This window comes from Camelus dromedarius, chromosome 9 (genome assembly GCF_036321535.1).
Source record: "Camelus dromedarius isolate mCamDro1 chromosome 9, mCamDro1.pat, whole genome shotgun sequence".
NCBI lineage: Eukaryota > Metazoa > Chordata > Mammalia > Artiodactyla > Camelidae > Camelus > Camelus dromedarius.
Window position 1 is genome coordinate 44,498,251 of NC_087444.1, and position 132,503 is coordinate 44,630,753.

At 47.3% G+C, this 132,503-nt stretch overlaps 2 protein-coding genes across 16 annotated transcripts; both read right to left on the bottom strand.

Annotated features, from left to right (window-relative positions):
* Nucleotides 1–6,060: 6,060 nt before the first annotated feature.
* On the bottom strand, nt 6,061–86,793 carry NLRC5 (NLR family CARD domain containing 5). Of its 13 annotated transcripts, none has more exons than XM_064489150.1 (51): nt 86,655–86,793; nt 62,735–62,846; nt 62,271–62,341; nt 61,429–61,936; nt 59,752–60,058; nt 58,885–58,941; nt 53,480–53,548; nt 50,649–52,323; nt 49,437–49,520; nt 49,212–49,295; nt 47,777–47,860; nt 47,569–47,658; nt 46,880–46,939; nt 45,365–45,430; nt 44,821–44,904; nt 42,859–42,942; nt 41,830–41,919; nt 40,043–40,111; nt 39,152–39,220; nt 38,329–38,412; nt 37,829–37,912; nt 36,645–36,734; nt 35,828–35,872; nt 34,742–34,831; nt 33,799–33,882; nt 30,230–30,313; nt 27,748–27,837; nt 27,493–27,555; nt 27,201–27,287; nt 26,143–26,226; nt 25,251–25,340; nt 24,805–24,870; nt 22,829–22,912; nt 22,658–22,741; nt 20,019–20,105; nt 19,430–19,507; nt 18,553–18,636; nt 18,197–18,280; nt 16,427–16,510; nt 15,699–15,782; nt 13,356–13,439; nt 12,055–12,138; nt 11,582–11,665; nt 11,190–11,273; nt 10,987–11,064; nt 10,148–10,231; nt 9,991–10,062; nt 9,625–9,708; nt 8,288–8,371; nt 7,884–7,967; nt 6,061–7,082 (listed from the first exon to the last, which is right to left on the bottom strand). In XM_064489150.1, the coding sequence occupies exons 5-51, from the start codon at nt 60,044–60,046 to the stop codon at nt 6,971–6,973; spliced, it is 5,604 nt and encodes a 1,867-aa protein (XP_064345220.1). In that variant the 5' UTR covers nt 60,047–60,058; nt 61,429–61,936; nt 62,271–62,341; nt 62,735–62,846; nt 86,655–86,793; the 3' UTR covers nt 6,061–6,970. The 13 variants fall into 13 exon arrangements, 11 of the variants coding, with proteins under 11 accessions (XP_064345220.1, XP_064345218.1, XP_064345217.1 ...); XM_064489148.1 differs by lacking the exon at nt 86,655–86,793 and adding an exon at nt 86,493–86,648 and having other exon boundaries at nt 61,601–61,936; XM_064489147.1 differs by lacking the exon at nt 86,655–86,793 and adding an exon at nt 86,493–86,648.
* Nucleotides 86,794–110,907: 24,114 nt separating this feature from the next.
* On the bottom strand, nt 110,908–122,232 carry HERPUD1 (homocysteine inducible ER protein with ubiquitin like domain 1). Of its 3 annotated transcripts, none has more exons than XM_010996087.3 (8): nt 121,722–122,232; nt 118,474–118,551; nt 118,314–118,388; nt 117,180–117,310; nt 114,952–115,077; nt 113,942–114,292; nt 112,502–112,607; nt 110,908–111,668 (listed from the first exon to the last, which is right to left on the bottom strand). In XM_010996087.3, the coding sequence occupies exons 1-8, from the start codon at nt 121,866–121,868 to the stop codon at nt 111,504–111,506; spliced, it is 1,179 nt and encodes a 392-aa protein (XP_010994389.1). In that variant the 5' UTR covers nt 121,869–122,232; the 3' UTR covers nt 110,908–111,503. The 3 variants fall into 3 exon arrangements, with proteins under 3 accessions (XP_010994389.1, XP_031314260.1, XP_031314261.1); XM_031458400.2 differs by having other exon boundaries at nt 118,314–118,385; nt 121,722–121,972; XM_031458401.2 differs by lacking the exon at nt 110,908–111,668 and having other exon boundaries at nt 114,099–114,292; nt 121,722–121,973.
* Between the last annotated feature and the right edge of the window lie 10,271 nt (nt 122,233–132,503).

Below are 132,503 nucleotides of genomic sequence, written 5' to 3' on the forward strand. Positions count from 1 at the left end.
TCCGAGGGGTGGGCTTAGCCCGGCCTGCGAGGCCCTAGGGCGCCGCCTGCGGCCTTAGCCCCAAGGGCTGTAGGGCTCAACCCTGCGCCCTCGGGGGATACACCACCGGGTTTGGTTCTGTGCCGTATTGGGCAGCACTAGGACCGCAGTGTTTCCTTCCTTTTTATCCCCCCCCCCCCTTTTTTAACCCCAATAGTAAAAGAGCTCTGCGTTTTCTTGCCGCTGGAGACTGGGAAGATGACACATACGTATTTCTCTGACAGAGATGAAAAGACAGTTCTATCAGTGCCTGGGGTTAGTCAGGGGGAGGGCAGCTAGGCGGTCCTGAATACCTTGGCTCTGAGTCCCCCTTTCTGCGATGGCCTTCTTTTCCCTAGAAGAGGCAACCAATTCCTAACAAATTCGTCTGCCGCTGGGCGTCGTGCTGCCAACCACTCCGCAATATTTATGTGCGGTTCCCCCGCCTCTCTCCCCACCTCAATCCAGGGCCTTAGTGGAGCCAGAATACTGGGGACAGAGCTGCCTCAGGGATCTCAATTCCACGTCCACCGTCTATAGCTCTTGGCCCTGGTGCTCACGGACCGGGCAACGGGGAGTTAAGTGCTTGGGTTGTGGGTTTTCCATTCTAGGCAGGTGAGGGTTAACTAGGAGATTCACGCAGCAGTCTGCAAACCTCCCTCCACATCTGAGTCACAGGCACTTTGCAGCCTTAGAGGGCAGCTGTTAAACAGCCCCAGGGCCCTGAGCTTTGTTCTCTGCCTGCCTGCCTCCCCCCACCTCCATCCTTCTTTTCTCTAAGCTCTCCTCATCTTTTTTCCACCTAAAATCCTCAAAGCCCTCTGCCTAGCTGTGGGGCAATCCAACCTAGAGGCGCTCTAACACGCAGTTGCAGCCCCTCTTCCTCCAGGAAGCCTTTCCTGATTGATCTGGCCCCCAGAATCCCTCTCTTCTCCTTGCTCCAGAGCAGGCGAGCCAGGCACTGGGACAGACAGTGGTGTACCCAGGTGTAGAGTCCCTCTTCTCAAGTTGTTCACCTCTCAGGGTCAAGACCATGACCCAGGCAACTATATTACTGTATAAAACGTGGTTGGAGGCACAGTGGTCCAGAAGACCCTGTTCAGCCATGAGAATTAGCGAGGCTTCCACTAGGAGACCTGAAGGATGAGGTAGTTGGGCCTGTGGAGGGGGAAGAAGATAACAGATCCCCAGCCAAGGAGACAGAGTATAAAGGCCAGGTGTCACAGCAATTCCGCTCCTAGGTATCTGCCCAAGGGAAATGAAAACATACATCTGTACAAAGACTTGTACAGGAATGTTCATTGCAGCATGTTTCAGAATAGCCAAAGTGGAAACAACCCAAAGGTCCATCAACTGAGTAATGATAAACAAAATGTGGTCTCTCTGCACAAGAGAAAGCCATAGAAAGGTATGACATATACACAATGTGGATGAACTTTGAAAACATTAAGTGAAAGAAGCCAGTCACAAAAGACCACATGTTGTGTGATTCCATTCACATGAAATGTCCAGACCAGACAGAGCCATAGAGAAAGAAAGTAGATTAGTGGCTGCCTAGGCTTGGCTATGTGCATTATATCTCAAAAAAGCTTTAAAAGAGGAAAAGTCAGAGATAGAGTCATGGCCCCAGGTTTGAATTCCAGCCAGTACAGATATTGCCTGGGTGAGATCACTCAATCAATCACTCTGGGCCTCGGTTTCCTCCTTTGTACAATGGAAGGATGGATTTAGTATTTGTTTCATGGGATGACTGTGGGAGTTCAGTGAGACCCCAGTGTGCCTTGCACAGTACCAGGCATGCCTAGACACCCGGGGTAGCCTCTTGTTATTGCTAAGATCCAGGGTTGTGGTCGCTCTAACGCAGGGATATCCCTTTCTAGGATCAGGATGCCCAGGCCGCCCTCCCCAGGCCCTCCCGTTAGCCCCAGACATTTCCATCAGCCCCAGCTGGAGTATGCATGTGTGTGCAGGGGTGGTGACTACGGGCCCAGCTCAGGAGACTGATGCTTCTCGTCTAGGGGACTCAACCCAGGGACCTCAGTTGGCCTTTGTTCTATAGTGGAAGTTCCTCTTCTGTCACCTCCTCCTCAGGGCAAAGGTGGATTTCTGGGCAGCCAGGGTGGGGCTGGGGCTTGTGTGGGATGAGGAACAAGATGTGGCTTCCAAGGGCCCAGGTGGAGGAAGGACTCCAGCTCTGGGGTCTTTAAGACACTCTAGGTGGGGGTAAAGTCCTTCACTGGGATGGCTGGGTGGGGTGGGAGGAAAACCAGCTGTCCCCCAGCCCAGTCCTGGGAGGATCTTTAGTAAATTAGCCACTGCAAGATCTCTTCCAGGAAGCTTCTGATGTGTCCAGAGGTCAAATCCTGCTCTGGCTGGGGCCACCGCCCTTGGCCATGCAAGGGTGGGGCTAGGGGTCAGAAACAGGGCATGGAAGGTCTTATGGCCCTCCCTCCTTCCTGGGGACCTTTCTCTCTGAGGAACACAGAGACCCATAGACCAGTTAACCACGACCAGCCCAATGTCCTCCTTCCCTTCCTGTTCCAGGGTTGGAATCTGAGCTCCACTAAAGACTGGCCTGTGTGACCTTAGGCAAGTCTTGTTCCTCTCTGGGCCTCATTTATAAAATGGAGGAGATTGTTACTGAGATTGTGGCTCTGGGTCTGGAGGAGGTCATGGAAAGTGAAGCCTTACAGAACTATAACCAGGCAGGGCAGGGGACAGAGGATTCAGAACCCTCTCTGAGGGCCTACAGAGATTAACCATAAGGTTATCTGTGCAGCCTGAGAAAGTAGGTCCTGGCGTCTTGTCTCATTTTGCTCCTGCCCTCACTATACAGATGAGGAAACTGGGGCAGCACCTGTGGGATTAAGAGTCGCAAAACTTGAAAGTTGAAAGAGATCCTAAGAGTTCTCAATGAAAAATTTTTTTTTCTTTTATTTGTATCTACAGGAGATATAGATACTAAACTTACTGTGGTAATCATTTTACACTCTTAAGTCAAATGCTTATGCTGTACACCTGACACTTATACAGTGCTGTATGTCAATTATATCCCAAGAACACTTGTAAGAAAAAATGTGGGGAAAAAAGTAGCGAAGACCCAGTTTGATTCCTGGTGCTACCACTTACTAGCTTTGTGCCTTTGGGTAAGTTAGGAAAAATCTCGGGGTCTCGGTGTCCTCGTCTGGGAAGGGAGGGTCACCAGGATCTACCAGGACTAAGTCAGGGGTATTCAGGGGTGTACGTGTAAAGGCTTGCCTCGCCTCTCTGAGGGGCAGCATGTGCCAGACCAGCAGGTCTCCGACAGTGGCTGCACAGCAGAATCACCTGGAGAGCTTTCTAAGTAACACCACTCTATTTTTAAACAGGCATTTAAAAAGCTGCCCAGGTGATTCTAATGTGCAGTCAGTGTTGAGATCCATTCACCAGTCTGCAGTTTCACTAAGCTAAGTGTGGTCCAGCGGCATTGACATCGCTTGGAGTCTTCTTAGAAATGCAGAACCCCAGGCCCCACCCCAGATCTGCTGAATCCGAATTTGCGTGTTAACAAGATCCTCAGATAATTCAATGCACATTACAGTTTCTGTAACTATGGTTTTTATAGTTCGAGAGGTACTGGCCCAGACAGTGGATTTTAGACCTCTGTGTGTTTTCGGGGAAGGACGGAGGATGCAATTTGGGAGGATTTGAGACCTGAGGGGATGGGAAAGGTTATGTGACTCCCATCAGAAAGGCAGGTATCCTACAGACTTGCGGTTGCCGGAGGAGAGGAGGATGGGAATGGGTAAACTGAGAGTTCAAGATTTGTAGATACTGATTGGTATATATGAAATAGATAAACAAGTTCATACTGTATAGCACAGGGAAATATATTCAATATCTTGTAGTAGCATATGGTGAAAAAGAATGTGAAAATAAATATATGTATATTCATGTATGGCTGGGGCATTGTGCTGTACACCAGAAATTGACACAACATTGTAAACTGACTGTGCCTCAATTAATAAAAAAGAGAGGAAAAAGGAAAAAAAAAAAAGGCAGATATTCAATCTGTAAAACCATAGGATGGAGGCCAAGAGATAAAGTAGCAAAACGAGGTGACCCCAGCCTTGCAAACAGACATAGGAACTTACCAGCCAGATCACATTCTGAGTGAGAAGATTCATGTGCAGAAGTGGGAAGCTCCATTCTGATCATGCTGCTTACTGGCCCAGAGCCTCACTTTGCTTTGAATTTTGTTTTCATGGATCTGTTTAAACTGAGCTTACATTTGGGAGGAAAGTGGCAGGGAGACTGGACCTCAGCCGTGTGGGAGGGAAAAATGGTCCTGGACTCCAAACAAGCGGGTGGCTCATCTTAATAAAATGAGCAAAGTGACTACACCTGACGTGGGCCCCGTGCTGACCATGCTGTGGTTTATTTCAGGGCAGCTGCAGCACAATGTTTGGAGTTTAGAACTTGGGCAGAGCTGAAGGGGAAAGAAGGGAAAAGCAAAACAAATAGCAGCAAGTGAAGAGTACCTCCGAGCTCTGGACTCTGCCTGGCATGCAGTTCACCTGGCCTGGGGCTTCTAGTTGGTGCTCTGTTCCTTCCTCAGCTGTGACCTCCCCAGTCAGGGGCTCCTCAGGCCTTGAGGGATTCCTACTCCAGTCTTAGGCAAGGGGAGGAGGCAGTACAAACCAGCACCCCTCCCCTACCCCCGGCATGGAGGTGCATCGTGATGCCCTTGGCATCATTTCCCTGGAGGGAGGACAGAATTTGGGGCTCAAGCTTTCCAGGGAAACTTGGATCCTCTGCCTGCTCATCCCCTCCCCCATGACTAGGCTGATGGCCCTACTTGAAGCCAGGTGTGCCCTGATGCTGGCCTGATAAGAATGTCCCTGTGTGGGGTGTGAGTGCTTGGCACTGGGCCGGAGGACTTTCTCCTCATGCTTAGTGGGGGGCTGAGGACAACACAGAGGTCGGCAAAGGTCAGGGCCAAGACATCCAAGTGAGCCACAAGCAGGCCAGGACATCTTTGCTTCCCAAGCCAAGTGGGAACAGCCTCTAGCATCCCCTCCTAACTTCTTTCTGAGTACAGTGGTGAAGGAAGTTGTCTCAGGACTCGCCAGTGGGCCAGCCTGCCCCCCAGTGGTGCTCAGCAGTAACTGCACCTTCCCTGCTCCATTTTCCACAGTGGGGTGCAGCTCTGGAGGAAGGCTCCCTGGATAGCAATTTGTTCAACCCACAGGCAGGTGACGGAGAGGGGGTGCTGTTTTCCTGCCATTTCAAGCACCTGTCTACTTGATATGACATTCAACCCTAAATGGGGACGGCAACAAGCCTGTAGCCAGTACCTATTTCTTCATACTGGGGACTTAGCATATCTTGCTTCCCTGACTCCTCCAAAAGTCCTGGGGGCCATGGGGTGTTACTACAGGAACATACAGAAACAGTACCTGGCCTCAAAGACAGGCAGCAAGGGGTCAAGTCACATTCCATTCCATGCCCATCTGACTTTCAAAGCTGTGTCCCTAATGCATCACCTGCTTGTGGAAACCAAGGACCAGGCAAGCAGCACAAGGGAGGGGGGTCACACTGGGAAGTAGTGGGGACTGAGGGATGTGTGCCTCTTTGCACATCTAAAGGGCATAGTCATACATCCCCAGCACGTTATTCTTGAGTAGGAATGCTGGACCAGCACCTAAGAGAAGCTGAAAACCTGAACTTTGGAGTATAAAGTCCCAATTTTAAATATTGACAATTAAATCAGAAAGAACTGTAAATATAATTCGAGTCAAACAAAGACTGTTTCTAACACTACAGCTTCTATAATACCCTCACGGCGCAAGTGGGTTCTGGAGAGGAGGTGACTTGCCTATGATCACATGATATATACGGAGACAGAGTCTGGGCTTGACCTCATGGCTCCTGACTCCCAGGCCAGTGCTCCTCTCCGCATCTCTCTCTGTGGTCTGCCCTGCTCTCCAGTCCCCGGGGGCGGGGGTGAATCACTTCTGACCTTGGTGAGGTGGTGGGACACATCAGACTCAGGTGAGAGACTGGAAGATCATCTTCATTTATTGGTTGTATTTGTACAGGGCCATCCTTGGGCCCTCTTGGAAGTAAGAGAACACTGTGTAACACAAGCAGCTCCTGGGAGCTCACTCAGGTTCTGCTGAGGTAGTGGCTGGATCCAGTGGCCTTGCCTAGCTATCTTGGAAGTCCCCACCCCTGCACCCTTAGACCTGCTTCATCTGTTACACAGGACAGACTGGGGCTGTCCCTTCTCAAGGTCAGGCTGGCTCTACTTGAACCTGGGCCCAAAGTCCTTGGAAGCTAGCATTGAAGGGAGGGGGTGTGATCCAGTCCACAGATGGAAAAACTGAGACTTGAGGCTGGAAGCCTTGTGGCTAAATCCTCAACTTGGCCCAGGGCCCTGACCCTTGGGCCACTGGGCTGGTCAGTGCTTGTACAATCTCCCCATCCCAGTTCTGGGAGGAAGACATTTTCTTGCTTAGCTGCTCTGGAAATGAAATTTATAAATATATACATGACTTAAAAAAGTAATAAATTAGATCTTAGACCAGCCTGAAGGCATCTGGCTAGCCATGGGACATATGTCATGGACATGTGTCATGTATCATATATGGAACAATTACATGTAGTGCTAGGACCTGTGCCCTAACCCACAGGCCACACTGCAAGTTTTGTGCAATGTCACATGGAACTGCTGCGTGTGACCTGTGTCATGCATCACACCAAGACATCCTCATAGTGCTACATGTCCCCAGCTGGCCATGCATGTCACATGTGATGTAGGGTCGTCTACTGGAAATACAAAGCTCTTTGTCCCCAAAAGTCCTCCATGAAGACTATAGCAGGACAAATGTGCCTCTTCTCCTGAGCACTCTATCCTTGTGGGTGGAAGTTGTCATCACTTGGCTGTATTCAAAAGGTCATGAGAAGGCCATCAGGTATTCCAAGGGACCTGTGGCTGGTTGTCGAAGAAAGCAAAGTCCAGCCTGGGCTCCTGGCTCTGCAGACGCTCGGCCATGTTGGCGGGGATAGGGTTATTCCAGAGGCTGCAGGGACACAGAGATTGACCCTTAGCATTGGGAGCTGTTCACTTACCCTCTCGTCTCTGCCGTCAGTCCTACCTACAGATGAGGAAACTGAGGCCCCAAAGGGAAAGAGCTGTTCCCAGAGTTACCTGGCAAGCATGACTACCTTAGGGAGAGGGTATCCCCCACACCCACCCCAACTTCTTCCACTCAATCTTCTTCCCCAGGAGCTAGTGATCCCAGCCAGGGCCATGCTCATATGACACACTGTGCAAATAAGGAAAAAAACTCCCCTTAAGACACTTGACTTATATGTCTGAAATTGTCCTAACGTATTGAGATTTATAGAGCAAGACACTTCACTACTACTAGAAATCTAACATGTCTACTATGTGAATGACGTGCTTTAGATGCACTGCCCTGGTGCAGTGCGCAACCCACGCAATTGTATGTAGTGGCTCTGGTTATAGCTACCATTTTAAGTGCTTACTATGTGCTAAGCATTGTGATCAGTGCTTTATATAATCATTTATTCTGCAGAGCACCTCTCTGAGGTAGACACTGTCACTATCTCCATTTTACAGTTCAGGAAACTGAGGTTCAGAGAGGTTGAGTTACTGAAGCAAAGTTACACAACTGGCAACTGGCAGACATGGGATTTGATCCAGGTCTGCTTGCTGCCAAATTCCTGGTGGAGTGGTCCAAGACTCCTTTAATAATCCCCAACCCAGGTCCTGCCTCTTTCTACAGGAAATCCCCTTACATTAGAGATGTTGAAGTGGCCCCTGCCCCCACCAACCCAGTCCCTGCAGGCCCTGTTACCGAATGACTTGGATGCCAGACCCCTGCGCCAGCCCTTCAGCCAGGAGCCAGGCTCCGCGAGTTGTGATCCGATTCTTCTCCAGGCTTCCCGATGGGCAGCAGAGGAACAAGAAAGAAACTGGCATGAGATGGGGAGAGATGGTGGAGGGGGCTTCCCTATGTCCCTTCCCCCGGCCAGGGGACATAGGCTTCCCACACATCTGCTTAGAGAACTCAACAAACAGTGTAGCAGAAAGGTTAAAGGCCGGGACCCAGGGGCTTGGGGTGGACTGGAGTGTGCAAGTCCAGGAGGGCTTCCTGGGAGGCAGAGGCCTGACCTAGTAGCCTCTTGGCTTTTCCCAGGACACAGGTCCCCCTTCAGCCCTCTCCACCCCTTCTAGCTTCCCAGGATGTGCCCCTCTTACTCCACTCTCTTCAGCCGGTCCATCCGTGGCAGGACCCGGGCCAGCTCAGCAGCTGCCTCGTCCCCAAGCAGATTCCAGGACAGCCTGCAGGGTAGGGGCCCCAAGGTCAGTGGCAGAAAGCAATGAGGTCGATGGGGGTACAAGGCGGCAGGTGAGGAGAACTGGGGGCCATCGGGTTGTGGGGGTGGGGGTGCCATGCAGGTACAAGAGAGGTGCCTGATGGGGTGCTCAAGTGCTCTCCCTGAAGACTTTTCAAGGCACAGGTGGCTCCTTCCTACCCCTCAACCCCATTCCCTTCTGGCCATCCCTCAAGAACCCAGACAGCTTAGGAGCTGGCTGTCCTGAGAGTTTAGAACACATGGGCTGCGGAAACACGGCCATGATCCGAACTTCCACCAGGTGCGCGCCTCCACCGTGGCTTTGCCACATCCATGCACCGCCTGTATTATTATTTGTTTCATGTGTTTCTTTAAATCAGCCCTCCCTCCCTCCCTTCCTTTTTTTTTTTTTTTTCACTTTGAGAAACTAATCTTAGGAAAACATTTATCACTACTATCAATGGGAAACCTGTGTTGAGGACCCTAAATAGAAGGTAGTTACAAGGATAAATACAGTGCAAACAACGATATTATCTTCTAGCTGAAACCTGTGTCCTTCCCAAGGTGCTGGTCGTCCCGCTGTTGGCTACAAAGGGACACTCACCAGTGTTAGGTGTTCAGGTGAGTTAGCACTGATCTGAGACTCCCTCTTTGGTGTAAAGTAATGAGAAGAATTAAAATCTTTAGGATGCAAACCTAAAATCTTGTAATCACTAGTGTCCTGTACCTTATGAAGTAGCCTTCTCTTCCGCCTCAGTCAGGGCTCCAGGCTGGTCCTGGCAGTCTAGTTTATCCCTGAGGCAGCGCTGCCAAGCCCCAAGGTCTCAGTGTCTGCGCTGCCCAAGAGGGAGGTGGGCATGGCCAGTAGGCCAGCAGGACGTGGGAGGCTGCTGGTTTTAGCCACTCTTCACTACCAGCAGGTGGTTCGTAAATCATAGGCTCCATAAACCAGACCAGGTGGTCTATCCAGACGCCTCCCAAAGAGAAGGTTAGGGGCAAAGAGCCTTTAGAGACCATCTGGTCCACCCCGCCTCCCGCCACTCCAATGGCAGGGAGACAGGAGAGTCTGAACGGCTTGGACCAACAATACTGGCAGAACAAGTGTTAAAACTGCCTTGAGAGGAGGTTTGACCAAGAATGACCTTCCCCATATACAGATAGGAAGACCCTCAGGGAGGAAGGGACCAGGCCTCCCCTGAGGCCTGCTTTTCCCAGCTCAGGGCTCTCCCACGCACTCACAGGATTTCTTCCAGGGCCGGGCAGAGCATGAAGCTGGTGGCGAGAGGCTTGGCAGTCTGGTTGTCAATCTCACACGACACCAGGCTGGAAACAGAGAAGGGGAAGGGATGGAAGTGTCTGAGTCAGGGGCACCTCCTGCCCGTCCCCCTCTTCCCACCCTGCAATCAGAGCAGGAGGAGCAGAGTGGCCAGGGTCTGGGGCAGGATGGGAGTCTTAGGAATGTGCCCTTTTTTTGGTCCCAACCTTCCCCTATACCTGAGGCTTCTGTCACTTCAAAAGCCTTCTCAGGTGTCAGGCTCAGCTAGAGAAGGAAGGGCTGCCCCCACCGCCCCCCAGCTCCCCAGGTAGACAGAGGAGGCTACGTACTCTATCTTCCGGAGCAGTGGGAGCCCTTGACAGAAATGTGGGACCCCTCCGGCCAAGTTGTTCTCTGCCAAGCTGCAGGGCAGGGGAGACACCTGTGAGAGGAATCCCCAGGCCCCCCGGCCTGTTCCCCTGCCCAGGCTCCATGGCCCCTACTCACCTGATCTCTTCCACGTGTGAGCATCCATCCAGGGCCTGGCCCAAGCTGAGCACCCCCTCTGGGCCCAGATGGCTGGACCGCAGGCTGGGGAAAGGGAAGGGGGAGAGGAGAGCCTGGGGACCAGGTATAGGGATTGAGGGGCTGGATCCTCCCACCCTCAGCATGGTCTCAGGCTGCACGGCCAGACTTTAGATAGTCTCTGGGTAACTGCCAACCCAACCCCTCTTCCCACCTACCCAGGACCTGGGTGGGTCTCTAGGGCCTTGGCTTTGGGGTCTGAGATCCCAAATTCAAGGCCTGGCTCTTTCATGTATTGGTAGGGTAAGATTTCCACATCTCTTTTGGCTTTAGTTCCCTTGCCTAGAAAATGGAGCAAATAGAAATTCCGGCCCCATGGGGATCCTGTGAGGCTCCAGTGAGACCATGGACATAAACTGTGAAGTGCTGAGGTCATGCTGCATGGCACTTTCTCCTGCATAGCATAGCCCTTTGCCAATGCTTCCTCATTTACCCTTTGAGACTGGCTAACAGGGTATGCTGAGCTGGGATTGTTGTACTGCTTTTAAAGATGAGGAAACAGACTCAGAAGGGACATGGGCTTGGCCAAGGGCACACAGGGGCTGATGGCAGAGCCAGGACTAGGCTGGGTCTTGTGAGCTCCTTGCCCCAGACTCCAAAGGCTGGAGAGGACCAGGCGGGAGGGGGGCAGCCGGCCCCACTGCATGTCATTTCCCCTAGAACAGGGCAACCCAGCTGATGGGGGCTTTGACCCCCTAGTGCTGCTGGGGGAACCCCTTCCCGCTAACCCTGCACACACCACAGGCAGAGGGGCCACTCACTGCAGGACCCTCAGGTGCCGGGGCAGCCCCTGGGCCAGCCCCAGGGCTGTGGGATCTCCCAGGTCATTGCAGCCAAGCCTGGAAGAGGAGAGGGGATAAGGTTGAGCACTAGGCTGGCCCACTCCAGACCTCTGCCCTGCCCTATGACCACTGGGTCAGGTGAACACAGAGGGCAGAGGGCGGCCACCCAGGCAGACACTCACATCAGATCCTCCAGGTGCCTGCAAAGGGCGAGAGACTCCACCAACCGCGCTCCCCCTGCCAGGCCGATGCCATTTGCTGAGAGGCTGAGGAGGGGCAGACATCAGATCCTTCGACTCCCTGCTCCCCACACCCCACCACATCTGCTGGGCCCAAAGAGACAGCACCCCTGCCACATACCATCCCAGCCTGATGGGGCAGAGAGACCCCAAGAGGGGCAGGGGCTGAGCTGGCTCCAAGTCACCAAATCAGCAGTGCCAGGAGGTCACCAGTCCCACTGCCTGGACACTGAGGTGAGGGGAGGAAAGCCAGCCTGAGCCAGAAGCTGGCCTCTCCCCGGACCATGGCATGGCCGGTCCACTGAGGGCCCCTGTCAGGAGGGCTGGCCACTTACTCTATCTTCCTGAGCTCAGGCAGCCCCGGCAGGAGGGCAGCTAACTGCTGGGCACCGGCGTCTCCAATCTGGTTGTGGCTCAAGCTTGGGGAGAGAACAGCAGGAGAAGTGGAACCGTCAGCTACCGTCCAACTCTTGTCTGTGTCCTCATCCCAGAAGGGGAGGGTGAAGTCTAGAGAAAGGCCTCCCCACACCGATCAAGTCCCCTCACCCTCTGCTGGCTGAGGACGCCAAACTCTTGTCTTCTGTGCAGGGTGTTCTCCCTGGTGTCTGACCTAAATCCCTCTTGCTGCAATCAACACTCTCACATCCTATCTTTGGGTCCCCAGGTTCTGGTTCTGGGGTTGTGCAGTGTAGAAGAGGGGGAAAGTGATGAGATTAAGAAGTAAAGAGTGTCCTCAGGGAGCCCCTTGCTTTTGTCATCTTCCCCTGCCAAAGTTGTCTTGGGTCTTGGGGAGGGCCAGGCAACTCACCCCAGCTCCTCCAACCTGGTGGTAGCTCTGAGGGCCTTGAAAAGGTGGCAGCAGCCGATGTCGCTGATGCTGCTCTGGCTCAGCCTGGAGAAGTAGGGTCAAGGAGCCTTAGTTAGGAGTAAAGGCCTTTGCTGGTGCTGTGCTCAGAACTCTACAGTTTGCAAAGCCTTTACACATCCAAGAACTCCTATGCCAGTCACAAAACTTTCAGGGGAGGGGGGCGGGCGAGATGAGGAGACTACCTAATGTCCACATGAGAAAACTAAGCCCCAGGGAGGAGCTGTGACGGGCCAAAGACTCCCAGGGACTCACAGACAAGACGGAAGTGAAAGCCCATGGCTACTGGCCTGGAGCAGTGGCCACGTATTTTTGGTTTGGCCAGGCTTTGCCTCAGCCTCTGTGTCAGGCACCTCCAGGTCAGCCCGGCTGAATGCCAGTTTCTCATGGGTCTCACAACTCAGGCAATTCGTTTCTTCAGGGCATATCTTGTTCTAAAATATGCGAATGGTGGGCTTTTCCTTAAACCCAGTTTACTTACTGTCTTTTCTGCACTGGACCATGCCCTGCCTCTGTGAGTGGGGGAAAAACCAAAAGAAACAGAACAGTTGATGTACGCTGTCCTGGCTTCACATTGAGTGTTTGTCTGAGGGTTGTTTGTTCTGTTTTCGTTTCTCAAATTAATTTTTAGGAAACTGCCTTTAGGTATATTAATTTGGGGTGAAATGACCTGGTCCTCCAAACTCTCTGCACTCACTTCCTATGCACTCTACTCCACCAGAGTGGGGGCAGAGACTTGGATAAAAACAAAACAATGCTTTGTGTCATGGCTTGGGTTTGTTTTGAGTCACAATATTTCATATTTTGAAAAATCCCGTGAAAAGAACATGCACTGTTTGTTTATCAAAGTGGCCAAGGGCACAAAGGCAGAATACCAAGGTCATCAGCTCTGAGTCTAGACCCTCATGACTCAGAGTGTGTTCTGAGGTCCCCAGAATGGGCACCATCTGGGAGCTTGAAATGCAGAATCCAGGCAAGCCAGATCTGCAAGTCAGAAATGTGCATAAGAACAGACGATGAATTTGTGCACATTAAGGGCTGTTCTTGGACTTGGGCCCAGCCCCTTCAGTAGCCAGGAGGAGGCTGGGGGCAGTAAAAGGCAAGACCTGGGGCATAGACCTGGGAGGGTACAGGACTGTCCCAAGGACAGGAGCCACGAGGGTTCTCAGGGAGGTGCCCTCCAGTGCTTCCCTTGGGGAAGTACATCCTCCCACTCAAGCCCAGGGGGTCACTTGGCCACTCACCGGAGGCTCTGCAGGAAGGCCATGTGGCTTAGTCGTTGAGTGAGCACAGCCAGGGTGGAGTCGCCCAGTGGGAGGTGGCCGAGGCTAGAGGAAAGGATGCCACAGGAGGACTTGGCATCGCTGGGCTTGGGTCCCAGACACAGATCTAGAGTTCGGAGGCTTGAGGCCCCAGTGCCCAGCAATGCCCAACGATCTCCAAGACAGCCACTTACATCCACACATTGTAAAAAAAAAAAATTGTACAAAACAAAACTACCCTGGGAAATCCAAATGCTGTTTCTCTGCACAAATTACTAAGATCATCCAGGTAGCAGTTCTATGCTCTGAATCACATTGGACCCAGGCAACTGATCAGTAATTAGAGCAACCACATATGGAACACATACTAAGGGCCACTGAGAGATGATATCATCCCCATTTTAGAGATGAGGAACACTGAGGCTCAGAGGGCACACGCAGAAACAGGCAGCATCAGGAGCAGAACCCAAGGCTGTAGGATTCCCATTCCTGGGCCCCAACCATGTGTTACCCATGGACCATGCTCCTTAAGGCCCCCAGCCTGGGCAGGAAAAGGTAATGATAATAATAATAACAACAACAGTCAATACTTATAGAGTGTGAACTCTGTGCCAGGTCCTGTTCTAAGTGCTTCATATGCGTTATCTCATTTAATCTTCACGACCACCTAGGAGGTAGGTCCAGCTATTATCCCAAGTTAAGATGAATTAAAAAGCACAGAAAGGTTAGGTAACTTGCCTAAATTCACACATTAAGAGGTGGAGCCGAGAGGTGACAGCTGTCCTGGTTTGCCTAGAACCAAGGGGTTTTCCAGGATGCAGGACTTTCCGCTCCAGGGCAAACTAGGACAGTTGGTCACCCCACCAAGGGCTGAACCCAGAGGGTGTGGCTCCTAACCGGCTCCCATGCCCCAACCATTTCAACACAGAGGGACAGGCGGAATAAGTTGTCTGGATTCTAGGGGAGCTATTTGTCAGGGAGGAGACACTCAGAAATGACAGATCTGGAACCAGAAGAGGCCTCTGGGGAGTGAGGCTCCAACCCCTTCATTCAGACAGAAAGGTATCGTTATGCCCACGTTGGAAAAGGTCTCCCTAATCACCCCTTGCCTCCCCAGGACAAGCAAAGCGGGACAAAGTGGGAGAATTTTGTTGCTATGGGGCAAAAAGTGAAAGGGCTGCTTTGAAAATGTATTTAAAACATGCATCAAAAAAAAAAAATCTGGAGAAAAATTCACAAATGGCTCATTTACAGAAGCTTTCCCAGGAGATGTCATTGCCAGGGGATTTCGTGTTCTTTGTTACATATTTCTATGATAATGGAACTTTTTATAATTAGTGTGTATTTTTGGTCATCAGAAAAACTTTGAGATCAAAAGCAGAAGATGCTGGGGAGGGCACAGCTCAGTGGTAGAGTGCATGCTTAGCATGCATGAGGTCCTGGGTTCAATCCCCAGTACCTCCATCAAAATAAATGAGTAAATAAATAAACCTAATTATCCTCCCCGACAACAACAAAAAGCAGAATATGCCCTGCCAAGTGTTCTTTCCTGACACTGTCACGTCTGCGCAGGACAGGGACCTATCCTTCAGACTGAGGCTGTTCCTGGTGTTTCCAAGAATTTGATGACTCCAAATTACAGGGAAGAGTAGTGCCGGTTACTAAGGGAATGATTGTAGGCAAATGGCAGTGGTCATCTGTGGGTTTTTTTTCCCTTTCTTGTGTTAATAGCCCCCTGAAATACCACCTCTGACTCAGTCCAGATAATTGGGTGGGCACGTGACCCAGATCTGGCCAATCAGATTACTGTGTGCTCAGAGCCACAGTGAATGGTTTAGGGGTGGGCGTGTGACCCTAGCTGGTCCAGTGAGACTCAATCTTGGGCCTTGTGTGGTAGGCACAGGGAGAAAGGTGCTCCTTTTTCCAGTTAGATGGTAGATGGTGAGCCTGCAGCTGCAAGGACAGCCTCCCTGAGAATGATGTCAAATGGGAGAGTGAAATGGGGCGGGAGTGAGGAGTGGAGGGACAAGTACAGAACCTGGATCCAGCCTTGCCTGAAGTCGGTTGCCTTGTCACTTTCTGTGACATGATCCAATACATTTCTGGCTTGGGTCAGTTTGGGCAAGTATTCTGTTTCCCATGATCAAGCATTTTGATAGCACTCAGAACCAGGTAAGAAAGGAAAAGGGAGGGCATTCCGCTCACCTGGGTCCATCTAGGGGATTGATAGTTTGTGTTCACAAGAGATGCAAAAAGAACAAGATTCCTAGGATGCTCCCAACTCCCCATCTCTGCCCCCAACCTCCATTCACCACCACTACTTACTCAAGCCTCTTCAGCCAGCACTTGTCCTCAAGGGCCCCCATCAGCACCTTGGTGCCGTCCTCGTCAAATTGATTGTTAGACAAGCTGGAGGGGGCCAAGCATAAGATGAGGATGAGACGAGCCTGCCCCGCCCTTGGAGCGGAGCTGTCTCACCAGCTCCGCCCCCTTCTCAGTCCCCTAAGGAGGCCGGCTCTGGGTCTGCAGATCTTAGACCACCCCTCTGACCAGGCTCCACGGGGGCATTCCTGGCCCCAAGGGTCAGCTCTGGGGTCCCTGCAGAAGGGAGCATGGCAGTCACAGCTGATCCAACTGAGAAAAAGTGCCCTGGGTTTCAACAGAGGAAGCCAGGGACAAGGGAAACATACACACACTCACCCATGCGCACACATGAATGCAATGCTCTCCTCTACCCCATAGCTTTCTTGTACCCAACACCCATAGCTACTCTAGGTAAAGAAGGATGACGAGCCCCATTCTACAGATGAGGCTGGTCAAGTATAGAGAGGCACAGTTATTCACCCAAGGTCACTCTGAGAGAGGGGCAAATTCAGGACCAAGAACTCAGCGCTCAGCCTGCCCCAAGCCACGCCGAGTTGCCAGGCTTCATCAGGAAGAAAAGCAATAGGCTGAAGTCCCACCACCCACTTTACCAAAGGCCCAACTGTCCTCTTCATCCCTGGTCCTCAGCTGGGCCATCCCTTCCCAGATCCTTCTACCCTGGGACTCACTCTAGCTCCTCCAGGTGCTGACAATGGCTCAGACCAGATGTCAGGTGGGCCAGCCCCTTGGCGCTCACACAGCTAGAGGTCAGCCTGGTGGGGGTCAAAGGGGAGCAGGTCAGGTAGGAGCTCTGAATGCTGGTGACAGAGGGCAAGGAGGTGGCGTGGGGGTGGTTCCTGGGGAACAGCAGGAGGGGACCCTCCCTCCCTTCATAAATCTCTCCCATCATGGAATCAGTAAGTCAAGATATAGCCTGGAGTGGGGCTGGGTATAGCTCAGTGGTAGAGCACATTCTTAGCATGTACGGGTCTTCAGTTCAATCCCCAGTACCTCCATTAAAAAATAATAATAAAATAAAAATAAGTAAATAAAATAAACATCTTTTTAAAAAAAAAGATATAGCTTGGAGACAGGAACATGGACTAGCTGAATATTTCCCCAAACCACAATCATTCAGGTAGCAGCTCCACAGTGTCTGCCATAATCAGGTATCACTGTAAAGTCTAGCTAGTTATTGTCATTTACCATGAGCTCTGCATCTTCAACAGCAAAAAATCTAAGTATGGGGATGTGTTAAAGATATATCAGTACCCAATGGAGACCTCCTTGATGCAATCAGTTGGATTAAATGAGGACTGAACATTAGAAAATCTCCATTTTGTAACCATCATACTGATATATGATTCAGGCAAGAATTATCAATGGACGCTAAAATTCATGAGTGAAAGGTTGAGGAAGAACAAGATGTTTACATCTTCCTAAGTATCTCCCTACAAAATAACTGGTTAATTCCAAAGGGAAAAATAGTAGCTTTGCAAGTGAAGAAAACTGGCAGGCACCACCTTAACCAGCTGATCACAGTTCACATCAATAGTTAGGGGACAAATAGGCATCATGGGCCTCCCGATGTGATGCACTGAGAAGAACACAGTAGCACCTCTGTGATATTCCTGCCTAAAATGCAGAACCTAAATCTAAGCACGAGGAAAGAGCAGATAAACTCAAGCTGAAAGACATTCTGTAAACTAGCTGGCATGTAAATGTCATGACAATATCCTGAAAGGTAAAGAGGGCTGAGGACTGATTCCAAAACGAAGGAGGCTAAAGAGAGATGGCAATTAAATGCAGTCAGTGATCCTGGATGGAATCCAGGACTCAAAAAAAAAAAAAAAAAAACACACACACACACAATAAACATGATTGGGAAAATTGGCAAAATTGGAATATAAACTATAGTTTATGTAATAATAGGGTATCAATGTTAAATTTCCTTAATTTTACTCTTTTACTGGATTAGGGAAGAGAATGTTCTTGTTCTTAAGAAATTCACTGAAGTATTAAGGGGTGAAAGGGCATGATTATGCAACTTACTTTCAAATGGTTCAGAAAAGAAAGGGGCAGGGAGAAGAGAAGGGAGGGGTGAAAAGGAAGGGGATAGGGAGGGAGGGAAGAAAAGAGCAAATGTGAAAAAATATTGACAAAGGATGAATTTGGGAAATGGTATATGGAAGTTCTTCTCAGTCTTCCTGCAATTTTTACATTAGTTTGCAATTATTTCCAAATAATAAAGTAAAAGAAAGAGCATTGAAAAGGGAACCCCTTTCTCTTCACGTGGCCATGTTGATGACTATGCACCCCAACATCATCTCCAGGGCCACATGTGGTCCCAGCCCAGAAGATGGGGACAGAGTTCTCCTGAGGCCAGGGCTGGAGAGAATAGGAGGGGTGGGTGTGGGCAGAGCTGCGGGGAGACCCAAGTGGGAGTCCTGTCTGCCTACCGGAAGATCTTCAGCTCGGAGAGGGCCAGCAGGAGGCTTTGCAGCAGCAGAGAGCTGGCGTCACAGAGGTTCACCTGGGACAAGCTGAAAGGGCCCAAGCATATTACAGAGGGTTTCAGGCTGGACACACCTCAGGGATCATCTATCACATAGAGATAGGAGGCCAAGAGAGGGGAAAGGCCCACCCAAGAGCTCCCAGGAGGCAAGGCTCCCCTATGTCACCCTAGGGCTCTCCCCTACTGGCCAAGTGGGATTCTCCCCATCCTGGACTGGCCAGCCCCTCACCTACAGCCTGGAGCGGGCACTAGGATTACACAGAGAACTCAGGGCCCCAGACAGTGTTTCAGGGTGCCGACCTGAGCTGCTGCAGCTTGGCGCATGTCTTCATCAGCTGTCTGACCAGAAGGCTGTGGTGGGTCCCAAGGTCGCACTGAGCCAACCTGGAGGTAGAGAGGGAGGCTGCAGTTTCTGAACAACTGAGTCAGTATTGGGGACTCAGTCCCTGCCTGCAAAAAGCTTATCTTTTTGTAGGGGTAAATACACGCTGATCAAATAAAGTCCCAGAATTTACTATTCAATCATGAAGGAGAGGTCTAGATGGGGCACCTGGTATGGCTGTGCAGGTTGTTTGTTCACTGCACAAGAGGACCCAGCCAAAGCGGTGAGTTGGGGCTGAGATTCAGGTATGGTCTATTCCTCACAATGTATACATGTAGGGCTGCATTCACCCCAAAGGGGTGACATTTTAATTTCCAAAAATGTGCTGTATGGATTAAAGGTGCTGTGAATCCAGGGATCTATAAGAGTGGATAATGAGAGCGCCTGACAAATTCTGAGGTTTAGAAGGGCCTCCCTGAGGTGGTGGCATTTAAGCTAAGACCTGAAGGGCAAGGTCAAGTTAGCTAGCTGTAGAAGGATGAAGAAGGAAAGGGAGAAGAGAATATTCTGGGGAGGAAACAGCCTGTGCAAAGGCCCTCAGGTCAAAGGGAGCAAGATGTTCCAGTAGCTGAAAGTTGGTAGGGATAACTGGAGCTGAGACTGGGGTTTGGGGTGGGAACGGACACTGTGAAGAGGCAGATTAGGCCAGATTTCATAGGCCATGTAGACTTTGGACATAAAGGACTCTCAGCAGGGGCATGAGAAATACTGGTCAGAAGGCCCAATGCCTCCATTCCCACACTCCCCTACCCCATCACCACCCGCTTCCTTGAGTCCCCAGGTACAGGGTCCCACCTGAGGGCCATAGCTTCTGGGTTCTCCTGTTGGGGAAATTCCAGCTGGATACAGAGCTGCTGCTGGGTCTCGGAGATGCTGAGGAGGGAAGGGGTAGCCAGTATGAGGTCCACGGCAGCTTTCCTGTGCAGGCTGAGCTGGGACTGGGGCTGCCCAGCCCACTGAGCTCCCAGACCCAGTGGGGATCTAGACAACAGGGACACCAAAGCCTTTGTTCTTATCTAGTCCATGTGATTCTGTCACCTCTGGTCACAGAGCCCTGGTGTGTGTTACTGTCATCCAGGAGCCACTTCCAGACAACCAGCATGGACTCCCAGCAGTGTCTGTCTGGGGTCTAACAGCACTTTGTCTTGAATCTGGGGCTGTTGTCCTCTCTCTGGCACTGCAGCCTGCCTACTGCACAAGTCCTAACAAGTAGGTTTTGCCCCTCACACATGCCTCAGGGGCTCCTGCCATCCTGGGGACCCAGTGAACTCACTAGTAACGCAGCTATTACCCTACAGGACAAGAGACCAATGTCTAGATAAGGGATGGTCCCAATGGTCATGAAAAGATGAAGAATTCCGAGGGGCCTCCTCCCTGGACTCACCTTATTTCAGTGATGTTGCCTGCGGCCTGGGCACAGACTTCCAGCAGGGTGGGGACCCCAGCTCGGCCCACCCACGGCTCCTTCACCCTATCACAGAAGTGGACACAGAAGAAGGTCCTCCAGGGTTAGTAGGGGCTGGGAGAAGAGTGTCAAGGAGGGCCTAGAAGCTTTTTTGGTTTTTGCTTATTTTAAAACTATAAAATTTAAACCTAGGCATAAGAATGTAACAAAAAAATTAACATCATCCTTGTTCCAACAGTTATTGCAACAATCCAAACAGAAAACGTTATTTTTTAAACTATATTTTTAGGTTTAAGAAAAGCTCTATATAATGTCACGTTGCAAAGGTAAGGAAATAAAGTTGTATATAAAACATGATCCCAATTTTGTATTAAAAAAGAAAAATATATATATATAAAGAAAAATATACAGGGAGAAAGGAGACAGAGCTATGAGGTAAATACATTAAATATTATGGTGATTGTTTCAATGGTAGAATTCTCACGAATGGTTTTTATTTTATTTCTTCTTTACTTCTCAATACTTTCTAAACTTTCTAACGATGTGCATGCATTCATTTAGAAGCAGGGATAAAGAGAGTTGTTTAAAATTTCCTCCTTTTAAAGTTAGGTTGAATTTTTTCTCCCAAAGTATGATTTTCTTCTTAGGCTCTTCTGGGTTTTCTATAAATTTTAGAGTAAGACAAATTTTATCTTAAAGTGTTATTTGGGGTGATCCAGCAATTCTGGGTATAGACCCAAGGGAATTGAAAACAGAGATACAAAGAGATATTTGTACATCTATGTTCATACCAGCATTAATCACAAGAGTCAAAAGGTGGAAGCGACCCAAGTGTCAACTGATGGATGGATGACTAAAGAAAATGTGGTATATTCCTATCGTGGAGTATTCTTCGGCTTAAATAGGAAGGACATTTTGTAATGCAGTACAAGAGGGATGAACCCTGAGGACATTATGCTAAGTGAAATAAGCCAATTACAAAAAGACAAATACTGCTTGATTCTACTTACATGAGGAACCTAGAGGAGTCAGAGCCATAGAGACAGAAAATAGAAAGGTGGCTGCTAGGGGCTGGGGTGGGGGAAATGCGGAGGTGCTCAGTGGGTACTGGGTTTCAGTTTTGCACGAAGAGTTCTGGTTACACTTAAAAATGGTTAAGATGGTAAATTTTATCTTAGGTATATTATACCACAATTTTTAAAAATGTTATTTGGGGGAACAGCTGGACTTTATGTGCCTCATTATGGCCTGCATTGAGAAGTGCATGGTACTAGCCATGAAGTAAGGTTTTTTTGACACAAATATGTCACTGAATCTCATGGAGACTTTCCAGTTCCAGGAGAGTTAGGGGTTAGAGGAACAAACTCAATGACATCACAGGGACGCACCAGACAGAGCCAGAAAGTGGGACCATCTACAGCACAGAGGATTGGTTTTGTCCACAGGTCACTGATTTAAGTCCTAAGAGCTGTCATCACCACATGCAAATGTGGACCTGGACTGGATCCTGGATCCAAAGAGCCAGCTGTCCACACTGTCCCACTGGGGACAGTGGGAAATTTTAGATTGAACTGGGTAATATCTGACACTAAGAAATTGCTACTGATTTTTGTAGGTGTCCTAATTCAACTGTGATTTTGGAGACAATGTCCTTATTTATTTATTTATTTATTAAATTTTTTACAATTGAACTGTAGTTGATTTATAATGTTAGTTTCAGATATAAGCAAAGTGATTCCTTTATACATAAACATGCATGTATTTTTTGATTATTTCCCATTATATCTTATTACAAAAAGTTGAATATAGTTCCCTGTGCTATACAGTAGTTCCTTGTTGTTAATCTATTTTTTATATAGTAATAGGCATCTGTTAATCTCAAACTGCTATTTTATCTCCCCCCCAACCCCTTTCCCCTTTAGTAACCACAGTTTGTTTTCTTTGTCTGTGAGTCTATTTCTGGTTTGTAAGTAAAATTTGTATCTTTTAAAATTCCACATATAAGTGACATCATATGATATTTGTCTTTCTCTGCCTGACTTACTTCACTTAATATGATAATCTCTAGGTCTATCCATGTTGCTGCAAATGGCATTAAAAAATGTCCTTATTTTTTAAAAAGTTGTGGTGAAATATTTCAGAGTGATATTGTGTGAGATCTATAACTTATTTAAAGACACTTCAGCCAAAAACTAAAAATATGAAACAAACACGGAAAAACATGAATAACTGTCAAACCGAGGTGATGGGGACATGAATTTTCAAAACAGTTCTCTCTACTTTTTGTAAACGTCTCTGTTTTTCTGGATGTTTTAAAATAATAATAGAGAATTTTCAAACATGATATTTGTCACGTGTTATTTTCGACCTCATCTGGGTGTCCTTTGAAGTTTCCTCTTCTCTGTAGTCCCCAAGTATAGGCCTCACTTTGGGGAAGGTGGCTTCTCTGTGCCTGAGGGGGTTTCTGGAACTAATGGGTACATGGCTCTGCATCCAGGTGGCAGGGTTCAGGGTGCAGGAGATGGTTAAGGCCATGACCTTGGGGGGACCACTTCAGTGCCCACCTCTGCCCCCCATTCACACCACAGCCCCCTCCCAGGTTCACAGGCAGGCGATACCTGAGATTGAGCAGCCCTGCCGGCCACTTCAGCAGACTCAGGAGGACAGTCAGCTGCTCCAGGCCCAGGCAGCACTGGGTTAGCCTGGGGACAGAGGTCAGTTACCAGGAGGGCTCTGGCAGGGAGCCCCCACCCTTCAGCTTCCCCCATTGACTGGGCCCGATCACTCACGTGATCTCTGTCAGCTGCAGGGCCTGGCTCAGGCCGGCGGCCAGTCTGGGCACATGCTCTGGCCCAAAGCTGCACTCGCTGAGCCTGAGGGCAGAAGGCCGGAGGCAGAGCTTGGGCAAGGCTGGTTGGGGCTGCTGTCCTGCTTCCCCCTAGTTTCCCCCAGGACCCCTGAGGGGAGCCCCCACTGAATGCGAAGGCCTAGACTAGGGCCTGAGAAAAGGCCAAAGATGCAACTCCTGCTCTGGGAGCTTCTCATCTCTATGGAGACACGACCGCCCAAGAAAGTGCTAGGAGTGAGTCACTGACTGAGCCCTGAGTCTAAGGCTGGGCCTGGGCCAGCCCCTGGGTGCACAGGGTGAGCGAGCCGGCGCGCCTGCCTTACATGCAGTATCTCCTTTAACCTCCTTTAACAGTGTCATTTGCAGGTGGAGAAACTGACCAACCCAAAGACACACACAGAAGTAGGGACAGAGTTGGGTTTCCACCCAACTCAGCCTGACTCCAGACCCCAACCCCGTGACCACTTCCCTACTCTCCAGCACTGAATGGTCCAGGCTCCCTGTGGGGCAGGAGGGACTGGGATTCTTGCTGTGGCGCTGCCCACCCCCCCAACCAGTGCCCGGCCCTGTGTGGCCAGCAGATAGGCCCCCAAACACTGTCTCACAGTTGGGCTGAGACGAGGGCCCAGCACAGCACCACGGGGCGCCCACTCTCACAGGACAGGGGCTACCAGAGGTGTCCAGGAGTGGCTGACATTTGAGCTGGATCTTAAAGGTCTGGGAGAATTTGATCTCAGAAAAGGCGGGGAAGTGTCAGGCTGGGTCCCAGAAGCAGGGCCGCTGGGTCTGGTGGGTCTGGTGAACACGGAGCAAAGATCTCTTGTGGCTGAATTTGTGTGCATGTACGTGTGTGTGTGGTTTGTGGTGTGTGGTGTGTATGTGGAGGTATGTCTGGTGTGTGTACATGTGGATGTGGTATGTGTGGTGAGTGTGTGTGTGGTGTGTACATGTATATATATGTGTTGGTTGTATATGTTGTGTGTGTTTATGTGTGTGTGGTGTGTGATGTGTGTGCAGATATGATGTGTCTGCTGTGAGTGTGGTGGTGGGGAGTGAGGAAGAACATGGTGGGAGGTGATGGGCAGATCAGACTGTGAGGGAGAAGACCAGGCTAAAGAATCTGAACTTTATCCTGAGGGCAGCTGGGAGCCACTGAAGGGCTTAGAGCAATGGAGTGGCCCAGTTGGATAGTGTCTTGGGAAGATCCCTCTGGGTGCAGTGGGGTGATTGGAGGAGGCCTGGTCAATGGCAGTGGACCAATTTGGAGGCCCTGATTACAGCTGAAGTAAGACATGCAGAGAAACTGACCCAAGGCTGAGAGAGAGAGACAGAGCCCAAGGCTACCGGGAGAGGAATAATAATAATAATAATAATAATAATAATAATAATATTAATAACAACAACAACAACAACAACAACAACAACAGTAATAACAACAAGAACTGATACAGCACTCGAATAAGCCAGGCCCTTTCTAAGCACTTTATACATATTAACTCATTTAATCCTCACAATAACCCTAAGGGATAGGTCTTACTATTATTTGCATTTTACAAATGAAGAATTGAAACGCAGAGAGGTTAAGCCACTTGTCCAAGGTCACACAGCTGGTAAGTGATAGAACTGAGATTTACCCCAGGTGGCTCCAGAGTCTGATCTCTTAACTCAGAAGCCTCCAGACTTACAGTGAGGACACGGCTAAGGGGCACAAATACCATGCGAAGGCCCAGCCCAGGGACTGGAGGGGTGAAGAGATTGGGGGCAGATGTAGGGGAGGCAAACCCAGGGAGCAGCTTGAAGTAGGGTGTGTGAAGGAGGAGAGGTCCCAGAGGAGAAGCAGGCACGGAGGCCATCACAGGGTCAGCCTCCTCTTCTCTGTTCCCTCCCCTTCCCTCATCACCCTGGACGGGGAATTACCTCAGTGTCTTCCTAGCCTCCTCCTGTTGGGACAAGTGAATCCAGAAGCTCTGTTTGGAGCCCAGGCTGCAGAGAGAGGGGTGTGGGGAAGCCGAAAGCCCAGGCTACCAAGCATCCTTGGGACCCAGGAGTGGAGGATGCAGGAGGGAAGGGGGCTGGACACATGGGGGTCGGGGAGGGTGGAGGCCACGGGAGAGCCCCTTGCCAACCAGAGGAGACCTCCAACTCCTTCTGTGAGGATGCTAAACCTGGAGTTCCCCACCTCGTGATCTCCCTGGTCCCTGTGGCACATGGGACTCAGAAGATGGAAACTATGATCCCATATTCAGTGAACCCTGAGACTCAGAGAGGGGTGGGGGTTGCCCCAAGTCACACGGGTAGAGGACTACCAAGTGTGAGAGTCTTCCTTCCCCTGCCAGCAGCAAGTGGCACCAACATCTCCTTACTTCACTGAGGCCTCCCGGACACGTCGACAGGAGGGGAGAGCGTCCACCAGGCACAGGGCACCTTCCTGAGAGATGTTATTGTGACTCAGACTAGAAAAGAGGTTCAGGGTAGGGGTTGGGCAGCAGCACCTCAAAGGAGCCCTGCTCAGCACCCTTTGCTCCTCCCTTCCAGCTGTCATCTCCGGAGGAGAGTCCTCCATGTCCAAGTGTCCATTCTCCAGGTGGAGACACTGAGGTCCAGAGAAAGGCCAAGGGGATGCTATCCCTACACAGGCAGGTCAGGCACCAGCTTGAGTCCTCGAGAGCTGCCCTCACTGTGCCTGCTGCTGCTCCTGGGGTCTGAGACAGGGCGTTGATGGGGCCAGGCTGGCAGCTCCAGCCCCAAGGGGGTAAGGGATGCCCAGAGCTCAAAGCTCAGTTGCTTAGCAATGGGCTGTATCCTGTCTCTGGTCACCAGTCTCCCATGTCAGTGGGGAGACAGAGTGAGAGTGAGGATGATTTTCTACGGACCCTCCCTGCTGTGGGGACATCTTTAAATCTGTGTCCCGTAGATTTGGTCAGAGGAGTTTCAGGGACAGAATGGACCAAGAGCCAAGACAACTGAGATCCTTCTGCTGGCTGGGGATGAACTGTTGCTCCCTGCCCGGCGTCAACATGGGTCACCAAGCTTTAGTCACAGCTTCCCCTGCTGTGTCTGGTGGGAGCTCTGCTCATGGTGGGCAATGAGGAAAGGAGAAAAATTGACTTGGAGGTCAAGGTAGGAACCATCCCTTCCCCCTACCCAGCCCTTGTCCTCTGGAGTTCTCTAGGGATGCCTCAAAAGAGGCCTGTTAATGCTTTTGGCCCCAGGAAGCCTTCCTCCGTGTTGTCTTTGAGGCTGCTAGTCACTTACTCAAGCAAACCAGAGATGGGCACCTGAGGGAGACATTCCAGGAGGCACCTGAGCCCGTCATCACCCAGCAGGTTTCCTGAGAGGCTGTAAGAGGCAGGAGGAGGTTGTTGATGGTCACATGTGCCTTCTCTTCAGTTACCATCACTGCTACTCTACCCACATAGCACTGTCATCACCCCCTCCGCCACTCTGCACTACTTCTGTCCCAACATCACAGTCCTCCCCGCTGGCGCCATCCCACCCCTACCACTCAGCATCACCATGCCCATCACCACAGCACTGCCATCTCTATCACCACTAGGATTATCACCACCACCCCCCTCAGCAGCACCACAGTTAGCCAGTCCTTATCTTCCCCTTCAACATCTGGTGACCACTCCCAGGACTCGCGTTCCCCCAGCAGGCTTTCAGGAGTCAGAAAAAAACCAACTAGCTTTTACTATGCCCTTGGTCTGCATCCATCGGGAGCCACAATTTTTGAACAAGAGTGAGATAAGGAAGAAGAAAGAGTTTGGAGGATGCATTCACCCCAGAGATTTTGTCTTTAGTTTGGGAATACAATATCAGAAGCTGCACTTGAACTTTCTTATCTCCCTTCATTGCGGCATTCTGTGGTTGTAGCTACAGTTTCAGAAACAGTATCATTAGCATGCCTGGAAATGTCTGATTTTCTTCCTGCATCGCTGAACTCATTTTGCCCCTGCTTATGACACTTTTGAGGCTGTTATTTCCTCTTTTCCTAAGAAACTTTCAAAATTAAAAATCAGTTTGTCTCAGGAAGCCACTTAATCAAGTAACCTTTAAAATAAGAGAAAGTTCCTGCTATAATGGAAGAGCACACCCTGAACTAGCTTCTCCATGGTTGGGGAGTGGGAAGGATAAAAACGGGACAGAGGAGACTTATGGATGTGACTCAGTCAGAGGCATCTTGTCCCCTGTTAGCTGGTCCTGAGAGATGTTGAGCGCGTGCATGCGCGCACATACACACACACACCCTGCCTCCAATGCCACCGAGGCACACGCTGCCGGGCTCTGTTCCCTCCTCCTCCCCAACTTACTCCAGCTGGTGGAGGTCTTCACACTTGCTCAGCAAGCAACACAGCCGCTCCATGTGCTCCTGGCTGAGGCTGCAGCCTGTGAACCTGCTGCAGGAAGGGGCAAAAGCCAGGGCATGGGGTCCTTTTCCTCAGACCAGAGCCCTGATTTCTAATCTAGCCTGCTCTGTACTCCTTGTTTGCCTGTGACAAAGCCCAGCCCTCTCAGTCTGTCCCCTGTTCTAGCCACCCAGGAGGCAGGTCTCCTCATCCCCAGTCCTCACTGGCTGCCTGGGCATGGTTCCAGGGTACTTACCCACAGCACCCGCCTTCCTGCTCCTCTCTAGATCTGAAGTGCAGGGTCGTGTGATTCAGGGACCTAGAGGGGACAGCATCTGGGTCAGCCACCCTTGGCCACAGCCTCAGGAGGCCCCCAGGGGGCAGGCACCCCTCCTCCAGCACCTGAGCCTCTGACTTGGGTCTTACTGCCTCCATTGTAGTCCCTGACATTCAACAGATTCTGGGTACCGCCCTCCCAGGCTAGTTCCAGTTGTCCCAGGGCAACACCCACCTGAGATCCACCTTCTGAACCTGTGGGCACTGGCTGAAGAGGTTGGCCAGCAGGAGGGGGCTCTCTGGGGACAGTCTTGTCTGGCTCAGCCTGAAAAGGAAAGGGGCAGGGCCCTATGTGAGCAAGTGGGAGCCAAACAAGATCAGGGGGCAAGAAACCTGGACAGACTGGAGGGGTAGGAAAAGGATGCAGGGCTGGTGGGTCAGCAAGGTAATAAGGAAGGAGGCAGGGACTCAAGGGGCAAAAACAGGAGCTTGGGGTCAAATGGACTTAGGTTTGAGCCCTAGTTCTGCTTACTGGCTGTGTGTCCTCAGGCAAATCACTTAACCTCTCTGAGCCTCAGTTTCCTTATCTGGAAAACAGGACCACTTATGGTATACCTTCTTCTAAGGTATTGTGAGGATCGAATCATATCATGTTTGCGTGCTGCCTAGCATGATACCCATGCTTGTTATTTTTACAGTTTCTACCCTCAAGCAGGAACTTGATAGGCCAGTCCTTGCTGATGGGGAGTGGGTAGCTTCAGGCCCTTAGAGTTTCTCAAGCTCAGCATAATTCTTTGGTGTTGGGGGTTGTCCTGTAGGACGGTCAGCAGCATTCCAGACCTCTACTCACTGGATGCCAGGAGTAGCACTACTCCTACCTCTTCTGCCATCGTGACAACAAAAATGTCTCCATCGCCAAATGTCCCCTCATGGGCAAAGTCACCCCCAATTGCCAACCACTGCCTTAGGGAAAGTGAGATGCTGCCATTTTGCTCTTGGAGGCATCCTCAGCCCATAAATCCTCCATCAGCTTGTCTTGTTAGTTCCACCCCCAAGATCCACCCTGAGTCTACCTACCTCCCCATCACACACCAATTCCCAGCCCCCATCATCTCTCACCTGGTTGTACAGCCTCCTCCCTGCTCTTATTTTCATGCTTGTCCCGCAATCCCTTTTCTCTACCCAGCAGCCAGACTAAGCTTTTGAAAATACAAATCACTCCTGTGCCTTTCAAGTTTCCTTGGGCAAACCTCAAAATCCTTCCCATGGCTACTTGGAAGGTCCTTTTCTCTACCTCCTCTCCTACAACTCTGCCAGCCACTGTGCTCTGACCACATTGGCCTTCTGGCTGTTTTCTGAGCCTACCAAGCTAAGTCCTGCCTCAGGGCCTCATGCATGCTGTTCCCTCTCCTGGAATGCTCTTCCCTTTTCTTGGGATGCTGTTCCCTGCTTTTCATAAGGCTGGTTCCTGTTCCTTCTTCTGGTTGCACCCCAGTGTCCCTCCTCAGAGGTGTTCCCTGACCACTCCCACCATTATCTAAATCACTTCCCCAGTCACTCTTTACTGCTTTATCCAGAAAAATACCTTACCACTGTCTGAATTCATCTCATTTGCTTCCACTTTGCTTATTGTCCAGCTCCCTCTACTACAAAGTAAGCTCCAAGAAGATAAGAACCTGGTCTATGTTTCCCTCTCTGCTGTGTTTGCAGCACCCCAAGCAGTGCCTGGTCCACAGCAGTGCACAAACACTAGGGACTGAGTAATACAAAACTTAAGCACTGGTGAGGGTCAGGCTGGCCACCTCATTCCAAAGACAGATGACAAGTTGGGAGCTGGTGCTGTGTGATGCTGGGCATAGAGAAATCCCTCTCTGGTCTGAGGTTTCCCAACCACTGATTTTAACCTGCCAACTTCTGTGTCCAGAAGAGCCCTTCCTGATCCATTCTTTCCTGGCAGGGTAGGACCACAGTGGATGTTGTAGTCTGACATGGGCTCTGCCACACGACCACCTCTGGAATGTCACACATCCCCTCCTTCCCTCCCTGACAGGACTCAGGAGTAAGCAAGACCCTAGATGCGATATGAGCCTCCTCAGGTGTCCCAGAGATCCTTAGCATGAGTACTATGTTGCTGCTATTAATGGTGAGATTTAATTTCCTGTTGTATTTTTCCATCTCAGCTGCAGCTGCTTTTACCCCTTGCAAGAAAAATATTTAAAGTAAATCCTTTTTAAATTCTAACCAGTCTGAGCTGAAATTAGAAAAGAGTTTTAAATACTTTGGGGGATGCTGTTTAAATTCCCCATTTACAGTTAGATGGTGACCTTTAAAAACGGGTGTGTGATACAGACATGACCTACAACTGTAAAGTCTCTTTTGAGGAGTAGGTGACCTTTCTGTGGCTGGGGAGAAGTATGATGGCCCATTTGTCACAGGCATTCCATTCTTCAAGGTGCTTTTAAAGCAACTGTCTTGTTTGAACCCCAACCTTGCGAGAGGGGTTGGAGAATATTAGTCCCATTTGTCAGATGAAGAAACTGAGGCTTTGAAGGGTCAGATAATTCCCCCAAGGTTGATAAAATATTAGGGAAGAGCTGGAAGTAGACTCAAGTTCCCGGATGCGCCAGATAAAATGATGGAACAGCCCAAGAGAAGGAGACAGCTTTGCAATGCCAGAGCCTCAGCCCTGCACAGGGAAATGGGGAAACCAGTCTTACTGCAGCAGGCTTAGCTGGGGGAGTTGGGGTAGGTGGTGCAGCAGGGTCTCCAGGCTCTGGTCACTCAGGACATTGCAGGACAATCTGTGAAACAAAATGTCTGAATGAGGTGGGGAAGCCTTGGAAAAAGCTAGGAGTGTGGCTTCACAGCCAGAGCCTTCTGGAGATGGGTCCTAAACCAGGGTTTCCCCAAACACTCCCTCTGAACACTGGGTCCTTGAGTTATCATTGAGACAGAAGGAACAGGAAGCTCATATATGTTTGAAAAATGGTGGGTTAGGCCACATTCGTTTTCTTCGCTGCAGGACTTCTCAGAGCCTTTAACCTGCCCTGGTACATTGTGAATTTCTAAGAGGCTACAGTAGACATTTTTCTTCCCCAGAAGACATGAACTAGCAGGACTATTATTTTGAGGGCCATGAAGACTAGTGATGGGTAGAACATGCTTGTGAAGAGAATGCCACCTTAACCCAAAGGAATGAACATAATAGTGGAAATTCAGGCACATAACAGGTCAGCAAAGGAGAAATGCAGGATAGCTGGGGTCTCTGATTGTCCATCAAAACCAGACGAACCAGCTGATCACTTGTCCAGATAATTCGTCAGAAGCCAGTCCACTTAGAAGAAACTCCTGCTACCCATGCTTTGGTCTCTATTCCGGCCAGAGGACCGGAGCAACCGGAGTCTCTGTGCACTCTGGGATTTCCACACAGCTCCCCCTGGAAGTCTGAGCCACTTTCTGACCCCCAGAGGCCAGGTTTGGACTGTATTTTCCTTCCACCTTCTCCCTCTTTTCTCTTGGCTGCCCCTTCTTTTCTCTGTCCCTGTCCCTTTGCCCCCTGCAGGCTGCCCTTTCACCTCTGGGGCTTCCATGAGCCTGGCCCACCTCCACTGCATTATTGTCCGGCTGGAGGGGGACTCACTTCACTTTGTGAGGGGAACAGTAGGAGGGGCATCCCATGGTTCTGGAGCTGGAAGCCAGGAGCCTCTGTCAAGGCCCAGGCTGTCAGCTCAGTTCTATCCCCTCTGTCCTGGGACTGGGCCTGGGACTTCAAGCACAAGCAGAACAGGGGCCTTTTTCAGGGGTGGTCTGACCACAAACACCAGTGGCTTTCTACCGGTCCCCAAAAAAACACAGTGCTATGGTCTCTAGTTGGGTCAATATGGGGTTTACACACTATTTTTGTTGTTGTTGTTATTTGTTTTGTTTTGTCTTTAAGCAATAGAACCTTTACCCATTACAACATCCCACATGGAAAGCCAAAATGTACACAGGCAAAGTGGCAGGGCAAGGGTGGAATTTGGGGAGGGGGACAGGGACCCTCCACCTTCCCTGGCCTCCCCAGTAGAATCCCAGGACACAGCTGGACAATTGCCAGACTCCTGCATTAAGCATCTAGATAACAGTACTCCGGCATGGGGTCCCAGCACTACAGCTGGCAAAGTGCATTCATACTCATCCCACTTGCTCCAACCTCAGTGGAGAGAGGGGGGCCCTTAGACCCCTACCTGTCCTCCAAACACCCAGCACCACCTGCGAGCAGTTTCCACACAACCCCCCAGAGTGGATGGTGGGCCTCAGCAAGCAGTGCCCGTATCCAGGTTATCTTTGTGTCCAACGGAGCCCAGTGCCTCGTATACAATAGGTGCTTAACAGTTGAGGAGTGGAAGAGTACTTTTTGCAGCACTGGCTGCTGTGCTACCAAAAAACTTGGAAGCAGCCTGGATGTCCATCTAGACCCTAGAGCGGGGCGATTAAGTAACTTGTGGCACATCAGAACTATGGACGGACTAATGTTAAATGCACGGACATACAAATGTTGTGTAAATAACACATAAGAGACATTTAGGGACAATGGCTATTTGATTATTTTAGTGTGTCATAGAATAATGTTAATATTTTATGTTTGATAATCATTTTGCGGTTATATTAAAAAATAAAGAGGTGGGGAGGGTATAGCTCAAGTGGTAGAGCACATGCCCAGAATGCTCAAGGTCCTGGGTTCAATACCCCATACTGCCATTAAATAAAATAATTAAATAAATAGACCTAATTACCTCCCCCTTACCAAAAAAAAAAACTTAAAAAAAAAGAGTATTTCTCTTTCAGCTGTGCGTACTGAAATATCTAAAGATGAAATTACAAGGTATCTGGGAATTGATTCAAAACAATGTGTGTGTGTGCGCACACTAGGGCTGTGAGGTGGTAACTGTTGAGGTAGGTAGAGGGGAACCAAAGATCTATCATTCCATTTTCTCTGCTTTTATATATGCTTGAATGTCTCCATATTAAAAGTGTTTTTTAAGTCAAAAAGCAACTTTATGATGGGGAATCTGACAAATACGATCTTGACCAAGTGATCAAGGTCACCGTCACTAGTGATAAGTCACGTCCACACACACACTCCTGAGATGGGATGAGAAGGGCACTTCACCTCTGGGGTGTTCTTTCCCCAAAACCCATCACTCCAGTTTAACCATGAGAAAAATATCAGACAAATCCAAATTGAGGGACATTTTAGAAAATATCTGACCAGTAGTCTTCAAAACTGTCAAGGTCATGAACACCAAAGAAAATTACAACATACATATATGTATAACTGAATCAGAAACTAACACAACATTGGACTTCAATTTTTTAAATTACTTAAAAAAACCCTCCCTCTGTGTCCATATGTGTTTGAACGTGGAGAGAGGCAGGGAAGGACACACACCAGACAGTCAACATGGATAATGAGCTTGTTGCAAGGGCCAGAAGGGCATTTGACATGGGAACCAGAAAGCAAGCAAAAAGACTGTAGCAAAACGGAAAAACACATAATGGTGTGAAGTAAAGTGAAACTGCAGAATGCAGCTGGCCTGTGACTTCGAAGAGGAAAAAACTGAATATGCAAAAGAAGAAGGCCATTGGGACAAATGACAACACTAAGCTGATGAGGGAAGAGGTTATTTAGGTGAGGCAGGTTTGTCTTGGATTTCTCTGCTTTAAGATAATTATTACAATAAAATTACAACAATGATGATGGAAGGAAAGGCTGACCGTCCACTTTGCAGATGATAAAGCCAAGGCCCAAAGAGTGAAAGCCATTTGCCCAAAGTCACCCAGCTTGTAAGTGGCTGAGCCAGGATGCCAGATTCTAAGCCCAGTCTCTGGTCAGAGGCCCAGCTGTTCTGGAGTGAGCTGGTAACCCGGGGTTTGGGGGATGCCCTGAGAGGGGCCTTCAGAGCGATAGGCTCCAGCCACAGAGGCAGGCCCAGGTAGTGCCAGGGCGGCTCCAGGGCTGAAAGAGGCAGACTGGGGCTCCCAGGTGCCCTGAGTTGAGAGGACGGGGAAGACAAGTCCGGGCCTGGCACAGGCCTGGGTCCTCAGGGGGAGGGGTGAGATGCCTGAAGCTGAGGCCATTGGAAGACAACCAGTCTTCCACAATGGGTCAGGCAACTCCCATGGGGAGGGCTTCGGGACCAGGTAGGAAGCGACCAGGGAGGACTCATGTGGCCTCTAACCCCCAGCCCAGGTCACTGAGCAGGTGCCCACATTGTGCCTTTGGGACTGTGTCCTCCTTACTTACTCGACTTTCAGAGGCCCTGGGCACTTCTCTAGAGTCTCACAGAGGCAGGAGAGGCTCAGGGGCTCCAGCTGACATTCCTTAAGGCTGAAAAGGGGCAATAGGCAGGGCAAGTGGGTCAGAGAGGGCTCAGGGCCCAATGACCCTCCTCCCCAAACTGCAGGCCCCTTCCCCAGGGGGCATGCTCTCCACCCCGTACAGCCTTGGGTCCCCCGACTTTGACAGTGTCAGGAAAGGCCCCCTGGGTGCCCAACTGCCCTGATCCAGCCCCAAGTCTTTCCCACTACCCCTGCCCGCATCCAGGCCACCACTGTCACTCACCTGGGCCACTTTAACACCCCCAGTTTCCCTCTCTTGCCTCCCTGAAGTCCTCCAGTGTTTTATCTTTAACTGTATCTTTAATCTGACCAGCCTCTCCTGTGCGCAAAACCCTCTGTGGCTCCCCACTATCCTTAGGCTAAAAGTGAAACGCCTCTTCTTCAGCTTCACTCACCTCCATTCTCCCTGTATAAGCTCTGGTCACAGGGAAATACTTCCCAAGGGCCAAATTTTCACTCCTTCGGTCCTTTGCATGAGTTGTCCTACCTGTCTGGGACACTGCCTGCCCCGCCACCAATAACCCTGTTCAGGCTCCAGCTAAGGTGTCTCTCTTCTCAGGTGAGGAAATTAAGCCCTGGAGAGGGGAGGAGCCCAGCCAGGGTCTCATAGCCCCTCATGGCAGAGCTGGGGAGTCTTCAGAGGGAATAATGCAGGATCTTTTCTCTACGGAGAATGCTAGAGCCAACAGCCCCACCTCCTGCCCTCATACTCGCCCCTCTTTCTTTCCTCCGTCTCTCAAACTCTTTCCGCTCTCCCTGTCCCCAGCCCTAACCCTCAGGCTCTCCTCACTCCGTCACCCTTCACCCCACTGTGGTTACTCCCAAACAAGAAGCGGGTAAGACCATACCAGAAGCTCCTGGAGATGTGGCGCTGACCAAACCCCAAGAACTGGGCTCCAGCCTGGAACTCTGGCAAAGATCCACCAGCCAAAAGATCCCTAGGAGTAGGGGAATCATTTTGAGAAGAAAGTTCAAAGCATCCACAATGGAATACTAGACTCATTGTCAGGACCGAAGTGGTGCTCCAGCCAACCAAGCCCCTCCCTGTACAGACAGAGCAACTGAGGCCCAGGGAAGGGAAGCCAGAGTGAGGATGCCAGCAGCTTACACCTGTCCAGGTGGGCGGCACCTAACCAGGTCAGGGGGAGCTAGGCCAGAGCCCTCCTCTCTCTAACCATGGCTGGGTATTCACATGACCCCATCTCCCTGTGCCTCAATTCTTTCGATTTCAAGATCCCAGAGAGTCCCCAGAAATGGAGACCCTAGCTCGGGAAGCAAGACCACTCTGCCTTGGGCCACCCCTGGCTTCAGGAATCCCACCTGCTATGGCAATGCTTTTCCTTGAGACGTTAGCTGGAAATGCACTCTGCCCAGCTGGCCCCACATTAGAGCCCTTGGGTTTGCCAACCTCCCCGGTGAGACCGGGATGCCAGGCTCCACTAGGGGGCAGCCGGGAGCATCTGTGGAGAACTAACTACTGTTCACTTTACCACAAAAGATATGGAAACTTTTTCAGAGCACCAACGGTTCTTGGCTTCTCAAATGTGATACTTGGAGTATGAAAGGGCAGTGACTCATACGGAATCATGGGTCTGCCAAGGTCTGCAAAAGTCCCCAGAGACGAAAACACAGCTGCTCCCCTCCACCCTCCATCTGCTAGCACCTGTTCTGCTATAGCACCACCCATGGGCCCCGCCCATGCTCCCTCCCGTGTGCATTGCCTTTTTCTAAAATTTAAGGCAGCTGATTATTGCAAATTTGTATGGAGGAGGGGGTTATAGAAGAGAGGAATTCCAGCATGCCAGACCTAGGTGGGTTACTCTAGGGCTAACAGTGGTCAGCGTGGGTCTGAGGGTTGAGGTACGTATAGGAAATGGGGAACCAGAGAGGGAAAGGGGGAGCCCCCCTCCATCTGAGGGGCTTTCCCTCCTTACCTGCCTCTTCTGTCACCTCTCAGGATGACACGTTGGCTCTCAAAGCTGCAGGCAGAGAGGAGGCAGCAGTCTGAGAAAGGGCCAAAGTCCCAGGCAGCAGCAAGAGACCAGACAGGCTGGGTCAGGGAAGGCTTGGATGGTGGCCCATCTTCTCAGCAGACAGGACAATAAATATATTAAGCAACCAAACATTTCTTAAGGCACATACAAAACATACCACTGATACGGTCTCCTTTGATTCTCACAATAAAATTGTGAGGTAAGGAAGTGTTCTTATCCCCATTTTATGGATGAGGAAACTGAGGTATGGAGAGGCTCAGTGACCTGCTCAGAACCACACAGCAGGTAAGTGGTGAGCCTGAATTTGAACCGGGGCTGTCTGTTGCCATATTATCCACTCTTGGAAGTGGGAGGGGAGGAATGGGCTAACTTCACCTGAAACAATGGATGATTTGCATTACATGGCCCCAGGGTGGCTTGGGAGCCTTCCGGTCTACATTTTCGTCAGCTCCAAAGACCCCACAATTCAGGTGGGTCCCTGAACACTCAATGGCCATCAGGGAGCTCCTAGTTTTCTTAAAAGTCTACCAGGACAATCCAGAGAGTAAGTACCGGAGAGTCGATGAATCTTGTCCTGTGATGAATTTGGAGAAATATGAGTATCCCTGGAGCTATATTTCACTCATTCATCTATTCATTCATTCCACAGACACACATCACATGTTTGTTGGACTCGGTGTCACAACAGGGCCCTGAGGATGCTACATCGTGAAGGGGACAGATGCAGGGCAGGGCAGGGACCCAGGGGCATTCTCACCTGAAGTCCATGTGCAGAACCCACTGCAGAGTAGAGAAGCACTGGGTCAAACTGAATACAGCATCCAGGGACAAACCATTCTCACTGAGGCTGGAGAACCAGAGGGATGATGCTGACGGAGGTCACTCAGGACTCACAAACACCCTCTTTGTGGTCAGAGCACAGGGTGGGAGAGGGCTGTCCCTCTCTGTTCCAGCCAATGGAACATGCTGAACCCCGGATGGTCAGAGAGTGCCTCTACCAACTCCCCATTGTACAGATGGGCAAACTGATGCCCAGAGAGCAGCAAGTTCTTGCCCAAGATTATGAGACACCTTGGTGACAGAGCTGAGATTAGAACTCACTGGTTCCCCTTAGCCAAAACCACAGCCACACCCTCTAGAGTTTGTGTGTTAACTGGTTGGGAACCAGGAGCTCAGAGAGGTGTTGCAATTTGCCTAAGGTCACACTGGGAACCTAGGACTTGTGACCAGGTTCCTGTGACCAGGGAGCCTCTCACTTGGGCCCAGAAGAGTTAGGGAAGAGAAGGGGGAATGTGAGCCAGGAAACACAGGGTACTTCAAGGGCCCAGGAACTCTGGATGGCTGCAGGTAAAGTTGGGGGGTTCCTGGCCTCCTTCCAGGCCTTCCCTCCCAATACTGAATATCTCCCCACTCCCCACCGGTGCTCAGGGCTCTTTAGCTGTCCTGGGCACCCTGCTTAAGTGTCTTCTCTGGTCCAAACCCTCCCTGCCTACCTGGCCAGGGCACCATCAAACAGCCCCTCCCTGCACCCCAGGGCCAGAACGGCTGCCAGCCATTATGTTAAACAGGTCATCCCTTCCACCCGTGCCTGCGCTGCCCCAAGTGGCCTGGGCCTCCGAGAGATCCTGCGCAGAGACAGGGAGACAGGTTTGAGAAGCGAAAGCTTAAATCAGAAGCTGGATCAGTGAGTCACAGCCCAGTCTGTATTTTAATGAAAATCACAGTAGTACTGACCCTGTCCTGAGCACTTGCCATGTGTCAGGGACTGGACTGGGTGGCAGGCATGCATTTTTCTGACTTAATCTTTATGATAACCCCAGGAGGGAGTGAGATAGGACACAGAACACTCCCCTCACCCCTTCTCCATCACCCCCTTTCCACATGCATCCCCTCATTCTGATGAGGACAAAGCTCAGAGGCTTTTCCCAGATGGCTACTCACTTCAAGGACTGCAGAGCGCCCAGCCCTGGGAGCAGCTGAGCCAGCAGGGCCACACCTTCGTCCCCCAGAGCATTGCCTGATAAACTGGGAAGGACGGGGGGGGGGGAACAGATTAGCAGAGGGTCGGGGTGGAGATGGGCAGGAGTTTGCCTCTGTCACTCAGCCACCCATTTCCTCCTGAAACGGACACTTTGGCCTTGGGCTGCTAGGCTGATCTCAGCACATGGCACTGGGTCAGCTGAGGTCTCCTCTAGGGTTCTTACCCTAAGGTTTGTGACCCGTGAGGGGTCAGGGTTGGGTTTCAGAGGATGTCAAATGTGGGGTATGTGTGTTTTAGGGGGAAGAGTCACAACTTTCCCCGGGTTCTCTAAGGGGCTCCTGATTGCAGCAGGGAAAGAACTGATGATTTAAATCTTAAAAAAACAAAACAAAATGTAACACACTAACACCTACCAACAGATCGGCCCCACCCACCCATCTTCCAACCACAGCCCACTCACTCGATGTCACGGGGGAGGCAGCTTCCTCTCAGGGCCTTGCAGAGCTGCTCTAGGTGCTGGGTTTGCAAGCCACAGTGTGTCAGCCTGCAGAAGGCAGAACCACAGCCCTGCAGTGCCTGCCCCGCTGATGGGGGTGGGGGAGTGGCCACCACCCTTAGACACACAGGCAAAGAGACTTGGGGACGGGGGACTGGGATGCATCTGGCATCCAGACAGACAAAGAGGGACCAATACACACTGCAGGCATAAAATGTCACACAGGAAGAGAAGAGCCAGAGAGGGTCAGAGATGCAGAGAGAGAGAGACCAAGATGGAGAAACACAAAGATGAGAGAGAGAGAGAAGGTGACAGAGACAGAGACAGAGACTGAGAGAGACTGAGAGACAGTGCCCAAAGAGGACAGACAGACAGGGAGGGGGATTCAGATGGACACAGAATCAGAGAGAAGGCTGGAAGAGTTGTGATGGGAATCCTGCAGGGGCTGAGCTGAGCCCCCAGGCCTAAGCTCCAGGATCAGGAAGGAAGGGGCCGAGTTCTTCCCCATTCTCTCCATCCAGAGTTCCCACAATCCCTCAGGTACAATTCCAGCTAAGGGGAGTGGGGACTCTGGGCAGGGAAGGTGACTAGGGGGCTGCCTCGTGAGCCCCCTAAGGGGAGGGCTGGGCAGGGAAGATGGGAGGTGGGAAAACCAGGCCATGACTCCTGGATATAGCAGCTTATATCCTCTGGGGAGTATCTGGGGCTGGGGGCCCGGGGACAGGCTGTGTGCCCAGGAAGGGAGGAGGCTGGAACCACAGCTGGGGCCTGCAGGCCATCATTGTACCTGATCCTTGGGAAGCGCAGGGGTGGCTCGGGGGGCATCTGGAGCATAATACTGTCAGGAAATGCAGCCCTGGAGGGACACACACCAAGGCCAGGCTGAGCAAACACCTCTCTACTGGCTCAAACTCCATCTTCAGCCATCCTTCCCACCATTTAATCTCTATATGAGACCTGGGGACAGTCAGACCTTGGCTCCAACTGGGCCCTGGGAAGAGAACTACTTCCTGGCTGTATGACCTGGGACAAATCACTTAGCCTCTTACTGGGAGAACATATGTGAATTGCCTTAGTTGGCTGCTCATTGCACAGTAAATGCTCAATTAACCTTGGCTGTTAGTATCATTAATATCATCATCACCAGTGCCCTCACAGATGTCAGCCTCAGTTCCAAGCAAACCTTTAAAAGCTCAGACCCTACAGAAGAGATTATAGGTGAACACTGAGGAGCAAAGAGCGGAGTCTCTGCCCATGTGCTGCGCTGAGGCAATCCAGGATGGAATCCTGGAGGAGGTACTCTCTAAAGGGGTCCTGTGCCAAAGGGAGCCAGAAGTTCTGGCCAAAATCAGAGCTACAAGCCAGGCGATCCTCTGGGTTTAGGCTGAAGGGCCCCAGTCTCCCTCATATAGCTCTCTGCTACCCCACCCTTGACCCTGTGTGCCGTCTGCACCAGGCATCCCAGGGTTCTCTTCAGGGAATGCTTGGGAAACAGGGAGGTGATCTGTCCTTTGACCCTCCCTTTTAGGGCTGCATCCCCAGCCAAGGCTGCTGGCTTCCCGTGCCTTCGTGAACTTGTCAAGGTCCCCCAGCAGTTGTGTTGGACTGTCCAGCTGTGGAGGTCAAAGAGGGGATGGTTCTGGCCAAGGGATGGGCTGGGATGGCAATGGGGTCCTACCTCTCCCGGATCGCCTCCTGCTCCTCTGGCTCTGGGGCAAATGTGAGGACCACAGTTTTGTGCAGCAGGCTGCAGAGAGAAGGAGGAGGGAGGAGGCTTATGGGGGTCCTTGCTGCTGTGTGTCATTTTTTAGCTTGGCCTCCAGGGACCTCCAAGGTGCCATCCCCCTGCCTCTAGCTATAGCACTTCCTCTGACTTTGCCCCAACTTCCTCTGAGCTTCTTGGGGGCCTGAAGTCTTTCTACAGCAGAAATTTCACACACATATCAGCCCTCATTTCCTGGAAAGTCTTTGAAAGAAAATATCAGTTCTGCCTTCTCCCTGGTTTGCCTCAGGCTGAAACCCTCTTCTCTCCTTCCTGTTTGTCATGTACCAGGGGTACCCTCAGCTGAGGGTGCTCATCCCAGGCTGGTGAGGTCATTGCCAGGGCAGGAAGGCAATGAGAGTCCACATGAGGCTGTAACTGGCAGCTGGAGCATCCTAACATTGCCTTTCAAATCAAAAGTTATATAGTCCCCATTACAAAAGTCATACTTCTTCCTTGTGGAGAACTTAGAAAATATAGTAAAGTAAGAAGAAAATAAAGAAAAATCACCCACAATCTCTTCCACATATCCATTACCACTGATAACATTTGGAGTGGGTCTTTCAAGTCTTTTGTTTTCTTAATGCAGTTAATTTTCTTTCTTAAAAAATGGGATTACAATAATAGTTTCCCTTTTAAAAATTGATATTGCAAAGGACAGATGAAACAAGGGTTACAGAATGGTTGTTAATTATTGGTGGGAACTGGGGAGTTCATTGTACCATTCTCCCTACCTTTGAGTATGATTGAAAAGTTTTATTATAAAAATGATGAATTAAAATTTTTATGTTTACTTAATATGCCACAGTCATCCCTTCACACTAAAGCTGCAGCCTTATCATAGTTCTGTCAAGTTCTTCTCTCTGGTAGTTAAATTAGTTTAATATGTCTAATATCCTATTGTTAAACATTTACGTTATTTTCATTTTTCCTATCATAACCAATACCGCAGCTGAATGTGTCTGCACAATCACTAAAGATGACTCCTTTACATAAATTCCTAGAAGTGAATGGAGTGTCATTTGGAATGCCCTAGGGACATTTAGTGAATCATTATAAAGGTCCCCCTTTCCTCCTTTGAGGGGTGTTTAAAACCCTATTCAGTTGAGAGCCCCTATGGGTGGGGACTGGGTCAACATTAATTAACACCTTTCCTCAGCTCCCCAGACTTACAGAAATAAGGTTGGACCCTTTCTTAGGTCGGGTTCCCTTTGAAAGAGTCACTTGGTCACTTGTGTACATGATGTACCGAAGGCCTGCTCTCTGGAGTAACCAGTAAGGGACTGAGGGAAGTAGAACAGACCAGGTCCTCAGCCTGACCCCACAGGGCACCCTGGAGCATGACTAGCACCACAAGTTTGTCCCACCTGAGGCAAGAGGGTCAGAGAGTTATACCTCTGCCTATGTTAGTGGCCCCACCTGGATGGGGGGCAATCAGGAGAGGTGTAACCTCCCAGGCATCACTTATCAGCCCAGGGCATTTCTTCAGAGGAGGGATAAGCTGTGAGCAGCCAACACCTGCAGCATCTGGAGCAGGTGCACCTGGTGCCAAAGGGGCCTGGGAGGGCACTAAAGGCATCCGCTACAGGTCCCAAAGACCTGGGGCCAGAAAGAATTCCAAGGGTTCGGAGAGAATGATAGGAGAGCCAGGAGCTCCGGCTGGAAGTGGGAGTGGGTGATGGTGGTCCACTGGGAGTTCCTACCTGATGTGTAGTTCTGCCAGGGTCTGGCACGTGCTCACTGCACTGAGCACACAGTGCACCCTGGCTGCAGAAAGCCCATTGTCGCTGAGGCTGTGGAGAGGAGGTGAGAGGCCACCATCAGCAGGTGGCTGAAGTCCTCAGCCCCAGACAGCTCCAGCCCTCTCCTCCTGGCCTCAGCAGCTGGCTGGCTGTCACTCCTGGAATGTCCTGGATCCTTAATCAGGGGATTTCAAAGGATTCTGACCCACGTGGATGAGCCAATAGGCATATGACTCCCTGTCCCACACGGTGACTAAAGCTATCCAGCTGGAGCAGTGAGAACTGACTCACCATTTTTGCCTCTCTGATCCTCAGCTTTCTGGACTGATGATAAAATAACCACCATTTTTAATCCCATTTTACCAATGGGTAAGCTGAGGCCAAAAGACATTGAGTTACTTTCCCAGGGTCACAAAACTACTCAGTTGACAGAGCCAGAATTTAAATCCAAAGCCAAGGCTCTAAACCACTATTAACACAATCTCCACACTCCCTCACCCCAACTCACATTTGATGCTAAGACCCCAACACATCCCACTCAAACTCCAGCACACCATGTAAGACCACAGCACACCTAATAGCCACACTTTCTTTCCATCCCACCACCCCAACAAGCCACTCCTTCACCCCAAAACCATGTCCCCACCCTAACATGCCACTTCCCACTCCAACATCCCAACCAAACACCCCAGCACCCATCCACCCAATACCCTAATGCAACACTGCACCCCACCCCACCCTGGGGTTGTTATCAGGACAAGCTGGAACACAAGTTACTGATGTCTGGTGAACATGTTCTACGTGTGCAAGGGGTTTTAATAACTGGAACTAAGTGGCTCATGCCAAAGGTAATGGTTATAACCACTCCAGCTGGAGTTGGGAGAAATTAGTGGTGGTCAGTGGAACAGCACTATTTCTGGATGACTTTGAGCCAGAACTATGGTTCTCCTGGGCCCTCCCTGGTACCCAGCAGTTGGGTGGGCAACTCACTCCAGCTTCCTGGTGATGTGCAGCTGGGATGCAGCCTCCACCATCAGTTGACAGCCTTCATCTTCCAGCTGGTTCCCTGAGAGACTGAGATAGAGAGGTGTGATGTCCTGTGTTGCTAGGGTGGGGTTCCCTCTCAACTCCCAGCATTCACACAGTCCCTCATTGACTTTAGTCAAAGCATCATGCCAATAAATGAACCTTAATTATAACAAACGTTGAAAGATTAGGTATTACATGCCTGGCACTGTCCTGGGTGCTTTTACAATTATTGGATATTGAATCCTCATAACAATCCTATGAAGTAGGCACTATTATTATCCTCATTTTACTGATAAGTAAACCGAGGTACAGAGTGGTTAAAACACTTGCTCAAAGTTGGACCTGGGATTTAAACTCAGCCAGCCTGACTTCAAGGCCCCATCCTCAACTGTTTCTTTTTCTTTTTTTTTTAAAACATATTTTTACTGAAGTACAGTCAGTTTACTTATGCTACAACCTACATAACTGCTCCTTGTGATGAGCTCCATGCTTACAGGGGCATCTGATCTAGTCTGGAGACCAGGGAAGGCTTCTATGATATTTGAGTTACTTGCTAAAAATACTAGGAGTTCAATAGGTAAGAGATGGGAGAGAGATGGGGGAAGGGTGCTCCTTGTAGTAGGAACAGCACAAAGGCCCTGGGGCATAGCACATTTGAGGACCTGAAAGGAAGCCAGCATGTCTGGATTGAAAAGTGATTGTGAGGGTGGGGTCAGAAGGGGCTTGTGGGTTTGAGGGCAGGGTTCTGGATCACACAGGACTTTAGGATCTGGGCTTTATCCTGAGCAGTGGGAAGGAGCGAAGGGGGCAGGCAGCAGTAACATGCAGTTTGCACTCTGCCAGGTGGAAGTGGCCGGGGTGGAAGCAGGGAACCCAGTGAGGAGGCTGACAGGGTCATCCAAGTGAAAGATGCGAGAGGTTTGGACTAAGGAGGTGGATGAAAAGAGGATGGAGCAAAGAGAATGGCTTTGAGAATGGGGTAGGTCGACTCAGGATGGACTGGCTATTGGGGAGGGCAAGGGGACTGAGAGGTGTCTGGTCTGTGTAATGAGGTGGGTGATGGGGCCTTACTGCAGGTGAGAACACCGTGGGGAGGGACGGGCCTTGTAGTGGCAAGGTGGGTGAAAGTATGTGAGTTTGGTAAAAAACCACCTTCTAACCCAGCCTTGGTTCTCCCAATGGGACAAGGTCAAGGCTCAAGCCTTGGGCACCAAGACAGCCCTCACTCTGTCCATCTTGCCCTAGGGTGGGGTGACTCACCTCAAAATACATGATCATATTCCATCACCCCACTTTCACGCCCATCTGATTTCCTGGAATAGTCCTGGCAGGGGTCCGTTCCTAATGATGTAACAGGACTTCCACCAATCCCCAAGCCCCGCTCTCAAAGGCTCTGCCCAGGACCTGGACATCATGGGAATTTCTCCAGCTTAAAAAGAGGTCACCTCGTGCTAGTCTGGGAGGAAGGCTGGGTGAGGGGACCCTGAGGGCTGTGGTTTGGAAGACAGTCCTAGGTGTGGTGAGTTTTCTGCTTTGCAGATCACAATGAGGATCAGGCTAGGATCCAGACTTTCTGAGCCTGAACCCTGGCCTGGACTCTTCCTAGCTGTGTGACCTTGAGCAGGTTTACCTTTCTATGGCTTAATTTCCTCTCCTATAAATCGTGCATTAAAAAATGTGCATAGTAACAGTACTTATATTGCACAGATGTGAAAATTAAATGAGGATATATGTAAAAGCACTTGGTACAGGACAGGTGCTAATGGTGGCAGCTATTATGATGATCTGCTTCCCTCAAATTCTTAATGAAGCAGCGTGCCCTTCCCCACACCATCCTCTCAAAGCTGGGCCTGTTCCTATGCTGCCCTCCCTTCTGTCTCCTGTCCCAGTGACACTGGGATACTCCTGTCCCATGATACTCACTCCACTTCATCCAGGTATGGACCTTCCCGGAGCTGGGCTATGAGCATCTCCACATCATGGACCCTGAGCTGATACTTCTGGAGCCTGCAGTAGGGGTGGGAGCAGACAGACCCAAGGTAAGAAGCTACACTATGCTTCCTCTAGCTCTGAGTGCGGCTGTCAGGAGCTAGGGGACACAGGAAGCCAACAGACCTGGGTCTAACCTTGACCCTGTTTCTTAGTAGCTGGGTGACCCTGGACAAGGCATCTAACCTATCTGAAACTCAGTTTCCTCCTTTAATAAATAGGACTAATAATGTGTTCTTTGCAGGGTTTTCAAAAGATTACAATGAAGTAACGGATATAAAATACCATAGTGGCCAGTACATAGCAAGGGTCTGTTAAATTACAGCTGCTATTTTTGTTGTTATGACAAATGCTCCTTGTTCAGGCCAGGATGGGTTATTCATGTCCTTTCCCTGCCCCTGCTATGCCTCCTTTGGAAAGCGGACCCTCCCCCGATATCCTATCCCTCCCCTCAAGGCAATAGATCCCACTGAAGTACCTGAGTGCCAGGCTTCTCCTCTGAGCCTCTTTCCTCTGTTTGGCATTTTCCTGCAGGTCTGGGTCTCTGGCAAGAACAAATCACACACTGGCCCAGGCTCAGGAGTCCAGGGCCTGATGGACCAAACCTCTTCCCTTGGTTTCTAGGGGCTGAAGACCCTGTAGCACGACCCACAGTAAGTGAGTAACAAAGACTGTTGTTTGAAGGTACTGAAGGTGCTGTTCAGCAAAGCAGCAGGAACAAAAGGTTTGAGGTCACTTGGGACCTTTATTCAAGTTCTGGTTCTGCCGTATATAGCTGTGTGGCCTTGGGCAAGTCACTTCACCCACTGGAGCTTCCATTTGCTCTTTTCTAAAGTGGGATGATATCTAACACATAGAGTGATTGAAGGACTGAATGAGATGATACATGGTCAAGTGCCCGCCGTAGGCACAAAATTGAATCTTAGGAAAAAGAACCTGCTATTATCTAAGATGCACTAGTCTCCATTTGTAGAGTTCAGAAGGCCAGGCGCATGGGCTGTATGTGGGTGCAGGCTGTGGGGAAGCCATAGCATCTCCAGGCTCTCCCCAGCTGAGCCAGGGGAGGACTGGGGGCTGCAGGGAAGCTGGGATTTTGTGGGTTTTCACAGACTTCTGGATTGGTGCTGTCCAAAAGAACTCCCTACGATTATGGAAATGTTTTCTATCTGTTTCATCCACGATGGGAGCCACTAGCCACCCAGGGCCACTGAGCACTTGAAATATGGCTAAAATGACTGAAATGTTCATTTGACTTAGTTTTAATTAATATAAAATTAAATAGCTGCATGTGGCTAGTAGAAATGTATTGGGCATCACAGCTCTAGACAAACAGAGAGTAAAGACTCTGGTCCTCCAAATCCTTGTATAGGTGAGGAAATTGAGGCTCAGAGCAGGGAAAGGACTTGCACAAGGACATACAACTTCATTTGACTCTGAGTCTCAGCCACGGAGGGCTGTGAGGGGAACACAGTTAGGAAGTTCTTTAATGGGAAGGCAACTTCCCTTTTTTTCTGCCCAGACAGGACTGGCCAAGCTGGAATCCATGCACAGCTGGAATATCCAGCATTTGAGTGCTAACTGGATGCCAGCAGTGTTCTAAGCACTCTCAATATATTAATTCATTTAATTCTCAGAACAGCTTTAAGATGTTGGTACCATAACTGCCTCCTCCCTTTTTTAATTTGGAAGAGTTTTCTCTACATAATAATGCCAATCTCACCATATCTTCATGCCCTCCCTAAGGGTCTGATTCACTCTGAGATCTCTGGGGATGCTCCCTAACCACAGGAATTGGATGTGGTCCAGAGACACTAGGGGAAGCTAAGTCCTTGGCCAACTCCAAGAAGTAAGTCATTTCTCAGGGCAGCAGTGGCAAGAAGAGTTCCCACATTCCAGCTCTTCTTAGTTCTTTTGGCCACTTTTCCCCACAACTGTCTGAGCTCAGATTGCTTCTCAGGATGAGCCCAGACCTACCTGCTCCCTCAGTTCTTACCTTTGTAGCTCCGCAGCCGCCTCTGCAGGTGGGACAAGAAAGAAGATGAGGTCCGCCTCCCTGTAGGGTCAGACACCGAGCCATGAAACCCGTACATCACCCCCTCCCCGCGTACCCCCTTGCTGCCCCAAATATCCAGAAAAGTTGATTCTGTAATTGACAGAGAAACAAGAGGACTGACAAAAATGCTTGAAATGAGACATGAAAAATTGTGACTATGTTGTTGCTTGATGAATCCTGAGTGTTTAAAAAAATCAGGAAGACAGATTTTACAAGAAAGATAATAAAATTAGGAATGCTAAGAGTTTTTATAGGAGACACAGTGTTTTAGGATTAAGAGGCATGGAACTTAACCTACCCTATGATCTTAACAGGCAACGCTAGTTCAGCACCACGGAGAGCGACACGCGACTCAGGATTCCTTCGCTCTGCCTATTCTTGCTAGACAGGTTCATTCATTCCCTTATCCACTCATCCGACTATCCACCTACTTTTCCATTCATTCACTATTTATTGAGTACGAGGTGCCAGGCCAGAGGGAGGCTCTGGAGATACCGATGTGAATAAAACAGACTCAGGCAAGCACACATAGGTCTTACAGACGAGTGGCTTCCTCCTTTTCCCATCCTCCATATTCTCATTCCCTTTCCCAAGACTCTGAAGGCCAGGATCCCACCCCTTTTGCTCACCTGACCTGTAGCATCCTGATGGTAGGGCATGTGACTGCCACCTTTGTCAAGGAGAGTAGGGCTGATACGGAGATATTGTTGCGGCTCAGGCTGCATGATTTGTGGCAAAGGTGTCAGGAGTGAATCCCCCATCCCATCCACCCCAGACTTTCATTGCTTTTCAAGGGAGGAGGGTGACTCAGGCAGAGGCAATGGGAAGACTGCTTACTCAAGCTTCCGGAGCCGAGGCAGGTAAGGAAGTATCTCTATGATGCTCAGCACCTCCCTGTCCTTGAGCTGGTTGTCTTGAAAGCTACAGGAAGATCAAGGCCCAGTCCCTCAGCAGTGGGGTTGGGAGACTTGGGAGCCCCAGTTGGCAGGTGACAGGCATGGCCACCCTCATGCAGGAGACACAAGACAGGGACTCACAACAACATCATGGTATCCAGCAGGCCAAGCTAGGAGGAAAGGCCCTCTGCTGGTCTCACTTCTGTCCCTATTTGGTCCCTTTGGGGGAGTTTCTGCCTGGTGACTCAAGGGATCCACATGATAAACTGTGAAGGCCTCATGAGGTGGGATGAAGGGACCCAGTGCCCTGCTCTCTGGGCTCTGTCTGGGATGTACCAGTGCCCTGAGTTCATTAGGGCCTTTTGGCTCCCAGGTGATGAGCAGACTGGGATGCAGGAGAAGCTGCTTCCAGCCTCCTCTCTGACTCTGATTCACCCAGAGCCCTAGGCCAAGCACTTTCTTTTCTGACTTCACATTCCCCACCTGTCAAATGGGGTCCACACCAGCCCTGCCTGGGTTCCTAGCTGGAAGGAGAGAAGAGCTGAAGAGTGTGAGGGTGCTTGCATGTGATCACTTGCTCAGGACAAAGGTTTAGAAATGTCAAAACTGACTGACATTTATTTTTCTTTGATTATTGAGAATGACCTTTATCTTCTCTCCCATCACCCAGAGTGATCATGAACAGCAGAGGGGACAGAGCAGAGCTCTGGTCCGGCTAATGCACCACTCAACAAGCAGTGCACACTGTGCTAGGCTGAATCTGCTTGGATGCATCTGCCTGGATGGAAGGGTGTCTTTTCTAAATCTCATAAAGGTGCCATACAAGGTAGCAGTGGTCCTGCCAGGGAGCTGCTAAGAAGGATCCCTGGCCCCATCCTTCTCAGGCCATTGATCACAGACACAGGGCAGGAGTATATTTGTGCATATGTGTTTAGACGTGGATATAGATCTAAGTGTGCATGCAAGGGCATGTACGTGGGGCATATACTTAAGTGAGCAGGCACATGCAAGTGTGTGTGCATGAATGTGAAGGTATGTGTGTGTTTCATGCATTTATGTGTACCTACCTGGTACCTGTCTACACACTGCCATCCCTTCTCTCAGGGTCACAGAAAAAGGAGGGGGACCCTCAAAACTCAAGCTCCTTCAAGATGGCCCAAAATGTTAGCACTTCTCTGAGGTCTCTAGGAGTCTTGTGTTTGGATCCAGGCCCACTCAGTTCTCAGACTGATACTTCCCCTCTCTGGGTCTCACTGAAAAAGTACTGGCCAGAATTTGATGGAATATACAGGACCCAGTCCAGACCCCAGGGGGGCCCTGGGACCTGGGCAGTGAATCCTCCCCTCAGCCAGTGAGCCCTCCTGGTGATCACTCACCTGACCTCTTCCAGCTGTGGACAGAGGGGCAAAGTCTGCACCAGGTGGCTGATGCCTCGGGCAGTGATCTTACTTCCTGCTAACCTACAGTGTAAGTAAAGATGGTGAGGATGGGGAATGGGGATGGGTAGACCAGAAATCTGCCCTGTGTAGGGTTGAGGGGAGGGAGGAGAGTTCCAGGCATCTCCAGCTGAGGATTTGTGTTGGTTTCAACCCTTGGCTCACCCCAGCTTCTTCAGGTTCTCCATTGTTGGCAAGCTCCTGGAGAGGGCTTCAGCAAAGGCGTCCCCACACTTCCTGCTCTTAAAGCTGCCACAGGAAGACGTAAAGTGGCAGAAGATCAATTGTAGGCAGGGTTTAGTGGTCATCCCCTCCTCCGACAGATGGAACTTAATACAGTAACAGCAATAGCAGTCGTAATTGTTATAGTAGTAACAAATACATATTATGGCAGACACTAATTGACCACCATAACCCTTTCTCCACTGTAGCTATAACTGGGAGCACGGTTTCCCAGCCAGAGGTGGTGTTTTCCAGCCTCCCCTACAGCTCAGTGTGACCATATGACTATATTCTCACCACTGGAATTCTATTTCCAGGGCTGGGCTTTAACACATTGGGCACATCTGATCCATGCTCTCTTTCCCTTCCCCCAAGCCAGAGCACAGATATTTCCATGTCCTAGCTTTGACCATGCAGATCAAGATGCCCAAGGAGATGATGTAGCAATGGTGGAAGGGACTTGGGTCCCTGAATGATCATGTGGAGCTGAGCTATTCCACTGACCTGGACCACTTACCTCTGAGTCTTCCATAAGAGTGAAATAGAATTCTATATTATTCAATCTACTGTATTTAGAGGGGGGTGGGATTCTTTGTTACTGCAGCTTAACCTTTTTCTCTAGCTACTACACATGCTGAGCTTTTACTGTGTGCCAAGAACTGTGCTAAGAAGTGTTTTTCATGCATTATTTCATCTCATTCTCACAACAACCCTTTGAAGTAGGTATTACTGATTCATTTTAGGGATGAAGAAACTCAGTCTGAGAGGAGGTTAAATAACTTGTCCAAACCAAACAGGCTCTAGCAGAATTGCTGGTTCACTGGTAGAATTCTCACCTCCCAAACAGGCTCTAGCAGCACAGCCTGGACCAGATGCTCCAGCCCAAGACTGAGAGAAAGAGAGAGAGAAAGAATCTAGGAACAATGACAAGATGGGATCTAACTGGACTCCAGAGTTACTGGCCAGGTACAGAGCTTCCTCACTGTGTCACAGGTTAAGGTGCAGTGGGGGCCTATTTGTTCTGATATTTGAGGTTCTTACTCAGTCTCCCTCAGCAGGAGTCTCCAGACTGGCTGGTTTCCACTCTCCCAAAAGTCCAGATCTCTCCCAGGGATCTCCTCAGGTCCTCCCCCATGCCCCTGACTTTACTCTCACCTGAGATTCTCTATCTGCCCACAGCCTGCCAGGGCTTCAGGGCAGCGGGGCTCCAGGGGGCAGCCCTCAAACTCCAGGTGGATAGGAGCATGCCTGTGCCCTAGAATGTTGGTCAGGGCAGCCAGGTCGGCGTAGGTCAGCAGGAAGTTGTGGAAGGGCAGCTGATGGGGGAGGCTTTGGGCTGTGAGGCTGGCCAACTCAGGCTCCTGTGTCTCACCCACACAGTGACACAGCTCTACAACTTTTGGCCCTGTGAGCCTGCGGGTGGCCAACTTCCTCAGTGCCTGCACAACTGCTGCCTGCTTGGTACCCACCCACGCCTCGTCCCGCTGTGCCAGGAGGCCAAGGAAGGGACGGCAGGCACAGGACGCCAGACCAGCCAGAAAGGTGAGAAGGTGATCTAAGAGGTCCTGTCTAGCGCTGGTCCGCAGCACCCAGCGAGAACTGAGAGTGACATGCTGGGTGACTGAATCTTTGTCCACCTTGGGGCTAGCCATCAAGTACAGGGCAGCAAAAAATTCCTGCAGGCTGAGGTGGTTGAAGGCATAGCCCGTCTCCTGGTGCCCGGGGCCTGTGCACACACAGAATGAGTTCAGCAGGCCTAGGGCAGCCCCGAAAGCCATCATGGGTGGAGGGATGTCTCCTGCAGAGAAGATAATCTTCCTGGTCTCTAGACCCCTCAGGGCCACCTCCCCGAGGCCCAGCAGGTACTCCACATGCAGGACCCCTTGAGGGCTAAGGGTGAGCACCATCTGCATGTAGTTCTGAGTCACGGTGGGCAGGAGGGCTGCGGACTGGCCTAGAGAGCTGCTTGGGAGCAGACGATAGAGGCAGAGGCAGGTGACTCGGCACAGTGCAGGCGCCGCACACATGCTCCAGAGACGTCTGTTTGCCTGCAACTCTGCTAAGGCCGCCTCCTGGGACAGCTGGTCACTGAAGAAGTGCCTCACATACTCCTCCACTCGTGGTGTGTCAAAGCCCCACATGTGGACCGTGACCACCTCCGTGGGCAGGCAGGCAGGCAGCTTCCCTGGACGTGAGGTGGCCATTACCCAGCAGCCAGGCAGGAGGGCCCCACGGCAGAGGCGGGAGAAGAGGGTGAGGGCTGAAACTGGGGCCTCAGGATCGGCAGTCTCCTTGCTGGAGCAGGAGTCGAGGACCTCGTCCAGCCCATCAAAGATCAGCAGGACTCCGTTAGCATTCTCCTGCAGGTACTGGAAGACAGCCTCGGGGCCCGCCTCGGGTCTCAGGTACAGATCAAAAAGGAGCTGGGGCAGTGTCAAAAAGTCTGTGATGAGGTTGAGCTGGCGGAATTCGAAAAGGAACAAGGCCTGGTAGCGGTCCAGCTGACCATCAGCCCACATCTGGCAGAGCTGGTGCACCAGTGTGGTCTTGCCCATACCCGCCTTCCCCAGAAGCACCGTCACTCTCGGGCCCTTGTCGGCCTTGGTATTGAAGAGGTCCCGAATGCTCACGTTGGTGCCATCTTCTGCCTTGGGGTGCCCCATAACAGCCCCCTCCTGAGTGTCAAAAGGCGCTGAGGTCCGGCTCCACTGCAAGATTGGAGGGATGTAGGCTTGGTGGAAGGCCAGTGGCTGCCCCGGCCCCGGAGTCTTGCTGCCATAGCGCTGCTGGGTGGAAGTCCTCAGCAGCTGCAAGTACTTCTTGGCCAACTCTGCAGGGGGCAGGAAAATGGCATCAGGGCCGGAGGCCTCCCTGCCCCCCAGTTCCTCTCACCCCAGTATCAGGTTATTGGGAGCCTGTAGCTGCAGCTATGTATGTATGGGGGAGGGTAGCAAAAGCACATAGGGGCTCTTGTGCCACTCAAATTCCTAGAATTGGTTTTACAGAATCACAGGCTCTGAAAGCCATTTACACATGGAAGTATGAATGGGTAAGTGTGGATCATGCTATATTGGTTTTGCAACAAGGTGAGTGGTGCAAAGTTTTCAATAAGATGGGGGAGGGGAGGGGGAGCACTTCCTTTGTAATATCTTATCAGAACAATCTTTTATTGTGAAATCTGAGTAACCCACACTCCTCCCCAATATTTCAGTTCTGTGATGCCCAGAGGTAAGCACTAACATCCTGTGGGTTCAGGCACTGACTAATTAGAACTCTGGGAACTGGGCCCCTACAGCACCAGGTGTTGGTATTCATTTCTGGGTCATTTGGGAGACCTTGGGTGGCCCCAGGGAAGGCCCAGGGCCAATGCAGCAGAATACTGGAGATCCCCACTGGGGAGCCTGAGGCAGTGTCCTGTTTTATATAGATGTGAATCCTCTGACCAGCTGTGAATCCTTTGGCTATGCCCAGTGTGGTTGGGTTTCCAGCTAGTGGGACAACTGGTGGAGAATGAGAGAAGTTTCTGTCTCCTCTACACTTCCTGACTTAGCCAGTCCTCAGCAGCTCCTGTCTCCCTAGGGGTCCCCAGGGCTTCTGCTTTGGTATCCAGCTCAGCCCTAAACTAGTCAAGGAGCCCAGTTCTGAGGTCATGCTTGTCACATGCCTGGAGCTCCCTCAACTCTGAGGATGTGGGACTATCCCTGAAAGAGCCTGGCTGATGAAGCTGCCACCTGCTGGGATGCTTTGAGCCCCTTCAGCTGAGCCACCTCTGGAGAAGTCCCTCGTGGCCTGTGGGGAGAGGCACTTCCTTGCCAGATCCAGCTCTTTCCTCTGCCCACCCAGGACCTCCACTCCTTCCCTCCTGGAAGACAAGAGTCATTGGGCTCCTGGAAGCCTGTTAGCAGGGGACAGAGTCCAGGATCTGTGTCCTTGGCCCAAGGAAATCCAATCCCTATGTTCGGGTCCCTCTCCACTTTGGTACCCACCTTGCTGCTGCTTCTTGCACTGCTTTGGGCGAGGTGAGGACCCACAGCTCTGATGAGGCCGCTTGAGACCTGGAAAGAATGAAGGAAGGAGTAAGAGGTGAGGTTTGGGTGCCTAGGCTGAGGGGGTACCCAGCACCTTCAGGGAGCTCCATTCCACAAACAGGTAGCAGGCAGACAAATATACCCACACTTGGGGACTGAGCAAAGGTAGGCGGCAGACAAAGGCTGCATCAACATCAGCTTGTTTGCAGAGGGGTCCCAGGCCCGAGTGAGAGGGCTGGCAGCTCTGGGCCTGGGGATCTTCCAGTTCAGGAGCAAGGAGCAGGGCCCAAAGCCAGCAGCCTCGAGTGTTAAATGGCTCTGAAAGAACCCAGCTCTGTCAAGGCCACTGCTGGTTGGAAAAGTGGAGCTTCCAACAGGCTTGGCCAGACCTGTGCCCCACCTCCTGTACCAGTGTGTTTTATCACCCTTATTTCACACCTTCCACATTTGCTCACTTCTCTTACTGGTTTCATGGGTGCTTGCCTGCTTGCATGGATTTTCAAGAGTTGCTTTAGTGCCTTTCTGAAGAGGTTGGAGAAGGGAAAAAGGAAGAAGGAGAACAAGAAGGAAGGGGAAACAGAAAAGAGAAGAGGAAGAAAGGAAGAAGGCTATGGAAGAATTTTAAGAAGGACACTCCTACAGCCAGGCACTAGGGATCAATCAAAACAGTGCTTGGCGCAGACTCCTTGCCCTGCCAGGTGTTAAATTTTTAGTTGCTGGTTTGCAGGGAGAGTCAGGGGTCCCAAAGAGGGGCTGGAATCAGTGTGAGAGTATTTCAATATTTTAACAAGGGACTTACTGGCTAAATATCAATCAGACCTGGTCACAGCCATGTGACAATTATGCCAGTTTGGTGATAAGGAACAGAGGGACCAGGTACCAGGCTGAACAGTTTTGATTTGTTGGGGAGCTAGGATTATGGGATGGATGTTTTCTGTTAAAGCTTATTAATGTTATTGCCATGCACAGCTATAAGTAAAAAGTCAATACTTCCATAGAAATATAGGTTCTGAACCTACAGCAAACATCATGCTCAATGGTAAAAGACTAAAAGCTTTTCCTCTAAGATCAGGAATAAGGCAAGGATGTCTGCATTCACCACTTCTATTCAAGATAGTACTGGCAGTTCTAGCCAGAGCAATTAGACAAGAAAAAGAAATAAAAGGTATCCAAATAGGAAGGGAAAACGTAAAATTTTCTCTGTTTGCAGGTGATAGGACCGTAAATGCAGAAAACCCTAAAGACTCTGCCAAAAAGCTGTTAGAATTAATAAATGATCTCAGCAAGGTGGCAGGATACCAAGTCAACACACAAAAGTCAGTTGCATTTCTATACATGAACAATGAACAATCTGAGAAGGAAATTACCAAAACAATTCCATTTACAATAGTATCAAAAAGAATAAAATACTTAGAAACTTAGCCAAAGAGGTGAAAGACTTGTACAATGAAAACAACAAAATGCTGCTGAAAGACATTAAAGACATAAATAAATGAAACACAACCCATGTTTATGGACTGTAAGACTTACTCCTGTTAAAAATGTCAATACTACCCAAAGTGATCTATAGATTCAGTGCAGTTCCTACAAAAATCTCAATGACTTTTTTTTTTTTTTTTTTGAGAAATAGAAAAACCTATCCTAAAATTTATATGGAATCTCAAGGGACCCTGAATGGTCAAAACAATCTTGAAAAAGAAGAACAAAACTAGAGGACTTGTACTTCCTGATTTCAAAACTCACCACAAAGTTATAATAATTAAGACAGTGTGGCACTGGCACAAAGACATTAGACCAATGGAATAGACAGAGAGCCCAGAAATAAACCCTCATGTATACAGTCAAATGATTTATGACAAGGGTGCCAAGACCATTCAATGGGAAAGGATAGTCTTTTCAACAAGTGGTGCTGGGATAACTGGATATCCCTATGCAAAAAAAAAAAAAAAAAAAAAAAAAAAAAAAAAAAAAGAAACTGGACCCTTACCTAACACCATATACAAAACTAACTCAAAGTGGACCACAGACCTAAATGTAAGACCCAAAACAGTAAAACTTAGAAGCAAAAATAGGATGAAAGCTTGGGACATTGGATTTGGCATTGATTTCTTGGAGATGACCCCAAAGGTACAGAGATCAAAAGAATAAATAGACAAACTGGGATTCATAAAAATTAAAAAATCTGTACATCAAAAGACCTCATCCCACTCTCCTCATATCTAGAAAAGCACTAAGATCATTAACGGTAAAATCTATTTCAGCCATTATGGAAAGCTGTCTTACAAAACCACATGGCTCTTCACGTCCCACCCAAGGGGGCCCATTCACAGTTATATGTACTGAGTGCTGTATTTAGACCTCCAATATGTCAGGTATGCCAATGCTTACAGCAAATTCATCACTAAACAGGTCTCTGACTGGTTCTCCAATGCCTTTTCCTGGATCCCTAAAGGGATAAGTTCTTTCTTTTCAGACATTCTCAAATTTCTGTTTTCTGTTTTTATTGGGTTTAGCTATTTATCTTGGTATCTGTCTACTTTTATGTTGTATTCCTATCTTACAAAAATAATTGTCTCTCTTTGAGGTCCAAGATCCATGAACTTAGCACCTGCACCCCAATGTTCATAGCAGCACTATTTACAATAGCCAAGACATGGAAACAGACTAAATGTCCAACAACAGACGACTGGATAAAGAAGATGTGGTATATTTATACAATGGAATACTATTCAGCCATAAAAAAGACAACATAACGCCATTTGCAGCAACATGGATGTCCCTGGAGAATGTCAGTCTAAGTGAAGTAAGCCAGAAAGAGAAAGAAAAATACCATATGAGATCGCTCATATGTGGAATCTAAAAAACAAACAAACAAACAAAAAATAGAAACAGACTCATAGACATAAAATACAAACCTGTGGTTGCCAAGGGGGAGGGAGGTGGGAAGGGATAGACTGGGAGTTCAAAATTTGTAGATACTGACAGGCATATGTAGAACAGTTAAACAAGGCTATACTGTATAGCACAGGGAAGTATATACAAGATCTTGTGGTGGTTCACAGTGAAAGAGAATATGACAATGAATATATGTATGTTCATGTATAACTGAAAAATTGTGCTCTACACTGGAATTTGACACAACATTGTAAAATGACTACAACTCAATAAAAAAAAGTTAAAAAAAATCTGTGAATTTAGGAACAAATATACCCCTATTACCAAGATTGCTGCCATGAACCAAACCTACATCCTGGTGATGCAGCCCTTGGACACCACTGGGGTCTCCTTCTGCTCCCACCTTTAAGGCTGCCGGGATGTTGGGGCCCCATAACCCCAGACTGGCTGGCATGATAGGTAGGGACAGTGTGACAACCCTCATTCAGCAGGAAGTAGATACGGAAGATGAGACCTTTGCCATTGTTCCAAAGATTTGTCACTGCAAATCTCTCAGTGGGGGAATGTTGAGCTAACTTCAAAGTTCCCCGAATTTCTGGGGTCTCAGATGTCTGCCTGTGATCCTTCAACAGATAAAGTACATTCTTCACTGGGAGTGTTTGCCCTAACAAACTAATAGCTCTAAGTAATGCCTAACGTCACAATAGCTCAGTCTGGCTTGTTTCAGTCCACCTTATCAGAGTCATAGACCCCATCGCCCTTCACAGACCCTAGACCTCCTCCCTCACTTGCAACTGATCAGAGACTTATGCACAAGCCAATCATGCACATTGTCACCCTACCTTATAAAACACCCCAACAACTGGCCTCGGGGCTCATAAAGGCACCTCTCATCTGTGTGGCCCACTGCTGTCTATGGCAGTGTACCCTAATAATCTCTTTTTCTATTCTCATAAAATAAGACCCTATCCACAGAGTAAAAAGGCAACCCACAGACTAAAAGAAAATATTTGCAAAAATATCCAGAATATAGACAGGACTCCTAAAATTAAACAACAACAAAAAATAAATAAGCTAATTCAAAAATGAGCAAAGGACCTGAACAGATATTTCTCTAAAGAAGATATATTAATGGCCAATAAACGCATGAAAAGTTATTCAACATCACTAATCATGAGGGAAATGCTAATCAAAACTACAATGAGAAATCACCTCACACTCATTTGGACAGCAACTATCAACAAACAAACAAACAAACAAACCAGAAAACAACAAATGCTGGTGAGGATGTGGAAAAATTAGAACCCTTATGCACAGCTGCTGTGGAAAACAGTATGGAGATGCCTTAAAAAATAACAAATAGAATTACTATATGACCTTGGATTCTGGAATTACTAAAAAGAACAGAAAGCCCAGTCTTGAAGATATATTTGTTCACCTATATTCACAGCAGCATTATTCACAATAGCTAAACAAGCTGTTTATTGGGTAGAAGCAACCCAAGTGTCCACTGATGAATGAACAGATAAGCAAAATGTGGTCTATCCATACAATGGAATATTATTCAGCCTTAAAAGGGAAGGAAAGTATGCAATATGCTACAACATGGATGAACCTTGAAGACATTATGTTAAATGAAATAAGCCAGTCACACGAAGACAAATACAAGGCACTTGCATACAAGGTACTAAGAGTAGTTAAAATGATAAAAACAGAAAGTAAATGGTGGTTACCAGGGACCAGAGGGAGGGATGAATGGGAAGTTATTGTTTAATAGATACAAAGTTTCAGTTTTACAAGATGAAAAGAGTCATGGAGGTGGATGGTGGTGATGGTTCCACAACAATGTGAGTGAACAGTACACTTAAAAATGGTTAAGATGGTAGATTTGATCTAATGTAATTTACCACAATTTAAAAAAGAGAGAGAGATGCTCTGAACAGAGTGTGGCTCATGAACCAGTGAGGTGGGCTATTTGATCCAGAGCACCGACCTCTGCGTTCTATCAGAAAAGCAGTCAGAGGTTCCTTTAGTGTAGACAGCAGTCCGTAGGTCAATGCCAGGCCCAAGATGTCCAAATGGTGAGGGGCCTGAGTCTGTGGGGCTGGAGCATGAGGCCCTGAGGCTTGGGAACAGGGAGGTAAGAGCAGACTTCCCTAGTGAAACCAGACAGAGGATTCGGGCAGTGGCCAAGGGCTGCCAACCTTAGACTCTCCCAGGAGGTTCCTGGTTCAGCCTCCAGGAACAGGTATCAGGACAGGACAATGCCTTGAGGGGCACAGAGAGGGTGCAGGTGATGCTGGGAGCCGTGGGGAGGGGCTTGGGAGGGATGCAGATGGGTCAGGGGATGAGGAGGCTGCTTTATGGGAAACAGCTGTGACCAGCCACCATCAGCCTGCCTGCTCTAGGTTTGAGGTGGGGACTTAGCATGCTCACCACCCATCCTGCTCCCTAACCCCAGGCCTTACCAGGTTGGAGCTGAGAATCAGGTTGGCTTTCCTCACCAGCTTCCAGCTGGAGGAACCCTGGAAGACAGGAGGAGATAAAATGCTACGGGGATGAGCGAGGATGCCCTGGGACCAGCTCTGGCCCAATGTCTGGCTCAGGGCTCATCCCTCAGGGTGGGGTCCCAGCAAGGGAGAAATAAACTACACTCAGCGACCTGTGGATGGCACAAATGATGGTGAGCCTTGAAGGCACCTGGGGACAGAAATGTGTGCATATCTAAAGGTCTGTGCACATACAGATACATGAGTGCACGCACACGTGTTTCTGCATGCATACACACATGCGCAGATGTGTGTATCACACTGTGCACCCCACCTGTCCTGCACTCTGCCTTGTAGACTTCCTGAGTGAGTTCTCACTTTCTCTCCAAGAACACCATCGCCTCTCAGTGTTCTGTGCTGTGTAAACAGAGTCCAAGAAGTGCTCACAGAGCAGAGTTTAATCAGCCTGCCTGTCAGTGGAGGTCAGAGAGCTCTCCCTGTGACTGCTGCTGACCATGTTGCAAAAAGAAACCTCTTGGGCATTATTGGCTCTTTGGAATTTCCGGGCAGGAAGGAGTCACTTGGTCCTTTCTCTGCCTACATCTTGCCTTTCTGGGCAACTAGGGTGGTACAAGGTGGAAGTAGGAGTCCTCCAGGTCCCCAGCAGATTTGGTGGCATTAGGCCATTTTCTCTGGGAAGTGCATAGAAACATCGAATTTTGTTCCTGGTTTGGCCACACCATCTCTGTGTGACTCAGGTGGGTCCCAGCCTTGCCTGGGCCTCTGGCTCCCCACGACCCGGGGGCTAGCTGGCTGCGTTGTGCCTCTCATGGCCACCACTCTTACCGTCTCCGTGGCCCCAAGTGCTCAACAATGGCACCTCCAGATCCAGCGGCACGTCCAGCTCCATGCACACGCAGTGGATGAATGACTGCCAGGTGGCCTGGCCCTGGATGCGCAGTTTGCTGAGTTGTAGGATGACCCTCTCTGTGGGATCTGGGTCCTCGTTCCTGGAGCCCAGGTCCATGTTGGGGAGGAAGAACTTCACCTTGGCACTCAGCCATTCTGGGTCTTTGCTGAGCTGCCTCACGAGCCATCCCCACAGGTTCTTGGTGCCCAGCTGGAGGCTAATGGGGTCCATGAGGAGCCAGCCCTGCAGGAACCAGGGAAGCAGGTGAGCTGGGAGGCAGGTGAGCTGGGGGGAACCCAGGAGGAGAAGCAAACCCCCACCCCCAATATCTGAGGGAAGAGAATAGACAAAGAAGACAGAGAAGAGGCCTCTCCGTGGAGTCTCAATGCCATTGCCCAGAGCTTGGTCTCAGAAATTAATCTCCTTTTTCTGCATCCCCTCACTCCCCCTCAATCTGTGCCTGTGTCCTGGCTCTAGAATGGTCTAATTCATCCCCCGTGGATGGAGTTCTGACGAGCTTTACTCATTCTTGTTTCCATGGGCGCATCTGTGCTGCTCTCTGTCTGAGCTAACTAGTTGTCCCTGCAGATCTGTCCTTCCCTTCTTCCTTAGTGTTAGAACCCCTAAATATCCCCTGGTCATTTGGAATAAACTGTATTTCCAGCCTCCCTTGTGCTTAGATGTAGCCATGTCATAAAGTTTTGGCCAATGGGATATAGGTGGAAGCGTTGTATATTCTTCTTTACTTTTTACTATTGGCTGGAATGTTGATGTGATGGCTGAACCTTGGGCAGCCATGCTGGATTATGAAGTGGAAGCCAGTGCTGAGGAAGGTGGAGGGAAAAACTTTCCACCTGTCCTGGACACTCTGACTTTGAAATTCTATTCCATGACAAGGAAATACGTTTCTATTCTGTTTAAAGCACTGTTGCTTAGGGCTTTCTGCTACCCACAGTGAAATCTAATCCTAGCTAATATAAACCCTCTTCTATCTCCCTCTGGCTCAGTAAATTCTCCCCTTCTAAACCAGAACTCTCCAGTTTATAACTTATATTAGGAGTACTAATATAAGATAAGGGACACTTACATAGCAAAAGCCTGAAAAGTATGTAGGCCCTTTGATTCAGCAATTCCATTTCTAGCCCTCTAGCCTTAGGAAATAATCATGGATGCACATAAAAATTTTTATTACAAAACTATGCACTGCAAGATTGTTTATAACAGGTAAAAACCGGAAGCAAATGTCCAACAGTTGGGATTAATTACTAACTGGTTGTCCATCACATAGTGGAATACGCTATCACATCTCCAAATCTACTTTCTGGCATTAGTTCCTTAGTAACAAAGGCAAAAATTCAGAAAGCACTTACTATGTGTTAGGCATTTGTTTTATGTGCTTTGTGTGTCTCATCTAATCCTCACAACTCCAGAGGCCCCACTTATAACTCTGAAAAGGGTAGGAGGGCCATCCAGGAGCCAGTCTCACCAACTCCCAGAAGTTGGGACAAGGACTCTGTGTCCTGGGGTTCAGACCCAGCTGTTCCTTTGGGCACATGTCCCCAGTCCCCTCTAGTCATCCCTCCCCAACCAGACTAATAGCAATAACTCCTCACTCAGTCACAGAGCTTTAGCATTCATGAAGCATGCTCAAGTCCAAGGGGTGGGCAGGGATCACCATCCCCGTGGAACAGACAGAAAGATGAAGGCCACGGAAGGGTAAAGGACATGCCCAAGGTCATACTGCAAGTCCACGGCAGAGCCAGACTCAGAACTGAGATTTCTTGCCTCTCAGGCCAGTTAATTTCCAAGGCTTTGGAGCCCTAGATGGCACCAGACAAGAGCTAAGTCATTGCACTTTGTGTGATCTTGGCACAAGGATGTGGCCATGGCCTAAGGCATGGCTTCTCTTCTGGGCTGTAGTTTCCAAAGTCCACGCGGCTCATAAAGAAATCATTGGCAGCAGGGTGCCAGGTGGAAGTGAGGGGTGCCGAGATGGTATAATTCCTGGGCAAGTTCTTCAAACTCAATTATCCTCCAGCCAGTCTAATGTGATGCCTTTGTTTCCACCATTAGTGCTCTATCCCCTTGGGATAAGACATTAAGCTTCTTAAAGATAACCATCTGGGAGAAAAAGCACATTATATCATTATTGGTTGTTGTGAATGTCTGTGGGGAACAGCCTTAGAAACAGAGGATTATAGTAGAAGGATCCTCAGCCCCAGAGTTAGGGGACTGGCATTCCCGTCCCAGCTCTGTAACTAATTCTCCATGGTGGGCATTAGGGCTGTTCACAGTTACTCTCTTTCTCTTCTTTCTGGGCGCTCGGTAAGACTGCATCTCCCTACCCCCTTGAAATTGGGCATGGCCAGGAAACATGCTTTGGCCAATGAAACATGCAAAAGAATGACCTATATCGGGTCTGTGCAGAAGATTTAAGAGCCAGTGTGTGATTCACCTTGTTCTCTCTTTTCCTCTACCTCAGAGTCCAGCAGTATTCCAGATCTCGGCTGCTCCTTTAGTCTGGGTCTGGGAAAGAGGATAATGTGGACTAGAGGTCCCAGGTAATTCACATTAGACAAGAAGCAGGAGTGGGAAATAAGTTTTGTTGTCATAAGCCACTGGGACTTTGGGGGTTGTTTGTTACTGCAGCATACACTAGCATATCCTAGCACTCTTAGTTTGAGCAAGCCTCTTCCCGTTCTGGGACTTGGTTCCATCACAAAATGGGTAGATGCTGTCTCAAACCCTTGCTAATATTCTGTGTCCGATGATTTTCACTATCATGTGAAGGGTGACTAAGAGTGACTTTGTTTTACTGGGGGCAGTCCAGGGAGATAAATCTGGGTGGGGAGCAGTCTTGGCAGAATGAAGGAGTGGATGAGGGGGAATAAGAGGAAGCAAAGGGGAACGATCACTTACCTGGCTCCCTGGTTCATCATAGATGTTCTAGGATATCCGCGGAGAGGGTCTCATGGGCGCCTGGGCCGAGTCCCCGAGCCAGATTTGCAGGTTGTTTCCATAGGACAGGCCTCTAAGGAGAGAAGAGACAGGGCGCACTCCCCATCACTATTCCAAGTTCCAAGGGGAATTCTGTCAAGAAGGCGCTACCCCTCACCCGTGACACCTCTGAGGACATCGACCCAGAAACAGTCCCCTCGTCCTCACACACAGATCCTGTTCTTCCTCAGCCACAGCTCTTTTTGTCCCTGGACTGTGCACAGCCCAACCCTCCCTGGGGTCGCCTCCTGCCACACCTGGCCCAGAGGATGCCTCTCTTCCTCCTCCAACTTGAATACTCCCTCACAGTGACTTATGACGTCACAGCATGCCCCTCAAATCCAGCAGATTTATCACAGCTAATTTATTGGATGGAAATGGAAAAATCCTCACTGCTGATGCCAGCTTTCTTTCTCAATAAAACACCAAAGAGGTTAGGATTTGCAGTCTTCTTTCTTATTACATCATGAAGCAGTTTTTAAATAATCGATAGTAAACATCCTTCTTAATAAGAAAACCCAGAGATATGGATCACTGCCTCACCAAGGGCACAAAATGATGCTCTGATACTTTATAATAATTACAAATTTGGAGTATAACCTTTAACACTTGTGAATCACTAGGTTGCACACCTGTAACTTATATAATAGTGTACATCAACTATATCTCAATTAAAATAAAATAAAGTAAAATAAAATGATGCTGTGGCACAAATGTCTACATAACACAGCTGTAGAGAGCTTGTCTAACAACAAGGAATAGACAAGAGAAAAGATAGCTAAAAAGAATGTGGAATAAATCAACTATACTTCAATTTTCTAAAAGTATGTGAAAAAATGGAAGAAAGGCAAAAGATCAGGTGAGCCCTGACTGAATATCTACGAAGTATGAATGTAACTACAGAGTTCCGGACTTTAGATAAAGCCACATAAAGAGGGATATTTTAATACAACAGAAATAAGTACTGTAGTTAGAAATAAGAAAAGGGAAAAAAAAAAACCACATCCTGTTGAAGAGCTACTCGGGTACTAATGGTATTTTAAAAAAGAAAATTGTTAAATTCTAAAGGAAAAAATGGAGAGAGGTATGAGAAAATTGAGAGAAAGCCCTGCGATGGACTGAATGTCTGTGCTCCCCCTAAATTCATCTGATGAAATTTAAATCCCCAGTGTAATGGCATTTGGAGCCCTTGGGAGGTAATTAGGTTGTAAGGATAGAGCCCTCATGATGGGTTTCCTGCGCTTATAAGAAAAGGCAGGAGAGTATGATTCCTCTCCCTCTGCTCACTGCCGTGTGAGGAGGAAACAAGTGGGAGGCAGCCGCCCACAGATCAAAGAGAGGGTCCTCACTGGGCAGTGGCTCTGCTGGCACCTTGATCTTGGATTTCCCAGCCTCCAGAACTGTGAGAAATAAAGGTGTGTTGTATAAGTCATCCAGTCTACAGCATTCTGTTACAGCCAGAACCGCTGTAACAAACCAGGACAAACTTGCCCATGACTACAGAAAGTAAAAAAAAAAAAAAACCAACCCTAAGTTAATAGGCATATTTAAGGCAATGCCACTTAAATTATAGTAGGGACTTGAGCACCTAAAGATGCAGATACTGAGGGATGACTGTACTCTCTTGGACCACTTTGTACCATTAAAACTTTTTTATGCATTTTGATTTTTTTTCCGACACTATAAAAACATTCACATTAAAAACCAGAGGAGACATTTCTCTAATGTGTAAGGAAGAGGAACACATGGTGATGAACAAGGACAAGACACAATCAGTGACAGCTCCCAGAAATGAAAGTTCCCTACATAATGGGAAATAATACAACAAAAACAGAATTAGGAAGGCAATAAATGAGGAGAAATACCTGCATTAAGTATGACAGACTGAAAATTCAAATAAAAAAGTAATTCATATATATCGAGGAAGTATTGTATGCTATTTTTTAACATTTTTGTTTGTGTCCTAGGGGCAAAACTACATTTTCACTGGAAAAATGCTTGAAAAAGTTGAACACATAATGTAATGAATATTTGCTAAATACCAGGTAAGTCCCTTTAGGTTTTATCTATTTTTATTCTCATTATTCCTCTTGGATGCCTCCTATGCATTTAAAAATTCCCAAGTCCAACACTGAGCTCCTGACCTCCCTCCCGAAACGTCCACTCCCACCAGCACCTCCTTCCCCATTTGAGCGAAGGGCGGCTTCATGCTTCCTCACGCTCAGGGCAAAGAGGGCTTAATTTTTCAAAGAGAATCATAGACTCTCACTTCCTCCACTGGTACCTCCTAGACCTGGCACCACCTGGGTCCCTGCCCTAGGAGGCTCACCCCCAACACCCTCCACAGAGGGTCAGATCGTCAAGTTAAAATGTGGTCCCCATCACATAACTTTGCTCCTTGTGGCCTTCCTGTCTCACCCCGAGGAAAAGCAAATTTCTTCTCCACACTATCAAGTGGTTTGAATAGTGAAAAATTAAAAAAAAATCAAACGTGATAACTAACATTTTCCCTCACTGTGTTGATTGTTTTTCACTTATTTTTAAATTAACTTTTGGCAATTGTTTTTTTTTTTTTTTGAAACATTGCTTAGTTCGTCTGGAATGTTCAAATTTAAATACAGCACACAGTTGTATACAATATTTTCTTCTTCTTTCTAATCTCCTTACATCTTTGCATCTAATTTAGTTCCTTTTACTTTGATTTTTGCCTCTTATTAGACTTGACAGCAGTTGGTATCTCTTATAACTGAAATTTTTGTTTTCATTGATCAATTCTGTAAAATTTTCCCTTTTCTAGTTTCACAATTTTTGTTTTTTATCTTCTTATTACTTTCCTCTGATTTACTGGGACTGTTTGTTATTCTTTAAATTTATGAACTTTATGGCCAAAGTCATTTCTAGTCTTTTTCTTTTAAAAGATAATAAACGAGAACACTTTTGGCCAACTTCTGTAAATTTTTACCCAGTTCATATAAAATTTATATTGGATTACTAGTAGCTTATAATTATAATTTTGAACTCAGGCATTTAATAGAGGGGTAAGTTCTTTTTTAAACCTTTGTCATTAATTTTTTGCTTTAGTGTACAAAGAATAGACCCTATATAATTTCTGCTCAAGGGAATACGTTGAGATTTTTCTTTTTCGCTTCGTATATGATAAATTTTAAAATATTCCATGAATATTTACAAGATATTATTTTTCAACGAAGATGGAGCTCTATCTCACAAATTATACCAAAATAAAGTCTAGATGGACTAGACTTTAAAATTTAAATGTGAAAAGGTAAACTATTAAAGTACCAGATTACAGGCATTGAATTTACAACAATTCATTAATATTTTTGTATTTTTTCTTTGTGTTATACTTCACAACAAAAAAGTTTAAAAATTTTTAAGTGCTGGAAGAGAACATGGGAAAATTTTTTTAAAAATTTCAGACTAGAGAGGGCCTGGGTAAACATGACACAAAACTCAGAAATCACAAAAGAAAAACTGGATAAAACCATCCAGATGTAAATCAGAATTTCTGTGTTGCTAAAGAACACCACAAATAAAGCGAAAAGACGTACGGCAAGCTGGAAAAATATCTGCCAGTTACATCACAGACAAAGACAGAAATGTTTTTAACATATCAAGTGCTACTAAAAATCAATTAAGAAAAAGACCAACGACCTGATAGAACGGGGGCAAAGAACATGAACAGTGTACAGAAAAGGAGACACAAATGGAACTTAAGTATATGAAAAGATGTTCAACCTCACACGAAGTGAAAGAAGTGTAGGTTAAAACTAAAAACAATACACCATTTTCTAGCTTAGATTGGCAAGGATATTACAGGCTGGCAAGATTGCAAATTAACAGGCATTTTGATGCATTGCTCCTGGGAGTGTAAACTGACACATTTATATACCAAAACTGTAAGTGCTATGTAACCACACCTAGCAACTCCATGCCCAGGCATTTAGCTCACAGATACATTCACGATGTGCAACACAGCATGTGTTCAAGGATATTTAGTGTGGCCTTACTTATAACAGAAAAAGACTGGAAATAACCTAAATGTGCATTAAAGAGGAACGAGGAACTCGTTAAATTAAGGCACATCCGTGCAGTGAAATCCTATGCAGCCATTAAAAAGGAGGTGGAACTCTGTGGAGTAATATGGAACAGTGTCCAAGATATAGCACATTTTCAAAAATAGAGCAAGGGCAGAATAAGGTACAGAGTATGCCGCATTTGTGTGAAAAATAATAAATGTGTATGTTTCTAAATAGCCAAAGATTTTGAAAGAAACTCATAATTAATTGTTATCGTCCCCAGGGAGGAGAACCTTTAGAATTTTATGTTGTGTGCGCATATTATCTAATGAAAATTAACAGGAGGAGGGAAGGTATAACGTAGGTGGTAGAGCAAGTGCTTGGCATGCACGAGGTCCTGGGTACAATCTCCAGCCCCACCTCAATCAATCAATCAATCAATCAATCAATCAATCCCCCCAAATGAATAAAACTTTAAAATAAATAAAATTAAAATTAATCTGAAAAACTTAATGTATCTATTACCTCAACCATACTGCTTGTCATTCAAATCTCCTACATTCATGTTTATTTGGTTTGGGGTACCCATCAAAGGATAAGAAAGACTTTCTCTTAATCATTGTGCTTCTACCAATTTCTCCATGAGTGCCCAGCAGTTTTTTTTTTAATTTAAATATGAAGTTCAATAACAAATTTTAAATGACATTAAGTTTATAGATTCATGTTACCCAAGTACATAAAGTTTTATTACTGTTTTACAGAAAGCAGAACAGAGAAAACAGACCCCAAACTCTCAAGCCTTCCTATGTGCATTTTAGCACAGGGATCTCTGGCTAAAAAAGCGTCGCCTCTAGGAGCCACCACTGCATCCCTGGGACAGGGCGATCAAACACGGAGCACAGAGGGGCAGTGAAACGCCCGGCATCACACAGCTCTGAAAGAGTCGGTGCCCAAAGGGAGTCCAGGCATCTGGACTTGCGGTCTCCTGCTCCTGCCACTCCAGGTCCAGACAGAGAGAGGAAAAAAAGCAGGGAGCTTTGTCAGGGAGCTGGAATCACTGAGAGATCTGCATGGGAGGTTCATTCCACCCTGGCTTCAATTTTACAGTAGACGGCCTCTTCCGTTGGCCTCATGGCTGTGCTCTTGCGGAACCTTTCCTGCTATCCTGGGAGTGCCACTGGGGAAGGAGTTAGAGGAAGGAGTGGAAAAATCATACCCAGTTCCCTTACTCCAGTCCCAAGGACTTTGCCCTTCCTTGCTTTTCCCAGCCCCTGAAAAGCCGCCCATCTCCAGTCCACACACATGCACACATGCCCCTGTGCACACATGCATGCACCCCAGCACACACACATTCATGCACTGGCTCCTCTGGCCAGCATTGTCTCTGAAACTCAGCTCTGGTCTGGCCTCACTTCTGTCTCAGCCTCCTTCAGCTTCCCACCACCCCCAAGACAAAGGGGCACCACGTTCATATGACTTCCACAAAGCAGGTACACATCCGGTGCCCAAGAGAGGCTCCAAGGATAAATAAACAAATGGTCCTGGCAACTTCCGGGCCTCTCACACCCCACTGGCTGCTCCGCCATGTGACCACGCTCCCAGCCCCACCCCGCCCACCCTTTTTCACAACTCCCAGCTTGCACACATGCCCTTCCCTTTTTTTCCAGCTTGCAAACTCCTCCTTCTCCTTCTGGACCCAGCTTGAATGGACTCTTGCTCCCTTCCCAGGGAGGTCTCCAGGCCGTCTTCCCAGGCCGAGTCCCGCCCCACCACTGGGCTTCCCTCCTTAGTGATCTCTCCTTTCTCCTCCACTGTCCGGCAGCCACTCTGCATCGTCACTTCCTCTTGGCCCGCCCTTCCTTCAGCAGGCTGGGAACTCCCCAGGGGCAGAGGCAGTGTCTGGTTCTGGATATTAGCAAATGTCTTGGCACCAGGGCTCTGGATTTGAGTCGCTACTAGTTGCCAGCTGTGTGACTTTGGTCAGGTTACTTCATACCTTGGTGCCTCAGTGTCCTCATTTGTAAAAGGGGGATGTTCTTGGCCCAAGACAGGGGTGTCTGTCAAAGTTATTAACTGAGAGGGCAAGAGAAGTAGGCTGGTGTTGGGGGAGAAGTTAAGCAAAGCGGTTTCAGAAGCAGTCTAGCTCCAGCCTGACCACGGGGAGCTCTAGAGTGTGAACGACACCACAGAGCTTGTCCTGCCAAGATGCAAGAGGACTGGACTGTCATTGGCTGTGGGCCATGCCCATGGGGTGGGGGAGGAAGGCATTCTTATCAGCCAAGGGCAATCTTTCAGGAAGGGTGCAGATGTTAGCGGCCCACACCCACAATGGATAGGGGTGGGCGATGGCTGACTGCCCTATGAGGGGACCCGGCGGGTGTGAGAGGGAGCACCAGGAGTGACAGCCTTGGCGGCAATAATATCTACCTGGCAAGCTTGTTGGGAAATGATGAAACAAGCAAAAGCCCTGACATGACATCTGGCATCTGGCTCAATATGTTAGCTATTATTACCACTGCTGTTGTTTCCTCTGTAGCCCCAGCCCCAAGCACGGGGTACAAGGAAGGAAGGGACAAAGGGAGGGAGGGAGGATGTGGCTTGAGTCACAGACTTTTGACTGCTTGCTTTTGCTTCTTCCTTCTTGTTTGGATTAAGAGAGAGACCCCTTGAGGTGATGCTTAGGAGAAACAGGTGCTGGCAGGTCCCCCCGGCTTGTGGGGGGGACACGACCTGCCCCCCCTATTCCCAAGGCAGTCTGGCAAGGTCAGGCTGAGGACCAGTGCCTGTGGGAGGCCAGAAGCCCCATCATCCCCCCAGCAATGGCAGAGCCCAGGGTTCTGCCCCACTCCTGGACCTGAGTGGGAGAAGAGAGGACAGAAGAGGGTGACTGAGGACAGGCAGCGGGAAGAGGGAGACAGAAATAGGAAGGCTGCGAATGTTAACCTCAAGGTTAGAAAGGACGTGGTTGGTGGCAATGATAAGAAAGTCACCCCCGGTCATGACAGCCACTCAGACATTTGGACTGAAATATCTCTGAAAAAGAGTAAGGGAAGTGCTGCTGAAGATGGTTTCTCAGGACCAAGTGGACAGGCCAGGCCTGCGGACCCCAGGGTGGACCAGAGTCCACAGAGGCCCTCAAGCCCTCTCAGAACCCTCCATGCCAAGCCCCACAGGGCTGACAACAGAGAACCCAGGGCCTCTGCATCCTCCAGCGGTGGCTGATCACAGTCTGAGGCCACGGAGCTTGCCTGAGCCAAGATGCAGAGGGGTTCTGAGCCAGAAGAGCCACAGCAGGCCCTTTTTATAGATGGGGAAGCCAAGGCCCAGAGAGGGGAGCGCCTTGCTGGCACTCACAGCAAATAAGAAGTGAAAGTGTGGCCAGACTGGCCCAGCGGGCTCTTCCTGGGGGGCTGAAGCAGCTGCACTCCAGGAATCACCCTCCTTTCACTGGGCCCCAAGAGGGGCCCCCTCAGGGAGATCTCAGCAGTCGTTTCCTCCTTTACCTTCAAAAGCTGGCGAAGCAGGCAAGGCGGGTCCTGGACACAGCACATTTTCGTGGGGGGAAGAAGGGGTGGAGGTGACTGTTCTTTGAAAACCATCATCTTTAGTGTCCCTTACCATGACAGGGTCTTGCAGAACTTAAATGCACAGTCACACATTTTTTTGATTCCAAAACTGAGGCTCCCAGCAGAGAGGGGATCTCCCCAGGTCACCAGCTAGAGAGCTACAGAGCTGAGAGTTGAGCAAACATCTCCTTGCCTCAACAGCCTTGTCGGGGGTGGCACAGAGAAAGCTAAGTGGACCAAGACTGCACTCTGGGCCTAAGGCCTAAGGCCTGGGCCTGGGCAGTCCATGCTCCAAATCTAACAAGGCCTTTCTCTTCTTGTCACTGGAAACCAGGACTCTGGGTCCCAGTCTCCATCACTAGAATTTATACCGCCTCCTTCACCCCAGCCACTTCCTCCTCAGGAGGCTCAGACTTTCCACCAAGGGCCCCCAAAGGTTTCTGGATGCACCCTCCTCTGAAACCAGAATGCCCCACAGTCCCCCTGGCCTAGCTTGGACAGGAGGCAGCCAGGTAGGGGCCTTGCCTCTCCCACTCAGCCCTGGCAGTTTGGGCCCAGCACCCATCGGAAGTGGCTGGTGAGGCTTCAATGAGACAACGGGTCCTGCCCAGCATGGTCCTGGGCCTCCAGAGGCCTCTCCCTGGGTCTGTCAGGCCACTGCGTCCCAAACTCATCTGCATGTTAGAATCATGCAGCGTTTAAAGAATTTCAACAGGCTACACCCCAAGATCTATCACAGCACAATCTCTGGCATCAGTACTTCTGGAAGATTCTGGGTGATTCTGATGTGTTGACAGGACTGGGAACTACAGTGCCAGCCACGATGACAACCAATTCTCCACTCTCAGAGAGGAGAGACTGGCTCCACGTTCCCTTGAAACTGGCACCCTGCTTCCCCAACAAATCAGAGCCAAGGGACTCTTGCCTTCTGAGAGGCTGGGGATGGGAAGTCCGTCGAGGTGGCCATCAAGGTGGCTGTATTTTGATGAGACCCTGAGGGTGTCTGCTGATAACTAACTCTCCTCCTGCCTCCCTCGCCCGAGTGGGGAGGGCACTTCTGCGTCTGGCTGGTTCCCTGGCACCTCATGCCCCAGCCTGCAGCTCCACCAACTCCCTTCCCACCCACACCAAACTGAAAACGAAGCTGAGGTTTGGAAATCCCCTCTTTTTTGCCAACCACATGGTCCAGGAGGATCCCGGAAGAATCTGCTGCTGGTTTTGGACTTTAGGGGGATGAAGACAGCTCGAGATGTAAAGGAGAGAAGTTAGATCCTGAGGTTCAAATTCACAACCTGGAAACTGGTCTGCCCACTCTGAAGGGCAAATGGGCAGTGACTTCTAAAACTTCAAGTGCATCCACCCTTTGACCCCCGCAACCACACTGCTTGGCAGACAGCCACATGGAGAGCCACATGGCCCAGGACACACGGAGCACTCTGGATAAGGAAGTCCTGCAGTGGTGTTTGAACAACTCACCTCCCAATAAAGTTTGGTGTGAGCACACCACTGGATTATAGGCATGAAGGCCACTGATTATGTGTTGACAGGGCTGGATCCTCAATATTATTACTGAATAAACAAGACATACGTATAATGATATGCATAATATGCTATCATTGGTCTGAAGAATACATACAAAACAAAACCCCAATACTCTATTTCTTCCTCCAGGTCTATAATAACATGTTTTTATAACTTAGGGATTAAGAGCATGAATTTTTGCTAGGATTTAAAATTTTTTTAAAAGAGCATGAATTTTATAGCCAGGCTGTCTAGATTTGGGACCAAACTTTTCACCATATGCAAGCTGTGTGGCATCAGGCAAGTTGTACAGCCTCTCTGGGCCTCAATGGACTCATTTACAAAACAAAAACAATAACAGCACCTACCTCACAGGGTTGTTGTGCGGCTTAAATGAATTCATACGTGTAACACACTTAAAACAGGGCCTGGCAGTTAGTGAGCCCTATGTGTGTTTTCAGGGTTTTTGGTAGTCGTTTTTGTTGTTTGTTTGTTTTGTGTGAAGGCTTAGATAAAGTTCTAGAAAGCAATACACCAGACTGGTTACCTCAAACTGAGAGAAGACAGACCTGGGGCAGGAAGCAGTGAGTAACAGAGATTTCAGCTGTATGTATAAGGTGTTTAGCTTTTTGCAAAGAGGATTTTTTAGTCATGCATTACATGTGTGGTTTAAACTGAATTTTTTTTAAGTGAAAAAAACCAGAAGGTCAGTGACCAGAAAGCTGGACTCTTGAAAGTTAGAAAAAGAATTCTACTCCCAGGATGGTTCATCTGAACCACTTCCTCCCACGCCAGCCAACAGTGTCCAGACACATAAAACACCGGCAGAAGAAAGGCTTAGAGGTGGCGGTGGGGGTCAGGGTATTGGTGGGTTGGAGGCTTGGTTATGAGCCCCATTGCCCCAGGCTGACTTGCTGGGTGACACCAGGCAAGTCGCTGCCCTCTCTGAGCCATGGCTCATTTGTATATCAAGCCATCTCACAGGGATCAATGGAACTGATAAAAGAGCCTTTGGTGTCAGGAGGCTTGATTGCAAATCCTGATTTCAACATTTCATTTGAGGAGCCTAGGGCAAGTTTCTTAACTTTCCTGTATCACAGCTTCCTCATCTGCAAATGGGGGTGATGATCTTGCATCTACCTCACTGGGTTGCTCTGAGGATGGGAGATAATAATTCATATAACAGTGACAGCACAGTGAGGGGCCATGCCCAGGCTGCAGTTGATGCTAGCTAGCTCTCACATATTGGTTGGGTTCTTAGCTCAGGTCAGGCATCATGCCACAGCAAGCCGCCTGCATTTCCTCAGTGGGTCCTCAGTCAGCCTTTCAAAACAGACATTTCCTTCATTGTACAGATGAAGAAGTGGACTCTGGGAAGTCAAGGAGCAAAGTGGGGATTTAAAACCTATGCTGAGCCCAGAGGCTTTTCCTAACTGAAGTACCACACTGCCTTCAACAGATGGTCTTCTTTCCAAGTGAAATGATCATTTCCATAGATCTCTGTTATTTTTCTGCTACAGAATCTAATCTGCCCTCATTTGAAAGGTTCTAAACACTGCAGAAATATATAACATGAACTTTCCCAAAATCACACGCTTTAAGGATAGGAATATAATTTTCAAGATGTTTTACCCATGTTTGAGGACATTTTTGCCTCACCTTAAAATCAGAGTTATCATTCCTTTAAACATTTTCTAGAAATCATTTCACTTTTAACTTTATTTTCTAAAGTATCATGTGCCCTGAATGGAAGAAACCCAAGGAAAACAAAACCAAGATGATGGCCGTTGAACTGGAACTGGGTGTTGCTACCCGGGGCTCTCGCTGGAGGCCTGGCCTCCTGCTATTGAAAAGGTGATCAGGAGGGAGAGGCCTTACAGACATTAGCAACCAGCTGAGACTGTCTCCTTGACTAATCAGGAGGGATTAAAGAGAAGTGAAAAGAGGACAGCTGTTCTCACTTTATGATTCAATGAATGCCTTGTTCATGTACTTCCTAACATCACCTTGTTGACTCCTGCTTAAGTCTTTACTGAGGCAAACACTGACCGGTCCACTTCAAGAAGAGAAATCTGAGGCCCAGAAACATGCAGGAAACCTTCACGAACTTAGGGAAAAGACTATTGTGAGACACATAAAACGGCAAGCTATTTCTCACTTCAAACAAGATGCCCAGATGAGATCTAAACGACTCAGAGTACCAGCTCCCCAAGGTTTGAGTTCTCCCTCCATTTCGCCATCAGGGGCAGAAGGAACCACCAAGGCAAGGGGTTGATGGGGGCTGGGGTTTGGTGATAGTACGGGCTCTATCCTTCCTCCCAGGAGATAGATGTTGGATCAGGCAGTTTCCCAGCTGTGTGCAGCCTCTACATCCACACAGTCTTCTAGGAGAGAAATTTGGCAATATGGTCTCAAACACTTTAAAAATAAGGTTTTAAGAGAGGACTCTGGGAAGATGGCAGGGTAGGAAGCACCAGGAATTGGTTTCCTCACCTAGGCAACAACTGTACTAGCAGAATCTTTCTGGTGTAAATGTTTGGGAACTTAGGAGTCCTGTTGAAGCTTACAACTTTCAGGAGAAGTCTGGATCCTTAAATTTTGATTACTTTTGGTCAATTTCAGCTCTTAGTACAGGAGCAGGTACCCACCCCCAACCCTCGGCTTTGTGGCCAGGCAGCTATGCTGTGCATGTGTTCCTGGAGCAGCCTACACAGAGCTTGCAGGAGCTAGGGTGGGTTAAAAGGACCCTGTGCTCCAAATATTGTAAATTTGTGCCCTGACTGCTGCTTCTGATCTCATAGGTGCAGATGGAAGCAGGCAGCCACTGTTGTTACACCTCTCCCCATTGTTGCAAGCCCTTCCCTTTCCAGCTGAAGTGACCTCCAAGAGATTTAAAAAGGCTGTGCCCTTTGTTTCTCCCTTCAATTATGCTTTTTCCCCTTATGGGAGCTAGACATTAAAGACTAGGACATTCATAAACAACTGCATATATGGGGAAAATTAGAAAGTGACCACACATGCCCAAGGAAAGGCTCAGAAAAGACATGATAAGATGAAAAGACATAAGAGGACATTAAGTTTACGCCTCAGGTTGATCTCTGGCACAGAGACAGTTTACAATGATTTAAAAAAAAAACCGAAACAATGGACAAAAAACAATAACAAAAAACAGTAACCTTGGGGAAGGGGGAGGATCTGTTTCCAGAGTTACCACATTGTTAGATTCAAATGTCCAACAACAACAACAACAAAAAATCACAAAGCACACAAAGAAACAGGAAAGTACGGCCCATTAAAAGAAAAAAAAAACAATTCAATAGACTCTGTCTCTGAAAAAAAAACAACTTAATGACAGATATATTAAACAGAGTCTTTAAAACAACTGCCTTAAAGATGCTCAAAGAACTAAAGGAAGATGTGGAGAAAGTAAAGAAAATGATGTGTAAAAAACCAGAAATACCAATCAAGAGTTAGAAAACCTAAAAAGAAACCTAAAAGAGAAACTGCAGCTGGAAACTACAATACCAGAAATGAAAGATTCATAGAGGGGTTCAAAGGCAGATTTGAGCAGGCAGAAGAAGGAATCAGGGAACTTCAAGATAGGACAATGGAAATTATTGACGCTGAGAAACAGAAAAACATTGAGGAGGGGAACAGGGTGGGAAGGGATAAATTAGGAGTTCAAGATTTGCAGATACTAACACTATATATAAAATAGATAAACAACAAGTTTATACTGTATAGCACAGGGAACTATATTCAATATCTTGTAGTAAACTGTGGTGAAAAAGAATATGAAAATGAATATATGTATATATATATAATGTATGACTGAACAATTATGCTATACACCAGAAATTGACATGACATTGTAAACTGACTATACATCAATAAAAAAGAAAGAAAGAAAGAAAGAAAAAAACTGAAGAAAAGTGAACAGAGCTTAAAGGATGTGTGGGACATGATTAAATGGACCAACATATGCATTAAGGGAGTAATGAGAAGGGAGAAGGAGAAAGGGACAGAGAGAAAAACTGAAAAAATAAATGGCTAAAAAATCCCCAAATTTAATGAAAGAGATGAATATAAACATTTAAGAAGCTCAATAAGTTCCAAGTAAGATTAACTCAGAGAGACCTACACCAAAACACATCATAAGCAAACTTTCAAAAACCAAAGACAAAGGGTGAGTTTTGAAAGCAGTAAGAGAGAAGTGAATCATCACATACAAGGGCTCCTCAATAAGATTATATGCAAATTTCTCCTCAGAAACTTTGGAGGCCTGAAGACAGCAGACCCATAAATTCAAAGTGTTAAAAGAAGGGAAAAAAAGCCTGTTAACCAAGAATGCTATATCTGGCAAAACTGTCCTTCAAAAGTAAAGGAGAAATCAAGACATTCCCAGATAAACAAAATCTGAGGGAGTCTGTGACCACTAGATGTGCCCTGCAAGAAATGCTTGAGGGAGTCCTGCAAGGTGAAATAAAGGATACTAGATGGTACCTCAAAGCCATATAGAGGAACAAAGATCTCAATAAAGTTAAGTATATGGACAATCATAAAAGCTAGTATTATTGTAGAAATAGTTTGTAACTGTACTTTTTGCTGTAGGATTTAAGAGACTAATACATCTAAAGAAAAACACTTATTAAGGTAAAGGCTAGTATTACTGCAACTTTGGTTTGTAATTCCAAATCTTGTTTTCTATATAAATTAGGAGACATTAAAATTTTTCAAAATTATTAGTTTATATGTTGGGCACATTATATATAAAGATGTAATTTTGTGACATCAACAACAGAAAGAGGTGAGGATGGAGCTGTAAAGGAACAGAGTTTTTTATATTATGGAAGTTGAGGTGACATAAATTCAAATTAGAGTGTTATAACTTTAGGATGTTAAATGTAATTCCCATGCTAACCACAAAGAAAATAGCTATCGAATACATTCAAAGGAAAATTAAGAAGGAATTTAAACATTTCACTACAAAAAGTTAATTAAACAGAAAAGAAGGAAGAATGCAAAAAATGAGGAGCAAAAAAGCTACAGGGCATATAAAAAAACAAATAACAAAATGATAGAAGTGAGTCCCTCTTTATCAGTAGTAACTTTAAATGTAAATGAGTTAAACTCTCTAATCAAAAGACAGAGATTGGATGATAGGATAAAAATACATGACCCAATTATATGCTGCCTACAAGAGATTCATGTGAGATTTAAAGACAAAAACAGGTGGAAAGTAAAGGAATGGGAAAAGATATTCCATGAAAATAGTAACCAAAGGAAAGCAGGAGTGGTTATACATATATAAGATAAAGTAGACTTTAAATCAAAAATGATTACAAGAGACAAAGAAGGACATTATATGTTAATAATAGGTTAAATACAGCAGGAAGATATGCCAATTATAAATATTTACATATCTAATGATACACCACCAAAATATACAAAGCAAAAACTGATAGAATTGAAGGGAGAAATAGGCAGTTTTACAATAATTGGAGACTTGAATACCCACTCACAATAATGGATAGAATAATCAAATAGAAGATAAGTGAGGGAATAGAGTACTTAAGCAACATAATAAACCAGTTAGATCTAACAGACAAATACAGAATACTCTACCCAACAACAACAGCATACACATTCTCAGTTGCACATGGTATATTTCCCAGGATAGGTCACATGTAAGGCCACAAAATAAGTATCAATAGATTTTAAAAGACAGATATCATACAAAGTATCTTCTTTGACCAGAATGACATTAGAAATCAAAACATAAAGAAAACTGGAAAATTCACAGAATTGTGGAACTGAAACAGCTCAATTTTAAACAACCAATGGATCAAAAAAGAAATCACAAAGGAAATTAGAAAATACTTAGTTATGAATGAAAACAAAAATACAACATGCCAAAACTCATGGAACACAGTGAAAGCAAGGCTAAGGAGAAATATTATAGCTATAAATGTTTATAGTAAAAAACAAGAAAGATCTCAAACCAACAATCTAACTTTACAACTTAAGGAGCTAGAAAAGAAAAGCAAACTAAACCCAAAGCTAGCAGAAAAAAGTAAATACTAACAATCAGAATGGAAATAAATGAAAAGGAGAATAGAAAAAAAATAGAGAAAATCAATAAAACCAAAAGTTGGCTCTTCAAAAACGTCACCAAAATTGACAAGCCTTTGGACTCAGAAAAAAGAGAGAAGACTCAAATTACTAAAATCAGAAAGTGGAGACATCACTACCAATTCTACATAAATAAAAAGAATTATAAGAGAGTACTATGAACTATTGTATGCCAACAAATTGGATAACCTAGATGAAATGGACAAATTCCTAGGAACCTGTCAAGACTAAGTCACAAAGAAGTAGAAAATCTGAATAGACCTGTAACTAGTAGGAGATACTTCAGCAATAAAAAAAATCTCCCCGCAAAGAAAAGCCCCTGGACCTTGGCTTCACTGGTGAATTCTACCAAACACTTGAAAAATAACTAATACAATCCTTCCTAAACTTTTCCAAAAAATTAAAGAGGAGGAACACTTCCTAACTCATTCTAGGAGGCCAGCATTACCCTGATACCAAAACTGGGCAAAAACACACAAGAAATAAAAACTAGAGACAAATATCCCTTATGAACAATGATGCAAAAATTCCCAAGAAAATACTAGCAAACTAAATTCAGCAGCCTATTAAAAAGATTATACACCTGACCAAGTGGGATTTATTCCCAGAATGCAAGGGTGGTTCAACATATGAAAATTGATCAGTGTAATACAACACATCAATAAAATAAAGGGGAAAAAATCCACATAATCATTTCAGTTAATGCAGAAAAAGCATTTGACAAAAATTAAGCACCATTTTATGATTTAAAAAATTCAACAAACTAAGAATAGAAGGAAACCACATCCACATAATAAAAACCATATGTGAAAAACCCACAGCAAACATCATATTCAATGGTCAAAGATGAAAGCTTTTCCTCTAAGATCAGGAACAAGGCACCACTTCTATTCAACACAGTACTAGCAGTTCTAGCCAGAAAAATCAGGCAAGAAAAAGAAATAAAAGACATCCAAATTGGAAAGGAAGAAGTAAAATTATCTGCTTGCAGATGATAGGATCTTATATGTAGAAAACCCTGAAGACTCCACAAAATAGGTGTTAGAACTAATAAACAATTTCAGCAAAGTAGCATGATACAAACTCAACACACAAAAATCATATGTGTATACATGAACAATGAACAATCTGAAAAGGAAATTACCAGAACAATTCCATTTACAATAGCATCAAAAAGGATAAAGTGCTTAGAAGTTAACTTAACTAAGGCGGTTAAATTTTTGTATAATGAAAACTACAGAATGCTGCTGAAAGAAATTAAAGAAGACATAAATACACGGAAACACACCCCATGTTCATGATCAGAAGACTAGTGTTATTATTTTACTACTGTTAAAATGTCAACATTATCCAAAGTGACCTCTATAGATCAGATTCAGTGCAATCCTTATCATAATGCCAATGATGTTCTTTGCTGAAACAGAAAAACACATCCTGAGATTTATATGGAATCTCGGGGGACTCCAAATAGTCAAAACAATTCTGAAAAAGAAGAACAAAACTGGAGGATTCATACCTTTCTGGTTTCAAAACTTACTACAAAGCTATAGTAATCAAAACAGTGTGGTTTGGGCATAAAGACAGACATATAGACCTGTGGAATAGACTAGAGAGCCTAGAAATAAACCTTCAGGAATATGGTCAAATGATTTTAGACAAGGGTGCCAAGACCATTCAACGGGAAATGACAGTTTTTCAACAAATGATATAACTGGATATCTACATGAAAAGAAAATGAAGTTGGACCCTTACCTAACATCATATACAAAAACTAACTCAAAATGGATCAAGAACCTAAATGTAAGACCCAAAACAATAAAACTCTTAAAAGCAAGCACAGGATGAAAGCTCACGACATTGGACTGGTTGATGATTTCTTGCAGATGACACCAAAGGCACAGACATCAGAAGAATAAATGGACAAATTGGACTTCATGAAAATTAAAAAACAAAATAAAACTGTATATCCACAGAGAAAAAAGGCAACCATAGGATGGGAAAAAATATTTGCAAAATATATATTTTTAAGGGATTAATGTCCAGAATATAGACAGAACTCCTAAAACTCAACAACAACAACAACAACAAAACAGAAATTCAAAAATGGGCAAAGGACTTGAGCAGACATTTCTCCAAAGAAGTTATTCAAATGGCCAACAAGCACATGAAAAGATGCTTAACATCACTAATCACTAGGTAAATGCTTATCAAAACTACAGTGAGAAACCACCTCATAGCCATTAGGATGGGAACTATCAAAAAAACACAAATCACAAGTGTTGCTGAGGATGTGGAGAAACTGGAACCCTTGTGCACTGTGGTGGGAATATAAAATGGTACAGCTACTGTGGAAAACAGTATGCAAGTTTCTTAAAAAAAACAGAATTACCATACGATCCTGGATTCTGGATACATACTCAAGAGAACGAAAAGCAGAATCTTGAAGAGATATATGTTCACCCACATTCATAGCAGCATTAGTCATAATCGGTAAAATATGGAAGCAATTGAAGTGTCCATCAATGGATGAATGGATTACCCAAATGTGATATATACATACAATGGAATATTATTCAGACTTAAAAAAAAAAGAAGGAAATTCTGCGATATGCTGTAATATAGATGAATGTTGAGAATATCTAAGCTAATGAAATAAGCCAGTCCCTAAAAGACAAATACTGCATGATTCCACCCTAGGAGGCATTTGAGTAGTCAAATCCATAGACAGTAGAATAATGGGTGTCGGGGTAGGGGAGGGAAGAATGGGGAGTTATCGGGTCGTGGGCATAGGATTTCAGTTGCACAAGATGAATAGTTCTGGGGATGGATGGTGATGACGGCTTCACAATAATGTGAATGTACTTAATAGCATCGAACTGTACACTTAAAAATGGTTAAGATGATAAATTTTATGTTATTTTATTTAACACAACTTTAAAAATTAAAAATATAAATGAAGTCCATCTTTCCCTCTAGAAGTCCACCCTGGGAACCCAGCGGAAGGAAACCATCCAGACTGTGAGCCGAGCTCTAGTTACCAGGACGTTCACCACCACGCTAGATGTCAGCTGGGGCCGCCTCGCCTTTCTTGATACAGATAAACTGGTTCGGACACGGAGCCACATGAAGTGCTGTGGCCTGGGGACGGTTCCGGCATCCACACAGGGAGACCTCCTCTGACAGAGGACTCCCGCCCCAGGTGCAGCCCTTCGTTAAATTACGGGCAAAAATTTCACTCAAGGAAGCATTGTGAGCCCAGCTGGCTTTAAACAAGTCCTCCTCCCTCCTCTGTCTCCCTCCCTCCTCCACTCCTTCCCCTCCCTCTTCTTCCACCTTCCCCTCCTCCTCCTTCTTTTCCCCATTGCCTCTGCCTGGTTCCCTCTTCCTCTAGACACCATCATGGTGCATGGCTCCCCACCTCACTCCTCTTAGCTGTCCCAAGGGCCCCTATGGGAAGGCCATGCCTGGCCTCTCTGTTCCAAACACAACACTCCCTCTGCCCCCAGCATGCCTACCCCTTCACTTGCCTTGTCTGCCTTCTCTGTAGTCACCACTACCTACCATCCACTGCTCATCTTTGTGTGCTTGTATATTGTCTGTTTCTATTGGCACGTCAGCTCCCCAAAGCGGGGACTCTGTCGTGCCCCAAGCTGTAGCCCAGTACCTAGTGCAGGGACTGGCATGCTGCAGAAACTCGGCATGTGTGGGCAGAGCAGGTTAATGATTGCAGAGCAGAGCCCGAGCCAGAGTCTGTGTTGTCAGTACCCCCTTCACATGAAGTAGGGGCATCACCCCACAGAAAATGCCCTTCAGCCATCTTACCCCTGAGAACTTTCTGGGGGTCTTTTCTGGGTGTGGCCTAGCCTCTCTCCACCTTCTCCCCATCCTCCCTTCTCTACTCTTTCCTGTCTCCTCCATCCTTCCTTCCAGGAGCAAATATTGCACCCCCAGCCCACACACATGCTCCATGCAAAGATCTGCCCCCGCCCCCCATGAGCTGGTCCCTTCTGACCTTTTTGCACATGGGCCCCAACCACCCCAATCCTACCCAGGTATTTTCCCAGAGATACTTCCTCCCCTGAGAGGAATTCTGGTAAGAGCTATGGAAAGAATTAAAATGTCACATCTTGCTTTTTATATAAAATAGAGGAAACAGTCCGTGTGTAATAGGAGAAAACATGACTAAATCTAAATGGTTAACAAAGATTATGGTTCAGCCATTCTTTGGACAACTAAGTAGCCACTTACGATGACAGTATACTCATATTACAGACAAAGAGCTAATTTCCTTAATATGTAAAGTGCTTTTATGGCTCAACAGGAAAGAGACCAACAACCCAATGGAAAAGTAGGCAAAGGACATGAATGGTTTATGGAAAAGAAGCTACAAGGAACCTTTAAATATTTGAAAAGATGCCCCAAATCATTCATAGGACGGGAAGTGAAAGAAAAAAAGACACGATTATTTGTCTCCCAGATCCGCAAATATGGAAGTCTGATAACACGTGTTGGGGAGGGGTGGCAAGCTGGCTTCTTCACACATGGTACAACACTTTAGGGGGGTAATTTGCCAGATTTATCAAAGTTCAAACTGCATATTTTCCCCTTGACCTTGTAAATACACTCCTAAATGTTTTCCCTAAAGATTCATTCTCATGTAGGCAAAAACGATGCTTGAACAAGGATATTCCTTACAGCACTGACTGGGATAACAAGAGAAGGAAATAGCCTAAATGCCCAACAATAGTTAAATCAGTTATGGAACAACCATGCAGTAAGATGCTATGTAGCTGTTTAAAGAAAATGAAAAAAGGAAGATTTTCTTTTCTGTTTTGATGTGGACATATTTCCAAATTACAGTAAATTTTTTAAAAAAGAAAAAACCCCCACTATATACAGTATACTATCATTTGTGAGAAAGGAGGAAACATATATATATAGATATACGTTTTTATATATCTCTTCATGTTTGTTAAGGTCCACCTGGACAATCTTTGGAAGGAGACATAAAAATCTGCTGACGTTTGTTGTGTTCAGGAAGGGTTATCAGGTGGCTGGGAGACAGGAGGGGGAGAGACTAATTTTTTGTTACGTACCTTTTTTTATGTTTCATACTATTTTACTGTACCAATGTATTAGCTACTAAAAAATAAAAATTTTAAAGTGACATAACATTTAATCTTCCTTTAACATACAGTTTTGTAATTATTTAGTTTAAAAAATATAATTCCATTTTGGCTTTTATGTATGAGTCTGCTTAAAAAATAGAAATATATACACAGAGGAAAAAGACTAAAAGGAAGAAAACCAAACTGAGAACAGAGGTCATCTGAGTGTGAACTTAACGTTCCCTCTGGTTCACTGAAAGAATTCTTCTTTGCCAAATGTCAGAGGCATCCTAGCCAGAAGGGCTCTAAATGCTTTCTGGGAAATAGTCTTGTCTCTGGGGAGTTTATCAGAAGACTTCGGCCTGACTCACAGGATGGCACACATGTTCTATCCCAGAGAAACAGGATCGAAACAAGCAGGATAAATGAGTAAACTCATGTTTCCATAGGCCTCCCACCTTTTCATTCCAGGAAAACTACTGGTTTCCTTCCCTGTTCTACTAGGGAGAAAGGATGACTGCAGAGCAAGAAGGGTCTGGGTCAGAGGTGGCCAGAGTAACTAAGCTCACACCCGTCCCCACTCTCCAGATCCACAGAGAACTTGAGAATACTTAGAGCTTCCCAAAGGAGCAGAATGGGGGTTCCCACCAACTTCACCCAGCTCTCAAGGACCTCGGAAACCCCAGACGGAGTGTAGGTTACACAAGTATGCTTATTTTATAGGTAACAAGTCCCACATACAACCAAGTGCTTGCCTGCCTCACTGCTTCTGCCTGGTTTCAAGGTCCATGGATGGCAGAGATATGCTCTTCAGAGTGGTCTGAGGGACTAAAAGCCTTCAGTTCTCCAGAAAGCCTGCACCAATCACCAGACTGATCAATTTTTCAGACTTTTTTCTTCTCAACTCATCTGAGTGTTTGCTTAGTGCCAGCTAAGTTTCAGCCAAGGTAGACTTCGGGCTCCCAGCTAACACTCAAAAATAGATCCGGTAAAGAAAACCAGTAGTTCACAGCCTCAGATGCCTACAAAAAGTTTTTTTTTTTTTTTTTTTACAAAGTGTATGCACCTGTATTTGTCTGCTTAATGCTTAGTGCCATTCTGGGTGGGAAGCAGAGGAGAGATTTTGGGGTGGGAAATGAGTTTCCTAGCTTTGCTACAGCTGCAACAAAGAACTACAAACCGGGTAGATTAAAATGAGAGAAATATATTCTCTCATAGTTCTAAAGGCCGCAAGTCTGAAATCAATATGTCAGCTGGCCATGCTCCTTCTGAAGCCCTAGGGATGGATCCTGCCTTGCCTATTCCGGCTTCTGGTGGTTGCAGGCAGTTCTTGGACTTTCTCTGCTTGTAAATGTCTCCTTCCAGTCTCTGCCTGTGTGTCACGTGGCTGCCTTCTCCCTGTGTCTCTATCTTCCTACACTGATCTCCTTTCTTATAAGGACACCAGTCATACTGAATTAAGGGCCTTACTCTAGTATGACCCCCATCTTAATTAATTACATCTGCTATGACCCTATTTCAAAATAGTCACATTCTGAGGCAGTGGGGTTAGGACTTCAACACACCTTTTTCAGGGACACAATTCAATCTGTAACAGATGGGGAAAGACATACTAAGTTGTTTTGCTGAATTTTGCTCAGAGGGGAGAGGGGTATAGGTGGTGGAGGGTGTAGGGAGACTGACTTGGCCCTACAAATATCCAGTCACCTCTGCATCTGGTCAAGGAATAAGGCTAAGCATGTTGTGAAACCCTTCCAAAGAACTTTCCCTTCTGCTTGTCTGCCTTCTTCAAGGACCCATCACTTCTCATGCTTGTGCGATATCTTGAGGTTAACTGTGCACAGGCATCCTCATTTCATCCAACCTGTGAAACACACTTTAAAGGATATATTATCATCCCCGTTTTACAGATGAGAAACAGGTTCTAAGAGATAAAATAGTCCAGGGTCACCAAGCAAATTCAAGGAGCAGAGAGCCCTGGTCTGTCTGCCTCCCACACCAGGTCCAGTCAAGCGGGTGCTGTGCTCTGGAGGCAAGGCAGGTGGGCACAATCACTGGCAGTTGGCACTATCGTTCAGTTAGTTTTAAGGAGAGTATGCTGGATGGGGAGGCTGGATGGACCATGAAATCATCAGAAGGTCTCTCCTTCTGTTCTGCAGAAAGAGACCAAGCCTAGTGCTTTTCTGGGTTTATTGCTTCTTACAGAGAAAGAAGGGCAAACCCCACCTACTGCTACCTCCAGGTTTGGGAGGCTGGGAAGTCCTGGTTTTCCAACTGCTTTTTAAGTCTGCAGAACCCCCAACCTTTTATTTATTTATTTTTATTCCCTGCCCCCAATCTTTTGAAAAGGAAATCTAAGAACCTCAACTTATAAAACAGATGCAAACAGTGCTGAAGGTGGGGGCCTCCCTGCACCTCCCCAAATGGTTATCCCTGAAAACTCCTGGTCCTGATCTCCTGGGTGAGAAAATGGCAGAAAATGACTTGGAAACGCAAAAGGCAAGTAACAAAATGATACCCATGTATTCACCTATTTACAAGGGTAAAACGTTCATCAGGAATAGTCTATGGAAATTTGACATTAAGTAACTATTGTTTAAATGTTTAAAGCTATGCTGATGGTATTGCGGTTATGTTTTTTTTAAAAGACTCCCTATCTTTTTTTTTTTTTTAATGGAGATACTGGGGACTGAACCCAGGGACGTGTGCATTGTTATGCTAAGCACACACTCTGCCACTGAGCTTTACCCACCCACAAAAGACTCCTTATCTTTTAGTTCATTCTGAAATATTTCAGTTGAGATGCTGTGATGTCTGTCTGCTATTTGTTTCAAAATGAGTTGTGGTAGGAACCAAACTGGGCTGGTCCAGGGTGATGACTGTTGAAGGTGAGTAGGGGTTACACGGGGCTTGGTTGCATCAAACCCGGCAAATTCATACAGTTCAGTCTAATTCTATTTCTTCTATTCTGGCATCTGTTTGGAATTGTCCATCATAAAAAGCTTTTTTTAAGCTAAAAAGTCTGAATTGTGTGCAATGAACAGCGAAACTTCCGTAATTCTATAAAAGGCAATTAAAAGTTGAAGTTTCAGGACGGGGCGTTGCGAGGGTGGGAAGGAGTAGGAGTGAAGGGGGACGTGACCGCGTCCCGAAACCCAACCCGGCTAACCCTGACTTGCTTTTCTCTGCGGCTAGGCTCGCAACTCATCCTCCAAACTCCGCAGGGTGGCAGGGCTGCCCGGCCACCGGCGCCCCATCTGCCCAACCGTTCATCAGTCCAGCCTCTGTCCTCCCGACCATCCAGCCAGCCAGCTACCTTAACCATCCTTCCAGCCAGCCACCAGGCCACCGGTAGGTCCTGCTCCAGAGCCCTCTGGCATCGCACTCCTCCACGCTCCGCGCGGCATCCGCACCCCGAACTTCCCCGCGCCGCTCGCCCCAGCCCGGTCCGCAGCCCTGCGAAGTGCTGGGCACTCACCGGCTGCGCTCCCAGCTTCGCCGCGCTGCTCACGAAACTGAAAGTAGGCGCCGAGAGCACCCAGGCGGCTGGTGCTGAGAGCCTGAGAGCTGCTGCCGGGAAATCACGTGGATTCTAGGTGCCCGGGCCGGGCGCCCGAGCGGACTGGGCGGGGGAGGCACACCCGTTCCTGCAGGGCTCCCGCTCCCCGCGCCTCCTGGCGCTCAGCCACCTTTGCGAACGGCACCCAGAGACAGCCCCAAGGGTCGGGGGTGGGGGTGGGGCCGCTGGCCCCTTTCGTGGATGTGAAACCGAGGCAGAGGAGTGAGGGCTGAGTTCAACTCTCCCTGCCTCCCTGGAGACTAAGGAGAGATGGGACAGGATGGGAAGGAGGTGCTCGCAGTGCAGCAGGAGACTCACAACCCAGGGGTCCTGCCTCCTTTTCTGCGGTGCTCCCCAGGATGAAGGGAGGGGAGAAAAGACTAACAATAATTGGTCTTATTAGCTGAGCGCTTGGCCTTCTGGACGGTGCTAAGCACTATCTAAGAATTTATCTCATCTAATCCTCAAAATAACCCAACATACAGATGCAAATAAGCTCCCCATTATACAGATGAGCAAACAGACTCAGAGAGGGGAGAGGTAAAGGAACTTGCCACGAATCCACTACCCTTTCAAAGCTCTACTACAACCTCCCCGACTTTTTGCATTCCTCTGGGGACAGAAGCTCTCTTCCTCCTGCAGAGGATACATCCATCCTAGTAAGGTCATCCACCAACCTCCCTGTGGCATGCCTGCAGTAAAGCAGCTTTCACTCCCAGATCTTCTGCCCTCTTGCCTCCCAAGCCAGATGTGTGTGGGTGTGAGGGTACTGCAAGTAGTGGTCACAAGCACAACCATCCGTGTCAGACACCCTTGGGTTCGAGTCCTACGGCAGAAGAAAAGTTATCCCATTAGGCAGATGAAGAAGCTGAGATTCAGGTATGTCAAATGAGTTGCTGAAAGTCACACAGCAGTCATGAACAGAGCTGGCTCTTGAACCCAGTGTCCTTTCCACCCTGGAGATACCTGGCCTGCTGAGAAGATTATCACTGAAGATAATCTGTGGGATATTATCTTCAATTAATCTGAGAAGCGCTACCTTCCCAAAGGCTCCCTACCCTCAGCCTGACCTGTGGCCTGAAAGTCCACCATTAGCACATCGTTCCTTGGCTGAAGGTGTGCAAGCTCCTCTGGTATCAATTGAATGGCCATCAGTCATTTACACTTGAGTGTGAACAAGCTAATAAGATTTTATTGGTGGGAGATCAGAGGGAATGCTGAGTGTCTGGATTTGGGGGTAGGAAACATAAGGTGTGAGTCAGAGGGACCAGAGGATGGAGCCCATGTTTACTGGTCACCTCTCTGTGCCAAGTACTTCATCTCCATGAAGTATAACCCATAGCTGGCATTTGTGAGCACTTAGGACATACCAGACAGTGTTATGGGTATTTGTGCTTACTCTTTTAATCTTCATGGCAGCCCTATTATGTCCATTTTTACAGGTGAAGAAACAGAGACAGAGAGGGTAACATGCTGGTGATTACACAGCTAACAGCAGAGGAGCTGGGATATGGCCCAGGTGGGGCAGCTCCAGAGCCCCTGTTCTTGGCCACCATGTGATACCCCCTCTAGGCTAACCCAGTCCTTACCAGAACCCTATGTGGAAAATAGTATCATCCCATTTAATAGACAAGGAAATTGAGGCACAGAAGGCCTCAGAACCAGTATTTCAGGGTCCTGGGATTTGAATCCAGGTTTGAAGGCCCAGCCTTCCCCCTGCATTTTCCATTGCCTGAGGCTGGTTCCAAACACCAGGGCCCCATCTTGTTGTGGGTCAGCAACCCAGGTGGCAGGATGTGCTTCCACAGGACCTGGCCTTGGGCAGCCCTTGTCTCCTCCCCAGAGGAAGCAGCCAAGTGTGGCCTTCTGGGAATAGGTTTGACTGTGTCAGGGTCAGGACCCCACCCAGGCTAGGGGAATTCCTAGTATTTGGATGAAGGCCTGGGTTTGAGCTTCTGGGCTCGGGTGGAGGCGCCAGGACTTGGGAGAGGGGTGAGAGGGGTCCAGCAGGTGAGTCCTGTTCTGGCGACCTCTGAGACTCCACATCTCCTTCTGCTAAGGGCACTGACGTGTAGGTGCCCTTCTGGTGCAGACCCGGCTGAGACGGTGAAGGAAGCTGAGGGGCTGCACTTTTCTGGAGCAGAAATAAGCTCCAGTAAGCCAGAAAGAGAAAGAAAAATACCGTATGAGATCACTCATATGTGGAATCTAAAACAACAACAACAACAACAACAACAACAAAGCATAAATACAAAACAGAAATAGACTCATAGACATAGAATACAAACTTGTGGTTGCCAAGGGGGCGGAGGGTGGGAAGGGATAGACGGGATTTCAAAATTGTAGAATAGATAAACAAGATTATACTGTATAGCACAGGGAAATATACACAAGATCTTATGGTAGCTCACAGAGAAAAAAATGTCTCAATGAATATATACATGTTCATGTATGACTGAAAAATTGTGCTCTACACTGGAATTTGACACAACATTGTAAAATGATTATAAATCAATAAAAAATTCAAAAAAGAGAAATAAGAAATAAGCTCCAGGGCCTTCTGGGGTCCCGGCTGAGCTGGGGTCCACAAGGGGCAAGAGTCCAAGCTCTGTCTGCCTCTTGTGGTGGTGAAAGTTTCCATGTGAGGAAGGAGCTGCCCAGGGCTGCCAGCTTATCCTGATACTGTCCTTGGGGCATCAAGGTCTGGGAGGGGGCTCTTCGAGGGTGCTCTCTTGGGTAGTGTAAGGCTCCTATCTGCCCAAAGGCTTACATCCCAAGGCTTGGAATTTCCACATTGGACTCAGGACTAGTGAAATGACTTTGACTCTTTCTGCCAGAGTCCCTGCCTGCCAGCCCCTATAAGTACTCCTGGTCAGTTTAGTAGGTCAGACCCTTGCTTTGGACCCTGAGGGAGGAAGAGAAACAGGCCCAAGAAAGCATTTGGAGGGGACAGAGGAGGGGTTGGAAGGAATCTGACTCAGAGGATGGTGCCCTCCTCTCACATCTTCCCAAATCTCAAGGGGCGTCCCTCTGCCAAGCTCCACCTGAGACCTTGCTTCCTGGCCATCTCCCCTGGCTGTCAAAATAAAGGTTGGGCCCCTTCGGCACCCCGTGATGTGGACCCAGACCTCATCTCTCTCCCTCTCCACTTTGCTCTCTGTGCTACTTCGGCACCCCCTTAAGTTTCTTGATTCTCTCATGGTCCCTCCTACCCCAGGGACTTTGCATATGCCATTGTCCTCTATGCTTTTTCCCCATCCCATTTGGCCAATGTGGCAGTGAGGAATTTTCTTCACATACCCTCCTTGGGGCCTGGTACCTCCCAAGACTGAGATGGCAGAAAGAAATCTTTTGTATTTTAGCCTGAGGGGGGAAGAAGATACGCTTTGAGCATCATAAGGTGGTCTGGCTGGTGCTCACGAGGTTTCTCTTCCATGGAAAAGTCTGATTGGCTTATCAGAGGCTCCCTCCTCCTCTTCTACCAGAAACCAGACCACTGTGAGGGCCCTTTACCCTCCCTGTCATCCTCTGGATCTAATGCCCCCATGGTCCCATATTTCTTGTCTAGCACTGGAACCACATGGAGCAGAGAATGAGTGACAGCTCATGCAGGAAGCTGGTCAGAAGCAGAGAAGGGACCTCTGATAGTAGGTGGGGAAGGGAGTGAAAGGGCCTGATGCTGTGGGGGAGGGAAGAGAGATGGTCTGACAGTTGCTTTCTGCTGACCAAGGGGGAGGCTGAGAAACCCACCAGGGTAGTTCCAGCTCCCATTCCCTTCCTCCTACCAAAGTCACACCCACACACAGAGATGTTCAAAAAGATGGCAGGGCCAGCTCAACATATCCTGCAGGGAAGGCAGCAGAAAGGTCCTGGCAGGGCCTTCTCCAAAATATCCCCTGCATGCCCCAGTAATGGTGTCTGAGATTCCACCATTAGAGTCACCTCATGTGGACAAGTGTCCCACAAAGTCAGCATCAAGAAGGAATTTGGAGAGCATCAGGTCTAACACTTTCACTTGATAGGAGGGGAAACTGAGGCTCGGGGTTGGCTGTGAACCAGGCCTCAGCCTCCCAGTCCAGGGCTCTTTCTGCCACATCAGGCTGCCATAAGGAGACCCGTGCCCTTGAGGTGGGTTGAGCCATCTGTGGGGTGGCAGAGACAATATTCTCCAGGTAAACCAGGAACAGGGATCCACACTCTGGCTGGGTCATTGGTGTGCACTGCCATTGGCAGGGAGTATGCCTTGAGGGAAGGGGACCAAGTTTTGATCACTGGACAGTCAGAGGCATTGCAGCTCTGCCTGGGAAGGGCCTAGGAGGGGAATGAAAGCCTCCCCATCAGTCTCGGGTCCCCAAACCCTCCTCCAGCCCATACTTCAGAGACATGACCTCAGGGGTGGCCACTGTGGGGATCGTGGACAGCAGAAAGTTCTGGATGGATTCAGAGTGCCCAGCAGATCACAGGCCCGCTGTGAGCTCCCTAGGGCACAGACGTCACCCCCAGGCAAATAACCCCACAGCCTGCCCGGGCGGGCATTCATCCATATGCCTGCCAGTGAGAAAGGACATCCCAACCCACTCTCTCTTCCTGTCCCCCACCCCCCAAATGGTAGTGGGCCCTCCCAGGCCCTGTGGAGGGCTGTGACTGTCATCCCATTCCACAGAGGGGAAACCAAGGCCAGGGAGCGGCCGGCTGGCCAGTGCTCTCCTGTCCTCCCCACTTGCTTAATCCCTAGCACCGGGATCCCGTTTCTTCAAACTAAGTGTCTTCCCAATAGATACATGGGCAGAAGGGTCCCGAGATAAAGGCTGGATCATCCGGTTGTGTGATTTCCTTTAGGGCCCTCTGTCTGCTTTCTTCAAGACATGAGATAATACAGGGCTTATTTCTCCAGGTGTCCCAAGACCACCTACCTTGGTCAACGTGGAAAAAGTCTGTTTAATGCTGAAACAAAAAAGACATGAGAATTTGGCCTTCTACTGTGCTCCCATCCCCCAGAAAAGAAACTCTAGGAATTAGTCCAAGTGCTTTCGTCTAGTATTTAAGGCCCTCCTTAGCTCTCCTGAGATTTGCCATCCCAGCCTCCTGGCCTCTGCTCGGGCAGGCTCCTCCTCCTGCTGTGCGGTCCCTCCATTCTTCACGGTGCCTCTTCCTCTGAATTAAGACTCTAGGTAGGAGTCTTCTCTCCCCGGCAGCCAGGTGGTAAGTCCTGGAGGGAAGGAGCCGTATTTCCCTGACAACATGCTGTGCCTGACACCAGACGGACCAGGGAGGGATTTCCTGAATCAACCACCCCCTCCTCTCTCTGCAGATGTACTGGGAATCCGAGAGGCTTGAGAAGAGCTCCTTCCTAGAGTAGGAGGCCTGGATGGTAGTGATGGTGTATGGTCAGGCCATTCAAGATGGCTGTTCTCTGGCTCTGCGTACACCCCTTGCTCGACCAGGCCCTGCTTCATCTACACCCGACTCACATGAATTTACTTGCACCTGGCCCCAGCTAGTGATAGTTCTAATCCTTAGGCCAGAACGGCTCCAACTGCTAGTTTATTAAAGGGAAACACCCGCCCTCGTGATGGTCGTTAACCTGAGGGGCTGTGAAGGACAGGCTCCAGTTACTGGTTTCCCTGGTAACTGATTAGCCCACCTGACTCCTATGAATGGTAGCCCCTTACTCCCCGGAGTAGTGAAGATTGCTTCCATGTCCTGCCTGCTGTCAACCATAAACAGTGGGGTATCGCTCCGGGCCCTTTTGCTTAAGATCTCCTGTCCAGTAAGCCATTGATATTTCTATCTCTGTCTCTGTCTCTGTCTCTGTCTTGGGGCTCACTCTTTGGTCTCGAGGCTGGACAACTACAAGGTTTGCAGGCCAGCTGGGGTGCAGCCCAACAGATGGTATCCCAGGGAGAGAAACCAGCTTCACTGTGAGCCCTCCTCGGAGCAGAGAGCAGCCCAGGACCATCTACACTGAGAGCTGGGAGGGGCATGGGGAGCAGTGGACTGCGGGAACTCTCAAGGTCAGCCTAGCTTAAGTCTTCTGAAAATGGAGGGGAGTTCCCCAGGACCTGCAGCACTTCCTCTCCTGGATATTCACGCACATTTCTAACTGCTTTTTCCTGGTTTGAGCATGCACCAGGACTTTCCAAAATAGCTCACTTCCTCCCCCTTCAAAATGAAACCATTAGCAAAGCAGGGTGAGACTTTATCTGCTGGCAGTTGGATTTATGTGTGTTTTTATACTCCAGGACCAAGTGCGGAACCTCAACCAGCAGCATTAGCACCACACAAGAGGGAATTTGTTAGAAATGCAGATTCTCAGGCCCCACCCCAGGCCCACCAAGTCAGAAACTCTGAAGATGGGCCCAGGAATCTGTGTTTTAACAATCCCTGCCAGTGATTCTGGCATAAGCCAAAATTTGAGACCCACCATACTGGATAACTTTTGAATAGCCTCTTGATTTGGGTTTATGAGTTGTATAAACACCACTCATTTTTGTTTCATAGCTCCAGGCACAATTAGTGGTTTTATAGTCTTGTTTGGCTAGTTAGTTATTGTCTATCTCTGTCCATGCCCATTAGACTATCCACTTCATGAAGTCAGGAACCATATGGGCCTAGCCCAGAGTAAGAACTCAAAGATATTGTTGAAAATAGATACATAAAAGTGCTGGGGCACAGAAACTATTGACTCTGGGATGAATATGACGTGAGAGCTTGAACGTGTGTCCTTCTGGTTCTCAGCCTCTAGAGCTCCTTTTGGACAGTGAAGGGGTGGACACTTGAGAGCCACTCCTGCTTTCTACCATTTTAGCAGGGGCTCAGTTTAACGCCCCCCAAGTCCAGCCATCCTGCACCAGCGCCAACCACATCATCTCCCAGACCTACCTCAACACCTTCTATGGCTTCTTCTGCTTCCTTTGGCCTTTGAGGCTCCATGGCATGATCTCAACCTACCTCCTAGCCTGATCTACAACTCCTTTACCCCCAGACAAGCCCTCCCTCAGCCACACTGGGATTTCCCACACCCCAAGCTCCGGGCCAATCACTGCTTTTCCGCTGGGAGAACACCTTTCCTTTGCTCTCTCCCTGCCGGTTCAAACTGCCTTCTGGAAGCACTCCTGCACACAGAAGTCTTGGTTAACAGATTTCTAAAAAGCACTGATGTCCACAGACAGACTAAAAGCAAGAAGGGAACTCATCAGGAGCCAGAAACAAGAGGGGACTCTTAGACAAGTCAGGAGACGGGAATGAAACAGGACATTCTGGGAAGGGGAGTTTATAGGTGGTCATTAGAGTACTCTGAACTTTTCAGATTCCTAAATTTAGAAAAAAAGAAGTAAATAAAATAATACAAAATTTTAAAGATTTTTAAAAGACTACATGCAATGTGCCACCTTGGATTAAATCCTGGGACAGAAAAAGGACATCAGTGGAAAAACTGGTGGATGTCAAAGTCTACAGTTTGGCTAATGGCCATCTACCAACATTAATCTCTTAGTCATGACAAACATACCGTGGTTATGAATGACCATGGGGGTCTTTTTCTTTATACTTTTCTCTATTTCCACTATGTGCCTATGTTACTGCTGTCTATAGCTTTTATGTATTAGGAAACACTGAAGCTAGGCAAAGGGGGACTAGCTATAGTACTGAGCCTCAATTTTTTTATCTACAATGACAATCAAACTCTGAAGACTGCAAGTTTTTTTTTTTTTTTTAAGTCTGTCAGCAAACCTGGCCATTTGATGGGAGGCTGTTTATAGTGTTTATCTCCTTCACGTGAATATTCGTATGTGGAGAAACAGCAATGGGGTAGGGTGTCACCTCAGGTCCCATGGTGGGTGTCCTATAATATATCCAGTGTGCATGCACCCTGTACTGCCTTCTAAATCCACTGAATTCTGGATTTGGAAAGTCATATGTCCCTGATGGAGATGGACAGTGGTTTGGGGACCTGTGTTGCAAACACCCATGTCCTAGCACCCAGCTTAAAAAATAAAATACTACTAAGACTGTCAAAATCCCCATGTGTACCCCGTCCATAACTTGTATCATCTGATTTCGATTATCAGGAGGACAGCCACGTTTTAGAAACAACCAATCACAGCAGAGGTGGCGAGAAGAATTTGGAGGTTTCAGAGGCCCATCTGTGGGTGGGGTTGCCGACTACTGGCCTCCCTGCCTCCATCTGCACCCCCTCACCTATTCAAAAGTGTAAACCACAAAACGTTGCCTGCCTGGGTGTGGGAAGAAGAATTAATGCCATTGTGGAAGAAATGACCATGATCCTCTTGTTCTGACAGGAGATCTTGGGCATCTTGAGGCTGTGGACAGTTACCTGGGCCTGGCTGGTGGGGAAGCTGTGGGAAGCACAGGGGCCCATCAGCACAGCTGTGGCCACTGCCCCTGGAGATGGGAGGGATGAGGCCGAGGTGAGGTTCCCTGGGCTGGGGAAAAAGCAAGCAGCTGAGGCAGCTGAGGCAGCTGAGGCTGGGCTCTGAGGCTTGCTCTTTGGGTCCCACCCCATCTCTAATTTGCCAGTGACCTGGGCACCACTCTTGCCCTCTCCAGCCCTTGGTGTTCTCATCTGTGAGATAGTGAAACAATCCCTTGCCCTGCCCACCTCTCAGGGTGGGGAAAGTGTGCCTTTATACCCTCTTCATCTGTAAAATGAGGATAATAATGTTACCCAGCAGGACCCTATGTGGCCTTCCCGGGACAGACACCTGCTCCCACCGTGTCCTCTGCCTGCCTCTTGCTTATAGAAAAATTTAAGCCTCCTAGACCTTCCCTGAGTTCCAGAGGGTAAATTTAATCAAAGAAGTGAGAAAATGCAGAAACAAAGGAAAACAGTCAAGCAACACAAAATAGTAAGAGTTTAGACATTGAACAAAGTCAGGGACCTTTAGTTCCTCCTCAAGGGCTAGGTGTTGTATTCTGAGTCACACCGTTGAACTGTTTTGTGGATACTGAAACCCCCACCAGATAGAAGAAGTGAACTGTATGCTGCCCACAAGCATGTAGACCCCAGACCGGCTGGAACCAGAAGGCTGATGATGTTGACTCCCGTGACTTACCCCACCACCAACCAGTCAGAAGAGTGTCCATGAGCTGATCACACACCCCGCAAACCCTCTCCGTCACCTTATCTTTAAAAACCTTCCCCTGAAAGCCATCCAGGAGTTCGGGTCATTTGACCATTAGCCTGCATCCCGTGTTTGGCGCCCTGTGATAAATACTGCACTTTGCATCACCACCACGTGGTGTGAGTAGATTGGCTTGACCACACAGGGGCAAGTGGACCCGTTTGGTTAGGTAACAATAATAGTACCTACTTCCGAGGGGTGTTGTGAGGATTAAATGAGACAATCCATGTAAAGAACTTGGAGAAGGACCCTGGTGCGCAGTAACCCTCCAAAAGATGCTGCCATTGCATTCATGTAACAATATTCGTAAAATGCCGACTGTGCTTCCACCCTGGTCGAGGAGGTGGGGGACTGTGGAGAGCCGGACAGACCGGGACTCTACCCTCTGGAGGCTCAACACAATTATTATTGTAATTATTGTATTATTACACAATCCCAGAACTAAATGTAAAGTGGCACCCGAGGAGTATCTTAAAGGAGGGATGCAGGGGTCATCAAGAGCCCTGGAGTGACTCTGACCTGGCCAGGGAGAGGGGAGGCCTTCCCTGAGGATGAGGAGTAATCAGACGGGGCAAGTGAGAGGGGAAGCATTCTGAGCACAGGGAACAGTATGTGCAAAAGCCCTGCGAGGGAAACACAGTCAATGCACAAAACGGGCAGGTGGCCAGGAAGCTGGGGAGTGTGGCCCGAGGTGGCCTGGGCAGGTGGGCAGGACCTCTGATTTGCAGATTGTTGGGCTGGGCTCAGGGAGACCTCTTCCCATCAAAAAACGGAACCAATAGTACCTTGCAACAAAAGGTTTTACTTAATACACAGCTGAGCGCAAACAAAAGAAAAGGGCAATCCCAGATACTAAAGATGAAGAGGGAAATGAGAGCTAAAATCGTAAGTAAGGTGGCCCAGAAAGATGAGGATCAGGATGTGGGTTCGGACCACACTGACGTGGGGTTTTCACACTGTCTGAGGGAGAGAAGTGAGACAAGGAGGGAGAATGGAAATATCTCCTCTCAGTGAAAAAGAGACAAAATGACTTTAACAGCAAAGGAAGCCACAAGTGCTGAGGTGGGTCTGGGAGGCTCTAAACTGAGAGCCTGAGCACGTGCAGCTCAGAAGTGTGTATATATTTATACTGCCAGCATGGTGCAAGACTTCCTGAGCTGAGATGTTGACCTAAACAGACGGGAACGGATGATGGAACCTCTGGGGTCCCTGGCAGGGATAAGTGGAAAATCATTCTCTAAGGAAATGTAGGTGATCCAGGGAGCAGAGTCTGTCCACAGAAAAACCAAATTCCATTAAGGTAAGCTTCCAAGACAGTAAACATTATAAACCACACAAGGAAAACATCTACCATGACAGAACTAGCAAACACAAGCAGTAAGAAGATAAGCACCCCAACGCTCTGACACAGAACAGCCTACAAGAAACTACAAAGGAACTAATTGTTCAACGATTAAAGAAATCGAGCCATAATGAAATCATAGGACTCCAAAGGGGGATAAAAAAAGAATAGATAGATTGATAGATTTGAAAATGAACATTTGAAAACAAACTCAAGAGGATGTGGAGAAAAGGGAAACTTTGTGCACCGTTGGTGGGAATGTAAATTGGTGCAGCCACTATAGAAAGCAGTATGGAGGTTCCTCAAAAATTAAAAATAGACCTACCATATGATCCAGCAATTTCACATCTGGGTATTTTTTCCAAAGAAAACAGAAACACTAATTCGAAAAGGCATCTGCACGCTTATGTTCACTGCAGCATTATTTACAATAGCCACGACATTAGGAAGCAGCCTAAGTGTTCATGAACAGATGGATGGATAAAGAAGATGTGGTACGTATATACAGTGGAATTCTACTCAGCCATAAAATAAAGAATGAAATCTTGCCATTTGCGACAACATGGATGGATCTAGAGGGTTTTATGCTAAGTGAAATAAGTTAGACAGAAAGACAAATACCGTATGATTTCACTTATATGTGGAATCTAAAAAACAAAACAAATGAATGAACATAACAAAACAGAAACAGACTCATAGATAGAGAACAAACAGGTGGTTGCCAGAGGGCAGGAGGGTTGAGGGGATGGGAAGGAAGAAGAGAGACTCCGGGAAGGATGGGGGGGTTCTAGATCTCCAATACTGCTTTCCTCCTTCTTATCTCTCCCCCGATGTTCCCTGCTGCTGGAAAAGTACCTTGCAGCATGCTCGTGCCGGGAGTATCAGGCTGGCAACAGCAGTAGTAACAATAAGGACTAACCAAGGAGATGAAAGACTTAATACACAGAGAACTATGAAGTACTGATTAAGGAAATTAAAGATAATTTAAAGAAATGGAAAGATATCCCATGCTCTTGGATTGGAAGAATTAATATTGTTAAAATGGCCATACTACCTGAAGCAATCTGTAGATTTAATGCAATTCCTATCAAATTACCCAGGACATATTTTTCATAGAACTAGAACAAATAATCCTAAAATTTACATGGAATCACAAAGACCCAGAATTGCCAAAGCAATACTGAAGAAAAAGAATGAAGCTGGAGGAATAACCCTCTCAGACTTCAGACAATACCACAGAGCTACAGTAATCAAAATAGTGTGGTACTGGAACAAAAATAGACATACGGATCAATGGAACAGAATAGAGAGCCCAGAAATAAACCCACACACCTATGGTTATGCATTTTACATTTTTTCCCACTCAATTCTCACAACCACCCTATGGGATAGGAGCTATTGTCACCCTCATCTTGCAGATGAGGAAACTGAGGTTCAGAGAGTTTAAGTGACTTGCCCAAGATCACATAGCCTAGGAGGCTACAGCCCTGAGGGGAAGCAACTTGCCATAGCCTGACCAGAACCAATCACCAAATGTCAGAGCCAGACAGAGGCCATGATAGGGGCCCAGATAGGAGCAGCGACTGTCCCAAGCTTGCACAGTAACTGAAGGTGGCCTTCTGGCTCCCATCCCTGCCTCACAAGGCCTGCAGCCCAAAGTGCACTCACCCTCCCTCATCTGGACAAAGCTGGCCATGATGTTTTGAGATGACGTGGATCTCTTAGCAGTTCTGGGGCAGATGGGGCAGGCAGCTTATCAGGCTGGAGAGGAGACCAGAGGAGGGCATGTGGGGGTGGCAGCGCTGGGAACAGGCACCTGGAACTGGCCACAATGGGAAGTGGGAGGCACTTTCTCACAGAAGAACAGGGAGGGGAGGTGGGCCCAGCCTCCGGGGCATGACCTTGGATTGCTCCCTGCAGCAGGCAGCTGGGCAGGGTCAGCGAGCTTCACTCACCAGTCCCTTCGGGACCATCTTCTGGGTCAAGGAGATGAAGTCTGCTCCTCTGGGCCTGAGGGGAGCAAGCACTGCAGTGAGCCAGTCCTGTGCATCCATTGAGCGCCTACTGTGTGCCATGCACTGCTCAGGGCTCTGCCAGACTTGGAATCCTCCTATAACCAGAAGGCAGGAATAATCATCCCTATTTCACAGCTGAGAACACTAAGCCTCCGAGGGAACCTCAGATACAAGCATTAGCCATCCCGGAGCCCCTCAGGAGACCCTGGGGCCCGTGACACTCACACCTGTCACACATACTCACACACATGGATATGCCTGAATCCAGATTCACACATGTGTCCATCTGCTCCACAGGCAGAGAGGCCTGAATCAAAGGCTCCTCCCTCGGCCCCACGCACCAGGGCCCTCCAGTGCCCAGTCTGACTTGGGCACGCCCCTTGCCTCTCTGAGCCTCAGTGTTTTCCTCTATGCAAGGGGGCTGCTCACAGCAATTTGACAGAGGGTTGGTCAAGACAAAGATCTGAGCAGAGTACTCAAGCTCTCAGGTTCCAAAGTCGGGGGGCTGCTGGGTTCAAATCCTGCCCCCAGCCCCTAGTAGTGAGCGGTGTCCTCCGCAAGTTACTTAGCCCTGCTAGGAAGGTTAGCTGTGGACTGGTGTGATGCCTAGCAGACAGGAGTTTTTCTTTACTTCCTAAGATCTCTGTGCCTCGGTTTGCCCATACATAAGGATGGAGCTGATAACAGAATCTACCTCCCAGGGTTGGGCTGATTAAATCAATCAATTAATAAGGTAGATGCGTTGTGTTCCAGGGGCCAAGCCTAGTGCTTAGACCTGGGTTGGAAGCCTGAGCCTGCCACTGCCAGCCTCCCTGTGTTCTCCAAGCTGCTTAGCCTCTCTGAGCTCCTGTTTCCTTGTCCAGTAAGCAGGGCCAGTAGGGGGATGTGCTGAAGATAAAGAAACACGCTTGTAAAGGTGCCTGCCCCACAGTGCTCCCTCTGCCAAAATGCAGTCAGGATACCCATTTTGCCAAGAGATCTCACTATCTTGCATTCCTCTACCCACCAAAGGACCCCTCTCTGCCTAGGGCAGTGGAAAGGGCCTTTCCAAGGGCTGAATCTTACTGGGGCTGTTGGAAAGATTGATATACTCCAATCAATCTTCCCAGGGGCACTTGGGGGAGGGGTGAATAGACTGAAGAGAGCTCTGACCCCTGACCTGGGCCAAAGATCCCAGTCATAGGGATCTGGATCCTGACACACAGGAACCCCATGATCCTAGTCAAATGGCAGTCCCTGAACCCAGCCACACATGAAGCCCAGCCTCACCCAGACTGCGCCCGGACACCCTCTCCCCCAAATACAAGCAGAGTCTACAGTCCTCAGACTCAAACTTTGAGATCTTCTATTTTACAGATCATTGCATTTAGATTCCCTATTCCCTTATTTTATTGAGCAAGAGGTTGAGGCCCAGAGAGGGTAGGGGAGCTGACCAAGGTCACATGGCCATCAGTGACAGAGCCTCCCCAGCCTGGGCTCATGTTGACCCCTGACTCCAGCCCTAGAAGGGTCCTCAACACCAAGTACACACTGACCTCCCAACCTTCACCGTCTAACCTGACCCGCAACCGGGCTCTGCTCTGACCCTTGACTTGAACCCCAGAATGACCCTGAGTCCCAGGCAAACTCCCATATGCGGCTGTTTGCAGTGCCTCAGGGACCACCTCACCGAAGAGACTGACTTGAAGGTGAGGTCAGGAGGCAAGATCCCTCTGCTTAGCCCAGGGCCCTCCTCAGTTTGGGCTCGAGCGTGGCAGCCCTGCATCGGAGCTGGCTTCGGGCCAGGGAGGCTCCTCCTCAGTGGGTGTGCCCGAAAGGAGCCCTGGACGGACAGACAGGTGGGCAGACAGAGAGAGGCAGGCACAGAGCCGTGGCGGTGGTACTTACACGCCCGGAGGGCGGGCTTGGTTACTCAGCACATGATGCCTGCCTGGTACGAAGTGCCTCTGGGGCAGGTGTGGGCACCACTCAGCAGGGCTGGGGTCAGGAGATCGGCAGCCAGCGTGGTTCTCGGGCAGCGGTGGACCGTGATCCCGCTGGCCCTCCTGGAGTTCACATCCGCCAGGGGACCTAAGGCACTTCCGGGGCAGCAGGGGCTTACCTGATTGCGTCAGCCCCTCCAGCCTCCTGTCAGGTTCGTACATTTCCTACATATTTGGATAATCGCTTAATAATTTTCTTTTAAAATGAAGGTACTGGGAATTGAACCCAGGACCCTGTGCATGCTAAGCATGCACTCTACCACTGAGCTCTACCCACCCCACTCTTTAATACTTTCTAAAAGTTATTCCTTTTTTTTTACTTGAATAAATGTATCTAAGCATAAACTTTAATCTCTCACTTGCCGTAAATAGAAAGAGGCTAACAGATGATGACAATAAAATAAAGATATTTAATTAGTGCCAGATACTGTTGCCTGACAATGAACCTGAGTTTGAGGCGTGTTGTTGCATGTAAATGAAAACTCAGTGTAAAAAGGGAGACAGCTTTGTGGGTGTTCAAGGCACTCTTAACACCAACCCTTTCCCTCACTGTAACTTGAAATAGTGGGGTATTTAATACTGCGTTTGTGTACGACACAGCATCATCCTGTATCCCCCCAGAGGTACGTGTCTCACACTCTCATACTCTGGTTTAGAGGTGGCAGGGATACAGAGGGCGGAGAACCGGACACTTGCCCCTTCTCTCCTGGTTCCACTTTCTAGTGGGAGGTACAGACTCGAGTTGAGACTCGGGTAGAGTGGTCTTGCCTCCACTTCCCTTATTGCTGACTATTAAGACCCACTGTTTACTGAGCTCTTCTTATGGGACTGCTAGACTGTGAGCTCCCTGAGCCAGGATCATGGCTGCATATGATCCGCACGTAGTAGGTGCTTCGCACATAGTAGCCCCACCATAAATGCTTAATGAATGGGAATAGAAATGCCAGGTGCTGTGCCAAGCTCTTTACATGCTTTATCTTACTTGGTTCTTATAATAAACCCATAAGGAGCTGTCAACTATTATCTCTGTTTTATAGGTGAGAATGCAGCGTTGCAGCTGACAGACATTGGAGGCAGGACCTAACCTACAAGGCTCGTATTCTGTGCACAGGGCTTTCACAAGTCTTTGAGTCCCAGTGTGGCTGGGGTAGAAGCATGCACTGGGAGTCAGGGATGGGGTCTAGCTGGCCCCTGATTCATTTACTGTGTCACTGTGGATTAGTCGCTGGCTTTCTCCAAACCTCAGTTTCCTCATCTGTAACATGAGAAATGTCGATTGTTGCCCTTTGCATCCGAGGAGATGAAGGCAGTAGACCCTATAAAGAGTCCTATAAATAGGCTTTGGCTTGATCCACACAAAGTACCTCTGGGTGGGTACACAAGACACTGAAAACATGGGCTGCCTCTGGGAGGGACTGGGTGTCTGGGAAAAAGAGGTGGGGAAATTCTGTGACTTTTGAATTTTGAGTCATGTGACTATTATTTTTAAAAAATTATAACATACAGTATTTCACTCACAGCTGGGGCCAAGAATTTCCCTTTAGCAACTGAGACCAAACAGCTGATCCCTCCTCAGAGTCTTCAGGCAGGGTACCAAGGCTGCAGGGATGTGACAGGTTGCTGTCCCCAAAGGAAGGGCTCACTCAGCCTGCTCTCGAGCAGGTCCCTCCCCAGCCCCATGGGATGCGCCCACTCACAGAGCAGGGTGAGCCTCACTGAGTCCCAATGCCCAGCCAGCTGGGCCTATTTCCCCAGGGCACCCAGCCCTCGGGGGTTTGTATCCACAGTCATCGCGAGGGTATGATGAGCAGGCATGTGCCCACTGGCCTCACTGGGGTTTTGCCCAGACTCCCCAGCACCTCCATCCATAGGCTGAGCTCAGGGAGCCTCATTAATGGGCTCCATTTCTCAGGAGCGCAAAGACTACGTGCAACCTACTGTCTTCCTGGCCGCTGTTCATGCTGTACTCCTGGGGCGGTGGAGGCCAGTGACCGCGGGGGCCCCAGCCAGGGTACTGGCAGTCAGCAGCTCTGCCTACAGAGAAGAGGGAGGCGGGCCCACACTTCAGTGCAGCTGGCTGCTGAGGGGACTGGCCTGGGAGTGTGAGAGGCCCAGGGGATAATAGATTAAAAAGCAACATAAAACAAATGGAAGAACCAACCAAAGAAAAACAAAAGCAATCCATCCCTTCAAACTTAGAACCCTGCATCTTAAACTCTTAAAACTTATCACCATAATATCAATTACATTTTTGAGCTATATGCTTTTTTGCCTTATTTCACCCTTGTTTATTTCATGATAAAATACACATACCTTAAAATTTACCATTTTAAAACGTATAGTTCAATGACATTTAGTACATTACTGATGTTATGTGTGCAATCATTAAAGTCCAGACGATTTTCATCACCCTAAAGAGAAACTCCGTACCGAATAAGCAGCCACTTCCCGTCCCCACAGCCCCCCAGGCCCCAGCCCCTAGCAACCACAGATCTGCTCTGGGCCTTTTGTATAAATTGACTCATATAGCATGTGATGATTGTATAAGTGCAAAGGTCAGCCTTTTGCATCTGGTGTTTTGCACGTGGTATAATATTTTCAGGGCATGTTGTAGCAGGGGTCAGTGCTTCGTTCCCTGATGTGGCTGGACAGTATTCTACTATATGGCTCGACCACATTTGTTTTATCCCTTCATCCATCTGTGGACACTTGGGTTGTTTCCTATCTCATTTAATCTTCACAGTCACTTCTGAGGTCCCTCAGTTGCTCCTGCTTTATAGATTTAAAAGTGAAGCAGAGAAGGGGGGAGGGTGTTGCTCAATGGTAGAGAACATGCTTAGCATGCACAAGGTCCTGGGTTCAATCCCCAGTACCTCTGTAAAAACCAACCAACCAACCAACCTAATTACCACCACCACCCCGCCAGAAAAAAAAAAAAAAAAAAAAAAAGGAAGCAGAAAGAAGTTAAACAAATGGTCCAGGTCACATGGGGATGTCAAGTTGGGATTTGAACTCAGGGAGTTGGGCTCCAGTGTTAGCAGCCCAGCCACTGAGATATGCTGTCCCTTTGTTCCTGGACACTTAGCATCTAAGAGTGATGGAATCAGAGAGCAAGGCCCTTTGAAGCATAGAGGCTCTGACTCCCCTTTCAGTGGAGACGTGGTTCCTGGGGAAGGGCCCCTTTGGGGGTGGAGGGGCACAGGGAGTTAGCGGCCACAGGAGAACCAGCACATCTTTCTACCCTACTGCTCTAGCCCATGCGGCCATGTCGTGGAGGAGAATGCACACCCCGTGTGAATTTTTGAATAGACTTTGCTTGTTAGAACAGTTTTACATTTACAGAGAAACTGAGCCAATAGTACAGAGAGCTCCCAGTATCCAACCCATATCTGCTTCCCGTTGTTATTAACATCTTACCTTGATATGGTACCTTTGTTACAATGAAAGAATCAACACTGATACATTAGATTAACTAAAATCCATAGCTATTCAGATATCCTCAGTTTCTACCTAATGTCCTTTTCCTGTTCCGGGATCCCATGAGGAAGACCACACTGCATTTAGTTGCCATGTCTCGTTAGGCTCCTGTTGGCTGTGACAGTTTCACAGACCTTCCCTGTTTTGGATGACCTTGACGGTTTGATCAGGCCAACTCCCCACAAGCGAGGGCTGAGCCCAGGGGTTTAGCTGTATTCTGAACAGGCTTGGGGCTGAGAGTAGGGGAGACAGACAGCTACGAGCTCCCCTGAAAGAGACCCAGAGCCCAGACTGCAGAAGAGCCAGAGGTTGCCGACCAGCTGCTTCTAGAAGTCCAAGTGCCAGCACTTCAGGGACCCAGGCCAACTGGGTCCCAAACCACCTACAACAACGGGTCCACTTTCTGAGTCCCAGGCCTTCCAGAAAGCCTCCTCCAGGGGCCACTAGCTTAATCTGGCAGAGGCCTGGGGGGAAGTCAGGGGAGGTGGGGACCAGGCAGAGAGAGACTTCAGAGGACCTCCCATGCCAGACTCAGAGGAGACCCTGTTTGAAGAAGGCCCCGCCAAGCCATCTGCTGCCCCCTAGTGGCTGGTGACCTGCCAGCCCCCGGCTTCCAGCCCAGCCCAGTGCTACTGGGTAGTGCTGAGGGCTGGGGAGGGGGAGGCGACCCTACACACAGCCCTGTGTCACTGTTAACAGCCATAACTGAAGATGCGCACACACCTGGTGCACTTGTACTCACACACTTGCCCAGATAAAGCAAGACATGTGCACGTGCAGATAGTCTTGTGTGCACGTGTACAGGGATGTGCACATGCCACATACACACACGGGCCCCCTAAATACAGATTAATACACACCCACCCCGGTACATCTGCCTGAGATGCACATGCACACACATGTACACATATGCCCAGGGGAGCCACCCAAAACACAGACAAATGCACGCTTCAGTGTTGGCAGGTTTTTTCCTTTTAACATTTTCATGGGCTGTATGTTCACAAAGCTTTGTGTTTAGTGTTTCCTGAACCTCCATCATTCAAAAACTACTGCCATGATTTCTGTCTTCTCTGCACATGCTTTAGACTATTATTTACATAACCTTTTAAACTGACTCGCTTTTTTACTCGAATGTATTTTAAAAGAGAACTTCACATCCCCACTTTAAGTGGAAAAATACACTTATCTAATACATTAAAAAATAACATGGTTATTACAATAAAGGACAAGCCATCTAGACTGGTTCTGCATGCCCATCCCGAGTCATATTTACCACCTTTGGAGAGCACTGTGTTATTTTGAGCCTCATGGCCCCATGTGGTGGGCAGAGCAGTTCGCTATGTCCCAGGGGTCTATGTTATGGATGGGGAAGCAGGGGCTCAGTGCTGAGAAGCAACTTCCCCAGGGCCCACGGCAAGGGCTCAAACCTGCTCCCCTGTCGCCACACCCTCTGCCGTTCCCTGGGGAGGACCTCTCTGGCCCCCTTGTTTGCCTCCAGCACCACCTAGAGGCAGTGTCTCCCAGTCAGCCTGTACTAAGACATGCCCTCCCATAGCTGCCTGCGGCCGTTGGCGAACCCATCCCCCAGCCGGCCCTGACCCCACATCCTCCCACCCTGCCTTCTGTCATCAGCAGCAATCTCCTCCACCTCCTCCCTTCCTTGCTCTACCCTGGATTTGCAGCTTTCCTGGCAGGCTCTCAGGGGAACTGTTCTCCCTCTGTACCCCTTGTGTGCCAATCATTTCTCTTCCTTCTTCCTTCATAATATTCTAGCTCCTTGAACTATAAGCCATCAGATCATTCTGTTCTCCCCCCTCTTTTCCTCCCTTATGGCTTCTCCAATGGATCTTATCCCACTTTGATGAAAACCCACATTGCTTACTGTGGCCTAGAAGACCCTATGTGATCTGTCCCCTTACTTCTGGATCCTTTCTCCCACCACCCCCTCACTCAACTTCAGCCACCTGCCACCTTCTAAGACAACAGCTATGCCAAATTCATTCCTACCTCAGGGCCTTCGTAATTGCCTTCCTTTTTACTTGGAAGGTGCTCCCCCAACTCTTCGCTTGTTTTGCTCCAGTTCATCATTTAGGTGTCATCTCCTCAGAGGCCTTCCCTGACCACTGCAGAATTGTTTGTGCTGACCATGTGACGTGGGCCTGCCTGTGTGCTTTTTAGCCAGGTTATGTGGCTGGGAACACAAGCTCCTGCTCACTCAGGCCTGCGTGAAGATAATGCGCTGCTGGGCCACTGGGTACCACCGTGGGCAAAGCCACTCCTGGATGTACCAAATGAGAGACAGCTACGCCCACCCCACTCCCAGCCTCCTGCACTGTTTATACCCGACCACTTCCACCGTAATGACTTCCCTCCAGAGGAGGCTTGCCTCTTCCTGCAAGCCAGCGCAGCCCACTGCCCAGAATGGGAAAACTTTGTGAGGCAGAGCAAAGCCTTATAGCTTCCCAGGAGCCGCCCCCAGATGCCTTCAGTCTCAAGCAGAACCAAAGAGGCACCTGATTCCAAGGCCGAGGAGCTGGACCCTAAAAGCTCCAGAGCTGGGACCCTTTATCAGTCAGAGTTCTACCAGGGAAACAACCCATTGGAGATTAATACTTATTTCTTTCTTTCAAGGAACGGGCTTACCGGTGGTTGTAGAGGCTGGCTAATCATAGGGCAGGCTGGCAGGCTGGAAACTTGAGATGCTGATGCTGCAGTCCATGGGCTTAATGGCTTCTTCCTCCGGAAACCTGTTTCACTCTTCAGATCTTTGAGCTAATTGGATGAGGCCAACTCAGATCGCAGAGGATAATCTCCCGTACTTAAAGTCTACCGATGGTACTCAAAGTCTATCTGCAAAATAATTTCCCAGCAACACCTAGATTAGGGTTTGAATAAGTGGGCCTAGCCCAGTTCACCCTTTGTCAGCTTGGTACACACGCACACGTCCTAAAACCACACTTCATCCCCAGTTAAAGGTAATAACAAAGTCTTGCTTCCATCTGATGTGATGCAACAATCCTGTGTATAACCCAAAACACACCGATCCTTTCCCCAGGAGAGGATGCCAAGTCGTTGGATGATGGTAACTCCTCTCAGATCCTATAACTTAAATCCTGTGATGTAAGATTAACTATCATTAATTCATCTTATGTTAGATGATAAGGATAAGAAAGGGAAGAAAACAAAAATACTTGCTTTATATCTATATATAATACACAGGTTTGTGGATGAGGATACAAACACAGCACAAGAGGAGGAAGAAATATTCATGATAATTACAGGCCTCATTTCTGCAACTGGTCTCACAGATGTGGTTGGTGTTTATAACTACCTTCTTTTACTACCTATTTCAAGCCCTCAGCAAGCACCCCAGCTGGTCCTGGTTGCTGGGGTGACCCAAACCTTCATTACTGAAGAGTCAGGGCCATGAGTAGTCCTGCCTTAAATGGGTTTTCCAACAACTTTAACAGCAGGGCAGGGCAGTACTAGGAGACACCCTTAGGAATCTCCTGTATTCCACACACCTTCCTTATCTTCATTCTATAGTAGCCCCATTTCTCCCATTCTTCCCCCCAGTGGAGGTACTGGGATTCAACTCAGGACCTCATGCACGCTATGCACATGCTCTACCACTGAGCTATTACCTCACCGACTTCCTCTTGATAGTCAGGATCAGTCACCTCACTCCACAGGATAACTCCCTTCTCTGCCTGTTGATTCAGAGGCACAAGGAGCCCAAAGCGGTCAGGTGGCTGAGCATGTAGCTTGATGGAATCATTGTTGTGTCTCCTGTTGGAAGCACTTCTCCCTGTTGTGGATTGAATTGTGTCCCTCTCCCTGTTGTGGATTGAATTGTGTCCCCCCAAATTAATGTCCATCCGGAACTTCGGGATGTGACCTTATTTGGAAGTGGGATCTTTGCAGATGTAAATCCAAAGAGTCAGTAGTTTCTTAAAAGGGAAGTGATTATCTGCAGAGAATGGCAGGACTTTGCTCCAAAATGCTAAGGATCTACACTGATTCACCTGTAAGGACCTGCCGCAGGCCCCATACAGCATTCCTGTCTGCCCCGGCCACTTGAAGCACCACTGGGTCTGCTGGATTCTGTGGCCCAAGTGGCACAGCAGCCTGGACCCACCGCAGATCTTCCTTTTGTTCTGGGCCCCGCTCAAAACCGGCAGCTTTTCAGGTCACTTGGTAAGTGGGCTAGAGGAATGTACTCAAACGAGGAATACATTGCCTCCAAAATCCAGAGGTCAACCAGGTGTTGTGTCTGTTTTATTGGCTGTCGGAGGGACCAGATGCAGTCATTTATCTTTCACTCCAACAGGTATCTTGACATGCCCCAAACCAGTGCACCATTAGAAATTTCACTGAGGTGGAAGGCCCCTGACATTTTTTGGAATTGATTTCATATCTGACAATGTAAATGTCTTACCAACAGATCTAAAGTAGTTACTACCTCTTGCTCACTAGGTTGAATCAGCACATATCATCCATGTTAAACTGGTGGGATATTCTGTAGATGGAAAACGTGATCAAGGTCCCCATGGGCCAAATTATGACGACATAGGACTGGATAGTTTATATGCCCCTGTGGCACTGCAAACCAGGAACCAGGGGATGTGTTAATTTGCTCAAGTAATGAAACCACACTTGGGAAGTAGCTGCAATCGGAGTCACCACCGCCAATCATAAATTTACGATCACATCATAAGTTTATGATCATCTACTGTCATTCTCACCACCTATCTTCTATGCAGGCCAAACAGGAGAGTTGAATGGCCATGTGGGAATCACCACCCCTGCATCTTTCAAGTCCCTGGAGGTTGCACTGACCTCAAAAATCCCTCTAGGGATGTGGTATTGCTTTTGACTGACCATTTTCCTAGTTAGAGGCATGCTAGTGACTTCCACTTGGCTTTCCCCACCACAGCAGCCCTCACGCTAAGTATTAATAGTGGTACATAGTGCATTCTTATACTACATTTATCACTGTTGTGGAAGAACTGACATTTCTGCCATGGCTCCCGCCGGTCAGCCATCTTCAGGCTTAGGTGCTGTCTGAAGGCTCCCTCCTTGTCCCGGTGGGGCTTGGGACAATCTGAACCCTTGTCAGCTGTCCTCAGGGGCACCTTTCGGGAACTATTTTGGGCCCGTGGAGTCTGGAGTTTGATGGACGCCACCTGACACCACAGGGAGAGAGGCCCCCTCCTTCAGAAGCAGCAGACGGGCACCTCTGGGAACAACAGGCTTCTCTACCTGAGACTCTAAGAAGGCCTCTTAACAACTCTTAATGACCACTGTCATAAATCTCCAAGCACACCAGGAATCCAGCTTTGTGGCAGGAGGAGCAAGTCTCATCTCTGCACTTTTGCATCTGCTGTGACCCTTCTCTCCAGCTCCTCAGACTCTTTCCATCACCTACTTCCCCACTCGTGGAACTCTAAAACCTGCAGTCTCACGTCACTTCTTCCCTCAAGCCAATACTGCCTTCATAACTAGTCAACAGTCACTCCCTTCTGGTCCTTCCTTTGTTCTGGAGGTACGATGTTATTTGAAATTCTCCACCATTTAACTCCTTACAAAATTATCTTAGTTGGCTTTTTACTGCACAACCACACATAAAATAACTTTGTATCCACCCAGCATCTGGCTATGAATTGTTCAGTGAATGTTTATTTGATGTCAATGATGTTTCATGATTCACTTAAATGATCACAACCATGACACAAGAAGCTGATTTACTTTGCTGACAACATTCCCAGGACTTCAGCTTTCTACCTACAGCATCACGCATGTGAAAAATACACAGAACTTTGCTTTTAAGATTAGTCTCAAAAATAATACTTGAAGGAAGGATTAAAGTCCAAAAGCTTACAAAAAGCATGACATTTGAGCAGGTGAGACTACTGCAGAATTGCCAACCTGGAAGGTACTTAACGCCACTAACTTTGAATCGGGGGTAATTTGATGGTGTACAACACAAGCCAGTACTGTTTAAATCAGGAAATGGGGGCAAACACAAGTATAAACTTAGTAAATAAAAAGTTTCATGGCCTTACCTTATTATTCTGCATCAGTACAAACAGTCCTATTATAAAAATGAAGCAAAACATTCAGGTTACTCAAAAATTAGCAATTCAACCGATGGTTGACCAGTGACGACAGACACAGAGTCAACTGCTAAGATGACAGGAGTTTCTGCCTGGGTCGTTCATAGTAAAACTTTATTGAACAGAAAACCCAGCAAAGGCTTTCACCTCTGCAAAGTTCCCCTTGGTTTAAAGTAAAGCACTGCATTTTAAAAAGCAATTATACATAAGTCTTTCCTAGAAAAGTCCTGCTAAAACATGTCTAGCAATTTCATTGATTATATAAAGTAGTACACTTAGTGTAATTTAAACATTCCAACAGGAATCAAATCGTACCAGCAGAACCATTTCTGCATCTATGACATCTATGTACAAACACGCATGCAGACACACAAATCTGGAAAAGTTCCTCAGGCATAAACATGCGACATTAATGTCTTCTACTTACAATGTCTATTAAACTACAACAGTATATATTAAAGCTCTTCAGAATAAAGACATGAGAAGCCTTAGGCATTTTTTGTTCATCAATTTGTATCATGGCTTCACGTCTTACTTTCTGCTTTTGCTTCATCACAAAAGCATTATCATCCTCTTTGTTGATTCTTTTGCTAATTCTGTGTCATTGCCATGTCCAGGTAAGGAAATCTAGCTGGAGTCAGATGATCCAGTCCATGCCTGTCAAAGCATCCAGAAGCCAGAGAGCAAACACCATCAGTTTGCTATGGCTGGGGGGCCTTCTGGTAGAAGAGAGGCAAAGAAAGTCTTAAAGACGAGCCAGGCTGTGCTCATAAATGAAGGGCTGGTCTGCTCGTCATCCAGGACGTCCCTGTCTGGAGGAAGGTGGTTAGGGTCATCAGTTTCAGGATCAGGGCCTTCCTATAAGTAATGAAACACAACAAGAAAACAATTAGGACCTTGACAAGCACCAAACAACGTTAGGAAAGGGCAGAGTGAGTCCCTGGCCCCATGCCCCCTACACCAAGCCAGGCAGGCAGGACCCCAGGGAATGATGTCCTGGACCGGATGGAGCCCTTCCCAGGCCTCCAGAGCACAGCCGTGCTGGAGACGGCCTCACAGTTCTCACTATTCCTGGCAGCAAGGATCAGAACAAATGAAGTAACCAGATCTTCAACTACTATTAAACTAGTAATTGAGTGAGCCACTTCATTAAGTGTGGATATTTTTCTAATTTTGGCAGTGTTCCAGTTAAAAAACTAAAAATGGAAGCCCAGGGTTCTAAAAATAGACACCAGGGTGACACTTTATATTAAAAAGAGTATCCTTTAGGATTGTGCATTAAAGTGCCTCATAAAAATTCTTTTTCTGTGTTATTTTCCAGGAAATTTATTTCTGTAAGTGAGACAGGCTTATGTTCCTAATCCTTAATTAGAATAACTATCCATTCGCAGTTTCCATGGTATAGCACACTGTTACAGAGCATGAACACTGAAAATAGTGAGTTTAAAAAAACCATTATTTATATATGCCAAAATGCAAATTGCCACACGACAAAAATACCTGATAGATTTTATCTTACAATGGTTTAAAATAGCTACTTGCTCTAAGAATATATTTTGAAAAAAATCTTAAGATATTTAGGTTAATATTTAGCCTAATGGTAAACCATGAGGCTGGACATCTAAAGATTAAGGATTTGGGGGCCAGGCACTTCACGCCAAGCTCACTGGGCTCCATCGGAAGCCCCATACCTGTAGGTTATTGTTGGGGTCCTGATTTACAGCTTCACGGAGGGGGCCATCATTCGGGAAGTTCTGAACTGGCCTCTGTCGAAAGGGAAACCACCCAATGTGATGCCTTCAAAGGAAGCACATGAAGTCCATCTTAGCGAACATCAGAGTGAGATTTGTTCAAGAACTGAAGGGCTCCCCCCGCTTGCTCCCCTCCTCTAATGAGAGCAGCACCTGATGAGAAGCTGGCAGTCAGGCCCACGTGCAGAGACATTCCACCCCGCCGGCTCCTAGACCTTCTCACTGGCCTGTAACGTTCCTGACGTTCACTGTGGAAACTACGTTTTATTCAGTATCATGTGCCCAGCAACATGAACGGCTCCTGGCACATAGTATGTGCTCAGTAAATACTTGCTCATCTAAACCAAACCTTACACTTAAAAATCTGAGCAGAGAAAGGAAGGGGAAACACACACACACAGCTGTGAGAATATATGTAATAATATATTAATAAGACCTAAATGTGGTCACCTAAATATATGATTCTAGAGGCTACGGAATTTAAAGAACTAGAAGTTTTATCAGGAAAATCCATTTGAATCCAAGTATTGAAGCAAATATGACAAAATATTTTATCAACAATGATTAATACTGGATATGAGTATTTAATGTATTATTCTAAATATTTCTTTTCCAAGATTTTTAAAAACTAAAATAAAAATCCGTTTTTCCTATAGAGGAAAAATTTCTTGTCAGTTTTCAGCACAAACAAGGACATACGACTCTAGGCCAGGGTTCCTCAACTCCGGCACCACTGACGTATCGGCTGGAGATTTACTGGTGGGCTGTCCTGCGCACTGGAGGAGGTTTAGCAGCAACTCTGGCCTCTACCAACTAGATGCCAGTAAAACCACCTCCCTAGTTTTGACAGTCAAAAATGTCTCCAAACACTGCCAAATGTCTTGGGAGTGGTGGAGGGAGATGAAAAGTCTTCTGGGTTGAGAATCACTGCTCTAAGCCGTGGATAAAGCCAAATGCCAGATCTGTGATGGTTCCCTGTCCCTTTAGGACTATGCTACAGGAGCGCCTGACCTTTATCCTGGAAGGCAGCTGTAGCCTGAGAAAGGTAAGTATGTTCTTATTCAATACAAATACAATTTCCCTTTCCATGCCTCAGTATAGCTGTTTTATTGTGGTTCACGAGCCTGGCAAATACCTTATCTAGAGAAAAAGAAGAGAACGTTGCTCCTGTATTAACACAGGATTAATCACGTTCTTGGCAAAGTCATAACTAAGCCATCAATCCCTTGTATTAAAAATGCTAGCATAAACTAAAAAACACATCTCCTTACATAATGGCTGAGACGGCTCAAAAAAGAAAAATCTGTACTTGGTCTGTGTCACCATATAGCGTAATTTGTAGAAAAGGGGAAAAAAAGGAAAACAAAATCATCTGCTTACAGGTACATGACAACGGTGGCCCCCATGACCATGAGGAATCTGCTCAGGGAAGAGTAGAAGTAGAGGATACTGAGAAAAACGGAAAACGTAGCTGCCGAATAGGTCCAATCCAACCAATCTCGATTTATCTCATCATCTTCTTCCACAATAGGGCCACCTTGTGCATTCATCCGCAAATTCTGATTGGCCCCAGGATTAACCACGACTTGAGGAGCAGCATTCTGATTGGCTGGCTGGTTTTCAGCTGGAAACTGGTTGTGGATAGGGGCTGGAGCAGGCGCAGAGACCACAGGTATCTCTTGTGCACTTGGTGAGGGGACAAAAGCCCCGGATGCAGCAGTGGCCGCTAAGCTAAAATAAAAACGACAGAGACAGATGCTATTGAGAACAAAGCACCATGAAGACTATAGTTCTCATAACCTCATTTATGCAGGGGTCTTTTACTATTAAGAATTGTAAGTAGGTACATACAAACTTGATTCTTCTTTAACTTAGTGAGGAACTTCCTTACTAATAGTCATATCTGCAAATGCCTTTTCTGCTCCTAAGAGAAGCCACCTGGTAAATTTCATCTGGAATTAAACATCAAGGCCACCCATAAAAGTATGGTGCAGTAGCAAATTAAAATTTTCACAAGGGGGAGGGCATAGCTCAGCAGTAGAGTGCATGCTTAGCATCCATGAGGTCCTGGGTTCTATCCCCAGTAACTCCACAAAAATAAAATAAAAAATTTGACAAAACTTTAAAGATATCACAAATTGAAAAGGAAATAGCATATTCTAAATAAAGTCATCAAACTATGTATCGGACTTAAGCACCCTCGCATCAGTACAAATTAGTAGTTATCATTTACGCCCTGCTCCACCTACAGAACCAGCCAGAACAGGGCTCGCAGAAACGGATGAAAATACACTCATCCCTCCATTGCTAACTTTGCAGGTAACAGGGATGTGAGTTCCCGCAGTTCCCAGGAGCCCTGGCCACACCCTGCGTGGAGGGGAAAGACTCACTACTGCATGTAGTACTGCCGTGCATAGATCTGCTGGAACCAGGAGAGCTGCAGCCACCCATAGGTTGTGTAGCCTGAGAAACCAGGCCCGAGGCCCTGGAACGCCGCCGGCTGGCCAGCTTCAGGCCTATGAAAAGATTTTTTTAAATATTCATTTTGACTTGGTTTAGTATGAATAAATGAAAACTAAGTTTAAATTACAATCAAGAATTCGAAACAAAGAGACAGAAACCTGGGCTTTACGACAGTTAGATGCAGATTACTGTGTGATGCACCTGTGTAATACGAGCACAGAAAGTCCTGACGGACAGAGCCCTCCTACCATGGTCTGGATCCCATGGGAAAACAGGGCCCTTGCCAGGCACTGGATTCTCATCATGTCATCACCATGATGTACAAACAAGCCTTTTCAGGCTAAGTGGATTCCTACCTTTATTTCTGACCGAGTCTTACTGAGGTTTAAACCTACTGCTCATCCTTTAAGGAGCAGCTCTGAGAAGTCACATCTTTCCCAAAGCCTTTTCTTCAGGAAATTCAGCCTCCTCCCAATACCCATTTCTCCCTCACCACTAGGTCTGAACTATACAGGGGCAGAGGTATGTGTGGCATCACCCACGCAGGCTTACCGACCGCCTGTGCCCTAGACAGGCTGCCAGCTGTTACCTCACTGGATCCCCAACAACCTTGTAGGGAGGGAGCTCTCCACCTTCACCATTTTACAGAGGAGAGCCCGAGGGCAGCTCAGGGAAGGCAAGGTGACTGAAGCTAGTAAGTATCAGGGCTGGATTTGAGACCTGTTAGTTTGACACCAAACTCATACTTTTATTATTCAACAGAGCCTAGGGCAGGGTGTGTCAGAGTCATCTTTGGCTTTGTGAGCCCAACACAGTGAATTGCTTTGGCATCAATTCACAAAATTGAAACTGACAGAACTGCAGAAGGATCAGGAGTTGGGTATGTGGGCATCTCTGCTGGTCAGCTCATGTCCTTAACCCAAGTTATATGCACTGGCTGTTCAATAAATATTTGCTGGAGGAAATCAATAAAATTTTACTATGGTGAAATTCACATAGTCAGATATGGGCCTCGATTCTCAAATTGTACAGCCAGAAAAAGGGAAGCAGTTTTAAGCGTTTCTATCCAATAATGAATTCAATTATCCAATTTATATGCTGATAGTCTCTTAACTAAATTCCATACCCATAGTATTTCTAAAATTGTGTTCTAATACAAGTAGATCTTGGATGATTCTGGTTTTGATCATTTAGAAAAGATACAGTGCATGTTAACGAGAGAATATAAAGTGCTTTTGTTAGCTCTGATGATGACGACACTGCAGACATGCAAGATAAATAAAGGTTTTTAGAGTTATATCCTGAATGAAGTACATAGGCGTGAACTGACATAACATCTGGGAATTTCTTTTAAATATTTCAGAGAAAAAAAGGGAACAGGAATAAATGAAACAAGTATGGCAAAACACTGTTCATTATATGGAGATTCATTATACAGTTCCCTCTAATTTCATGTATATTTGAAATATCCATTAAGAAAAAAATCAACTCTTCATTCCTCAAACACCTAACTTATCAACAGTCAAGTATTAAGAACAACTAGGAAAAGGAGGGTAGGGGAATTGGGGAATAACAGTTTCAACTCGTAGTTAATGAATTATTTTTTCCCATGGGATTTTCATAGTCAGGTGTTCCAAAAGCTATGAAATCCAAATATCCCAGCATTTAGTCACTTCTGGCTTTTGCTCTAAAGAAAAGCTCTAATTGTTCTAAAGCGATGACCTTTCCTCCTAGCACCACCAACACAGTTCTTGGCAGAGCATTTCTTAAACAATCCCTTCACCTTTGTCACCCACTGTTACAACAAAGCACAAAGCCACTCAGCAAAGCAGCTGCACAACATTTACAACAGCTGTTTTCCTGCAGTGGCACTAATTCCCCATCATGAGGTCAGCACAATGTGAAGCATACCCACGTAGGAGGAGAAATGCCCACATTTTCAATACGTGCATCGCCCCTTTTTAGATGTTCCTAAAAGGCTATGAATTAAGAAAAGTTAAATATGTGAGATCTTTAAAGTGAAACCCTTATAAAGCAAAATTTTATACATTTTAAATTTCCATGACTATGCAGTATAAACGCATCTAATTCTTAAGTTGATACAAATGATGCAAATTCATGTTGTCTAAACCTGGTTCTTTATTATAACACTCACCTTGAGACGTTCTCCCATCCAGAGGGAGAAGGGTTCCGAAGAACCTCCCTTTGCCTTAAACCGTCACTTGAGGAATCCCCAGGATACTGTCCCTGATTAAGACCAGCGGGCTGCTCTGTGGATTCAGCAACCTAAATAAGTGTAACATGAACATGAGAACAAAGGGCCTGATGCAACTGTCTGAAATCAAGCTACATGGATTCTTTTGCTGTGAATGGCTTATGTCCCCCCAGCCCGACCTTCGAACTTGATAAAATAAAATAGATGCAATGTTGTGTAAAAAATTTTCTGAAATTTGTTCAACCCAGTATCAATATAGGGATACTAAAAATATTCGTATTTTCTCCTAGAGTAGCTCTACTGTAGTTTCACAAAAATCTTTCAATGAAGTCATCATTGATGAGAAAGCTTCCTGTATATGCTCTCTACATTTTATTATGTTTAATTTACTAAATCAAGAAATTCAATTTGACCAGTAAGATTTATAAATACAACCCAGCCAGCAACCTAAAGGACTTGGGCTGTGTTCTTAGGCTATGTTCAAATGTTTCAAAATGTACAACTATAATACAAATTTAGAGTCTATCACATTAGAATATTAATACTGTATATATGAATCAATATTATAAAATGAAAAATGAAGGATTCTGACCATCTAACATAAGCAAGTCTTCAGCGATCACTTGATAAAGACTGTGGCCTTTTCCTATCTAAATAATCACAACGAAAATTTCCAAAGGAAATGATATTAACTTTTCCACTCTTTATAAAAGGTTAATGGTTCCTTAGATGAAATTTATTATGTTCTAAATTCACAAGTGCCTTGCTAGTTCAGTAATCTGGATACACAGCTACTATAGGTCAAATCAAGTCCCAGAAAATAGTGTCATGCAGAACTCCACTTTTCCACTACAACACTGATGAAATAGTCTACTAATCTTATAGTAAACTGTCACTTGTATTGGTAAGTTTTTTATTCTTGACTCTCACTGGGAATATTTATAATATAAAATATAAAATTTATAATATATGTGATAAAAAAAACTCTCTTAAGAGTTTTATCCAACATCCTTGATTTTGACCTTCAGAGTGTGAAGTACACAAATTGCTATAATCATGAAAAAGCAGAGATACCTTTGTGTCAGTTTCTGTCATTTTTGAAGGACTCTTCACACTGCACACCAGATGCAAAACATGCCGTTTTTCCTGCTAAAATAAGGAGGTACTTTAGGACCTGAATTCAACCTGGTTAGTGATTAAAAACATTCAAAAGTTAATATGTTAAGTGATGTACCTTTGGAAGCAAGTCCCTGAGACACTGGTGATCCAACAACAGCTTCCCAGAGTAAATTAACCTCTGGTCCTCTGGACGCTTATCATGGAAAGAAAGAGGAGCACAGGTCAGCATTTAGCCCTGACAAATTCCCAAACACAGAAGAAACTGTTTTTTGTTTTGCTGAAGTATAGTCAGTTATAATGTGTCAATTTCAGTCACACATATACATACATACATACATTGGTTTTCATATTCTTTTTCATTACAGGTAACTACAAGATATTGAATATAGTTTCCTGCACTATACAGAAATTTTTTAAAAATCTATTTTATACATAGTAGTTATAGAAGAAACTTTTATACAAGTACTTTATTTTTTTGTTGTTGTTATTTTTTCAATTTAATTTTATCTGGGGGGATGTAATTAGGTTTATTTATTTGAAGTTTTTTAATGGAAATACTGGGGATTGAATCCAGGACCTCATGTGTGCTAAGCACATAATATACCACTGAGCTATACCCTCCCCCCATACAAGTACTTTAAATGTGTTTCTTCCCCAGTATCATAGGAAAACATTCTTTCAAAGGCCCCATATACAAAACCTTTATTTAGAAAGTATTTAACTCTGATCTCTAACATGCAAATAAATTTAAGGTTCAAATTATCTCCAGTCCACAAAACCTATGGCAACCTACTTGACTTCTTAACTCCCAAGGAAATTGCTTCCTGCCACTAAAAACACAAATTTTATTTGGGGCTCCTAAAGCAACTAACTTCAAAATCTTGTTCCATTTCAGAGAAAACTCAAAGTTTCAAGGTCAGCCTTCATTAAAACCACCTAGCATTGTCTCAAGATAACATGAAGCAATTCTAAACTTAAGCCCTCAAAGAGCCTTTTCCCAACATTACAAATACAGCTATAGAGGAGATGGTGAGATTTACTACTCCTAAATTAAGGGGGGAAAGCCTAAAATTGACTTGTCCAAGGTTGCCTGCTGCTAAAGAGAGTACCCTCTTCTACATTCCAGTGATTTTAAAATCACAGTGGTGCTACACACTTTTACACAAATCTCACTTTTAAAATCCATTTTTAATTCATCTAAAAACTGAACTGAAAAATAATGGCTTCAAATGATATATACCAAAATCAGTACACTGGAGCTCACCACCAACTTGTCAACCTGCTCTTGCCAGAATAACCAATTATGGAAAATTTGGAATAAAGCTGCTCCTGCAAGGTAGCCTGAGCATATAAAGCAAACTGTTAAAAGCTAACAAAACAGCATATATTTATCTGCATAAATCAGGATTTTTTGACACTGCAGCTATAACAAACTAAAATATATTATTGGATGCCGTGTTCATTATTGTTCTGATTGACTTTATAGGTAAATGCTATACACGTGGATTTGTAAAATGTTGTCATATAGGTGGGGTCCTGCATTATATTAAAGAGGTCCACACTAGAAAGGGTTTGAAAATCACAGGTGCTTGGGATTTGAGGCCTGTTAAAGGCCTGAACTGACATTGTCTTTACCAAAAAGGCTGATTTGGAAAAAAAAAAAATTAAGCAAACAACTATTATAAAGTAAGGCTTCTCACATTAGAAAGCAAGTGAGGGGAAAAGGTATAGCATGCACGAGGTCCTGGGTTCAAACCCCAGCACCTCCTCTAAAAATAAGTAAGCAAACCCACATTAACCCCCCACCTAAATAAATAAAATAAAATTAAAAAAAAAAAGCAAATGAGTGTGCTTCAGCCATAATTTTTAAACACAAATTTACACACCTGTGAGAACTTTTATTTACAACTTTGGATCTTTAGACTTAACAGGAGTGATGTTCCTCACCCAAGGAAGCCCTAAAGGAAAGTTCTCCTCCAAAACACTGCCTTTTACCAAATGGTGCAATTAGAGGCCACACATGTTTCCCCAATTTGTGCACCTAACAGTTGTCCTCACAGCAGCATAGCCACCTGGTTTCTTGGAAGCAGCCATGGTGAAATTGCAAACAGTGTCCAGGTGAATGCTAAAGGAATGGGAGCTTCTTAAATAGGCAAATTTCAAAAGAGCAACTCAGAAGGGAAACTCATGTCTATATTCTTGCCAATATGGAATAAAAACAACCTGACCCATGAGCTACGACCATGGCGACTCTTCAAATAAGAAGGAACAATTTCACAATCTTGTCCTGCCCTGCTGCCCTCTCCTGTTTGACGGAGAAGTACATTTGCGAGCAGTTAAAAAAAAAAACAAAAAAACAAAACAAACAAAAAAACCCACTGGTGACACTTACATAATATTAGAATAGAAAGTAAATACAGGAAGGTCCAGCTCACAGCCTCCATCACGTGGTAGAAAGGGAGGGCGGAGCTAGGGGTGATGCTGACAGATGCGTCAACCAAAACAAAGCCAGGAAGTCTCCGTATTTGAGAGACCAAATTCTTAAAACCCAGACTCCAGAAGATTCTATTTCCCTTCCAAATCACTCTTTACCAGAAAGGGTACTAGGCTCATTGGTCCCTGGGACTAAGCAGATATGGTAGAGTCCAGCACCCAGGGAGGGGCTCAGGGCGGAAGGTGGACAGGGAGGGTAAGAGCCACGTCTTGCTCCTGGGTGTGGGACCTTAAAGTACACACTGTCTTGGCGCTCTCCATGTTTCTCTAGCCACTGGCCCGGAGATTGGCACTTGCCCTCCCCTCTCCGCAGTGAGAAACTACATTCAGAAAACTCATTTCACAGCATTTATGTTTTCTTATTTCCATCCACTGGATGCAATCCTGATGAGGAGCACCAAGTCACCCTGACGTTTGGGGGAAATTAAGGTTTGGAAGGTGAAATGACTCATCCAAGGTCAAACTGCTGTTTCAAAGGCTTGGCTAAGGCTGGAAGACAGATCCAGGGGACGGCGAAGGGGTCTGGAGAAGTATTGCAGGAGTGTGACAGCTGTGAGGGTTTGGGGACATTAGGAAGCCAGGTGACAGGAGATAGCAACCCGTCAGAAAGGCGGGGCGATGGTGGCCCAGGAGGAGGAAGTGACAGCCACCGGGCCAGAGCAGGGGGGCCCTAGGGCGGTAGGGCAGGAAGCGAGGGAGACCACAGGACTGAGAGAAGGGACCTAGGGAGCACCGGCCGCCGGCGAAGAGAGAGGCTATATGGAAAGGGGAGGCGGAAGTGGCATTCCTAGGGGAACGCGAGGAGGGATGCGAGGATGACAGCCAAGGCTAAGGCTGGGGCTGGCAGTGGGAGTCGGGGGCCACTCTCACCGGGCGCTCGGGGTAGACACGGCTCAGATGGGCCTTTAGGCAGCCCACGCTCCAGCTGCGGTCGCCGCTCAGCTCCAAGTCGCGGTGGCGCTGGTTGGGGCTCTTCACCAGGAGCGTGACGGGCTCGGGCTCGGGCTCGGGCTCCATGTCGGCGGCGCCGTGGGCTCTGCTGCGCTCTCAGATGCCAGGCAGGCGGCAGCCGCCGCAACCACCGCAACAACCGTTCGCGTCCCTGGGGCGCGCGCCCCCGCCTGGGTCACTTTTTATAGGCAACCCGCGCCCGGGCTCTGCAGACAGAACTCTCTGTGGCTGCCGCCCATTGGTTGAGATGGACGCCCCTGCCCTAACGTGGCCCAATCGGCGCCCGGCTCCATGGGCGGAAGGGCGGGCTGAGCACGTGGACGCGGGCTGATGCAACCCGCTGCCGTGGCGTCACCCCGAGTCGCAGCTTCGGCCTCGCAGTCCGGGTTCGGCCGCCATGCTGGGTGCGTGTGGCCCGCGCGGGTCGCCTAGGCCGTGAGGACGGTGGCTTGCTCCGTGGCCTGGGTTGCTCAAGGCGCTTTCGGGAGGGCCGACCCGGCTGACTCCCGATTTGGCAACCTTTACAAATTGTTTCCTCACAAAGCAGCATCCCCCGCCCTTTTGACCCCAGCCCCACTTCTTCCCTTAACCCCGGGTGGCCCGGGACGTCAGGCCCCCCAGGGGAGACTTCCCCACCCGCACCCCAGCCTCAGCTCAGAGAACTGGGCGGACTCGGCTTGCTAGCTCACCCGGAAGGGCGCCCACAACGTGCCTTAAGATGGGTGAGGAAGACACAGGGCTGTTCTTGGGGCTCAGGATACAGGCGTCAGGGCCGCTGTTGCCATTCATCTATGGTATCAGGCTTGAACGTTACACCTCCACGTGTGGGACGTCACCCTAATGAGTGGCAAGCAGGCCGCAGTCCAGCTGGGAGACGCTTGAAAAGGGCCTCACTTTTTAGGATGCTAACAAGGTGCTTCCTTTAAATTGGGGCTGAGATAAGGAAGGCAGGGTCCTCAGGTTCCTAAAATGTGATCACAAAGTCTTCTCTGATATAGACATTCCCTCCGTTTGTAGGAAAAAGGTCTTGAAAAACAAAACACATCATGCTGGCCCCATTCTTCGTACAATCCTGTTGGGACATCTGCTTTTGCCAGGTGTGGCAGGAGCTTGGCAAGGGCAAAGAGGGTAACAGGAGGCACCTGGTCCGGTAGGTGGATGTAAAACCACAAACTGGGTGGCTTAAACGACAGAAATGTGTTGTCTCACAGCTCTAGAAGCTAGATGTCTGAGATCAAGGTGTCGGGCAGGGTTGGTTCCTTCTGAGGGCTATGAGGGAGAATCTGTTCCATCCTCTCCTGCAGCTTCTGGTGGTTTACTGTCAGTCTTTGGCATTCCTCGGTATGTAGCTGCATCACGCCATCTCTGCCTTCATAGTCACATGGTGTTCCCCCATGTGCCTGCCTTCACATCGCTTTCTCTTTATGCATGTCTGTCTCTGTGTCCCAATTTCCCCCCTTCTTATAAAGGCACCAGTCATACTGGATTAGAGTCTACCCTAATGACTTCATCTTAACTTAAATCTCCAAATACGGTCACATACATAGGTACTGGGGGTTAGGACTTCAATATATTTTTGGAGGACACAATTCAATCCGTAACAACCACCCTTAATGTAATACAGAACATGGAGTTTTCAGCAGTCTTTGTACTAAAAAGTGAGATGGATCATTTCCCCCATGCTCAGCTTTCTATGATTGGTTTTTGTCTGCAGGGGAGGGCTCAGTTCCTTTTCATCAGGGCTGGCTTCATGGGTATGGGACCTGTGGGGCCCCACTCTTGGTTTAATACTCTGCTGTTACCATCTAAAATTCTTAATAAATTTTGAACATGAACCCTGCAGTTTCATTTTTCACTGAGTTCCACAAATTATGTAGCTGGTCCTGTTTTTCCACACATCTGGATGGAAGAAATGACTGATTATGAGCTGGTAGTCTTGCAACTAGATAAAGGCTGACCAGTGTGGCCAGGCCAGATAAAGCAAGCAAAGGCTTTAGAGAAAGCAGCCAGACAGGAGATAACAGCCTCATTGGGAAATTAAGTATGTCATATAAAATGGTTTCCTGCAGTCTGCAGTGACAAACACCAGGTCCCCTTAAAACAGCACATCTGTTTTCACTCAATAGTAAGAAAGTAAAAGGTTGTGTTTTTCCCTAAGGAAAAGACAGTCCAGTTACTATGATTCCTTTTTGCACTATCTCCCAAGAAGACAACTCCTTTTAAAGGACTTTTGTGATTCTGTGTATAGCACAGAGTCATCCCTCATATGTATGGGGTCCTGGGTCCAGGACCATCCCCTGCCAATACCAAAATCCTTGGATGCTCAGATCTCTTCTATTAAATGGCATAGTATTTGCATATAACCAATGCACACCCTCCCATATACTTTAAATCATCTCTAGATTACTTATAATACCTGATACAATGTAAATGCTATGTAAATAGTTGCCACCACATGGCAAATTTAAGTTTTGCTTTTTGGAACTTTCTGGAACTGATTTCTGCAGAATATTTTCAGTCTGCTGTTGGTTGAATCTGTGGATGTGGAACCCATGGATACAGAGGTCCAACTGTATTTATAAAAACATTCAAGTCAATATGCCAGGAATAGAAAGATAAACATGGGGTGACCCTGTTCTCAGTGACCTTACAAATATAACAGATATGATAAGACAGTGCAAAAATACAGAAATAAAAGACAACCCCAAAGTCTCATACATTTCTGAAGGACTTATGATTACACTGAGGAATTACACAGAGGCAGGAGGAGAAGAGGGGGAAACAGAGAAAACTAGATGGAAGAGGTGGAATTTGTGCTCAACTTTGAAGCATTTGAAAAAAATTAAAATGGTAGCAATTATTGATTAAGCCCAATAGGTTACATGTAGACACCATTTGTACAGGCAAGTATAGTTCAGTGGTTAAACTGATGGGCCCAGAGCCAGACTGCCTGTTTCAAACTCAATGTGTGCCCCTTATGAGCTCTGTGACCTTAGGCAAGTTACTCAACCTCTCTGTACCTTTGTCCTCATCTGCAAAATAGGAAGAATAATAGTATCTCTTTCACAGGATTGTTGTGATAGTTAAATGATAGAACATTACTAAAGGTCTTGGGGAAGATCCAGACACTTAGTAAGAGCTTAACCAATATTAGCCTTAAACATTTAGGGAACTGCAAGAAGTCCGGTCCAGAGGGTCCCGAGCCTGGCTGTGAAACAAAATCACCTAAGGAACTCTTTTTTAAAGTGAGGATTCTTACAACAAGAAGTATTGACAAAGATATAGAGCAATCAGAACTCACACATGGCTGGTAGGATGGTAAAATGGTACAACTCCCGTGGAAATCAGTCTGGCAGTTTTCATAAAATTAAACACACACCTACCCTACAACCCAGTTATATTACACTTGTAGGGATTTACCCAACAGAAATTAAAGACCTGGGTAAGAATGTGGACGGCAGCTTGATTCATGAGCACATCAAAGACAGTTGAGGTATCCATCACCAGGAGACTGGATAAATAAACTGTGGTATATTTCTACAGTGGAACACTGCTGGGTAACAAAAAGAGATGAACTACCATACATGTAGCAGCATGGATGAATCTCAAAACAGTGCTGAGCAAAGGAACCAGACAGAAGGAGTACATCTTACATGATTTCATTTGTATGAAACTCTAGAATAAGCAAAATGAATCTATGGAGACAGAATACAGAAGCGTGGTTGCCTGGGGATGGGGGTGGCAGAGACTGACTTGGAAGGGGTAGGCAATGCTGTGCTGAGGTTGGCTGGTTCTGGTTCACAAGAACCAAAGGTGAGCCTCTCTTCCTGACTCTGCTTTCAGCATCATCACATTGACAGTTTGAAACTGGCCATGGTGGGGATATTTATACCACCGAGATCAGTGAACGCTATAAAGCGGAACTTTTTCTCTCCCAGGGGAATCAGTTGTTAAACTTTTACCAACACACCGCTGGAAGCATGAAGGAAATTTCTGGGGTGGTGATGTTCTGTCTGGGTAAGAATATGGCTTAGACAGGCACAGGCATTTTTCCAAGTAGATGCAGCTGTGCACTTAAGATATGTGTGTTTTACTGCACACACTTTATACCCCAGTAAATATGTTAAAAAAAAAAAATAGAATAGGTGTCTGGTCCCATGTCAGGCCTATGAGACCTGAGGCATCTAAATTATTACTGATTCAAGGGCCAGGTTTGGAAACCACTGGCAAGTATGACAGTAAGTATAGAGTTAATTTTTAAATAATAATAATGATAATGTCAGTGAGAGGTAAGATGGGAAAGAATTCCCAGGACCAGCTCAAGGAAGACTTCACATGCTCCCTGCTGAGAGTTGGCTTTATTTTGTGGATGCTAAGGTTTCTGAGCAGTAGAAGGGACGGGATCAGAGTCAGTATGGACCTGCACCATTACAAAGACTGGGTTTGAGGGGGAGAGACTTGGAGCCAGGAGACCTGAGTGGTTCATTCAAGAGGAAATGTGTATCATCAGCAATAGGATAGATCCAAAAAGGAGATATAGGGGGGAAAATGACAAAAAAAAAAAAAAAAAAAAGACATCGCAGAAATAAAGCAGGAGGGAAAGAGGCTTGGGAACGAAGACGGATTCATGACTAGAGGTAATGGCTAACACTGGGGAGTGCTTACCATGTGTCAGGCAGCTTCACAAACCTTGAGTGACTTTATTCATTTAATCCTCACAGCAACCTTGTGACATAGAATGCTTTTATTATTGCCATCTTACAGCTGGGGAAACTGAGGCACGGGGAGTTTTAAGTAGCACAGAGCTAGTAACTCAGCAATTTTTAGTTTTTAATTAACTGGTACTGAGGGATAATTTACATATGGTAAAATACATGGATCTTAAGTGTACACTTCAAAGCATTTTGGTAGGTGTATTTGCCTGTGTGAATTCTTTCTTATCATTCCAGATACATGCCTATCATTCCAGAGAGTTTCCTAGTGCCCCTTCCCAGGCAATCTGCTCACCCCCACCACTCCTGGTCCGGGACATTCCTGACCTGCTCTCTGTCACTCCAGTTCAGTTGTGCCTGTTCTAGAAGCTTAGATAGGTGAAATCACACAATACATATCCTCTTGTGCCTCTCAAAACTAGAAAATCAAGCAAATCAGGAAAAGAGAGAGAGTACACGTAATGAAAATCCATATCCTTAACTGAGATTTCCAGAAATGTGGAAATGAAAGACGATGGAAATTTTAAAACTTGATTGTAGCTGTCCTTCTGTGGTGCTATGTTTCTGCTGTGACCTTCTGATACATTCTACAGCATGGATGATCCTTGAAAACATTATACTAAGTAACACAAAAGGCCATATATTGTATGGTTTTTATTTATATGAAGTAACCCAGAGTAGGCAAATCCAGAGAGACAGAAGCAGATTAGTGCTGTCCAGGGGTTAGTGGAGGGTGACTGCTTATTGGGTCCATGACGTCCTTTTCAGACGATGAAAATTTTTTGGAGCTAGATAATGGTGATGATCATACAACACTGTGAATGTGCTAAATGTCACTGAATTACACATTTCAAAATAGTTGACATTTTAAATAATACAACAAGAAAAAAAGATTAAAAAGCCCCCTTGATTCCCTCTGTTCTGTTGAATGCTATTTTTTTTCATCTCAGTGACATTTATTGTAGGTTGAAAAAAATCAGCATTCACCTGTTTAGTGTACAAAAAGGGCACTAGATCTTTTAAAAAATATTAGGAAACTGAAGATGCAGATGCCTTAATTGTAAGTTTGGCAAAAGTGAAAAGTTCTTGAAAACACCAACTCTATGGCTCAAAAAAGTTTTTCTCCACAGTATAATATTTAAAGGGAAAAAAAACTGCAGTATCAATAAATTAGACCATATTTAATCACATAGAACTTTTGTCCACCAACCCTCCAAAACACAAAATTTTTCTTACTTTCAAAATTCCTTAGAAAGAGAAAAAACAACAACAAAAAAACAAGAAGGTGCACCAGAAGTTGATACATAGTAACTGACTATATACTTCAATTAAAAAAAAAAAAAAAGTTCAACTGAGTCCCTTAAACTGGCTCCCAGGGCAGAGGGCAGGTCAGCCCTGCACCAAGGGGCCTCTGAGAACCATCCCGTTTCAGCTGAATCTGCACGTCCAGGCCGAATACAAGATGTCTGTCTGCAGAACTTGGGGTTCCAGGGTCTGCTCAGCCCTCTTCCCTCTCCGCCCCAAATGAAAAACAATACAACAACTGAGGTGGGAAGCCCCATAAAAAAGACCGGCAGGACCCCCAGGCAGGGCCAACACGCTCCTGCCAGCACCATCCGGTTCCCTGGCCCAGCGGCTCTTTCTCACTTTTTGCCTCTGAAATGGCTTGCTTCTAGGAAAGTGGAACTTACTCCTAAAATTCTATTGGTTCCTTGAGCTAACTCCTGATTGGTCCATTTGTAGTACTTTATTTGCTCGGAGCTCACTCCTGACTGTTTATTTCTCCCCCTCCTGATTGGTCCATTTCTACAAAGCTTGTTCCTAATTAGTCAACTTTTGTTATATCTTATTTGCATATGATGTTGCAAAGTGTAAACTGGCAACCTATAAAGGCCTGTGTAAACCTAAAGACAGGGTCCAGAGCTTGGAGTGTTAACTCCGCTGGGCCTGCTGGTGTAATAAACCTGAGTTCTCCAACTCTCTGAGTGCTGCTTGGTCTCTCGTCTGGATCCAGGTTGCTGTCACAACTAAGCTGTAACAATGAGGTGTAACACTGAGCTGTAATACATTTTTCTGCAACACAACTAGTGCAATAGAAAAGATGAGCTTCTTTGGTGCTCCAGGCACCCAAGGGGTCCCACAGAGACTTGGGGGGTGGGCCACTGCAGGTACTTTTGCTCTCTGGGAAGCCCTTAGGAGACACCCCCACAGCTTAGAAAAATAGATGTGTCTAGGTGAGCATTTCCATCTCCCAGCACTGTGACTCCCAAATCTACTTATGGTCTCTGTTCTCCGAGTATCAGGCTAACGGTGGCCGCCTGAGCCCTTCCTGAGCTCCAGGACCTGGATTCTGACCACTGGGATGTCGTCATAGTTAAAGTGTCCAAAACCAAACCCACCTACTCGCTCTTTTCCTCCAGCAGAAAGCCCGTTACCTTGCTCTCCATTTTGTATGGCTTGCTTATTCTTACAGCTGCCCAGGCTCAACTTCTGGGGCGCTGTTTCTATACACACATACATCCAGACAATTCGCACTTCTGGAAGATACTATTTCTTCCTCCTCTTTGCCATGCCCTGTGCCACGCTTAGAGCCTTGAGACTTGCTGATTGGCTTTGCAAACTTGCACTGCCTCCTCTCTGGGTGCCCTGCCTTTTCTCCTCCAGCCTCCTCCATCTCCTGTCTGGCTAAGCTTCCTAAGGCTCAGATTGCCCCTTCACCTTCAGTGGCTCCCCAGTGCTTCTGAGTCAGTTATGAGCTCCTCAGCCTCACAGGTGGGGTCTTGCACATTATGACTTCCTCAGTCTTATTCTTCCCCCATTCGTAATCCTCAGACACCAGGAAAACTGGTTTATTTCTTGTTCTCCAAACACACCTAGTAAGCTGTCCTTACTCTGGTCCTTGCTCAAGCCATCCTGCCACCTGGGACACCTTCTCCCAACCTCAGCCCTCGTGTCTGTCTGTAGAATCCTACCAATCCTCCAAACCTATATTTCAAATATCATTTTCTCTATCATTTTCTTAAATCCGTTAGTGTTTGCTCCTGTTTGCATCCTTGGAGTGTTTCGTGCTGTGACTCTCCTATGCGCTGGAATGAAAAACACTTGTCCTTTCTCGCCACTGTCTTTCATCCATATGACATTCTGCAGTTTGGCCTCCTGGCTGGGTGGTTCTACTTAACGCTCTGCCATGTGGTATTTTTAGAGACTGGATGTGTTGTGGCTTCTGTTCAGGAAGGGGTGTTCATGTTCTACGTGTGCTTTCGGTCATAAGGTTAACCCTCACTTCAAGTGGGGAATTACCAGTGAAGCTGGTGACTGGGTTTTCCTGGGCCCTGTTTCTGTGAACACTTTTGAAGTGGGCAGCCTTTTTTTGTTGCTGTTTTTCTGATATCCTGGGCTATACACAGCTACAAGCGAAACCTGGCTGCTTTGCATGTGCTTGGGGGCCTCTCAGCCAGCTGGTTCTTCTGGAACATTCCAGTAGGTCTCATGCCTGTGAAACCCACCTCTCCCTCCCAGCCACACAAGAGAGGCCAGGCAGGTGTGTAAGAGGAAATTCAGTCCAAACGGGGCTCTCCATGCTCCCATGAGACCCACTGCTCTCCGCCTGGCAGGTGGGGCCCAGAGGGCCTATTTGGTGGAAAATGGGCGCTACTGTACTTACTTCAAAGCCATGACAAGTCTGGGCAGGAACTGAAAGAGGATATGAAATCTGGAGGCTGAAATGTCAAGGGGAAAATTAGGGCTATCTGGGCAGTGGATCCTGGGGGAGATAAGTGACACGTCCCTTCTGCGGTGGCTGGTGTGGCTGCTGGTTGGGGTTGGGCCCCAGCCCTGATGACCCACCTCTCTGTGGTTTTCCGTGCACAATGCAAGGGTGGACTCCTCATTAACAAGGAACATTCTATCATCCAAAGGCAGAGAGAGATGCACACACTGAGGACCGAAATCTCTTACCTTCCCAGTGTCCAGTAGGCCCAGCGATGACTTAGAGGGCCTTCAGAGGCCCCGTGCACACAGTAGGGCAGCAGGAAGTGCTGGGCCCAGGGTGGGGGGTGGTGACAGGAACATGTGTTCTCCAATCCACTCCCCCAGCTTCCACAGCTTTGACCCACCACATGTGGGCTGGACCACAGTCATCAGCAGGCCAGCTGGCTGGTGATACCCGTTCTGGTCCAGTTCTTTCATGTCACAGACTGAGGCTCAGAGGAGTTAAGGGGCATATCCGGGCTCACAAGCCAATTTTGGGGGGAGAGACAAACTCAAATCCAGGTCCCTTGGTGGCCACACTGCAGCTCTTTCCACTCACCCTCTCCACCTCTTGGTTCAAGGCCAGATTGAAAATCCTGGGAGACTTTCAAAAACGACTGAAGAAAATGGGTTCCCTTTGAGTCTACAAACACATGCAAGGGAAACTAAGTGGCTCCTATAAACATCTGTGTGGAATCAGGCAGTATGACCTACAGAACCAGTGGAAGCTCAGAGAAAAGTTCAATCCAGGGTTGCAAAAACAATAGTTAATTTTTTTCAAAACACTCAGCAGAGTTGAGAAACAGTGTGTTCCAAAACAATAAATTCTGTTGACTGAGTAAATGTATTTTTAATTCACTGCATTGCTTTTGACCTCTCTGTTAACTCAAGGCTTTTTTTTTTTTTTTTTAGACAAAGCTATTATCATTGTTCAAAATTTGGTTTCCAACATAGTGAAAAAAATTGTTTAAATTCCTGAAGCCAAAGCATTCTCTGTTCTTGGCTTAGTGTTTCCCTGAGGTCAGAAGAGTGAGCACCCATTCTCCAGGAAATGGTTTTCCATATAGTTTTAGAAAGGCAAGCATTCCCTGATAGAGGCTTTTCCTTATCTGGAGTTGGGGTTGATCCAGGTCCAGTGATCGGCTCAGAGGCAGCCCCCCTCTCCAACCTTCAGGAGCTCAGTCAGGCACTTGGTCTTTCTCAGCAAGATCTGACATGGTAACAAAATAGTGGGGCTTATAACAGCCTGGGAGCCCAGGGCCTGGAACGAATGCTGAAGTCCTTTGAATCCCAACCCCAAGAAAGAGCCTTTTGCCTTTATGACTAAGTGGGTGCTTCAGTGCGCTTGGAGGGGGCCAACCAGACCCAGCGATGCCTCATTCCTTGGCCACCCCAGTGCTAATGGAAGAAGGCCCAGCCAGTTGAATCCCCAACTCACCTTTCTACTGCTTGGGTTCATCTAAGGCTGAAATGCCCTTTCAGAGAGCCACGCCCACTGGCTTTGGACATCTCTTAATGCACATTCTGCTCCCACATCCCAGGTGGTTTGTGCAAACACTCTGGGGGGGGGGGGGTTCCATCCATAGTAACCTGAATACCCTTACTTGAGCAAGGTTCACCTCCCCCAGGTTCTCTCACCTCTGACCCCCATCTTACATCCCTCTACTGCAGCCCCCTCTGCCATTTGCTCCATTTCCATCTCTTACTGGTGGTTCCTCCTCCCCTATCCTTCCACCCAGCCCTAGGGTGAGTTTGGACCTTCCTGATTCTTTGCCCAATCTTGCCGTCTGTACACCCATCTCTCTGCTTTCCCATCCCTGACCCACCAAACCTGCATCCTTAACCAGACCTCCATCCTCCATCCCCATCCAAGCCTGGAATTTAACACCCTTCTTTGAAGTTCTTTCTTGACACACCTGCCATCTAAACCCCTCCTTAAGGTGTTTTGTAAGTTCCCTTTCCTTCCCTGCGGGATGAGCTGGGGAAATGGCAGTGATGCCCAACATGGCCTTTCCACAAATTAGATGGGCCCCCTGTTGTGTAGAAAAACACAGGGCACAGAAGAAAGTCTAAGCCATGTTTTTCATGTAGTGGTTCACCACCCATTAGTGGGTCCCAAACTCATTTTAGTGAATTGCAACCAACATTAAAAGGAGAAAAAGAACCAGAATAGAAAACACCAGAGTGCGTCGTTCATAGTAGGAATGACGATTGTTCTGTGACACTTTAGTTTCACTGT

What these genes read in the sequence shown, in the direction of transcription:
- NLRC5 (XM_010996084.3), bottom strand. Translation starts at nt 60,046, where the DNA reads ATGGACCCCATTAGCCTCCAGCTGGGCACCAAGAACCTGTGGGGATGG. An exon ending in GAGGCTAGGAAGACACTGAG is followed by an intron (nt 22,913 to 24,804) that starts GTAATTCCCCGT and finishes TTCTGCCCTCAG; the next exon opens with GCTCAGCGAGTGCAGCTTTG. An exon ending in CCAGAAGCTATGGCCCTCAG is followed by an intron (nt 18,637 to 19,429) that starts GTGGGACCCTGT and finishes CTCTACCTCCAG; the next exon opens with GTTGGCTCAGTGCGACCTTG.
- HERPUD1 (XM_010996087.3), bottom strand. Translation starts at nt 121,868, where the DNA reads ATGGAGCCCGAGCCCGAGCCCGAGCCCGTCACGCTCCTGGTGAAGAGC. An exon ending in GGATGGGAGAACGTCTCAAG is followed by an intron (nt 115,078 to 117,179) that starts GTGAGTGTTATA and finishes ATCTTTTCATAG; the next exon opens with GCCTGAAGCTGGCCAGCCGG. An exon ending in ACCCCAACAATAACCTACAG is followed by an intron (nt 111,669 to 112,501) that starts GTATGGGGCTTC and finishes CATTACTTATAG; the next exon opens with GAAGGCCCTGATCCTGAAAC.